The following is a 141,975-nucleotide window of genomic DNA, read 5'->3' as shown; positions in this document are numbered from 1 at the left end:
TTGTTGCTTTTGGGAGAAGGACAGTGGATGAAAATAACTTTTTTTCATTTTCCACAACACATAAGGGTTGTAAAACCACTAACATGTTTAAAAACCTTGCCAGGGTCCAACATCACTTTATTTTATCTTCAATGAGAAACTAAATGTCATACTAATTATATATAAAAATTAATGTTTTTTTATTTGTTCAGCTGCTTCATTGTCGCTTTTAACATGCTACAATAGGGCTAAAAATGATGAATCCCAGAGAAAAACCCCCAAAAAACCTCTGATATCTAAATAAGTACCATGAACCACATGATGAACTAAGAGGGGAAGATTTAAAACCCACTAAACAAGAGGTAAACGAGATCACCAGATAAATAAAAAAAGGCTTAAAACAGACTCACCATATTTACAATTCCCATTAAATTACACATAAATAAATATATACATACATGAACACTGATTCCCTTATATAATAACCGTGAATCGTGTTGCAATAGAAAGTTCAAGTTGGTCGCTTTACCTTGGACAGGAAAAAGTTCTACAACTGAAGATATGACATGGAACCGCTTGTGTTTTGTGTTCAAGTTTATTCACAATACTGATAAAATGTCATCAGTCCTCTTTGCCTTTTGTCTGTCTGCTGCTGCTGTTGTACTTTTTCACTTTTTTTTTTTCATTTTTAGTATGGCTACAATCTTAACTGAAGTTTATGTAAGGGAAGGTGGTGATTCAGTCCGGTGAAGCTCATAGAATTTTTAAGTATTATTTATTTCTTTTTGTTTGGTTTTTTTTTTTAATTTTTTAATATATTTTTAGAAAAAAAAAGTCCTTTTCTTTTTTGTTTTATTTTTTGTTGGTTTTTTTCTCCTTTTGTTTTATTTAAAAAAAAGTTCACAAACTCAAGACAGAACTTTTTTTCTTTGCTGGCTCCGTCCCCCTGTTCTGTTCTCTTAGGCTCCAAACTGGGGTTAAACGATGGTGGCAGTGGGAAGAGAAGGGAATTTAAGCAGGAGCAAATGGAAATGTGGATGCTGGGAAGGGGTGTGGAGAGAGGGCAGAGCAGTCCTGCAGAGTCAGAGAACAGGACTGGCAGAAGGACGCTCATTCTGTTGCTGTAGCCTGGGGTGCTGGGTGCCCGGGAGAGGGAGGAGGGACATGAATGGATCGATGGGCTATGAGGGGGAAGGGAGAGGAGCGTGTGGGGGGAGATCCTCACTTTCGGTGCTTCTCCTCTTTGTCGCCGCTTTTGGTGCTGTTGTCTGTGTGGCTGTTGGGGTTGTTGCTGAGGTACATTTTGTCCATGGCCTTGAGTGCCTCGGTGAGATAGTTCTGCAGGGCGGTGACGGCAGCACACACCGCCGGGCTCCCAAAGCCGTGCGAGATGAGGTTGAAGTGGGTCAGGCAGCTCTGGATGCCCGGCTCCAAAATGGGGTTGGGCCGCGAGTTCCCCAGGGGAGATCGGTCCTGAGCCAGCAGGTCGGTGAACTCTTTACAGATCTGTCTGTAGCACAAATGGAGCAGAGAGACAGAGGGAGGGAGGGAGGAAGGGAGGGAAGGGAAGAGAGAGGGAGAGAAATGAACCATCACTGGTGGCAGCAAAGCCTGTGCATTCTCCCTGCTAGACTGCACAAGCCCCTGGATCAAGGGGGCTCCTGCACCTGAGCACACACATTCTCCTTTCTCCCTCTCCTCTCTATGCATCCTTCCCCAATTCTCACACTTCCCTGGCACGCACAAACCTCTTCCCTTCACCTTGCATGCACACACGACAGCACACCACACATCACACCCCAGCCCCATCCAACACACCAGCAGGCAACAGCAACATGGAGACACATGCCTCTTGCCCCACCAGCTCTCTGTATCTCAGCCCCCAACACTCTCCACAAACACACATCCCTGCCCAGCTGGGGTTTGGAGCACAGACACAGTTTAAAGTTCCTGAGCAGGCTTAATAGACAGACTATGATATCCAAAGGTAACTAAGGGATATATCCGTATCTTAGAAGATTCCTTTTTTGGGGGAACCAGAGAGGGATACGGGCCTCTTCCTTCACAAGGCTAAAACACACACCTGGTGTGTCAAGAAGAATGAGTGAGGGCAAAGCTGGCAAGTGAGGATTTAAATTAGGGTATCCTGAAACATTTATATATGTAAATCTCTATCTCTAAATCCAAAGGGACCTTTCCACAGAGGGGAAGGCTGACGCTAACCAGCGCCTGGAAATTTCCTTCCAGGGAGGTGAAAAGGGAGGATACGAGGGCATGGTGCAGAAGATAGGTTATATCACCCACTCACTGCACAAATGGTTGGAGAAATAACACACCTTACAGCAAGAGAGCTCAGAGGCGTGTTGAAACAGTTTGTATTCTAAAACCCACGTTAATGTCTTCCAGCCATAAAGCAGCTCCCATCTCCTGCTTGTGTCCTCTGGCACTGTGCCCTTTGGTGACACCTCCGTTGGTAATTAAGGGCTACTAAACAACCCTTTTAATTTCCAGCAAACATACCAAAACAATAATTTTCACACACCACCTGGAAGTCTAGGCAGCCCCACCAACGATAAACTCTGCTAGCATTTTAACTGCATACAGATTGTCATTTAAAATATATTTTTAATATCCCTGTATTAGCTAAGTAACAGAGCTGCTTAGGCAGGAAGAACCATTCCCGATTTTAATGAACTGAAATCAGTTTAATGTGCCAGTTTTATTTTACTGTCAATGGGAAGACTTCCCCTTCTACTTAAATTGATAAGCTAAGTGAATAGGCCCAGAAGATGTTTTGCTTTGAAGAATTACTGCTTTTTCTGTAACTAAACATCCACTCTCAATTTGCACAATTCTTATTCAACGTAATCTGCGCAAACAGATTTGGAGGAAACCAAGCTCTCCTATACTAGGAGGGCCAACACACACCCTCACAACTTACAAAGCCATCAGCCACTGGTTATGCAGCAAACAAATATCTTCACAAATAAAAGCCCCAAACTCGAGTTTGTCCCCCTCCCTTATTTCTAAGCAACATGCCAAAAAGTTAAATGTCTTACTTTGTAGCTAGAAGCATGTTTTTTCTTGTGACTTGCTCGTTTGGATCGGAATGTTGTCGGTTGAGAAATTCAGCTACTGCTTTGGCAGGAAATTCTGTCTCACAAACGTACCCAAAATCTCTAGCTAGATGTACTGCTTCTCCTGAATAGGGAGGCACGGGTGGGGATGGAAAGAAACACAGCTCGTCAGTACACACTGAACAGAGGCAAAAATACATTTTAAAAAAAAATTACATTCTACTTGGGCTTTTCTTCTCAAAAGCTTGGACTTTTTCTCTTTGAAAAAGTTAGGGCCAGAAATGTTAATTAAATCTTATCTTGCAGTTTTCATTGCTTCAGTTGAAGGCAATGCAAATGTGTATTTTCATAACAACTGTTATGAGTGAAAACTCACATAAGAATTTTTAAAAGTTCACATTTACTAAGAGATACTTTTAGACAGACAGGCTCCATCCACCTAGAATGTGTGCTTCGATTTACATCTCCATACCTATAGAGAGCCATTTATGTTCATTTTATTCACAGCTATTTACTCTGAAAATGTGTTTGCCTCAGCCACATTTCTATATTCTTTTGCAATGCATCAATGATTAATATTGATCATAATTACTCCTAGAGCTCTTCTAAATAAAATGCATTAAACAGCTAAGTGTTTAAAATTTAACTTGATCGCATATAATTATATGTTCACCCCCAAACGATTAACCATGAGAATTTTAGGGTCATTCCACCGAGTCTGTCTGTTTTGTTGATTTTCAAATCTTTGGTTTTAATTTCCTGAACCAGTTGGTTTTTACTGCAGGGCTTCCTGCCATTAGCTCTAGCTCCGGAAGAACGCATGCGCCAATTAGAGCTTCAAAGCCTCAGTCCAGTGAGCTTGTTTCCATAAAATGGAGCGGATCATAAACAATAACAGTACTCTAGAAACTGCCTCATCGCTATGGGACTCGAAGCCTCAGCAATGTTTATACTATCATCTCCCCAGAATTAGCCACCATCACTAAGTTATCTGAAGATCAGGCCTCTGGTTTTGTTTTTTTAAAAAATCATTCTTTTCAAAGCCATTGTACGTGAAAGCCAAACAGAACAATGGATTACCATAAAACCTTCTCCATATTCATTAACATCACAAATAACGTTAAGCATCTACCAAATCTAGACTTTTTACAAGTTTTCCCCTCGTGATTTTTTTACCACAACAGCATGTCAATGCAATTGCAAAGCCTTTTCAGAAACATGAAGACGCGGTAATTTTCACGCAGTATAAATATAGTTTGTTCACTAATCCTGATGTTTAAAAAAATGACGCCTGGCATCATCGCACAGCGCGTCGTTCCCCGTCCCTTTGAACGTGAAACGTTTCTTGCAGAATGCGAAGCGACAACAAAACAAATTCCCGCCTATACAACCAAAGTTAAGCTGAACCTGGACAGCTCAGGCTGAGTTTAAGAGCACTTCACAAACTGAACCAGTCTAAAACGCAGCCAAACTCGTAAGTAATGGGAAAGGAGAGGGGTCTATCTGCAGGCCTCAGACATACTTGGTGTCAGCCAGTGTGACACAGCCACTGCTTCAAAACTAAATGACTGCAAACTCTTGAGCTTCCCACCTCTCCAGACAGCACAGGACATCCCAAGGCATTAAAACAAGTTGCACCTTTTCCAGCCAAAGCAGAGGAGAATGATACAGCCAAGGGAACATGTGTTCTGAAAATGAGAACCAAAAGGGAGTGGGGGCTGGCAGTGGTGCAACTTTGAGGCTTTCAGGACACCATTAATTCATGGCTGAGGTCAAGGATTCCCAAATTAATTCAGGAAGTAATGGTCACGCATTTCTCAAATGCAGATGTCAGAAAAGTTAAATGATTTACTGTTATGTGGCTGCAGGCTGGGAGGGAGAACAAACTTAAAGTAGCTGCAGCTTCTGACATTTAAAATTGCTTGGTTGTCCACCTGTGGCAGAAGAACAGCAGTGAAGTATTAGAGGCTCTGCTGCCCCTAACTTTCAACTCGATACTCATAGGTCTCTTATGGGGCTCATAAGCCCACAATCCCCCTCAGAGGGATCCTTCCCGTGCTACTCCCAGTGAGGTCTGCTTACTCCACAGAGGGATTACTCATTTGAATGAGCAAGCAAGATGGGGCCCTGAAAACATCTAGCTCAGAAACTTAAACGCAAATAAATAATAGAACACTTTGCTGAGTCTGCAGGACTCACACAAACCCATTTCAGGTTATAACAAAAAAGCAAAGGCACACAATTAAACTGATCTTTTTTTAAGACACAGAAAATAACGCCCTTCCAAATGCCAATGAGCAGCACCAACTCTGGGAAAGGAGAAAGAAACCCCGAACAACCCAACAGCAAATCTTCTCTCATTTGCCAAAAGCAACAGGCACATTTTCCAAAGGAGCCCTCCCAGCTCTTTGAGTCACTTACCCTCCACGAGCGATGTGAGCAAGGTAACGTTAGCAGCTTTACGCCTTCCAGCTGGCAGGTTTAGTCCTATTTTGTCCAGTTTCTCCCTCAGAGATCTCCCTCCATTTTTAGACTTTGCCCTGTTCCACACAGAAAGGTGTTGAGAAATGGGGCTTGGGGGAACACCTGCTCCTACTTTGGCTCCTGCCCACACGTGCCCCCAACACATCCTTTTCCAGGGAAGGGAATAAAAGGTTTAGGCACAAGGGATGGGATACATGGCTGTGGGAAGTTCAAGACCACCTGTTGCTGAAAGCTGAATCCCACATATAGGGATGGTGCTTTAGATCACACCTAGAGAGCAGCGGCCCTCACTAAGGTCTAGATCAGCCCAAGAGCTGACGCGGAGCTGAGGTGTCTCCCTGAGCTCCTAAGGTGCCATGGACATGGGGGCAGCTTCTCCCCAGGCGTGAAGGGAGGGGACCCATTTGCAGGGCCGGCAGCCCAAGAGCATCACTGCCCTCACACCAAACTCTACGTGGCCCATCCGTGGCTTCGCAGCAGAGCTGGGCTAAGCGGGGCTGCAGAGATGGGAGCTGCCTTAATTAATCCTGGATGGTATTCCCTGCCCAGGCACTGCCTAATTGCCTGGGTGAGGTAGCCAATGGCAGGGTGCCCGCCACTAAGCCGGTCCTGGGGGTGTGTATGTGTGTGTGGGCGCCCGTGGGGGTGTTCATGGCCACGAGGGGGACAGGGACACGCAGGGCCCCCACGGCGGGGCTCCGGGGGCCGCGCAAGGCCGCGCGTTACCATGGCGACAGCGCCCGGGCCCCCTCCCGCCGCCCGGCCGCGCTGCCCCGCCGGCCGCGCGCGCCCCGCCCCCTAGCGGCGGCCGGCGCACTCCCCCCGCGCGGCCGCCCCGCGTGGGCGCTCGTCCTCCGCCTTCCCTGCCTCCATCCCTATCCCTCCCTCCCTGCCTGCCTCCCGCACGGCACGGCCCGGCATCCCGCCTCCCGCGTCCCCCCGCCCCTCACCTCCGGAGCACTCCGCCCAGCAGGGAGGCGTTGAGGCACTCGGGCGGCGACAGGCGTCTCTGCACTTCCGCCACCGTGACCTTGTACTTGGAGGTGGAGCTGAGCAGCGAGAGGCGGCCCGGCACCGAGCAGAAGACCTCGTTGGGGTTCACCACCCCGCCGAAGAGCGCGTCCTTGTTGATGGGGATGGAGGAGACGGCGTTGTTGTTAGACTTGGAGAGGGACACGGGGCCTGCAGGGAGGGAGGAGCAGGGAGGTGAGGGTGAGGAGCGGGCAGGGAGCCGGGGAGGGAGGGGGAAGCAGCCGAGCCGCTCTGCGGCCAGCCCCGGCCCCGCACCGCCTGCGGGGCAGCGGGGACGCAGCGGGGGCACCCCTCCCCTTTCCCGTCGGGAGGCGCAGGGGGAGAGCCGGACATCCCTCGACCTGCAGCGGGGAAATTGAAAAGACCCCGCTGCATCCCCCGTCGGGCGCCGAGGCCGGGGTGCCGCACGCCGGTACCGCCGTGTCGGGCCGGCAGTGCCCGGGCAGCGGCGCAGGACATGCGGCAAGCCCGGGGCGCCGCCAGCGCACAAATTTAGACATGGGAGACCCGTAACTCGGCGGAGGACTGGCACCCCAAAATACAGCTCGGTCCCTGCCCGGCGGCGGCCGGCAGGGAGGTGCCGCCGTTCGGTGCCTCGGGTCCCGGCCGCCTTCCCTTTCTCCTCTGCCTTAGCCCGCTCCGCTTGGCGGGCGCAGTCCAACCAAGCGGGGGGCTCTCTCCGTTTTGGATAGATCACTTGTGACATTAATAGCTCTGGGAAGGCTAATAGATACAACAGGAGTTAAACGAACTCTTGAGATTACTAATAAAAGAGCCAATTATCATGTCGACTTGGAAAGAGCATCTCTTAAGATTTATCCCTTGCACATCTAATTTGACGTGACAAAGGCTTTACGGGCGGGGGGTGGGGGGGTATGAAACTTCAGGTTCGCTGGCTGTACAGCAATTAGGGTTAGAGAGGAGAGAGCCTCTACTCAGCACCTCTCTCCTGTGGTGGCCTGGGTTCCCAAATTCCAGGTGGCCACGCAGCCACAGCAGCCCTCAGAGCAGGCAGGAGCTAGCTGCGCCTTCCACCCCGCCAGTTTTACTCCAACAGCGTTCTCACTACACAGCATCCAAACACAAAACCCATCGCTTGCCACCAAGAACGTGCTTTGCAAAATGCCCTGTGCCACCTTTCTCAATCTTTCGATTGTCCAAAGAACGACGGGAAATGAAAATCGAGTGAAGATTTGCAATAAATATTTAGAACGATTTGGGTACCAGCTTCCAAGCAATTCAATTCAATTCAATTCCAAGTGAAGCAAGCGCACAAAGCCAACGAAAACCAAATCACCCTAACCACCGACAGACATCAGTTTCCAGAAACTCGCCCCTTGTTCTCCACCAGTCCCACCTCATCACCGGCGTGATTTAAATAAGAAAACCCGAAGAAGGGGGAACAACGATTTCACATTCACAGCTCCAGTTTACCAACAACGATTCAAGCCCTCCGCTCAGCCAGATGCATGGGGCAAACTATGAAACCCAATTGTTCGCTAATGCACTAAAAAACCGGCTCGGATTTTCTAGATCATCTGCTAACATTTTTCCTCGTTAACGACAATAATAATTAAAATACCCGGCAAACGTGGCCATTTAAGAGGGCAGATTTCAACCCCCATCGCCGGTTTTTCTTTGCTTCCAACCTTTCTCGGCCAACAGTACATGCCAGAGGAAGGAGCCCGGGGCCGGGGGGCTGGAGGGGAGAGGGGAGAGGCCGGGTAAGTCCTCCCAGCGAGCAGTCCCCAGCCTGTGACGACATGTTTGGTATGCGCAAGGAAGCAGCTTACCTTTCTTAATTACAGTTTGATCTGGGATGTTAATACCGGGGTCTTCTACGTGCTGCAACAAAAGGAACAGGCAGGGATGTCAGTGCACAACCACAACAAAAGGCAGGGAGGGCCGAGGTGGGATGGGGTGAAGGAGAAGTTTTGTGCTCCCCCCATTCCTGGGCACGGTGTGGGGAGGGAAACAACAGATCCTGCACGGAAAGGGGTGGGTGGGGGGGAGAAGGGAGGCAGGAGATTTGGGGGAGATTTCCTTTATCGAGAGGAATCCTGCATCCCTCCCAGCTCTTCCCTCGATCCCCAAGAAAAAATACAATAAATCACTCACACCCCCGGGGCCCGAGTGGCCTTAAGCTTCTGAGGGCTCCCTCCTCCCCGTCCCTTCCCTCCTCCCCGGGAAGCAGCCCCGGCCCGGCCCAGCCCTTCCCCGGGGCCGCTGCACCCGCTCCGTCTCCCGCGCCCGCGGGAGGGAAAGCACAAAGGAGCGCGGAGCGGCGCGGGGCCGGGCCCCACGCACCCCCGGGCTCCCCACTATTGTCCCCTCGCAGGTTCCGCGGCCGCGGCTACAGCTGGGGTTCGCGCGGCGGAGTCACGACGTGATTAGAAAGTCAAATGAAATCGTGTTTTCTAATTCCAAAAACTGACAGGCAATATAATGTCTGGCTGTGTTTACAAATTAACACCAGTGCTGCTGAGATAGAAGATTTCGCAATCGTTACAAAACCCAGGCATTACCATTTAAAAAACTATTACTTCCTTCTCTAGTCTTTGTCCAACAATAATACTGATTCTAACATTTTCCATTCTGTCTTGGATTTATGCTCCTGTTAATTGTGCCTGATCTCAATGATTCCGGGTGGATGGTACTAAGTTGCTTTATTACAGGTTTTATTATACTCAATGCTCTCATTTGTAACTTGCCTAAAGTGCTTCTGGATTTAAGTATAATTAAATTGAGAAATGTTCAGAAATGACTACTGCTGCAGTTCTTGTGTTTTAACTATATGGGGAAATATGATCCCTTTATGCATGCACCCTAAACCCATAAAGTAAATGTAGTGTGGCATAATACTTTTATTTGTGTTATTTCTACACATATTCCGTACAGGGAAGACTGTTAAGTTTAAAATCCCACAGAGATATTTACGATTAAATAATTTTCACCGTCTACTTGACTTTCTTAAATATTAAGCAGTCGTTTTTATTAAAGGTTAACTGTTGCAGCAACGGAAAAATTCCAAAATTATCCTCCCAACTCAGATTTCTGTAACGGATTTTTTTTTTTAACCAGATAAAACACACCTAAAAGATGCACCCTCTTATTTTATACTCTCCTTCATGGAGCCTGCTGATTCAGCCTTACAGAGAAAAAAAATGGCTAGACTGGCTCAAGGATTTAAACCAGATGGCATTTGGTTTTCACGAAGTATAGCAATGCTATTAATTCATAGATCTGAAGAGGAGGCTTCCTAAATCAGCCCACTGCCATGGAGCACAACTGGGGAGAGGGAGAATTCAAGAGAACATTTTAGGTCATGTTTTCCTACAGCAATCAGGGGCTTGCAGTCAGCAAATTAGTTTATTCATACGATTGCCTCCATGTTATTTTATATCAAGTTTAAAGAGTCGACCTGCTTTTAACAGATCGAAATTGCTTACTAAATCCTCCACTTTGGAAAACGTATGCGTTTATTGCAAAACTGCTAAACACAACCAGCAATTTTCTGTGGCTAATTTAGCCAGATGAGGGCTGTAATAAATTCACTATTTTCTCTGAGTATAATTTACAAAAGATTTCAAAATGACCCCCAAAAATAGGTAAGTTCATCTGAACATTATCCTTGCAACACGAAACTGTACTCATTAAACTGTCAGCGAATATATTGTTGTAATATTTGATCCTGTAATTTGGGATGGCATTTCGGCAAAAATCACATCCAGATACCACAGTTCCCTCCTCCTCTTTCCTCCTGCAAGTCGAGCAGCTTCAGTCCCTCAGCATGAGCTCTGTGGGCTTTAATAAATTTATTGCCATGTTCTAATTCCATTTTCAGGGAGAAACCCAGAAAGATGAACTTTGATCACGACCTATCATGTTGCATAAGGCCACTTTCCTAACTGAACAATAGCCCTGGCTTGCTTTGTAAGTAGCCTGTGCACTAATGTCATGCTTAATTAGAAATCATTTTTAAAGTCTGTACTCATCGATAATAGAATTAGGTTCCCCCAAATAATGCATCCTCCAATAGGCTCCCAACATTTGATTTAATATAGGGTGTAGCAGGTCTGACTCAAATTCGATAACCTATAGGTAATGATTTATGAGGTCATCCCTTTGCACCGCTACTAAAAGAAGGCGGCAGCATTTTAGTATAGCTCTTCCCTGATTTGTCAATTAATTCCTTTAGAGAAGAGGATCTGCCCATACCCTCTTATAACTTTGGATGTGGTTATTCCGTATGCCAATCCTGTAATCACGGGAAACCAATTTTTCCTTCTTAGGCCACTTTCACCCATTTCCCCCCCACCCCCCCTTTACATTTGTGAGATCTCGTTAAATGTCCTCACAGGCATTTCAGACTCGTGTCTTTCCCAAGGCAGTAAGAAATCCCCAAATGCACGGCCCTGTGGTGATATTATATATTCTTCCAATCGCAACAGCTTATTGTCATTGAGAAGGAAAGATATTGTTAACAATGACGGTAATTTGATTTATTTATATTTTAGTGGGCAAGTTAGCGGCGAGACGTGCTCAGGGACGAGCTGCAAGAACCTTTTGTTCTAGGTGGGGGCTTCACTTTTCCCTGGGGGCCGAGGAGGGGGGGAGTTCTCTTCTTCCCTTCCTCCTTTTTTTTTTTTGGGGGGGGGGGGGGTTCCCCACGTTCCCTCCCTCCCTCTCTCCCTCCCTCTCCCCCCGACGTTGAGCTCCCGTGGTAAGAGGGATGAGTGGGCTCCGGGGTGACCCCTTGGCTTACCGGCACGTCCTCGATGGCGTGGGGGATGGAGTGGAGGGGCAGGTCGGCCAGCCCCGAGCCCAGCCCGTGCGGGGCGTGCAGCAGGTCGTCGTGCCGCCGGTAGTCCCTGCGCGGGTCGAGCCCCGAGAGCTGGTGGGGCAAACCCCGGTGCGTGTGGAGCAGCCCCGTCTCCTGGCTCTGCCTCTGTCCCGGCCATCCTGGGTGCTGGGGCTGTGGCTGGGCGTGGAGGGGGTTGAGGCTGTACGGGTCGTTCACGTGGGAGTAGGGGTCCTGAGACTGGGGGTAGATGGGCTGGTAAGGGGGGGGGAAGTAGGGGGGCTGGAAGTCGGCGTTGGGGGTGTGCGAGAGCGGTGGGGCGCTGGTGTAGGGAGACTGCCCCACGGTCCCCAACTGGGGTAACCGGGCTGTCCCGTTGCTGGTACTGTCGTGGCGCTCCTGAGATGGGGAGCGGGAGCCGGGGGGGGGGGGGGGGGGGGAAGGGTTGGGGGGTGGAGGGTGCAGAGGAGGGGGAGGAGGGGGAGGGGAAAGGAGAAAAGAAAAACAATAATAATATCAAACTGATTTTCCTCAAAATCGCCTTAAAAATTTCATCTATAGGGCAATGAGGGGCAAATCATCGTCTCCGAGGCGGAGAAAAGCAGATCTGGAGATCTCTCTGCCTCTGATTTCCCTTCCCAAATAATTAAGAGGCAGTCTCGCTTTTTAAAAAACCAATAATAACGGCAATAACGATAACAGCAATAATAGCAATAATTACAACGGGACAGCTTATAGTAATTAATAAAACATTGCGGCGATACAGCGTGGATTCACATCAGATCGTGCCCCGGCATTTCAGGAGCAGGTATTTCCCACAAATAAAAAGAATGATTCACGAGCATTATTGAAATAATAATTCTGCCACAACACAAAATCCTTCCTCTGGCCCTTAACAGAACCGAAATAAATACTGTCGCTGACATTACCGATCGCGTCCCAAGAAAACCCTGGAAAATCCAAACCCACTGCCATTTTGTTACCAGAAAACGCCGAAATAGCCTCCAAACAAATCGGTAGTTCCCCCTTAGAGTTTTACAAACGTTTCGGGGAGAAAGCACTGCCATGGTCCCCCCACCCAAGGAGAGACGAACCCCGTGTGCCCGGCCGAAGCCCGGGCTGGCCGGGGCGCAATTTGGGAGCGGAGCGGAGCGGGCAGCGCGGCCCGGCCGCCGGGGAAGCGGAGGAATGCGGCAGGCGGCCGGGGGAAGCGCCGCCGCCCCGACGGGCGAGCGGCACCGAAATGAGCCCGGGCGCTTCGGCACGGCTCTGCCGGCTCTGGAAACCGGGCAGAGGAGACCACATGAACGTCTGAGGTAAAAGGAATGGCCTCCACGGAGGAGGATTCGAGGGAAAGAACCACGGTCCCGAAACAGAGGAACGAGTAAGCGAAAATACTACGTTTGCAGGTGGCAAGGTTAAGGAATCGAAGCGGTAAGGTCCAAGCAAAGCCTTTTGCCGTTCGCTCGAAGCAGACCAAAGGAAAAATAAAAAGAAGGGGGGGGGGGGGGGTGAGGGGAAGGAAGGAAAGAAAAATAAAGAGAGAAAGGGCAAAACGTAAACCACCGAATTTATAAAAATGAAGGAAAGGAAAAAAAGCCCTCTCCGGAAAACTGGGTGTGAAACCCCCACTGCCACCGCCGACAACAATAGCAACACCCAGCGCGCACCGAACCCCCTCCGAGAGAAACGTGAAGCAACTCACCATAGCCGAAAAACTGTGCACTAACATCTGCGAAGAGTCGGGGGTTACAAGTCAAGGCAGAAAAAACAACAAAAAGGCAGAGGAAAGGGACCGGCGAAGCGCGCAGCCCCCGGCGGAGCCCCGCGGGTGCGGGCGCGGCGCGGGCGCGGAGGGAGCGCGGCCGGAGCCCGGCGCTAGGCGCGGGCGGCAGGACCGGGGCGCCGGGGCTGCTCCTGCACCGCGGGCGCGCCACGATAATCCATCAGAACTTGCACCGATCTCTGCTGCCCTTCATCGGGTGATCCCAAGGCGAGCTCTCTATCCTGGCGCGGTGTGAGGAGTCAAAGTTGGTTGCTTTTTCTTTTTTTTTTTTTTTTGTTTTTGTTTTGTTTTTGTTGGTTTTTTTGGTTGTTTGTTTGGCGCTTTTTTTTTCCTTTTTTTTTTTTTAGCGTGTGTGTGTTTGTTTCTTAATCCTTTTTTTTTCCTCTGACTCTTTCTTTTTCTCCTTTGACTTAGCTGCTGCTTCACTTGAGCTCCTAATAACAGATCTGCTGCCTTCCTGGAGACTCCTAATAGCAGATATTCATGACTATTAATATTACACGAACACTTAATAAGGGAAGAATGGCTGGAAATCGAGCGTGAAGCGAGAAGGCAACTCAAGGCAGAGCCTGTTCTAAATGACGTCCATTGAATGAAGAATCAGTGTATCTAATCAGAGATGGGGGAGAGGGAGAGGGAGAGAGAGACAAAAAGGGAGAGAGAGGGAGCGGGAGAGAGAGAGGGGGCACATGCTGCTGCGTCTGACGAATCACAGGAAAGGGGCAACATTTTAAAAGGTTGCAGGGCATGCAAAAGTGAAAGAGAAAGAGATCCGGAGAGAGGGAGAGGGTGGGAGCCAGGAGGGGGGTGCAGAAAAGGGGGGGGGGGGGGGGCGGGGAGGGAGTGGGAGAGACGGGCAGAAGGAGAGAGGGGAGGGGGCGCGGGATCCCCCCCCTCATCCTTCCTCACCTTCGCTTCGCTTCCCTTCCCTTCCCCCCGGCTGCCGCCTCCCCATGTCCCCAGCCCCGCAGTTCTTCGCGGGCGCACCTCGGGCTGCGGCTGCTGCGCGTAGCCGGCCTCAAAGCCCAGGGAGAAGAGCGGCTGCTCGCTTCCCGCTTGGTTCTTGCTGCCCTCGGCCGCACCGCCGCCGCCTTTGCGCGGGGTGGGCTCCACGGGACCGCCCGCCGCCGCCGCCCCGTCCATGCCTCGACGGCGCCCCGCCGAGGGGCTCCCCTCGCCGCTGCCCCCGCGGCGGCCGCCCCGCGCCGCCGAGCAGGCTCGCCTCCGTGCCCCACGTCCCGGAAACCGGCTGGGAAAGTTTTTTTGGGTGTCTCCCCCTCTGGGTGTCAGCCCTCCTCCTCCTCCTCCTCCGGTTGGAGCCCAGCGCAGAGACCAGCGGGCGCCGGGGGCGGGGGGGGCTGGGGAGCCCAAGGAGCATCCGCCGGGCTCCCCGCGGCCCCCCTCTCGGAGGATCCGGGAAGAGACGGAGGAAAAAGGCAGGAGGCAGCAAGGCGGGGAGGGAAGGAGGGCGGGAGGGACGCGGGGGGGAGCGGGAGCCGGGAAAGAGGCAAGGCGAGCGCTTCTCCCGGCCCAGACAAGCCGGGGCTCCGGCGCAACCCGTCGGACTGGCTGTGCAACTCCCAAACAACTCCCTTAAAACAGGCACCGCTCCGCTCGCCGCCGCCGCTGCCCCGCCGCAGCCGCCGCGCCGCCGGCGCCCGGCCCCACGCTCCGCCCGCCCGGCCCGACCCCCCGGCGCTCCGGCCGCCCCGGGCTCTGAGCGCCGCTGGCCGGGCTTTTATGCCCTTTTTCTGGGCTTATCTTTGATTTTCTTTTTCTTTTTCTTTTTTTTTTTTTTTTCATCTTTCATTCCTTCTTTTTTGTTTCTTTTTTCCTTTTTTTTTTTCTTCTCTTTTTAATTTTAAGGCAGGTTCAACCCCCGGCGGGGTACAGCCACCTTCTTTTCCATCCTCTCTTAAAAGTGCTCTCGCACCCGCTCCCGAGGTAAACACGGAGAGCCAGCCCCACACGTACGCACACGATCCGGCCGGTTCGCGGAGCGGCTGCTGCTCCCTCCGTGTTTGGTAACACCTCGGTGCGAAGTCCCATTAACGCAAGGCAACAAAAGCCATTTGCGATGAAATCCACACGCTCGCACGTGTGCAAACTGGAAGACCGGTCCTGAGGGGAGGGAGGGGGAAGAGGCACGCTTTCCACCCGAAATGCAGCTGAGGAGTATGTGTCTTTTTTTTTCTGCATTGAAAAAAATTTAAAAATCCAAAACACCAAAAAAACCCAACTCAGCCAACTAAAAAAAAAAAATTAAAAAAACATTACGCAACCCACAAACCCCAACACCCGACACCTCGTTTAAATCAAGCACTGGCCAACGAGTGGATCTAAAGCTCAGCTCCCGCACTGGGAGACAGCTTCATCCCAAACTCCTCCACCAGGGACTAGATCACCAAATCACTCAGTCGGCGCTGAGCCCGCCGAGTCCTCGGTCCCTTCCCTAAACTACAGCATCGCCCAAACCAGCGTCAGGGTCGGACAGGAGAGTGCCCCCTTGGACCCGGAGATGCATGTCGGCAAGGCTCCGCCGAGGCTGAGGGGATCTTCCCGCTTGGGTCACGACCAAATAACAGCGTTCACTTGCAAAGTAGAGTCCTTTATTGCGCGGTTTGAACCCACTGCACAGGCAACTTTTTCAAAACGGGTGACAATAGTATTCATTGGTTTGAGACTAGGCATGGGTCCTGGGCATCGCTCTTCTTTTTCCCCTTCTTCTCCTTTGTGTCAGGTTAAAAGACACTCGCCTCTTTGTAAAAATATGGACGCACATACAGGCACAGAGAGAGATGCACGCACACAATCTGTGCTGAACGGCTCCAAAACCGAATGAGGTGGATTTTATTTATTTTTTCCCAAGCGGTTAAATTACTATGTCTCAAACCCGTGGGAATGTGGCCCTGAAAATTAGGAGGCTGGGGGAACACTGCTCCCAAACCCCGTGATTTCATTTAGGCAGCTGACCCCTGTAAATTTGTGCAGCTCGGTATAATGAACCCGCAGATATATCAAAAAGGCTGCTTTTAAGCGTCGGTCCTGAGCCAATTTATTTGGATGCCTCGGGTACCTAGGGTGCAAGAATAATTCTCTTCCCTTTGTCTCTTGGCCCTCTCATTCATTCATCGGTCCATTCATTCAGCCAGCCGCCTATCCATCCATCCATCTATCCATCCATCCATCCATATGGATGAGTGTAGCATCCTACAAGAGCCTTATCTACGGAAGATCTACCTATAGACCAGGCTGCTTCTGGATCCTGTTTGCCTTTCCTCATACACTTCCGACAAAGCCGTGTTTCCACAAGCCCCGAAGTTCCTGGGGAAGGACCCCAGCCCCTCTCCGGCTGCAGGACCGCAAGGAAGCCTGACGACGGAGCTGAAGTTTTCCTAAACGAAATTGAGAGACGGAGGGATGCTGAAGGCTCCCGCTTGTAGCTGCGGGGCCGGGGCTCTGCCCGGGCCCGGGGGAAGCGCTTACCTCACATTCCTCATACTTGATATTATCCGTCAGTTTCCAAAGCATTTTCATGGATTGGCGCGCGAGAGAGGATTTGGTTCTCCCTGCCTTGCCTCTCCCTACGGTGGCGGTGCCGGGCGGCGTGGGGAGCGCGGCTGGTGGAGGCTCGGCAGCGCTCCCGTCCGCGCTCGGAGATCTCCCTCTAATGGTGGAAACTTTTCCCTTTTCCAGCTCTTTACCCACAGTCTAATCGCCTCATTAGCATATCAACAACAGCCCAATTGCTCGCCAGCACAACAACCTGCAGCGATGGACACAGGTAGAAGGAACCCACGAGCAAGGAAAAAAAAATTAACGACAAAAAAAGATTTCTTCGACTTGCCGAGCCCCGGCGCGGGGGGGCAGCGGGCCCTGCCTGTCTGCCTGCGGGCCGCTGCTGGCCCCTGTGCCTCTGCCTGCCAGCGGGGAGGAAAGTGGCCAGTGAAATCAAAGAGGCTCCCGTCCGATCCGCAGAAAGTTCGGGGCTAGCCATGAAGCCACCCCATGGGATTTATCTCTCCCCCTACCCACTTTTTTTCCTTTTTTTTTTTTTTTCACTGAGGTTAAAGGAAGCAAAGCGAGGAGAAACGAGACTCGTGTCCTGCTCGAAAGAGGTTATTGTCTGCGGAGGCTTCTATTGCCCTCTGGATTATGTCTTTTTTTTTGTGTGTGTGGATATTTTAAAAGCTTCTTTGCTTCCAAACTGCTTTTTTTTTTTCTTTTTCTTTTTTTTTTTTCTTCTCGGCTCTGTTAGCTATTGGTCTTCAAAAAAAAAAAACACCACCCCAAACAAATCCAACATTATCTCCCAAATAGAAGTGGGCGAGCGGTAAATTGACTGTAGCAGGAGCCAAAGTCTTTTGCAAGCACTTGAGCAAAAGGACAAAACAATGACCACAATAAAACTTTGGTACTTTCTTAGGTGGGGCGCTTCGTTTGCTTAACAATGTGCCGCTAAGGGAGCGCTCAGGCTGCCCTCCTGGGGGGCTTGCTTCTCCACCCTTCTCCTCTTTTATTTCCCCGGGTGCCCAGCCTTGATACATCCACCGCAAAGCTTCGTTTTTCCCGTTTTTCTTCTTTTATTTTTTTTTTCCTCATTTCTGGGTGATCCCTCGCTTCACCGAAGGGCAAGGCATTCCCTCTCCGCGGGGCTGGCGTGTCGGGCCTGGCGCAGCTCGCCACGCCAGCCGTGTGCCCAGGCGTCCCCAGGAGCCGGGCATCCCCACGGCTGCCTGTGCACCTGGCTGCCCTGCTGCTCACCGAAACTTCCTTTCGCCGACGGCAAAACCTGCCTCGTCGGCCTGGAAGACCCTCCCGGGGCCACCCTCCCCCCCGCCCTCCACGTCGGTGGAAAATTTACTGCCTCCAGGAGCAAATGGCCCCTGCGCTCCGATGGGGAGCCGCAGTGGGCCCTCGGGGGCCCGGCCCACGTGTCGCCCCGCCGGGAAGGGTGGCAAAGCCTCCGGGCTCCCGGGACTGCCCCTTCACACACACAAACATCCATGTCCCCTAAACGGATTTTTTTTTTCTTTCCCCTTCCCCCCTCCTCCACCATACTCCCACCCCCGATGCTCTTTTTCACCAGCGCTTTTGTCTACCACTGGCAGGAGAGTAAATTGTTGTTTTTACTCCCATTGAGGTTCAAATGGAGCTGGCAGATTAAGCCTAGTTAATGCCCCGGGGGGGTGCTGGAGATGAGAAAAAGAGGAGGGAAGGGGGTTGGCGAAGGGGCCCATCGCCCCTTAGCGCCGTCCTGTCTGAACCGGGGCGGCCGGGAAAGCCTCCCACCCGGGACAGCCGCCCAGCTGCGGCTGCTCGGGACTCCCGTGGGCCAAAGGCCTGACCCTTTTGCCTTCTCTCCCGGGCCGCTGGAGCGCAGGGCTGCGCGGGAGGGGGCGGCTTTCCCCGAGAGATCCGCACGGGGCAGCGGGAGGCGATTCCCGCGGCCCGGCCCCTCCGGCCAGGCGGGGCGAGGGGGGCCCCGCAGCGCCGGGGAGAAGGAGCAAGGAAGGCCGGGGTGTAAGGAAAAGTCGGGAATAGATTTCAAGGCAGATAACCCGTAAATACGATTGCGCAAGAATTGATTTCAGTGAAAGAAAAATCTTCTTTTGATCGCTTTTTCGCACAGGTCTGATAAAAAGATGTCAGCCGATCTAAAAATAATTTAAATAACTTGTTTACTTATTTTGTTCCCTCACCCTTTTTTTGTTTTTAGACGACATGCTGCTACCCTAAAGATATAAAAAAACAAAGTAGTCTAAGGAAAGACTTAGTCGAGATATTCTAAAAGTTGGGAGCAGAAAAAGAAACCAGGCTCCCATCTGGAGCTGGACTGTTCTGGGGAAGAAATAAATTCTTAAAAGGTCATTTTCTCTAAGAAAATCCCGTGTGCTTGAACAGGACGGTGCATCTTCCCTTTCATTAGTCGGCAAACTGCGGTCATCCGGCCCGAGCGGACGGGCATCAGGGCGCTCCAGGGTTTTTCAAGAGCCTCCCGGTTCGTGAACCTCCCTAACTCCACACGTGTAGCCCGGCCCGTGGTGCGTGCGGGTCCCCTCGGGTCCGTGGGGCCGACCGAGGCGCCGGCGGGCCGCGTGTTTCCCGCCTGGCCTCTTTCGCCGGTGGGTTCTGCTTTTCCCTTCAGCTCATCCCGCGGGAGTGCTTTCCAGGGGCGCCCCCGGCGCATCTACTACCGGGTGGGACCCGGCAGCGTTATTTTTCCATGGGACAGGCAGAGGTGGGAGCTCGTAGAGAGGTCTCAGCTCCCGCGGCAGTCCCCGATGCGCTCCGGGTCACGCCGCGGCTGCGGGCCCTGCCCCGCGTGGGTCCCGCCGCGTCCCGTGGGCAGCCCCGGGGCTCCACGGAGGGCCGGCCGCCGCTGGCCCCGGGCACAGGGACGCCGGGCGGGCACACGCCGCCCTCGGCCGGCCCACGCTGCCGGGGTCGTGTCACCCGCGGCGGCGGCGGCGGCGGAGCAGCCCTGGCCCCTGTCGAGCCCAGTCCGCCGCTCTCTACCTGTTGCAGTCGGGCCTCACGAGTGGCCGCGGGCGGCTCCAGCACCGAGGGCCGCAAAACACCCAACCCCAGCGTCAGGCTCGCCCCCAGCTCCCTCCGGGCCCGTCACCCTTCTCGCTCCAGCCCTGCCTCCCGTCCCAAAGTAACAATAAACCCCCCCAGGGCAGAGGGTCACCTTACCTGCCAGTCCCCCATCTTGGCAAGGATAGACATCCTGGCTGCGGGCTCCGAGTCCCCGGGTCCCTGCTGGTCATGGACTGCGAGGGCAAGCCACTCGCCTGGGACGCCTGTGGGTAAATCCTCCCCTTACCTGAGCCGGGACTCTCTCACCTGGCCATAAAGAGCTGGGTGCTCCCTGCCCGCGCCTGCGCGCTGCCTCCGCGCTGCCTGCGCGCTGCCCCCCGCCACCGCGCTCCCACCGCGCCCGCCCGGCCCCGCCGCTCCCGGGACACCGGCCGCGCTGCCCCCGGGGGGCTCCGAGCGTGCCCCGGGCGTCCTGCAGCCGCCGGACCCCTGCCCGCTTCGGCACGGTGCGGCGTCCCGGCGCTGCCCCAGCCGGGTGAGCGTCCCGGTGCTCCCCGGCCGCGGGCAGAGGGCAGCGCTGTCCGCCCGGGTGCCCGCCCGCGGCCGGGTGGAGGCGGGAGAGCCCCCCAGGCTTCACCTTCCCCCGGGAGGCCGGTGGAAGGTTATCGCGGGGGCAAGTTGTCAAGGAATACATGGACCTAGTAGTAGTACTAGTAATAACAACAACAATAATAACAATAATAATAATAATAATAATAATAATAACAACATCAGTAGCCCAGTTCAACCGGGATGGCTGAACTAGCCCAAATGGGTGACGGAAGCACTGCAAATCGCCTGGGGAGTTCAGGGGGAAACAAAGACATCCCCCCCAGTGCAGACAGTCTTCCAGCCCCTGGTGCGGGGCCAGGAGGGGGCGGGTAGCGGGCGCAGCAGGATGGCCGGGGTCTGTCCCGCCGGGCTGCGCGGGAGCGGCGTGTGCCGAGGGACACTGCGTTCCCCGGGGGAAGCTGGCCTGCGACAGCCTGTGGCCCTTGGGCCTCTCCATGTCCGTACCCCTTGTCCCCGCCCACGTTTTGTAGTTTTTGGTTTGGTTTTTTTTTTTTTTTTTTTTTTGTTTTGGGTTTGTTTTTTTTTTCCCTCGGGGATTCGAGTGCCGAAGTGCCCTGGAAGCTGGCCAGTGTGTCGCGCAGCCCTGATTTCACACCCCGAAAACGTGAGGAAGCACGGACTCTGCCTCATATCTAGGGGCAGGACACTGGGGGCGTGGGGACAAGCAGTACTCCAGTTACAGGATTTGGGGGAGGGATGCAAACAACTTCCACTCCACAGTTGCACAGCGAGCCCTTTCACATTTCCGAGACAGGTGAATGGGGCATCGTGTCCCAGGTATGGGACAGTTTGAGGCTTCCTGGAGGTAGGGGTGCATTGTAACCCACCAGTGAGGCTATCTTGGGTTGGGTCCTGGGCTGACCCCAGTCTCCAGCAGCAGGAAGGGGATCAAACCCCCTCGCCCCACCATGAGGGTTTGGATACAAAGACCCTACAGAAGGGAGTTCCTGCCCTGTCTCCAGGCAGGTGGGAAGAGGGAGGCAAGAGCTGGCACCCGCAGCCATTGGATCCCAGGGGAACGCCGGCGCCGCGGGCAGTCGAATCATCGGCTCCTGCGGGGCTTCGCTTCTCATCCACGGCCCCAGCGAGCCGGGGTCGGCGGGGACCGGGCACCCTCGGCGGGGCCCGGCGGCTCCTGCGCGTCGGCGGGGCGGGGCGCGCTCAATGGGCCGTGCGAGGCGCGCTTCGCACCGCCGCTCCCAGCGCCGGCCCGCGGTGTACAGTTAGCGTCAAATTACACCAATTAACCGGGCACCGGAATTTAATTTCACAGCCCTGCCCCTTTCCCACCCCCCTCGGTCCTGGGGAGACTCCTGCTCGGGGAAGACGCGGAGCAAATTCGGCCCCGTGCAAAACGGGAAAGGGATGGGAAAGATGCACAGATTTCGAGGCTCCGGAACCCTGCCGCCTCTCCTTTCCCCGCTTGCTGCTCGTCCTGCTCCCTCGAGTCCTCTCCAGGGGGCGGCAATTTTGGCCCCGTAACGATTATTTAAAATGCCAACTTTTCTTACTATTTTGCCGAGAGGGGTGGGGAATTAATTCGATTTAAAGTTGGCCTTCTGCGAAACATTCCCAGTAAACTTGGGTGCCACACTTCTCCCGGTAGGATCTTTCCCTTCTGCCTAACTCCAGCGCTCCCCACACGGGGTTAAATCTCCGGGCTCAGGACCCGCAGCCCGGCTCTGCCCCGCGGCACTTGGCAGCGAGGCGGCCCGAGCACAGCCGGCCGGCGGGGCGTGAGCCAGGCTTTCGGGGCTATGGGCAGTCCTGACTCGCACCGGGCTCAGCCGTGCTCTTTTTTTTAGCCTAGGGGAAGAGGGCATGGGCTGGGCGCGCAGCAGAGCCTGGTGTTGTGGGACGCTCCTTTTCCCCTCCCCGGGGCATTTGGTGACCGCACTTCGGGGGTGAATTCGACTTCCCTGGCCCGGGCGTTGAGAGGACGCCTTTCCCTGGCAGCCTTGAGGGCACACCCGGCCCGTGCAGGGGACAGGAATCGCCGCACCCTGAGCTGCTGTCATCCCTGAAGTGCCAGCTGTGTCTCGCCCTGCCGCCTGCCTCCTCCCTGTGCAAAGGGAAGCTGAAGCTGAGGCACCTCCTCTCCTCAGACAAAACTGTCTTCTAGCGCAGAGACATATCCTCGCTCCTCTGTGTCACACCGTCTGGTTCACAGCTCGGTAGTGGTTTTGGCAGGTGGCTCCGAAGGAGTCATCGCGGAGCTCTGTGCGCCCTGAATTGTTTCCGATGGACGCGCCGGGTCCCTCCCCGTGTGTCACAGCGCGGGCAGCACACGGGACAAAGCCCTACCCGCTTCCCTTTCCCTCCACCGGCAGCTTTCTCATGGCTCCAAACCCCGCCACGAATCTCTTCCCAACGAGAAAGTAGGGAAGAGATGGTCCTGGGGGTCATTCACCTTCCCGGCGTCGAGGTTCCCCAGCCGGTCTGAGTTACCGAGCTCATCCCTGAGTGTCCCCACCCTGCCGGCCCGCAAGGCGAGCCGCAAGAACATTTAGATAAATCCGGCTTCTGATTCTCTGCCGGGAGTTTAGGCTTGGTTATTCTTCTCACTGCTGCTTTCCAATTTTCCCTGCCCCAGTGCCGCCCGGCTGGGGAGCAGCTCAACCCGGCTGATTTCCGCCGGCTCACTGACACATAAATAACTTTTCTTTCTTTTTTTTTTTTTTTTTTTTTTTTCTTTCTCTAAAGTAATTTTTGGCAGTGGCCGGCCTGCGCCCGTGGGGCCACTTGCAGCTCGGGCGGCCGCAGAGGCGGCGCTCCGCTCCGCGCCGTCCGGGACAGGGACGGACAGACGCCCCGCGGAGGATGCGCGGCTGCGGCGTGGGCTCGCTCCCCGGCGGGGTCGGGAGAAGCACCCCCCCGCCCCGTCCTCTGCCCAGGCTGAGCTCCCGGAGTCGGTGTTTTCGGAGGAGAAAGGAGGGATTCAGGTTGGTGTGGATCCACCTCGCGATGGCCGCTGTCCCTGGGATGAGGGCTGCCTTCGCTGTCCTCGGTGTCTTCCCGGGCTCGCCTTACAGCAAGAGAGGGGCAGAAAGAAAGAGGCAAAAACCGGCAGGACATAGAAACACCCCAAACACCGCAAACCCTACAAAACAAAGACAAAAAAAAAGGAGAGGAAAAAAAATACAAATACTCTCCGCCCTTTTTCACTCGCACTTTGCGGTCCAACACGATTCAATTACTTTTGGGAGGCCGGTGCCGGAGAAGGGGAGGTGCTGTGTCTCGGATGTTAGCGGAGAGGTTTTTCCTCTGTTGATTTGGGGGTTTGTGTATTGTTTTTATGCCCTGCTGTGGGGGACACGGGTCCCCGAGCAGAGCAGTCTCAACCCTGCGGACAGTGGATCCGAGAGAGCCCTTCCGATGAGCGGCTTGGGATGTGGCAAAGGACAGAAAAGAAAGGATAGGAGAAGAAATCCGTATGTGACCGCCTTGTCCACTGTGCTGTCTCCTAGCTATTCAGTCTAGCAGAGCTGAGAAGCTCACCGAGTGCAACAGGTCGCTTCAGCTGCCCCCGGGATCTCATGAAACCAAGTGCCCTTCCCTGCCCTTCCTCCTCCGGCTCCCCGCGTCGCGACTTTGCTCTGGGATACTCTTTGAAGGGGGATGCGGGACGTCCCGCTTGGACAAGACGCGGAGCCGTCGCCCCTGCGCAGCCTCTGCAGAGGGGCAGGAGGAGAAGGATGAGGATGCCGTGTCTCTGAGTTACGGCACTGCGGTACCTTTCCGCGCGTCTCTGACATCCCCCCTCACACCTCATACCCCCTTCTGAGACCCCCTTTGTCCCCGGCCCGGTGTGTGAATCCCCAGAGCGTTGGCAGGAGGCTGATCAGTTTGGAAATCGGCAAATAAATACTTAAAAATGCGTACAAATAGCAACTTTTTTCAATGCCCAAATGACGGTGTGGGATAGATGTTTGAGTGCAATTTTTTGGAAGCGAGTTGAAAACTTTTTTTTTGGAGGGGAGAGAAAAAGAGAAGTTTTTTTCCAAGGAGCACGAGGGTCTCACCTGCTCCTTTAATATTTATTTGCTAAACTAACTACACTAAACCAACTAAACAAGCAAAACCGGCAAGTGATCAGGAGTTAATACTGAGCACACACTGCGGTGCCAATGCAATCCAGCTACCGATGACTGGCCGGTGTTTGCATGAGCAACCACATGGTACAAATTCCCATGCTCTGGACCTCGCAGAGAAAGGTAACCGGTGCATTCTGCTTCAGCAGACACCTTTCTCAACCTAGGCCCTTAGGGGCTAGCTACTGTCATTGCCAGGTCCAGAAAACGAGCTCCTAAAAAGATTATCCCTATGAGTAAAGCATCCGTGGGGTAAAACTCGGAGCTTCGTCTGTCTTTTTTTGGATTCCCCAGGGAGTAGTTGTATGGTCTCAACCACAAATGTGGGGAGGTTTGGTTTGTTGGGGTTTTTTTCCGCCCTTGCAAAGCACAATAAATTCATGCTAGAGATACCGAGTACTTTTGTCCTTAGAAAAATAATTATATCCACTAGATGCAGGTCAAGATCTTATTATTTGTTCACTCCAACTTGCTTTCTTCTGTTGTACATTTCATTTTCTAAACAGACAAAACCCACCCAGTTTTAAGAAAAAAATTGCATTTGCAGCTTGGATATAAAATTGGAATGTTTTCTGGGCATTTCTGGCTGCTCACATGTCCTTCAAAAAGCTTTTGCATTTGAAACACAGGCAACTATTTTGCCAACAACCTCATAGCTGCAATAGATTGCAGTTTTACTGATCATGCCACCCCTAAATAATTACAAATAAGTTCTATTTTACATTTATTTTCAATTTTTGATCAATAACATTGTCAGATGAAACTCAGAAAAGGGTATGCAGACCAAGGTCCTTCAAGACATGTTTGATGAAAGGGTTATTGCTAATTATAAATATTCTCTAGCCAAAGCTTCACTGCCTTTTCTACCCCCTTGCCCTAAAATCCACTGATGCAACTGCACATATCCTGGGTACAGAACAGAGTTACACTCAGCATTAAGTCTCCACAGGGGGAGTTTTGCTTGGATTAAGATTTCAAAACTGAGCCCATAATAAGATATGCTATAAAACCTCAAACAGCCCTCCTCCCTCAAGGATATTTATCTTACACATTTAATTGCCCAGTAAAATAAATTCTGTATGTGTACACTTATATGGGAAGGATTTTGATCTGGTAATTTCAGTGTATCTTCTGATCTGTAGCAGCTTAGAATGACATCCTTGAAAACTGTGGAGAAGCAGAAACTGTGCCCTGCTATATAATGCCTATTCAGCTGCTAAATATTTACACACAGGCAGGAATGAGCTTTTCTTGTAATGCTATCTCTTAACTCTAAATTAGCATTCAAGAAGAAAAACAAGTGCAAGTCATTTAAGCATAGGCCAAATCCCTGCTTCTGCTAAAGCAAATAACAGAGCTCCACTGACTTGCATGGAGCAGAGTGGGGCTCCTTCGTGTTACCTCCATGTCATATTAGCACTGTCATTTTTGTAATGACTTCCCTCTTACAGCACTCACTGCTGTGTAATAAGCTTCAACAAACCCTCGAGAAGTGCAGTGTTATTAGTTTATCTGCTTTACAGATAAGCAAACTGATGCAAGGGGAAGATAAGGAATTTCCCCAAGGTCTTGCAGCTGGTTTGCTCGAGATCAAGGGAAGGAAAGGAAACCAAGAAGAGGGACTGAACTAACCACCAGAACTTGTCCCATAGCCAGGAAAGCTATGTGAAGAGGAGGAGCAGGCAACTGGAAACTCCATAAAACAGGCCATTTCCAGTCTGATAGCTGGAAATCAGCTACTCTACTACTCCTTGGTGGCTAAGCTTGGGCATTTGCATTTGAAACTCTCAGCTTCTCCAATAACACTTTGGTGTTGCATCCATCCTGGCATGACATGATATAATGGAAGTGGAATTTCATTTTCAGTGCATTGAATAAAACACTCTAATAAGACATGTTTGGAAAACAAAGCCTGGTATTTCCCACAGCAGAGTTTTAATAAAATCTACTTTGATATTTCTATGCTAACATTGGAACTGTTGTCTGCAAGGCATATATTTTAAAGTGTCAAATAATTACAATAAGACATATTACTGGAAAATGACTGTTGGAGGCTCTGACATCCAAAGCAAAATTATTTTGCACAAAAAAACAACTCTTAAATGATTTTTTTTAAACAAGAAATTTCCAGAGCTCTAGTGTTTAATCTAGCCCAGCTTGTATGCAGCTGCAATACATTTAGCCTTTAACATTAGCTCTAGCCATTGTCCTAAGACATGTCTACACCCCACGACACTTTATGGTATTAAAAGAATTGCTGTGTGGCTACAGCAACTTGTCACTAAGATGTATCACTCAATGGAGAGCAAGACAAAACAAAACCACTGAACAACATGGCTTTTTTTTTTCCCATGGCAGCTTATGCTATGGTTATAGTTTGCTTGGCTCAGTTGGGTTTATGTGGTGTTTCATACAAAATGTCCTGCCTGCCTGAGAACTATGGAGTAAAACTTGTGGAGGTGAGTGAAAGAGCAGGCTGTGCACTGGATAATCTGGTGTAATCGTTCCACATAGCCATTGGAGGAATACCAACCCGCTACATGGACAATCTAATTGCAGCCAGGGCTGATGAAACAGCTCTTGCACCAGCCTCCTCCCTCTGGCAAAGGGAAACGAGGGCGGGGTTGGAGGTTATGGCTGACGAGCACCCACGTTACAGCTGTCCGTGGATTTTCACCTTGGTGTCCGTTCCAGCAGCTGCAGGCACCACGACACCAGGTTCAGCTCATGGGGACAAACTGATCAGACAGAGGTTCAGACCGTCATCTTCACACCCAGGAACACAAACACTTGGACCCTGGACAAACAAACTTTTTATTCTCCAAAGCATTCCTATACTGCTACAATGGCAGTTTTCCAAATTCATCTGGGAACTTTGTCCAAAACAAGCCTGAGGCCATGCTTGCAAGTGCCGTGCAAGAAGGACGAAGAGATGCTCCAGCCTCCCACGGGAGTCAGAGCCCCCCGCACACGAGGGCAGATCCCACCTCTCCCCAGGACAGCCTTGGGAGAGGCACAGAGTTATTAGCAGCCGGCAGCCTGTTTACACCGCGCAAGGGTAAGCCCTAGATTGCGAAGCCCCGGTGCGCTTGCAAGTGAAATCAGCCTCGAGCTGATGAGCTGCTCCCTCCGGAACGGGAGTGAAACCCTCCGACTGCACCGGCTGAGGAGCCTGCCAGAGAGAAGTGATAAAGCAAAAAGGCTAAAGCTTGGCTTTCTTTTCCTAAGACTTTGGCGCCCCTGTGTGTCTTCTTTTCGGGAAATTCAGCTGAAGAACAACCCCAAGGTTTTCTCCCTTTAACCCAGCACCAGAAACATTGCACTCGAAACTAGGAGAGCTCTGCCAGGGCTACCCGGTGGTCTGAGTCTAATTTGAGCTCTGCCATTTCCACTCCTTACCTCTCCTCCTTTAGATGTTGGAGGATTGCTGGAATTGCCTTCTTTGGCAACTTTATCTAAAGTGACTAACGTCCTTAGAACACCACTTCCTGGAGTCAGGACATTTATAATTTGCTTTTCTACATCCCTTTATCTCCCAGTATGTCTGAGGTCCAGACTGGAAAGAGCCTTAAAGACAACAGGATAAAAAAAACCAAACCAAAACAGAAAAAGTATATGCTGTATCTTAAGCTATCAAAGTGTCATATTTACATACTAGATGGGCAACACATGCAAAATACTTGTCTATATCTCTGCATCAGGGTTGCACTACAACCAATTTTTGTTCAAAGATGAAGGCAGAGGTAGAGGAAATTTGACACAAAAATTTAGGAAAATCCTAAGATTAACTGTAAATATTGTAAATATTTTTTTTCTGTGAGGTAGTTACCATTATTTACTCATTCCATATCTTCAAAATAACTGTGACACAGAGGAATGAAGTGAGTGGCCTAAGGGTACAGGGATGTGGCAGGCAGCTGGACATAGAGGAAGGAAATCCAGCCAGCCTGAGTTCTGGCAAGATTTACTCTGTTGGAGGTCCTGGTACAAACGGGCTCTGCAGAAATGAGTCTCATAAGTCTTTGTCCTCTTTCCTGCCTTCCAGCTGTCAGTCCTTATTTCAAAACAAGTAAGAGATGGGAATGTCTGAGGGGTGTGGTGTTTATTTGGGGCTATTTAGAAAACATAAAAACACACACTCTGCAAAGTGTCACTGGAAAAAATATGGCATGCAAACACAGGCAGGCTATCACTTGCCCCAGAGTCAGCATCACCTGCTTCACACTCAACCTGGCTAACCTGGAAAAGGCCCTCCTTTCTGACACCATGCCTGCCTTCAGACAGATGGCCTCAGCTGTAGGCAATGTAGATGTAGGCCTACCCTGGCTATATTTATGGGTGGGTGGTTACCCTGCCTTCATTTCCCACCTGGAGAGCTTATTACTCCTTTCACCAGCTCTTCCACTGTAGCCTTCCTTGTCAGAGGTAAATCGGCTCCCTAAGGCAACCACACCAGGGGAAATTATCCCAAGAGATTTCTCCCACCTGCTTCCCCCCCTCATTTTTTTTTTTTTTTTTTTTTTTTTGTTTCTACCCTTCCCTCATGCAGTATCAAGTTGCCCCACCAAAGTTTTTAGTAAGGCACACTGCTGAATTCAGGTAGCCAGCCTAAAAATAACCCTGAAGAAAAAATTAAGGCATTGCTTAATTCAGGGGACTTGTCCTGTGTTAGGACTTAGGTCATCTGCCTTGCTGCCTGTTCCCCTGCTGGATATTGGTATGCCTTAGCTGGTCTTGCATGCTGTGGGCTGCATTTCAAAACCTGAGAACAAGCTGCTATTTAATCTTCTTTCAGACTCACTAAGGAACCTGAGCTTTGCTAAGAGTCTAGAGCTTATGTGGAACCTTCCCAAGAGTAAAAGCCTTTCCCCGTGTTCCTGGGAATCTTGCTCCTGGCAGCACAACCAGTAGGGTGATATCCCTTTGCTTACCTCAATTTTCTGCTCTCTCTTCACAGAGAAAAAGTGGTGCTCCTTTATTTTGCAAGGCTGGCAGCAGTGGTCACAAAAGCTGCTGGATGAGTGTGAGGTCAAACTCATCCTGGGATCATAGGAAATTGATTTGCAGTGCAGGAAAAGAGTTTCTGTGCTTTTCTCTTATGACAGGGCCCATTGACTAAATAGGGGATACATCCTACTTGTGAGGGAGCACAGCACAAACTCTGCTCCTAAGAGCTGTAAGCCCCAAATGCCTGCACTAATGGGCAGCACGTAATGTGTTCGTTTGACCAGGTTTACAGGCTGTTGATTGTGCATAAGAATTTAGAGCACGAGCAAAAAATTGTCCCATAAATGGGCTGGCTGCATTTTAAACTAAATTAGCCCCTCCAGTGAATGGCCTCCTCCACTGTATTACAGCAGGACTGAGCCTGCACTGGGGACTGAAAGGGATTCATGTGGCTGGTTAAGAGTAACATTATTAAGATTATTATTGGGGGCTGGGCCAGCCCCAATAGGAATGCAATTATTCAGGACCTTTGAGCTACAATTATGTGTGACAGAAGAAACCTAAGTATGATGGCAGAGAGTATTTGGGTCCTTATGGCTAAGTAACTCACAAGCAGACAGGGCTTAGGGCTCTGACAGGCGGGTTGTGGTGAAGCTTGCTGTACTGGTTGAAGATGTTTCCATCTCCAGCTGCTCACTCCAATAAAAAAGCTGGCACAAGGGAATTGGTTCCTCAGCCTCAGTTGCTCTTGGTAGAATCTCAGCACCTCAGGCTGTGGTTTCACACCACGGAGAGTTCAATGACAATAGCAGCCTTAAGGGATTCACACCCTCTTCCTCAGACTCTTGACAACTTTTTGCCGACCTGCTGGACTGATTCAGTTCGTTACAGGAAAAGAAAAAGAGGGAAGGATTACTGTTCCTTTTTTTTTTTTTACGCAGACCCAGGCCTGAAACCGCTTACAGTCTGCTCCAATCTCTCCAGTCAGCTGAAGGCATAGGATGGGAACAGTCATCAAGTTGGAAAACAGGGCCTTACCTTAAACTGCTGCCGAGGATGATTTTTTCCTGCCTCCTTTTCATTCCTGTACCCGGAAAGAGGTTTGCTTGCAGCCTCTGGGAGGACGGGAGCACTAGTCCTGACAGGCAATGTCTCCTGGCTGGACTGTGCCCTGCAAGCAAGGAGACAGAAGGCATGGATGATATTGGAATGGGAGCAGCGTGGAGAGCAGTGTTTGGAACAGCACGAAATTTTGCTGATGTTTTCATCTCCGACTTCGTCCCGGCCGGTTTCCACGCGGCAGGAAAAAACTACCCCTTTGTAATGGGTGACTACCTACAATTTATTGGAAAAGAGCTGTTGCTAAACACATGGAGTAGCGATGTATTAACACATTGTAAAAGGCTGTTTGATCACCATGGGATTCCAGATGAGCTAACAACAGAAAATAAGCCATGATTCACAAATGACTCATTTCAGCATTTCTCTTTGATACAGCAGTTCAAGCAAGCCCTGTCTATGCACATTCAAATGAGTTCACTGAATAGTCATTGAGCCCAGCCATGCCGCGCTTGCAAAGTCGTTGGTTTTTTTTTTTTTTTTTACAAAGTGTAAGTAGAGTTTTTAAGTATAAAAATTGGGCAATTTCTAGCAAGCCGCGCCAATGCATGACTCCAGTCACTCCTTCTGAAGCTTAAAAACTCGTCACCAAACATTAGTTTTCCGTGATCCGAGCCCGCCAGGTGCGGCGCGCCTCAGAAAAATCACGCCCCGTGGTTCGGGCACCTCCTTTCAGGTTGAAAATTACAGCCAAGGGTCTGAGGTCCCAGCGGGACCACGGGGCTCTCCACGGTAGTGACTTATTCATGCCCCGTCCATCTGCCGGCGCTGCGAGACCTCCTCCTCTCCCCGCTGCGGGCTGCGATCCTTTATCCAGCATTGCCATCCAGCGGCACCGGCGACAAACGACAGCGCAGCTTGCAGATGGGAGCGGGGACCTTCTGCACTTTCACCGCGCTGTCGGGAGGGGATGAGGCTTGGCAGGCTAGCCCGCACTCGGGCAGCAACCTGATGGCTGGATGGAACAGGTCAGTCATTTATTGCCAGCCGACTGTAACCGGGATGTCGCGCAAAAGGCGGCGAGCATTTAACGTAGGTACTGACTGAAAGGTACCTGGCCCCTTTCAGAGAAAGCCTGCCAGCTGATCCTGCTTTTATTTGAAGTTTTCTGTGGTTGTGGTTTTTGGGTTTTTGGGTTTTTTTTTTTGTTTGGTTTGGTGTCGTCCCCCCCCCCGGTGTATATTCACAGTGGTTTAACAGTCAGAAGTCTGTTTTAGTACTCCCCTATGGATTGCAGAACGGAGTAGATTATAAGTGGTCACTCTAATGCACTCATCTAGACATATTTCTTTTTCTTTTCTCTGAGATATTGCTAGCCATGTTGCTCCCCAAAACCTCAAGCGTTACGTAACAGACGCGGAAGACTACTGGTAAAAATTATCTGCGAAAACACAGGGTCATTCTTTTCACAAGAAGTCTTGCAGTATTTATATTGACCTAGTCTTTGGAACACATCTATCATCCACCCACTCCCCACTCTTCAGGGCACAGCCAGGTGCCATTTCTTGCTGCCCAGAGAGAAATCCTCTGAATCAGAAGGGTTGCAAAGGACCAAAGCCCAATCCAAAGAAGACATAGACAGCCATTTTCACTACTATTTGAATGGCAGAAAACTGAAAACCAACTGCTTGTCTTTAAATTATAACATTTATCATCAGTCCTGGCACACTGGGGAGGTACAAGATGACTGGAGGTTAGTCAATAAAGAGCCCATCCTCAAGAAGGGTTCAAAGGAGGATCAGAGGAAATACAGGCCTGTCAGCCTGTCCTTGGTGCTGGAAAAGGTTATGGAACAGATCATCTTGAGTGCAATCCCATGGCACACACAGGACAATCAGGGAGGGAATCAGGCCTAGCTAGCCTGGGTTTATGAAAGGCAGGTCCAGCTGGACCAGCCCGATCTCCTTTTATGACCAGGTGATCTGCCTGGTGGATGAGGGAAAGGTTGTGGATGTTATCTACCAGAACTTCTATGGCACAATTCTGGACAAGCTGGAGGCCCACGGCTTGCTTAGGGGCACTCTCTGCAGGGTTAAAATCTGTCTGAATGGTCACCCACTGTGGTGGTGGATGGTGCCACGTCCCCTTGATGGCCTGTCACTAGCAGGGTTTCCCCCAGCTCAGTACTGGGGACAGTTCTGTTTAACACCTTTATCCACAACCTGAATGAGGGGATTGAGTGTACCCTCAGTAAATTCATGGATGACACTTAGTTCAGCAGCAGAGTTGATCTGGAAAGGCAGGACGGCTTTGCAGAAGATCTGGACAGGCTGGACTGAAGGGACAAGGCCAATGAAATGAAGTTCAGTATGACCAGGTGCCAGGTCTTGCACTTTGGCCAGAGCCCCTGCAGCTCTACAGGATGGGTAACAGAAGAGGCTGGAAAGCTGCCCACTGGAAAAGGACCTGGGGATGCAGATCAACAGTGCTTGAGCATGAGCCAGCATGTGCCCAGGTGGGCAGCAAGGCCAGTGACATCCTGGCCTGTATCAGGGACAATGTGGCCAGCAGGAGCAGGGCAAGGATTGTCCTGCAGGACTCAGCACTGGTGAGGCCGCACCTCAAATCCTGCATTCAGTTGTGGGCCCTTCACCACAAGGAAGATACTGCCCAGACAAAGGCAGTGGAGATTAGAGAGTCTCATGAGGAGCAGCTGAGGGATCTGGGGAGGCTTAGCCTGGGGAAAAGGAACACCTGGGCTGACTCTATCACTCTTTACAACTACCTGAAAGGAGGCTGCAGTCAGGTGGAGGTTGGCCTCTTCTCCCAGTTAACAAGTGACAGCTCAAGAGGAAATGACTTAACTTAGGTAGGATAGGTTCAGGCTGAACATCAGGAAGAATTTTTCCCCTGAAGAGGTGATAAAGCATTGGAATAGGCTGCCCAGGGAAGTGGTGGAGTCACCATCCCTAAAGTCTTCAAGAACTGGCTGGATGTGGCACTTAGGGCTATGGTTTAGTTGGCGTGGTGGTGTTTGGTCAAAGGTTGGACTCAATGATTTTGGAGGTCTTTTCCAACCTATATAATTCTATGTAATTATCTGCACAAGAGGAGTCAAAAAGACTGTTTACTTTTTGCAAAAGCTGGGTAAAAGGGACAGCACAGAGGTTACCCTGCAAGTCCCAATGCATCTGCTGGCCCTGCATCATGAGGCAGGTTCTGCTGCCACAGCAGAGCTTATTACTGGAGATCAGAAGGTGCTGGTTGGTGAACACCAGGGGCAGACTGCTTGGGGACACCCTGGTGGCCTGCAACAGATATGCCACAGAGAGCTGATAAAACCCCAGGTGTATGTGCAACTGAAACCAGGGTGGGCTATGTGATACTCCAGACCAGGCAGCCAGCAGGAAGAGGAGCACACTGCTGGTGCTCCCATGAAAGCAGTCAGGTCCCAGAAGAAACTGAGAACAAGCAGAAGCTGGAGCTAGCTCCCCAGATGGCTGTGTAGTTATCCATGCTGGAGTGGCAGCAGTAGGACTGGCTGGAGTAAAAGAGAGTAAGAACTCACCTTTGCAAGAGAAAGGTAAGGCAGGGGGGCATCAACAGACATGATGTGCTTTAAGACTCAATCAAATAGGATGTAAAACACCAAAAATTTCATTCTGTACACACAGCAGCATCACCAGAGCTTAGTCCCTGAGCAGGTTGGATATTAAATTGATCAAACTGGTAATGAAAGTGGGAATTGTTCCATCTCAGCTGACACAAGGCAGGTGACCTTATTAAAAAATATGCCAGTGTATTTAATGGGGTAGGGCAGTTTCTTGGGGAATTCATGATTAATGTGGCTATAACTCTGGAGATCCCATAGCTAATGCCCCTGGAAAAAGTCTTACTTCTGCCATGAGATGGCCCAGCTGAAATTTTTAATATGGTACTGTATGAATACAGCCAAATAAATCCACCACTGTTTTCTGTCAGAGACACCAAGTTACTCCAGAACTGCTGTACTGATTAGAGGACACGATGGCTCATGCTGGACACAGCAATCTGGGTGTGAAAGAGACCTCAGAGCCTGCTGAGGGGTGCAATGTCTCTCCAGAGGTCTGTTCAGGCTGACCACCAGGAGCAACTCAGACTCCCACACTGTTTAGTCACAACAGAAGCCATCATCCAAGACACTGAGCTCATGTAATGTCCTGAGCAAGACCTGACCTGGTGAAATCTCAGAAGCTACTGACAACCAATGCCTAGAGCAGGACAGTGTTTGCAGCTGAGGAGGTCTGTGTGTGTGAAAAGGGTCTGAGAGTGGGAAAAGCAATCATCTGTGCATCCCTGAGATGGAGCAGGAACTCAGGAGAGTCATAACATCCCAGACTGGTACTGTGTCCCCAGCAGGTGCTGAGGTCTTTGGAAGAGCAAAAGGGATGTGCAAGCAGATGTGGCACTTTTCATGACACCCTTCCCAGCCTACAACCATTTGTAGACCAGGATCTTCTGAGAAGGACATAACTGTGGTGTATCCAAAAATGGTTCTCTGCCATGAACTTGCCCAGATGTGTAACAGAGCCCACAGAGATGGAATAAGCAGGGGCTTAGGGATAAAGCTGCCTGTTTTCTTCTGATTGCTGTAGGTACAGGGAAAAGTGTACATTCTTTGCAAATAAAAAGTAGTATAGCAAAACCTAAACCTAAATAAAGGCTTGGGATCCAGGCCAAGGAACATTCTCAGTGTGAGTGACAGCCAAGAAGCTGTAAGTAGTTCCCAAACAGAAATTGAGCTGAACTGGAAGAGAAGAAACAAACACTTGCAGAATCTTGACTGCAGAGTACAATTGTAATTCAAAGCAGGATCCAGATGTGCTACAAAAGAAAGGTTCCAGAAAGCACTGTGAAATAACCTGTCTCAGGACAGAAAACAGATGTTAGGAGACCAGCTGCCAGGTGAGTATAGTAACTGGGCAATCCAGTAAGAAAACCTTGGCCTGGGAGAAGTTGTTTAAGCAGGAAAGGACCAGACAAGACATGGCTGCTGCAGGAGCTGAGGAATGCGATGTTGTGCAAGGCAGGAGATTTCCAGCAGTTTTCTGGCCTCTTTGCCCCTTTATAACTGTCTTGGCGACTTTCCAGTGACCCAGTATGGGAAGACAAGGTTGTCCCAGCCTCACTAATGCTATCAGGGTCTGTCTTCAGCCCCATGAGGAATGGTGATTGCAGCCACTCCCCTTCCCGTAAGACAGCCATAAAAGTTTTTTGTGTAAGCAGTTGAACAAGGGACCAAAACATAAACATGAGCCTCCACCCTAAGCAAAAGCAAACAGGAAGGTGCTTGGCAATTTGAAACACTCAGGAGTGAAGTTCGAGGCTTTTGTTGAGCGGTTTTGGGTGTGCGCTCATTGACAGCTCCAGAAGATAACCAGGAAAAAGATGTGGAGATGATGTGAAAACTTGATAGAGCCTAAAGCAGGGCTCCTTCTAAAAAGGGTGATACAGGCTTCCATATGTCTGTGGACAGCAAAGACAGGGGGAAAAGGATCCCCTGTGTTCACATTAGAGCTGTGGTAACTTTTGGGGCTCAGGCAGTGTGAGGTGGAGGGCTCAGCAGCACAGGCTGCTTTGCCCAGACTCCTGGTTATTAGTGAGGAGACCCTGGCACACAGTAAAGTCTCCAAAGGGAAAACAAGACAACAGAATTTGAAAATCTTAGGCTAAATCTTAAGAAAAGACTTTGGGCTACAAATGGTGACTTTTCCACTGGTGGGAAGAAAACTGCAGCTGTGCAGCACTGGTCAGCTTCCTTCCCCAACAGCCAGGGTTTGTACTTCTGCCAGTGGGTTCTCATTAGCCACAAAGAACCTGGCAGGCTCCAACAGTCAAGGATGTCTAACATCATCTCCTCAGCAGACTTGCAGTGCAGTGTGATGGGGTTGCTTTCAATCCTAAAGCCCTTTGGGAGGTTCCAGAGTCCCAAAAGATGCTGATGGTGAGGAGAAAAATGTTTTTCCAAGGCAAGTCTTGGCTTGGTTCTGCCTAAAACTACTGAAAAATCTCTCCTAGGTAGGAAGGCATTAAGGACAGCAGACACCTACTACAGCCCTCTGAAAAAGAATCCTGATAATTCAGTGAGGGGAAAAATAAATGGAACAGTGATCAAGCTAATTTGTGTTGAGATGAGAAAAGAGATGTGAAATACCTGTCAATAGGTAAACTGTTAGACTTAGCATTTATTAAATGATTTTTCTTTATCCTTAGGATGAATCACAAATATCAGAAACGTTTTTTCTTTATGAATGGTCAAGGAGTGTCCCGATTTTAACCAAACTGCAGTGTTAAAAGCAATTAGCAGACATCATGAGCCTATTTCTAAATGATGATAAACTTCTCTTGTTACCTTTGCCGAGTATAACAGGATCCCCAGCCCAGCTACAGCTAAGTTACAGTACTGTAATACAGACCATCAGAAGAAAGAAAGCTGGAAAAGACCTAGAAAATTACCAGGTCTGAACCAGTATGACCTGCAAAACTGCTGAAAAAGCTACGCCTAACCTGCCAATGAAAACCATCATCCGGAAAATTCCAGGCTCTCCAGACAATCTAATCCACATTTAACTGTTTATCACTACAAAGCTTCCATTATGTCTGATCTTCACCTCTTCTGATGCTATCTAAGATGATGAGTTCTTGTCCTATGCACAGAGAACAGAGAGAATCAGCTACTCCCTTCCTGTTTGAACCAGAATTTGCTTCTGGTTTACCTTTTTTACATATTTGAAGACTTCCTGCCCCCCCACCTTTTTTTTTTCCTAATGCCATAATAAACATATATATCTTTTCAGTCATTCTTGACAGTAGGCATTTTCTAGATCCCTACGAGTTCTCTGCTCATGTTGTACCTGGCAACAAGTTATATTGTCAGAATAAAGAGCATGATAATGCTACATGTTTAGCGGAGGCATTAAAAATAATAGCAGTGATCTGATCCATGTATCTGTTCTCTCTGACACAGCCAGTTACCTGTACCAGCAACCAGGGCTGTGGTACAGGGCTGTCAGACTGGCTTGGCAGAGCAGGTGACTCCCAACCTGCAAATGGTTGCTCCTCTGGCTGCTAACACACCTGCAGCTGGGAGCAGCCCCCTGGCCATGCAGACACCAGGCTGCAGGGACAGTGCCCTGCCCTGACACGTCTCTGAGGGTCTAACACCATCGAGGGGAGCACCTCAGGTTCACACTCATAAACTTAGCAAGTGCCCAAATGTTTGCAAAACCCATTGTAAGCTGCCTTTGGACACTCCTCCAGGGCAAATGGTAGCTGCACATGTACATTTGTACTTTACTGTACAATAATGTGGATTTTAATCTGCAGGGAGAAAAGAGATCCCTATCTGTGCCTTGACTACACCAGTGTCAGCTATAAAATCTAGTCATATTTACAGAAGAAAACCAGCTAAAACCAGCTTCACCACCACAGCCTGCCTGTCCTCTATTAGGAGGTGTTTAATTATGTCTTGCTTTCCCTGTGCAGGAGGATAAATGAGCAGGGAAGAGGATGCCGTGCTGTTGTTCCTTAGCAGGTGATGAGGAGTAGTTTGCACAGAGGTGAGTACATATCCCTGTTGGAAATTAATTGGAGGAGGGAGCTGTCGAGTGCTGTGCTTTGGAGCACAAGTAATTCTGATTTGCAAAATGTTCTCTGCTAAGAGGCTAGGAGCTTACCTATTCCCAAAACCTTTGTACTGAAAGTCTGCTGCAAATGCAGACAAGCAGCAAAGCTCCTGCAGGGTGGGAGGCTCTGTGTCTGGAGCTGGAGACGGCAGCAAGACAAAGGCAGATGAGATGGATGCATTGTCTGGCCCCTGCTGTTTGTGCAGACAGATGTGCTCACTGACTGTGTGCAATTAGATTACTCAATGGCTTTGCTGGACCATGTGAGCTGAGCTAGCACTTGCCTCAATGTGTCGTTCCATCTCTCCTCTCGTTCGCTGCCTGTGCTGCTGTGTTGTGACTGTCCGGTGTCAGTGCACCCGCCTGGGAACTCCTGCTTCAGGTAGGTTTGAGTTTTCTTCTCTTTCAACACTCAGATTATGGCTGCCTGGGAAGTGCAGGAAGGGCAGGGACTGCTACGAACAAGGAAAAATTGAAGGCAGAGGAGTGATAGGAATAAATTTTGACTGCTCTTGTGCTCAGAGTCTGCTTTCACTTCCCCTGTGCTGACTGCTTCCAGCCTTCTGGCTCAGATAGGGCATGTGAGTAAGGCTCGTGTTAGAGGAGACCCCTGCCAGGCAGGGCTGCTCCAAGGCAAGAGTTTTAGAGAGACCATGCACACTGTAGGACATCCCAAACCAAGACCAAAGTAGTTTAATCTCATTCAGTTCAGAAGGTGTGAGGGATGAAGAGATCCTTTGCTTGGGCACAAAACAGCAATCTGTGGCTACGTGCACTTCCCAGAAAAACCACACTGAGGAAAAATTGTTTGCTCCCTACAGGCTCACTGTGAATTTAACAGTGGTGCCAGTTCAAACTGACAGCTTTGCATGAGAGGGCCAGGAAAAGGAACATCATCCTACAGATGGTTTTGTCTTCACAACAGAATAAAAAATGCCAAGTAACTCCAAATATACATGGAATGCATCACATTCGTTGCTACTGACTGAGGCCAAACAGGAACTCAAAACCAATGTGAAAAAACTGTGCATCTTGCTTTTTAATTAGCTAACAAATTAGCTGAAACCAATTACCTATATTCGTTAAGGCCAGGAGCAGTTTACTGAGTACTAACTCTATTCCTAAGATAATATCCTCATTGTCTGGAAAGGTCTATTCCCATTCATCCCCATGGAAGACATTTCAATCCCCAATCCTACTGGGGAGTATTTTTCCACTACAGGAGCCACACCAAAAACTCCTCTCATGCTAAAAGAAAATTGCTTCAATGCAGGTCCAGGGAACAATAGAAAGGAGTGGCAGTGCAAATCTCAGTCAGCAGCAATTTGAGTTCTGCCAGCACAGAACCCTTTTACACAACCCTTTTACAATTTGTTTAATTGCATGGTAAATTCGATAATCTATTATTTTTTTGTCCCATAACTCTGTTCTTGTACCCAAGATATGCAGAGGTCCAATACAATGTACAACAGAAGAAGCCAGGACCCCATGATGTTTCCTCGTACCTTGGTGGTAATTGGTGCCATAATACGGTTCAGATGTATATCTAGATTTGGCTGCTCTTGCATCTGAACTTTGGATGAGTCTGTAAATCAATAACACCAATACCTGAAAACTACTTTTTCCATTGAGGTGGCTCATGTGACTTAGACATTTTTTTGTTTGTTTGACAGGGTCTGGTTTGGAATTTTTTTTGTTTGGTTTTTTGGTTTGTGTGTTGGCTTTTTTTTCCTGAGGTGGGGAGTGTTAGTTTGGTTTGGTGATTTTTTGCCTATAATTCAAGCACAGGTCTATTTCACAACAGAGCAGCACAAGGCAGAACTAAAAAAGAAACCCAAAAAGTCCCTCAAAACCCCAAAGGTTTTGACAGCTTGATTTCCCACAGCTATAGTTTACATGTATGTTTTCAGGTATCTAAATATTAACTGTGCCAGAGAATCGAGGCACTGGGATTAAGAAGTACCGCCAAGCATGCAGCCTTCTTTCCCCCAAGGCTATTGGTACCAAAGGATCACAGTGGTTCTGGATTTCTGCAAAGGTGTTGCAGCAATGTCTGTGCAAGAAAAAAAAACAAAAACAACAAACCAACAACAAAACACACCAAGGAAAAATTAAATCTTGCATCGCACTCCTGCGAAGAGCAGACTCATCTCATTTTCTGCATGTAGCTTTACTTGTTTCATATGGACCATGCTAGTAATGCAGGCTTCGACAACTAAGAATCTCCTTTCATATGTATAAAGCTTTCCTACCTGTGTAGCAGAATACACTGTTTTAAAAGATTACTGCAGTTTTAAAAGATCTGACAGTTTCCAAGACATCCAAATGTCTTGAAAGATCTCAGCCTTTGTATTTCAGGAAAGCTACCTGCGCTCTCTGCCCCCAGCTGAGACCCCTCTTAGTGAAACCCTGACTCCTGCAGGAATACTGGCATCTTTCCCCCTGCTTTTCTCCTTCCACACCCTCCTAACTCCAGCTGGAAGGAGATCTTGTGTTAAGACTGTGGCAGAAGGGGGGAAATGGTGTTGCAGGCCGCTGACCCAGTGAGGAGGTGGGAAGGCTATGAACTCCACAGCCTGTGGAATGCACAGAGGACAGCAGGAGGCTGCTGGTCTCATAGTCACCAGCTGTCATGGCAATTTGCCTTTCTGAGGTGTCAGACGGGGAAGTGGTCTTTGTTCCTGGATATAATTCAGTGTAACAATCAAATTAGGAAGGAGTTGAAAGCACTCTGGGCAGGTCTGTGCTCCCTAGGACAGCATTCACCAGTGACTGAGCTGGGACACGTTTTCCCCTCACGCTGGTGTTTGCTGTGCATTTCATTGCTCCACTTGGGTAGTGGTCTCAGGTCAGGATCTGTGCACCTTTAACAAGTTGTATGAAATGCAGCAGCATTTCTCCCTCTGTAGCAAAATGCACTGCCCACTCAGAAAATTCACTGGCAAAATCTCAGATCAACTGGTTTTGCCTCAGCATTGCTTCACATTGGAGCAAAAGAATGTGATGTTGAGAAAAGTTTGCGTGCCCCAAACATGCTGTGTCATGGCAGGAGATTCACATGAACAGACTCACAGCTGGAACAAAGAGACTTACCAAGGATTTCACTTTAGTCAGAGCTATGTCAAACTCTCATTGCATAAGCATGTTATACCAGATGTATACACAGTTCTTAGAAATAAAAATGTCTCATCAGAAAGCCTAGGGTTAATTTAAATTGTTTAAATAGCAGGTTGTGCTAACCCAGTTCCTTGTGATGGATGTATGTCACTGACATATTTTATGAAAATCCTTTTGCTAGGATTTTTCTCCTGAGAAGCTGAGAGGCCTCAGAAATGAAACGTAAACAATAACTATCTGATGGCTGTGGAATGTGGTCTGGAGATGGTTTACCAACAGGTGCATCTTTGATTGGTTGCATGTGAATTGTTTTTAATTAATGGCCAATGACAGCCAGCTGTGTTGGACTCTCGGTGTCTGTCACGAGATTTTATTATTCATTCCTTTCTTTCATCAGCCTTCTGATGTCTCCTTTCTCTTTCTTTAGTATAGTTTTAGTATAGAATTTTATTTTAATATAATCTATATCATAAAATAATAAATCAGCCTTCTGAAACATGGAGTCAAGATTCTCATCTCTTCCTCATCCTGGGGACCCTCAAACACTCCTACAGATGTAAACCTGGAGCTCATCGCAAGTCATCTGTGACTCTTAGTAGAAACTGTCTGTCAGATTTCAAATTTGCAAATGAAAATATTGCTGAAATAAGCTGTGACATAACTCTACACCAAGGCAAAAAAAATTCTCTTCTTATATGTGAGTGTTGGTGGCCTTACATGAGAAATGAAGAATAGTGAAGAAAGAAATGAAGAGATGGAACATGCATGAGTGGTTCTTCTTCATCCTGTGTTCTTTGGCTGGAAAATGGTATGTATTGAACTGGGTTTCTGATTATTGTCTTCTAGAAATTGTATTTATCCAGAATATCAAAGAGCAGAAAGGCCACAATAGCTTACATATATGCTTGATCTAGTAGTGTAATTGCCATTGAGACACATTGAAGTAGTATTTATTTCATGTTACAAGTCTCACAACTCAGAAGCAGTGATGACTGACATATTGGGGTGGTTAAAAAAAATCCTACAAGTAAAAAAATAGAATGGCATGAGAAAAAGATGAGGTTTTTCTGTCATAGGGTACATGCACAGAAATTTTAACAGCTATATGATACATGCAGGGAGAGTGGGGAGGAAGCAGTTGAGAACATACCCATACATTGAATTTGGGGACACTCTGAAACAAGTGCCAGCTGCTTATTTGCAAGACAGTAATTATGCAATAAGTCTGTTTAATCTTCAGGGTGCTGTGGAGCAGCATCTGCAAATTGTTCTTCACTTACACTGTTTCTACATCAGTGATGACTGTGCAACTATTAATATTGAAAGTAAGGGCAGCAGCTGCACACTCTGCATCAGATGGATACATGAGTCCTCCAGCAGGAAGTGAGCACAGCCATCAAAACAAGCTGTTGGTGGTGTCTAATGTTGTATTTCAAGAGAGGCTTTTTCTGAGGAGCAATGAATTGCTCCTCTGTGCAACACACATATTGCCTTTTTGCTGTACTGAGTCACAGTGTTTCATTTCCATTTGTTTTCTACTGTTAATTTGCGAGCACAAAAACCTCTTTGGAGGCTGAACTTCTCAGCGAGCTTGATTTTAGCAGAAGCCTGTAAAGCATTTATTGACGACAAGGTGTCCTTCTGAAGGAAAATGCCACTCAGAGAACCCAACTGCACAGAGTATGTCACACAGAGCCACCGCATCACCTGCGCCCTTGCAGCGAAGAGGCTGCCTGCACCTTTCCTACCTCATGACATTGCAAAAAGAGTTTGAGACCTTCGAGCTTTTCTTCAGGGAGCTGTTCATGCTCCAGAATGACTACTGTGTTCATGCGGATGTCATTCGAGGAGCCATTTCCCTTCCAGCAGGCAGTGCTGATTTCTCGGCGCCTCCCTCATTTCCTGGGCAAAGAGGGTGGACTAGGGCAGCACCTCCCACCCATGGGCTGACCTCCACTGCATGAGAGACCTGCTTGCCCTTGGCCGTGCCCTGGTGCTACCTAATCAACACCTGTGGTCAGGACCTCTCCTTAAAGCACAACAGGGAGATCGTCCAGCTGCTGAAGGGCCTTGGGGGCAAGGACATCACACCCAGGGTGCTGCCACCTCCCCACGTCACCACCTGCACCAAATATGTGCACAGGGAGCAATTTTACTCTTGCTTTTCTTTCATGCTGTGGACATTTTTGTGCAGATGTCCATCTGACCACCTATTTTGGCTCTGTGTCCATGGCCATCACCTGGCTCTTTGTGGGGTTCATGCTGCAGGACCAGCGTGTTCTCCATCTGCTGGCATGGTCTGAGGACACCAACAGCCCTGAGGGGCACTCCTGGGTGATGCCCTGCAGGATCACAGGTGAGCATGATTTCTTCCACTTGTTTTTTCTGTAGATACACACATTTGTGCTTGTTTCACACATAGGCAAAGCTGGAGAGGGACTTCTTACAAGAGTATGCAGTGATAGGATGTGGGGAATGGCCTTAAATTTAAAAAGGGTGGGTTTGGATTACATGTAAGGAGGAAATTTTTGCTGTGGTGGTGATGAGGCAAAAGAACAGGCTGCCCAGAGAAGTGGTGAATGGCTCATCCCTGGCAATGTTAAAGGCCAGGCTGGATGGGGCTTTGAGGAACCTGGTCTAGTAGAAAGTGTCCCTGCCCATGGAAAGGGGTTTGGAACTACAAAATCTTTAAGATCTTTTTTAACCCAAACCATTTTATGATTCTATTTCACAGGTGCACATGCAGATGCAGAAGCATTATCTAAAGTTGATTTTGATGAAATCAAAAATCTAGATGAAAAATTGAATTGTTACATAAGGCTGATCTATCAAATAGTCTTACTGGCCCTTTTTGAGCATTGAGGGAAAGGTGACTGTGCTGTCCAGAATGTGCACTACTGTTCCATGTCTTAGCAGAAAGATACCTGGGGATCTAAGTCCAAACAGAAATCCTTGGACATATTAGCTGATTCATCTGTAAAATCTGAGATGATGAAAAGAGAAGCAAAAAAGATTAAAATATGCAATCTATGCAAGCATTGTAGTGAAGAAATTTTGTACAAGACATTCGTTTTGGTGTGGGAAATTCTATTTTTCAATTAATTGAAGTCAGTTCCTCCCAGAAAATCTGAATTCAGGCTAGAGTCGACTTCTATTCTTCACATGCTTTCCTAAGGGACCACACACATCAGCTGTCCCATAGCAATTGCAAAAAACCCATGTAACTCATAACTACTGCCTAAACTTAATTGTACAAGGTCAAGAATTTATGCAGAGAAGCAGAATAAGAACCAGTATTTTCATCTTTACTGTGTGTGTTTACTGCTGCTTTCACCTTGTTTGCATGACTGGGAAAGGGTTGGAAGATGAGCAGGATTTCATCCTCGTGCATGCTGGTTTTAGAAGCACCTTGGCAGGACTCCACTGCTCCCAACTGCCTAGAGCTTCCCAGCAGCCCAAAGCAGGGATATGAGGAATGGAAGCACAGGTAAATTTTTTCTCCTGTCTTTTTCTTTCTCTTCACCTCTTCCCTGCTGTAACTTGTGGGAAATAAACATAGGGAGCAGTTACAAAGACAGAGCACATTAACTTTCAAATTATCACATAACTTCATGAGCATAGTGCATGCTCTTCTGTTAACTGTATTTTACAACTGGCCTGCACAAGAAGCACAAGTAGCTACTGATTGAGACATTTATAGAATAATTACGAGCATGTATTATTTGTAGCTAGATCACTTTTCCAGGAAGCTGGTTGCTGTGATCTTACTACAGTCCATTGCCTCAGAAGCCATAAACCTGGGACCAGATATGTTCTCCACAGTCAGAAAGCTTTAAGTGGTTGACATTTGTTGTACTGCACTATGTAGCTCACATAGCCTGCATATTTCATTGTTATTTCCATGATAATCCCTGCATGTTTTCCAGTATGGGCATACAATTTTTTTGTGATTGTTCTTTTTGTGTCTGAAAGATGTACGATTTCCACAGCACATATGTTTATTTTCCTCTTCCTTTTTTTCCTTGCCATCACATTAGATTGCCTGTCCAAAAGTGGCTCTGACAGACGTGCTCAGAGGCTGTGGTTGCACAGGATTTTGAACCCAAACTTACAAGGAAAACACTCAGTCAGACACTCACCTGAATATATCCAAGTCAGATCCAAGAGTGCTGGGCAACTCTGGGGTGAGAAGTGATGCCTCTCAGTGTGTGGGATGTTAGCCTGGGACTCAGTTCTAGGCTCTAACAAAAAACTCCTGTCCAAGTTTGACCAAGCCACTTCCTTTAAGTTTCCAGGTACATCACAGGGAGATAATGATTTCAGGACGTGATCCAGCTGTTAGAACAAAAAGTTGCAGGCCTCCAGGCAAGCAGAGGAGTCATTTAAGGACCAGTTTGGATGGATAGCATACCATGAAAGAGCTAAGCCAAACAGTTATTTGCAGTATCAGTATCAGCCATAATAATCTCAGTTCAGATAAAAGATAAAACAAGACTTGCCCACAAATCTTAAAATAGCATGCTTGTTGCCTAGAGTCATGTAATGAAGACCAAGACTTTTTCTTACCCCCTTAAAGGCTAAAGACTTTCAATCCTATTCAACTGGTTTTCAAATAACAGCCTTAACTTATCTTTGGTATTTATCTCAGGCTGCTTATCTTGCACATGACTCCTGCATGACAGAAAATTCTTGAAAGTCACCTTTCAGATAAGAAAGAGAAGCATGGGGGAATTAAGAGAAAGTATTTCCAAGGTATGTAGGTCTGAAATGGCCCTTGATGACTTTCCCCAGGACTCTGGAAAAGCACGCACTACCACAGTGCAGGTCAGTGGCCACAGTGTTACCACTGGGACACCTTTCCTCCTCTAAAAAAAAAAAAAAAACGAAAAAAGAAAAAAAAGCAGAAAGTGGGTTCTGATGGCCATGGGAGAGGGGTGCATCCCCAGGCCGTGCTACTGAGCCCCCCTACTTCTTCCAGGCCAAATTCCTGCCCTCACTTTCATGCCATATAGTCACAGCATATGGATGATCTGGGACACAAGCAGTCTCCTGCAAACAATCCCTCAGGGTATGCAGGGGTGTCCATTGACATCCATCTCTGCTGGTCACCAGGAATTTATGCCTTGCTCAAGTGGGAAAATAAAGGTCACAAGAAGTAATAGAAGCACTTCTCATTCAGAGACACCAGCATGCTTTTGCCAGGGAGATCAGTGCTTTTATTTTCCATTCACAGAACCGGCCAAAAAGGGTGAAATGATATTCCCAGTGTATTAAAGCAGACCACGGGCAAAGCCAGCACCGCTACACTGACTCCCAGTCTGATGCACTGGACTGAACTGCTTTCCAGAACTGGCTCTCCTTTGGAATGACAGAATGTGGTTCCACTGTCATCTCTGATCTCTTTGCTAAGAGTGAGCATGCACAAGATGCCTGAGCACCAGAAGCTCTTTTTTACCCTTTCTGGAGTCCCTCTTGACAGCTCCTTGGCAAGTTGGCTTCTGTCCTCTGTGCACTGTTAGAAAGACATCAGAACTGTTACTGCAGCCTGGGAAACATCGGAGGAGCTGTCTCCTACTTGCTTTAATAGGATGTCTTCAACAGCTGCTGCTGCTGTGGGGATCAGTTTTCCAATGTTCTTCTTTCCTCTTGCTTTCCTTCCCTGATGACAAGTGTAAGAGACATCAGGGTCTGGCACTCATCCATGATCTTTGTTCCTGATTACCACAAAAAAACCCCAAAAAACCCTGGATGAGAACATTCACACCCAGGCATTGATTTTCCCATCTCACCCTAAGCCCAGCATCAATAACCTCATCCCACTACTCACATCTCCTCAGAGGCACTTGGCTAAGGTAGCAGTTCGGGGAGTATTGCCAATGGAAATATAAGAGTTGCTAAATGCTTAGCAATCCCCTCAGGCTGAGAGCTGCAAGAGAAAGTTTGCCTGTAACTACTGGCTGGCACAGCAATCACCATTCACTCCCTTCCCTGTGCCAGTGCCCAGCTCTGTCCTGCTTGCGGAACAAGGCTGCAGGCCCATCCTGACATGCTGGAGCGGCCCTTCCCAGCTTCCATGCAAGAAAAGACACTAATGTGTGGTTCCTCTCTCTTCCCCAAAATGTGGGGCATCTGTCCCAGGGAAAGGGGGTGGGAAAGGAGCACCGTGTCACAGCTGCTCTTGTGCCAGCTCAAAAGCGACATGGGTGCATAGCAGTGCTATAGATGGCTAATGAGGTGATTGGCAATTAAGGGATAAGTATTGTGTGAATATTAAGAAAAGCTTTATTGATGTATAGTTATGTTATTGTCATTTAGATGGCCTCTGCTCTCCCCATAGTTCCCTTTCCCCCCCTGTGTTGTTGCCATCAGACAGCAGGGGCTGTCTAGGACAGGTAGAGAGAAGGCTGCACGTGTCCCTTACCCGGGGCAGTTGGGAATGGAAAAGCTTGGCGCTTAGGGGATGTGGCATGGCAACACCTGACCCTCCAATGAAGTTACAAGAAAGCAGTAACCACCGATAAATTGCAAAGAAGAGCTGACTGGCAGATTTTGGGAGGGGCCAGGGCTGGCTGATACAACCCCCAGGGGTATAAAAGACTGAGCATCCATCTTGAAGATGAACTGGGCATATGGTATTCATGAGGGCAGTTCTGAGCATTGCAGCTTTTTCTTTATGTATTCCTTTGTTGTATTTTTGTTAAGGTTTAATAAACCTTTTTAAATTTTCAAAGTGAACAGTTGTTTCTCACAGCATGCCGTCACTGCCTGCTACAAACCTGACAAACTTTTGCATCAGTGTGAATATGAGGTAGTTGATTACTAGAGCAGGTAGCCCACAGTGTCCTGTGCAAGCCCACAAGCCCAGACCACTCATGATTTGAAGGGGTAGATCACATTAACACAGGGCTGCTTTCCATCAGATAGAGACATCTGAGAACATGAGCAGCCTAAACCTGCAATCTTTCAGTGTATTTTTTGTTGCTGCTAATCTGACACCAAAATTGGGAATCAATGGAAGAAGATGTTGCCTTCTAGCTTGTGCTTACTTTTCCTAGGATCCACACAGCTAGCCACAATTCCAAGTGGCTTTGACACAGTTGCTTATTATGTCTGTCTAAACTTGAAGAATCAGACTCACAGCAGCTCTCTCCAGGCAGGAAGATGGTTGCTAATATAGCCATAAATTTTGTCTGTTGCAAAGGAATTTAAATGGTGGATAGTTCTGTTTGTGGGTGGAGAGTTAAACCACTCCTAGACTTTGAAAGTATATCTGCATCATCTGATGTCAATCCTCAGTTGGGAGCTGAATGGTATACAGGAAAATAAGAAAAATGGCTACAGGTATGTCTCCAGTGGCGGCAGTAGAATCACAAGGGAGATGGGAGTTGTCCTTCACTGTAGTTTTTCTGATGCAGCAGTCTTACGTCCCAAATAGAGCTGTTAGCTGTCAAAGAACACCTCATTCACACCCCTTGGATGTGAGTGTGAGATGAAAGAGAAATACCAGAAGTTTCTGAGTAGCACTACTAGTGTATTAATCTACCACATTAGACATTTCCTTATTTTTAAGTTTTTACGTGGCCAGTTGCTTGAACAGACAGACCTGTGGGTTTTTTCAGATGCTTTAGCTTGCACTGAACTTTTCACCACAGCAACTTAATAATTCAAAATCGTTTTGGTGCCTCTCCATCCCACTGTCATTTGTAGATGGGCTCTTGGAGAACAACCTTCCCTGCAACGCACACGTCATTCTAATATAACTAATGTGGCTCTGTTCTGCCTGGGGTAATTGTTCATTTTCTTTAGCTTAGTCCCCACCCTTCAAAAGTCAGACAGACAGAGACACACAGTTTTTTAAATATGATTCCAGACAGTGATGCTGGTTGAATAAGCCATGCTGTAGAAAAAAGGTATTTTGTACCTATGTCTTCATCATTACTCATATAACTAATCCTCGTTCTTTTGTTCCTGTTCCCCATTATTTTAATGAGACTTCCTGATTGAGCAAGAACTTCTCATAGGAATAAAGTATTAAAAAATAGGGATTTTCCTGTGACTGTTTTTGAGTCTCATGCCCATGAAGTTGTTGTAATCTCACCATCAAAACCTTCCTCTTTTGAAAAACCTGCTCAAGGGAAAGTGTTGCAACACTATTGCTGCAATCACAAAAACACCTTAATTGCAGAAATTGTGAAAAATTACTCTTGTCCTCTAGTCCCCCTGCAAATATTATAGTTCACCTGAGAAGATATAATGTAAAGCAGGCTTTGGTCTATATACAATTCACAGTCATTGGAATTTAAGTACTGCAAAGGAATAATCCTTTTTTTTTTTCACAACCAATTGTTTGCCTCTCACTGAAACAGCACTTAGTGATGATGGGATAAGGATGGATATGTCTTCAGTAAGACTCGTTGTAAAAGCACAGCCACTAAATGGGCTTGTGCTCCCTCACTTGGTTCTCCTTTACCTTTTCAACTATCAGACATTGGTGTAAGAGGCTTCAAAGAACACAGCTCCTTGAAGAGCAGAATTAGATGAGAGTAATTTAAGGAAGATTTGTTTTTCTCTCTAAACAATAACATCAGGTAATGTCTGTGATAACTCATGCACATAACTAACTAAACTCCAGTCCAGCAGTAACAGAGACTTTTCTTCACATTCCCAGGTGCTGAGTTGCCAACAGCCCTGGATTTTTTTAGGGGGAAGATTCAACCAGACCACCTGAGCCTATCCCCTCCTTTCACCTATGAGCAAATTCATCTGACCACATCTAAAGCAGTGTTGCACACATTGAAATACAAACCCTGATGCCAGCACACAGCCAGGGTAGAAATTGGCAGAACCATGCCTAAATGGGTGCTGGGGTGGGCACTGGCAGCTCCTGCAGAGCAGCTCTCCTCTTGCCTGTCCTTGGCACGCAACATGTCCCCACAAGTCCAGCTCACTCCCACTGGGAGAAGCAAGTGTTTCCTGAACCACCCTCTAGAATTCAGCTCCTCAAAACCAGGACTGCAACACTCCCATATACACTAGATTTAGTTTAAGGGTCAAAAACAGCACAGAAAAGCTTCCTCCAAAACATATCAGAGGAAGCTACTAGAAGTGAGACTTTTCCTTATTATCCATCAGATGTTTAAACACAGGAGGTGCAGTTTAGCACTCTTATGACTGTCAGAAGCCTAACAGCTCAAGAAGATGACATGCATTTCCTTAAATCAGAACACTTTGTTTTAAATAAGCTTCTTGCTTTTTTCTGTGTTTCAATTCTTTCTTTCCAGCTTCTGAGGTCTGCTTTGAAGCTCAACAATCTTGAGTTTATTTTAGTTAAACCTTCACCCTGCCACCCACACACTTTTGCTTTTGCATATCCCACTGAAATAAAAATTTTCTGGTGGCAAAATGTGAAATTGAGCCTTTGTACATATTTAAGGAGGGGTGTTGGTTTTCTTTTTCCTCCATCGTCGCAAACTCATCTTGAAAGAAAATCTTTTCTTCTGAGGAATGCCCCCACATCTTTACCAGCTACCTCCCTCCCTGGTCAGGTGAGATAACTTGTCTTGCCGGGCAAACAAGAAAACAGACAAACCAGAATTCCAGAGCAAATCATTCTTGCATGCCATCTTATGCACCTGGTCAGACAAATTCCTGTTGCTGTACAGGGTTAAGAGGTGGCCCTTTCCATCCTACCCACAACAGCTCATCAGCTTCTCTCCATCTTCCTAAACACTGGATTGAGGCTGGGTTGTGGATGGTGGGGAGACTGCCTTTCCCTGTTGTGGGAGGTGGCTCGTGGCATTGGTTTCAGGAATGGGATCATGCAGGAGCTGCTGGCCAGTCCGGGGATGTGCCAAGGCTGGGAGTGTGGGCACTGTGGTGGAGGTGGGTGAAGGGGCTGGTGGTGGCCACCTGGGTGCTGCTGGTCACTGCTGTGCTGCTGAGGCACACTGGGGGTGAGTGGTGGCACTGGGGGCTCTCTGAAGGCCCACGGAGTGGGCACATGGCACACCGCTGGCAAGGCAGGCAGCCTGCCTGAGGGGCTGGCAGCGCTGGGGCACAGGCCTGCCAATTGTAAGTGTCCTGCAGTGTGGGAACCCAGGAGATTCCTCTGGTTGCCCTGGAAGATTTGAGACCCTGGCAGGGGGCTCAGAGACCTTGGCATGGAGTCAAAAACACCTATGCCTTTGATCTTAGCCCATGGAAAAAAGTTACCAAATTTGTGTGAAGATTTACAAGCCACAAGGGTTTGAATAGAATGACAGCTAATTTGTCACAAGGTGAAAAAGTAGAATTTTGGGGATTTAGAACAGGGATTTAGAATGGGGGTTTAAGAGGCAAGATGGGGGAATCTGGACATGTCCTGTCTTTCTTCTTTCTCTTCTTGTCCTCCATCTTCTGCTGGGATGGTGACATTTCTGGATTGGTTTAGGGTAGAGACAGATGTCTAACATAGGTAATAGGTATTGGAAAATTATTGTAAATAAAGTACACATAGTTTTTAGTATAAAAAGATAACACTGCCCTGAGGGTGGTCAGTGTGCCATGGACCGACCTGATGGACAGATCTCAGCGGGTCCGAAAAAGAATGTATCAGATAAGAGAAAATAAACAACCTTGAGGACCAGAGCCGAGGAATCCCAACATCTTCGAGCGCGGGGCCGGGAAAAAAGACCATTTAATACCTCAGGAGCCATTCCAGCAACAACAAACCTGAGACTGCAGCCTACTTATATGTGACCCACCTCAAGCCCTGCATGTTTCCCAAACATAAATATATGGCTCCAGTGCCCAGCAAAAGTTACTGTTGATTTCAGTCGTGTCTTGCAGAATAATATTCCCAAGGATGGCAACAGTTCCGGCAGATTTCTAAAGAGCAAACTGCTGTGCATCAGCTTGTGAAGTACAGGAGAAAAGCTTGGATCAGTTGGTGGCATAGGAGTGTAAAGAAATTGTCTCTTTGCCTAGAGAGAAATGCTGAAGGGGAAGCACAGGCTGTTTCAGGGGGCTGGTGGAGATTAGCCTGTTGGTAGATAGGTTTGACCCTGGAATCACAAGCATGGCATTTGGAAAGTCAAGGCCAATCAAGCAGCCTTTTATGCTGCAAGATTTCCAGCCTCATGTTGGTTTAAGTGTGCATGTTACTGACATGGGGGCGCAGTGGCTCATGTGTAAGCTGCCTGTGTTTGTCTTCATAATCTGTGGTGCTGATGCAAGGAGGAAAGGGAAGGGAAGATGCAAGGTTGCCTCTTGGAGTCAACACATGCAGAACAGCTCACACTGGAATTGTAATGGCAAAAAAACGGAAGGGAAGGGCTTAGAGGGGATGTTACCTTTGGGGTTGTGTTGTCTTTGTCCTGTGAGAGAGGTCCAGGCTCTGAAGCAATGCTTTTCCTTCCTCCCAACCTCCACCACTAAGAAAAGGCATGAAATTAAAGGCAGCAGAGGGGCTGACACGTCTCTCCTTGTGGCTCTCTCCACACCTGAGCAGTGCAGTGCTGCTGGTGGCTGCTCTTAAGGCCTGGTGACAGCAAACCTGTTTCCAGAGCAGTGCTCAGTATTGCTGCCCAAGAGGTGGCTCTTTCCTATTCCTGGTTTTCAAGGACAAAACTCTGCCAACCATGAGGGAATGAGAGAACAGAGGTGAACAGAAGTAGAGTGAGCAGCTCATGACAAAATTTATTTTAACTTTCATTTATTTTAACTTCTCAGACAAACTGTTTTTTTTTAAGAACAGCACCCCAGGAAAATTCTGAATCTGAAATCAGTCACTCAAGCAACTATTTAAAGAAAAATATGTATAAATTAATTTTTTTCCCCATATTGAGCTACACTTTACCCTACTTTTTAATTAACTTACAAAGATGCCTGATTTCCTCAATTTGGGAGACAGTGAATAATGTGAAGTCAGTAGTTTGTATTCCTGGAAGGCAGTGCCTTCCAGTATTTTTGTGGATGTCCTGGGGTCATTCCTGTTTTGTCAGATATCTTTCTGCTTTGCCATTGTATCAGCATTTTCCAAAATTTCTCCCACACTACATTTATTGCCATCTGTTATGAACAGATTTTTAATTGGAATGGTAATGCACATCCCAGGCTATTTAAAGCATTTATTCCCTGCCATCACTGTCCCTTTTTCTTTTTCATAAAGTGTTATCTTTACCTTAATGCTTTCTGTGAAAAAGTAATATTTTTCTGAATTTTCCCTGGGACAAAACCACACTTTTTGGCATGTTGCTTTATTTGGTAAATGCAATATACCGAAGGGGAGAAATAAATCTGTTAAGTTCTGGTTATAGCTGACACACACTGCTGTTTATGGCAAAGTGCTGTGGCAGTTCTGCAGTTGGATCATACAGCCCTTTTTGCATTTGCTTTAAAAGTCATGAGTCAGTTTTTGTGGCATGGCACTTGGTGTGAGTGGTTGGTATTGGGACTGGCACTGTTTAACATCTCTGTCAGTGACAGGGACAGTGGGATTGCATGCACCCCCAGCAAATCTGCTGGTGACACCAAGCTGTGTGGTGCAGTCAGCATGCTGGAGGGAAGGGATGGCATCCAGAGGGACCTGGACAGGCTGGAGAGATGGGACTGTGCAAACCTCATGGAGTTCAACAAGGCCAAGTGCAAGGTCTTGCATGTGGGTTGGGTCAGGCTCAAGGACAAATACAGGCTGGGGGAAAATGGATTGAGAGCAGCCCTGAAGAGAAGGACTTGGGGGTGTTGGTTGCTCAGCAAGACCCAGCAGTGTGTGCCTGCAGCCCAAAAAGACAAATGTATCCTGGGCTGCATCCAAAGCAGCGTGGCCAGCAGGCTGGGAGAGGTGACTCTGCCCCTCTGCCCTGCTCTGATGAGAACCCACCTGCAGTGCTGCATCCACTCTGGGTCCCCCAGCATGAGGAGGACATGGGCCTGCTGGAGCAAGGCCAGAGGACTATAGAGATGATCAAAGTCTGGAGCACCTCTCCTATGAAGACAGGCTGAGAGAGCTGGGGTTGTTCAGCCTGGAGGAAAGAAGGCTCTCAGCTGACCTTAGAGCATCTTTCCAGTACCTAAAGAGAGCCTATAAGAGAGCTGGAGAGGCACCTGTTATAGGGGCATATTGGAATAGGACATGGGGGAATGGCTTTACACCATAAGAGCATGGTTTTAGATTGAATATATGGAAGAAATTCTTTACTGTGAGGGTGGTGAGGCACTGGACAGGTTGTCCAGAGGAGTTGTGAAAGCCCCATGTCTGGGAGTGTTCAAGACCAGGTTGGATGGGACTTTGAAAAACCTGGGCTAGTAGAGAGTGTTTTTAGAGACAAATAGAAGGTGATAATTAGTGACAAGCATAGGATAAACTCTAAACCTCTTTATATCCTGGATAGGTCCTGTGATCTGCCTAAATCTGTATCTATTATTGTATATCATCATAGGCTATAACTGAGTTTCAATAATTCCTTCCAATTATATCATGCTTGAATTTGTTCTGTTAGTCTCTTTCCTTAAACAAACCAACCAACCAACCAACAACAAAAACCAAAGCAAAAATCCAGTGCTTACCACTAAATTCATGTGAAGGTACTTACTATGTGTTAGTGGCCCAGTGTTCAAATAGCACTTGGAGGGCAGTGCTGGTTGGGAAGGTTACATGAATGATCATGTGCAGTATTATACTGAGGCTGCTGTAGAAGAGGGATTTTATTTTGCAAATGAAACTTTTACGTCTTTTGTGTTGACATCTTGTCTTTGTAATGAAAGCTGCTCTCAGTGAAGAAACTTGACAGCCATGTTAGCAGCCAGGCATCTGTTGATGTGTATTCCAAAGCATTTTACCCCAGTTCTGTGGAGAAAGATCTCAGAGAGTGCACATAAACCTGAACACAAAGCTCTTAAAAGAACTAATTATTTGATTTTCTGTTACCTAGTTTCAGAAGTCCCAGGATCCATGGCCAGCACACGATGGGGAGGTGGAAGTGGTGAAGTGGATTGGTATGGAAGAGAGCCATGGAAGTTGTCATGGCAATGTGTATGTTTCTCTCCATTTTTTCTTCCTGTGCTAGCAACAAATATTTAATTTCAAAAATCCTTAATCCATAACATAGTTATGTGTATTGATGAGAAAAATAAATTGAGAACTTCAGTCAGCTTCAATGACAGCAATTTCACATCAATACAACTATATTGAAATCAGTGAAAATGCACAAATAGCACCCAGAATTAGTTTGTGGAAAATCTAGTGTGGGTAAAAGTATTGGTTTCTCTTCACTGACAGAGGAAATTCAACTGGTATTTTCAGGTGACAACACCCCAGCCTACAATGTCACTAAAAACAGTCAAGAGAATAGCAGTAGCAATCTTAATTTCTGCTGTGTCAGAGCATAAACTCATGAGACAGCATTTTTAGAGATATTCTGTAAATGCAGCTTGGATTGGGTTGTTTCACACTGCCTGCAAATCACTTAATACTTGGACACCAAAGTATGAGAGATCCAAAATGAGACACCAGGACAAAGCTCCTCTTGCAGCTGCAGGAGCTTTCCATTTTTGTCATTTTTAATGGGATATTTTCTAGCTCCAGCTTTTGTCTTGCTACCCTGTCATTGCTGTCTTTTCCTACAAAAATACAAACATAGCCATGTATTCCTGGAACTTTTTGTGTCTAAAAGACAAGTGTAATGAATCTCAATCAACAAGATCTTAAAGACAGAAATACAACTTCTGGCTATACATAGATATGGTTCTGTCAAATATACTGATATTTACTACAGAGAATAACAGAAAACTACTGGAAACAGAATAAGAGTGCTGCATTTCCCAGATCATACCTGTTCTTTAAATATCTGTTGGGACAAGGTTTGTAAGAGCAAACAAGATCTTTTACTAGATCAGTGTGCCTGGTTAGAAAAATCAGATAGGGATTTAGGCACAGGAGTCCACGTCTGAAAAACAGGGGCTTGCATATTTGTCTTACTTGTCTGACTAACTGAACTGGAAAAAAAAAATTAAAAAGAATTATTTACATGCAGACTTTGATTCATCAGTGTCCTTAGGCTGTCCTGTGTAAGGACACAGGGAGAGATGGAAAGTGGGGAAGATAAGTATTTTCAGGACTGAAAAAGAGTAACCAAGCTTTGGCAATGACCTAGTGTTTCTGTTTTGTATCTTGATGTGGCATAAGATTTCTTAAGATTTCTTCCCAAGTGTATTCAGTTTAGTGGCATACAGTGGTTGACCCAAACACAGCCTAGGGCTTGGAAGATCACAGCTCTATTTTAATTCCACAGAAACAGCCACTAGAGGGAGGCCATCCAACGTCTTAGCAGATTGTCCCTTCAAACCCTTGGTAAAATGCACAAAATCTCAACCGAACCGATATGATGCAGAGAAGGAAAAAAAAAAAAAAAAAAAAAAAAGAAAAAAAAGAAAAAAAAAACCAAACAAACGGGGCTTGAGAATATTTTAGTGTGGCAAACAGAAGACAAAAGTCATGGTTATCAGTCATCATGTCCTAAAAAACAAAGCAAGGAGGCAAACCTATGGATGCTTACTCCTCAGCTGTTGTGCTTGTATTCACATGGCATGTTAGCAGCACTGTTGAGTGACCCAGTCAGCTGCACAAAAAGCAGTAAAAATTGGGATGCCTGAATCTAGAGAGACTGTGTGCTGCTCTCCTGCCTTTCTTCTGAGCAAGCAGTGATGGCCCAAAGAATAACTCTTGAATAACAGCAGTTTACCACCAACTTTATGAAAACATTGCTAATTTCAGGGTCTTTTAACAAACTGGATTGCCAACTGCAGCAGTTCTGTAGCATGAACACAAGACATTTAGATGTCCTGGAGCGTGGCTCGTAACCTGCGGGGAAAGTTCTGAACAGACAGGATCTGCCTCAGTCAGCTTGTTCTGCTTTTAGAGCTGTCAACACCTAATGATGCAGATTCTGGCAGAGAGGCACCAAGAGCTTACCTCCAGAGAAGAAATTCTGCTTAGTATTTGGAAGAGGGGAGAAGAGGGCTTTGCTATCCTGCTGTCACGGAGGAAGCTAAAGAGAGAAATATTGCAGAGTGAGTAATTATTTCAAATAGAGAGTTTTAGGAAGATCTAGAGACTTAAGAACTTAAGAGAAGTCTGGGACCAGCCCATCCCTTCCTTGGTCTAACAAGCTGAATATCTCCCAAACTGAAAAATCCCAAATAAAATAAAGCTGTGCTCACCATTTTGTGTGAATATTTAAAGTAGCCCAGAGTACAAACAACATCACATTTCATTGTTAAGACTCCAGAGGTAAATAGCAAAATGTCAACAGCAGAAGCAATGAGCTTGGCAGTTTGAAATTGATGGGGATAATGGCATGTAGCACTCTGAACCTGAAGAAATACAGATATTTCATGGGTATACAGATACATTCCGGGTTAAATTACCTATTCAAGTAAGAATCCAGAAAAACATCACAGATTTCTGTCCATAGGTTATTTAAGATTATTTAAGTTTTGTTGGGTTTTTTTTTGTTTTCTTTTGTTTTCATGAATGCTACTCCAGGTTATGCTTTTCTATAAGTAAGTCAATCTGGTTTCACTGTGTGACTGATTTTTGAGTGCCACACCTGCCTCAGCAGTCTCTTTTTTTGTAGAAAGAGCAATACAGTTATTCACTGTAGAGGAGACAAAACAATGATTTCTGGCAGCCAAACTGAAGAAGTGCATTGAAACCAGTGAGACCTTACCATACTGGTGTTAATTTGAAATAGCAGTAAAAGACAGGGGAAGATGAAAAACTGAAGGGGGTGTCTGGTAGGAAAGATATTAAGGAAGGTTAGACTCCCCGGCACAACAGTGACAGCAGTGATTGAGTTCAGCAGCTGTGGTGCACCTCCACAGAGAGGCTTGAGCTCCTGCATCTGTACCTCCTTTTTCTTCTATTTATATGACAGAGCAAAAAAAAAAAAAATCAAAACAAAAACCCACAACAAAAAAAACCAAAACCACCCCCCAGATGTTTAACAAAGTATCCAATTTCACTTTAGTAATGAAAGCAATGTGTATGTAGAATCATAGTATTAAAGAATGGTTTAGGTTGGAAGGGACCTTAAAGGTCATTTAGTTCCAAAATCGCTACCATGGGCTGGAATTTCATTCACTAGATCAGGCCCTCACCCAGCCTGAGCTGGGGACACTGCCAGGGGCACCCACAGATGCAGAACAAAGAAAAATCCAAGCACAATTTAGTGAGCTTGTAGTCTGGTTTGGTTTTTTCTCTCGCATATTGCATTCCTCTGTTGGCTGTATCAATTCCTCTGCCTTATTCTTCAAACCTTGTCTCACTTAATTTATGAGCACACAGCTACCACAAACCCATCATTTTGAAACCCACAAATGCAAGGCTGAAGCATTGGCACCCATGAATAAATCATAGCATAACCACAAGAGGCATAAAACAGAAGTAGCCAGTAGGACTGTCTGCTCACTGGCTTCTGAGTCAGTCACTGGTTTCTAATTCAGTTAAAGCATCAAAGATTCTGATTTATGTGAGCTGTGAGGTCAGCAGTGGCATCAGCAGCACCAAACAATGAATGAAAGTGCTGCAAACATAATGAAGGATGGTCTCAAAATCACAATAAGGTGTTACATCATGATGTGCAGGAATAGATCAACACCCTCAGCTTTCACCAGGAACCAGCCTGTGATGATACAAACATCTAATTAACAGCTTGACATAATGCTTAAAAAAAGTTTTTCTGGCATTACTCCGCAGCAGAGAGGCACTTTTGATGACCCTCTGCAAATCATTCTCAATGGATTTAAACAAAGACGAATTTTCATTGCTCCAGATTCACAGTACCACCCTCTAGCTATGGCTTTGCTTTCCATCTCCATCCTTTCCCTACTCTAGGAATCCAGGGAAGATTCAGACCTTTGGTAACAGAGGGTCATCCAAGAAAAGGTCTTTGCCTAGCAAATCCTGCTGTCTCAGGGCTGGTGACTGCCAGCACAGTGGTGGTTTGCTATGTGGGCATGAAAGCTTACTCATAAGAATGATTAACGATTGGCTGGTGTGTGAATGTCATTTTTGTGAGGGGCACCTGAAGAGGCTGGAAACAGGCATTAGAAATAGGCCTAGAAATAGGCACTAAAGGCAAAGCAATGGCATTAAGTAGGTAACACCAAACCTTCCTACCTGATTTGATTAGGTGCTTGAACTAAAATGGAGGGAGTTGCACCTGTGGACTGATTAGCATAATAAGTGAGAGATATAACTAGCAAATAGACAGGGGGTCAAGTAGTAATTATAGGAAAGTTATATTACCACTGAATGCTTCTGCCTTAGTTTGTTAAAATGTATAAATAGTGCAATCAGTTTGTTAAAATGTATACATAGTGTAAAGCATTGATGACAAGTGAGCGGACCAAGCTCGCTACTTTGTGCAAACTAGAATGAAAGATGGAAATACCTGTGTCAGTGAGTGAATTGGCACTGGGCACCAGTTAGCAAGCCTGCCTTCAGGACAAAGGAATGCATCCAGTGCAGTGCTGGGCAGGCTGCTCCACATGGCGCTGGGGATTGTGCCCTGTAGCACAACGCCACCATTGCTCTGCCATGTGTGTGGTATCCTCAGCAGAGCTGCCAAGGAATCCAGATGCCTTCTTTTGACATCTGGATTGGGTTTCCAGGGAAAGATTGGCTTATGAGAGGAGACACCAGGACCAATGCTCCTGTTGGGCAGAGTCAGCCAGCTCCAGGACAGACCCACTGCTGGCCAAGGCTGAACTCAGGACGACAGTGGTGGCATCCCTGTGATAATGTATTTAAGAAGTGAAAAGAACTTACTGCACAACAGCATTAGCAGCTGGAGAGAGGAAGGAGAACCTTTTGGGAGGAACAGCCCTGCAGACAGCAAGGTCAGTGAAGAAGGAGGACAGGAGGTGTTCCAGGTGCAGGAGCGGAGGTTCCCCTGCAGCCCGTGCTGCAGCCCGCAGTGAGGTGGACTAACCCCCTCCAGCCCACGGAGCAGAGATCCTCCTGCAGCCCAAGGAGGACCCCACACTGGAGTAGGTGGACGTGCCCCGGAGGAAGATGAAGCTGCAGCCCATGGAGAGAGGAACCCACGCCGGAGCAAGCGTGCTGGCAGGACTTGTGACCACGCAGAAGATCCACAGGCTGGAGCAGCCTGTTCCCGAAGCACTGCACCCCATGGAAGGACCTGCGCTGTGGCAGGTTGTGCAGGACTGTCTCCTGTGGGAAGGACCTTGTGAAAAACGCCAATCACTTGTTTTTAAAATTTTAAAAGTTTAATGATAGAAAATGGTTATAAAAATAGCAATATAATTAGAGTAATAATAATTTGGACAATTTGGATTAGGACAATATGAGACAATAGAAACAAAGAGTTACGGAGGTACCTTTTTTTGGGCAAAACAAGCCCGAAAAAGGACCCACGTTAACAGAGGATCAACACTTAATAGCTGGTTGCATATTCATACATCTCATACATGATGCATAAATTCCATTCAAACAAAGGCTTCTGTCTGGTCAGCATCAACTTCTTCCTTTTAATCCTGACGGCATCTTCATGGCTGAGCAAGGCGGGAAGAAGTTCATTTCTTCTGATAAGAGAGCAATAAATTCTCTTTCTCTGAAAGATTTAGGTGTCCTGTGGCTGCTATCTCGCTGCGAGTCCTTTCTTTAAAAGGTTACATAGCACAGTTTCTATTTTAACATTATGTTATAACCTAAAACTATATTTAACACACTATTAAAAAAATTAATTCAGTATATCTTTCTAACATAACACATATAATACTCATTTTAATGTTTGCGGAAAGCCAAACATAAAATACCCATTTTTCACAGACCCCACGCTTGGGCACGGCAAGACTGCGAGGAGGGAGCAGCATCGCAGGAGAGGCGCTACGGACCGACCGCAACTTCCACTCCCACCCCCTGGCAGTGCGGGGTGATGCTGAGCCTGGGAAGAAAAGGGGAGGTGGGTGTTTGCTGCTTCATTTCTGACTTGGAAAAGCTGAAAAACTGCGTTACTGATGGGCAATCAATCAAGCAAATCCTCCCGGAGCCGAGGCAGCACCGCCACTACGCTGCCGCCGGTGCGGGCCCTCCCCGGGCGCCGTAATGGGCGGCGGGTGGGGCCTCCGTGAGGCGGCCCCGGGGCGGGGCGGGACCTCCGTGAGGCGGCCCCGGGGCGGGGCGGGACCTCGGTGAGGCGGCCCCGGGGCGGGGCGGCGTGAGGGCGGCCCAAGGTCGGGGCTGCGCTGCGCTGCTGTGCGCGGTCTGTCTCCGCGGCTGCCCGCAGATGGAGTACGACTGGCTGGGCTTCGGCTACGCGGCGCTGGTGGCGGCGGGCGGTGTCGTGGGCTACGTCAAGGCAGGTGGGTGCTGGTGGCCCTGGCTGTCCCTGTCCCGGCCGTGCCCGCAGGCAGCCCCCGCTCCGCTCCCTTCCGCTCCGCCCCGCCCGGCCCCGCTGCGGGGCCGCTGCCGGCGGTGACACCGCCAGTGCCGCTCAGTCCTTGCTGCCACCAAACAAGTGCAACGAAACGGTGCTCGCGGAGGTCTGCGAAGTGTGTTAAAAAAACTCCCCAAACCCCTCAACCTAAGCCGTAATGCTGTAGTAGTTAGATTGATTTTGTGGATTTACTAGAACGGCAAAGTCGCAAAGTGTTTTCGTTTGGCGTGCAGGCTGACTCTGTGTGTCAGCCTCTCTGTTCTTCCGCTGACTGCTTTATTTTTTATTCAAGGCAGCGTCCCGTCTCTAGCTGCCGGTCTGCTGTTCGGCGGCTTAGCGGGACTAGGCGCGTACCAGCAGTCCAAAGATCCAAAGAATGTGTGGCTTTCCCTCGGTAAGTTTGCTGGGCTGCCGAATACTGAGTGTTGCTGGTAGCGGTGGGAACAGTAACCTTTGTTTTTGCTAGCATGTTTCAGCTGCCCTGTGCCGTTGTACCTATACAAATGTTGTAAGTGGTGGCGGGACCCCCTGCCCACAGCCAGGAGGTACTTGTGTAAGAGCACAATTTTTGTTTCTCCTGTGTGAATCCAGAGTTGGGGAGAAACACCTGTCTTCTTTCCCAGATTAGGTAATGTGTTGCACCAACACATTCGATGCAGGAAACATACATGGAAAATTTTTGGTTGTGAAGCAGCGTTTTTAGCTTGTGGTGGTGGAATAAGCACTATTTTTGCAATAGTGACAGCAGTGTGACAGGTGGTATGTGGCCTTAGGGAACCGTGGTTTGCACAAGCATCTCAGAGGAGCAGTACATGTTCTAATGCATCACACACTCTGAAAGAAAGAGTATGTTGAAGAAAAGAGGCAGTGATCTGTTCTGCTTGCTTTCAGTAGAGCTTACAAGAAGTTGTGCGTGTTAAGCTTGTAGTTAAATCTTCTGCAGGGGAAGGAGAAGAATGAAATCACTGTGAAAAGTATTATGAAGCACTCAGGTGGACCTCAGGGAGTTCCTTTGCTGCAGGAGTGTAATATCTGAGGTTAAACCACTATTAGGAACTGATTGTGCCTTTAGGCACTAGAGTATCCTAGATGAGTTCTTGAGGATCCTGCTAGTTCTGTAACTACTCCATAGTGTTACCAGTGCTATGATATTTTAGCTTTACAGTGATGTAAGACTATTTTAAACCAATAGGACTAATGTGCTGAAAGGCTCTGGGAAGCCACTGTAGAGAATCAATCTCATCAGTAAGGAATGAAACGTAAAATGCAGCTCAGTGTAAAGCAAAATTTCCATTTGTGAACTGTCCTTCCACTCTGGCATACTATGGGAGTGGCTGGGCATCTCTGGCACAGATTTTTAGGCAGTGTCATGGAGGAGGGATGAGCAGCTTTTGTATATCCTGATGTAGTGCATGGAGTGTTTTCAAATGGACCTCTTGAAAGCAATGCTGTGTCACAGTGCAGTACAGCTCTGCCTCCATCCCTCCTTGTAATGTGCAGCTGTGGCTCCTGCAGAGCTGTAAGTTGGTCCCAGAACATCAGAGGGAGAAATGCAGAAATAGAACCTTGACAGAATATCTCTAGAATACCTTTTACCCTGTCTTGAGACTTTGGAAAAAGGTATATTGCACTTTCACCTGCCTTTCTTCTTCAAAGAAACAATGGCCCTGTAAATTTCATGTGAATGTTGATGGGATTCCTTTTCTACATTTAGAGATAAAATAATTTGCAGTAATGTCTAAGATGTTAATTGCTCTTTCAGTTTGATCCTTTGTATTGCTTTCTGTTTTCTAATCATATTTTCAAGTGGGGTTGTTTTCTTTCCAGTTGTAGTATTTACTGCCACTTTCCAGTTCAGAATGTCACAGAGAAATGGGAAGTGTAAATAATATTTACCTCCCACACAGTGAATACTGTCACCATCCCAGCTTTCTGGCAGTTTTAAGCCTGCTTGTGTTTGAGGGAATAATCATTACTTTGGAAGTAAGGGTTGAGGGACAGCTAGTGACCTATTCAGAGGATTAGAGTTTGTGGGTGATCAGACCGTGATCTCAGCCCTGGTGAGATCTCCTCGCTTCTGCTGAGCAGCGGAGTGTGCTTACCAAAGCTGCTGAGAAGCTTGTAATGACAGCTTTGATGCTGAAGAGAATCAAATAGTTTACTCCCAAAGGGAGGCATTCCTGTCTGTATGTGTGGTCTGTTTGGTTGGTGCTGCTCAGTGTCTGAGTGTGGCAATGCTGCCCTGGCATTTCTGTGTCAAATGGTTCTGACTGGGCTTCTTTTCAACAGTGGCATCTGGCACCTTGTCTACTGTTATGGGAATGAGATTTTACAACTCCAAAAAGGCAATGCCCGGGATAATTGCTGGTGCCAGGTAACCACCTGTCCTTTGTTCTTGTCTGTGTTATTGAATAAGCATTTTATTTAGCTTATTTGTGGATTATATTGTTTTAAAAATGTAACATGGTAAGTTCTGTGAAAAATGAAATCTTGTGGTGGTGTTCAGCTAAATGAAATAATGTCAATGTTTTCTTCCTCCTTGTTCCTTATGGGATTTTTGCCTCCACCTCCCTCTTTTTATAACAACTATTCTGTTCCACAGTTTACTGATGGTTGGACGGCTTGGATTGCAGATGATGGAAAAACCTATTAAGCCATAAATCTGCATCAAGTGACTTGAAGACACGACTGAGAAACCCAAAATGCAACTGCCTAAATGTGCTGCACATAAGTGGAAAAGGCACTGCTACCTGTGCATTGTATTTTTCACATCCTAATGCACGTGGGTTGTGTTTTTAAAGGACCGACATGGAGAACCCTTGTCATGGTATTTGTCTTAACATTTTCTGCACTGAAAGCAAGCAAGAAAATATGAGTGTAGCATTAGTTTAGCTTCTGGTCCTGCAACTTAGTGTCAGCAAAGACCTCCTGGCCCTTGCATTCAGATAGTTGCAGGACTGAGGCTTAAATGCACATCTGACTTGTCCTTCTAAAATCATGTGTACCTCTAGAAGCAGGGGAGAGGAGTTTCTGATTTGTCACTAGTAATTAATACAATAAACGTGTTTATGATGTTCCATCTCCCTTTTCATGTCAGTTTATCTGTTCACAGTGTTTGTCAGTCAGGGAGTTTGTTCTCCCAGCACTGCGTGTTAGAACTTGGTCCCACAAAACACAATCATTTAATGCAATAAATGCATACCCATGCCTTTAAATCACTTGTAAGTTCAGCTGTATGTCATTCATTTCACTTTTACAGATTACTACTCATAAATCAAAAATATGCTTTATTAGGTAATGCTGAATTGTAGGCACAGCTTTATTAAAAACTTATTTTAAATAAACTAAGAAATTATTATTGCAAACTTTTGTGTTCTACACAGCTTATTTTGTCTCCAATTGTTCACCTGGATTGATACAGTTTGGTGCCTTTTCTGCAGGGTGTCAGGATATATTTGCAAGCATGAATTGTATAAGTAATCTATTGTATCCCTGAATCTAGTAACTTGTAAGTATAAAAATCTGAACTGGGAGGGAGGTGGAGAGCACAAAAGCATACAGACTAAATGTGACAGTGTTCACAGGGATTTTTGGATGAGGGAAGAGATGAGAATGTTGACTCCATGTTTCAGAAGGCTTGATTTATTATTTTATGATAAATATATTACATTATAACTATAGTAAGAAGAATAGAAGGAAAAGTTTCATCTCAGAAGGCTAGCTAAGCTAAGAATAGAATAGAAAAGAGTGCTAACAAAGGCAGCTGGCTGGGACAGAGAGAGAGCCAGCTCTGCTGTGACTGGTCACTAAATCCAAACATCCACATGAGACCAATCACGGATCCACCTGTTGCATTCTACAGCAGCAGATAACCATTGTTTACATTTTGTTCCTGGAGCCTCTCAGCTTCTCAGGAAGAAAAAATCCTAAGATGTCTGCGACAGCTACATAGTCAGACAAGTATTATATTGACATTTTTTAGTTTGAGTTTTGGTTTTTGGTTGTTTGGTTTGGGTTTTTTTATTTGGTTGCTTTTTGGTTTTGTTGGGTCTTTTTGTTTTGTTTTCTGAGGGGATAATCTATTTTAGATTTAGAAAATACTGTATGAAAGTTTATTTAAAGACCAAAGGGCTTATTTCATCAGTCTTTATCCTCAGTTGATTCCCTTAATGCCTGAAATCATTCTAAATATAAACCTCCCATAGAGAAAAATTCTGGAAGATAGACATGGTTGGTAATGTATCCCTTTTCTGGTCACATTTAACTTATGTCCCTTTTTGCACAGATCCTGAGCTTCGATTTCTTCAACCTTTTTTCTTTGGTGCCTGGTACTGAGAGAGATGGAAGCAAGAGGGCTGGTGCATTAGATTGGTGAGACTCTGGAGTTGATCAGAATTCTTTGAGTATCAGGGTAATACCTTGGCAGGAGGGTCACATCCAGTGGTTTTCCTTCCCTCCTCCCTTGTTGCAGCAGAACAGGCACGGCAGTGACCTTGTGCTGTGTGAGCAGGAGGCGCAGAGCTGGGCCAGTGGCCACAGCTAGGCTCTGCCAGCAGGGAGGTGGCTTGCCAGGCAAGTCACAGGGACGAGGCAGGGATCAAGCCAGGAGTCAGCTCAGTCAGACTGGGTTCCAGATCTGCAGAATCTCCAGATTCTGTCAGGAATGGGTGCAGCTCTAGCAAGTGTCTCAGCAGCCTGGTCCCAGGCCAGATGGCTTGGGTCAGAACTGGCTTGAGCACAGACAGATCTGGATGGGGAACTGTGCTCAGAGAATCTTCTTAGAGCCCTTATTCATGACCCTGAAGAGTTCAGCTTCAGGTGTTCACCTGTATTTACATTCTTCTCCTACCTCCCTGCATAGAAATAAGGAGTGTGCAGGACAGCAGATGGTTTGTTAACATATGACCCTTTTAAGTGCCTAATTCCAGCCCAGGACCCAGCACTGGTAGGCAGGTGTCCCCACATCTTTGTTCTAATTTGAAAAAGTTAGTAAGCCAGACATTAGCATTTAAGATACTTCTCCTTAAACTGCTTTATGGGGAGGTTTTTTGCCTCTTCATATTACTGTTGAAGCAGTTTTCTTCTGTAGGAGTAGGATGCAAACATAAATGCATCTCCTGCAATAAACTGAGAAGAGCCATGATCCAGCAGTTTTGTAATTGTATAACGCTGGTCTCAAGCCAGGTAACTTGTGAATTTGAATTGCAGTTGTCTGTAACAGAATAAAGACAATAGAAAGCAGAAAACTGGACAGGTATGTGTGTTGGTAAGCTTTTATACTTTAGATGAAAGTGTGAACCCTTGCTGCTGTTTCCTGAGCTTTGGAAAGCAATAGGTTGAATTGAGAACTGCTGGTAGAAGTCCTTTAGAACTTGTGGTAGAATGCTCATGCTCAGGATAAACAGCAGTAATACAGGCAAAGGGTCAAGAGAAAAATTTTAGCCTTACACACTTTTTACCCCTTTGAAATTTTATTAGCATATAATAATTTTTAAGCATTTCTGCACTAGCAGTCCAATGTGTACCAATGGATCAGAGTTAAATGATTGTACAAAGCCTGTTAGCCTCTTCTTGCTGCTTGCAACAAGAATTATTCAACACTTGTCATGCTTTGCTTGTGGACAAGTAAAGACTGATCTGGTTATGTCAAAGCCCTTTCAAGGTTCATTAGCATGTGCCAAGGACGGCATGTTTCTTCTAACCATATTTAGTGCCATAAACAGTAGCTGTTTATTTTTCTGCTCTAAGGTGACTGACTCAGACACGTGAGCTATCGGCACACTATTACTTAATTCCTTGACCAGGCTGTGATTTCAACTGTCTTGTACAAGAGAAGAGTGATTAATTTTGTTTTATAATTATAAAATCACAGCTTTTATGGCTGTTGCAAACTGTCTGAGGGCGTTCTTCATTGCCATAGCAAGTTAGAGATATGTTCTACAGTTACATTAAGATGCATTTAGGTAGCATAGGGACATCTCTTAGTACTAAGGGAATATCAAATACTTAATCCTAGACCAGTGGCAATTGAATTAAACTCGCTAGTGCATTACTAACCAGCCAGCCCTATCCTCGCATAGCTCTGACAGAATTAAAAAAAAGGGGCATTTTCTTTAGGTGCAATTTTCCTAAGAAAATATTTGACTTTTTGGTACAACTGTTTTAGATTAAATTGCTTTCCAGGAAGTTAATGTAACCCATATATTATGACACACTGGGGTCAACAAAAGGAGTTTAGATTTTAATATTCATTTATAAAAGCCATACAAATAAATTATTTTTTTTAAATGCTTGAAGTCATCATTAACAACATTACATCTTTAAAGAGCATACTCAGTTTTTACTTTAAAAGGGCAAGTTTAATGTTACTATAAAGTCTAAAGCATTTATTCTAAATGCACTTGTTAACAGAAGTAGCCCAGCTCAACATCCTAATAAAAAATTCACTATACATTGCAAAATCCTTTGGGCAATATTATTATAAAAGTTAGCATAAAAGCTGGGGAAAGTACTGAATGAGCATATAAACACTGACAGACTGAATTATTAAAGTTTTGTGAGTGTTTTCAGGTACCTAGATTGGCCTTTAAGATCTAAGACTGAAAGCAATGTCTTTGAAGAACACACCAATAGTCTTCCTCATGCAGCCTATTCAAACTCTGTAGTTTAGTCTGATCACCCAATAAAGACATGTAGAAATATGAGTTTAATGATAATTTAGGCATTTTTGGCGAATTCACCCTTAAAATGACTGACAGACTGCAGTGATTCAGGCTCTTTAAAGGTCACTGTGACACGCTCTTGACAGGACAGAGATAAATCTCTACAGATCTTTGACCAAAAATGGCTACAAGTGAATTAAAACAGCAGAATCTGATTGTTGGGCTTTACCTCACAGTAAGTAGTATTCAGTAATTGTTTAGCTATTTTCCAATGTTGCTGTATCATTCAACAGCCCTCTATCAGCCAGATTCCTAGACCTTCCTTGTGTAATATCTATCAGTGGATTGCCTATGTCCCATTACAAGGGTTTCAGTTCTCATTGCTACATGAATATTTGTATCTTACAGACCCTGAGTAACTCTTAGTTACAAGTGAGTTCTGAAATCCTTGCAGGATACTGATGCTCTTCACAAAGCCCGATCTGTGCTTTCACTCTTGTCTTCCTGCTAAGGAACCAGCCTAACACCTGGAAGCCTGGTGCTGCTCTGCTTCAGCCCTTCTTTGTGCTGCCTGTGTGCTTCAAGCACATCCCAGCAGCAGATGTTGCACTGGATGAACAACCCTAACCCAAGCTGTTGCAAAGACTACGAGAACAGGAGATCTATCTGTAGAAAACATGGGGTGAAATCTACGTCTCAGTTTTGGCAATACGTGTTGCACAATACTTCATTGCATCCTACTTTACAGCCAGTATTTTACATGGTGTTATATGTGCTATACAAATAATAGAACACACAGTCTTTTTTTCTTCTTTCCTGTTGCATAGTCTTAGAAAAAGCTGGAGCAAATAGGCTTTTCAGGTTCTCACAGATCATGTAATAGCCACACAGGATGGTATTTTCTATCTGTTTCCTCCATATTTGGCCACCCAGTCTGTTCTCCCATGCACTCGCTGAATTGTTGGGGGGCGAGTGAAGATACTCATGTTTTTTCCTGCTGCATTGAAAGTAGGACCTGGTAATGGAGGACGAGCAGCTTTGTTTTTCCAGGAGTAATCTGAAAGGAATAAGAACTCAGAATTAATTATTACTAAAAAGATATTTCACTCCTCTACAGAGAAAAGAATGAGAGCTTACAGAGGACTTATGGTCCTCAAGGATGCTAATGTAGCAGGATGCTTTGGTCTCCTATATGTCACAAAACATCCTGAGGTGGAAGGGACTCACTAGGATTATAGAGTCCAGCTCCTGGCCCCACACAGGACTACCCCAAAAATCACACCATATGCCCAAGACCATGCTATGCTTGTTTTCAGAAAAGAATTATATAGAATAATTCCAATAGTTTGTGTGTTTGTGTGTATTATTCTTACCTACTGAATAGTGGTTTTGCAGCAATCCCCCAAGAAAGCACTGAGAATGAAATTCTGTGGAAAAACTGATGCAAATGCCTGCAACTCTGTATCTCCTATTACAAAACTGCTACAAGATGAAAGTGTTCTTTCTTCTATCTCAAGTATTTAAAAAAGCATGCAATTATAATATTGATAAACTGATTAAGATTGAAACTTAGCCTGAAGAACACCTCTCAGAGACCCTCTTGCTCCTTTTGAGATTTTATGCCTTTTATTCCCCTCTTGCTTAGCTCAGAACTCCTGGTGTACTTGGTGGCAAGTCTTCCTTTGCCCCATTTCCATTCTCCATTGGTTTCATAGGATTTATTCCAAGTGTGAAAGCCTTTTTTCTCTCTAAATAATTGCACCCACCTGACCTCAGACACTAGCAGTAGCACAGTGCTGTATTCCTGGCCTTCCTATTCACATTTCCCCTTTTGACATTTCAGGTAGTGGCTACTTCCTCGAGTTTCATGTGATTAAAGTAATTGCTCTGCTGCAGGGGCTGACATTTCTTCATGTTCATGACCAATTCAACCATTTTCCTAAGTCTTTAAAATCACCCAGCCGGGACTCCTTTTATCCAGACTCCTGCTATACTTACCCTTGTTGTTTCCTAGGCATTCCTAAGGTAGTTCCTGCTCCTTCCATTCCTACTTTTAATCTTATTATTTTAATAATATTTTAATAATCTTATTATTTTAATAATAATATTCCTATTTCATCTTATTATGTAGTGATACTCTTTAAAACAAAATTTAACATTTAAATGGATGAGTTTTTTGGTGCCTAGGTATCATTCTGTTTCTTAGAGAAAACCACCTGGTTTTGGTAGTGTTTTTCGGCAGTGTTTTCCTTACATGTTAAGGAACAGGTAAGGATTGAGACATTTAAAAAGGGGAAACATCAAGGAGCTGAAATCTGGGGTCAGGTCTCCACCTCTGAAAACTGTTTCTTTTTATTATAGGCTGCCATTCCCTATCTTTCATTAGCAAGAATGATTTCAGTCTACACTATCTTGGCAAAGGTCACTTTTCCTGGTATTTTCCTCAGAAAAATGGATAATGGATCTTGTATACTACATTAAATTATTTAAATTATGGCATAAAAAAACCCAGAAAAATTAAAAGAGCAAAAAACAATTGAGAGCACAACTTATTACATTTTGGATAATATAAAGCAGAGTCACCAAAAATGTTAATGTTCAAATACTGACATCTAGGAGATTAAACCTGCCATTTGCTTTGTCCTTATCTCTCTTCCCATACAACCCTGAACACTTTAAGCTAAATATGAGTGGTTAAAGTGATAGGATTCTTGTTCTTCTCCAGGACATGGAAGAGTATCTTAATTGACCTCCATCTGCCAGCTTTTCTGACTTGTACTACACATATTCCATTTCTAATTACAGATAACAATAAATTTTATTTCCTGTGGAACACCACATGTGATTTTTTTTTCACTATTCACAGCAGTCTAGAGAGAATTGTAGATTTTGTCCTCCTGTGAACCTCCTGATCCATGCATTATGACAAATCAACTCTTGCAGTTTTGTTTCAGCAGTGATCAATAAAGATAATGAAGTGCAGCTCCAGCCTTTCTTGGTGGGTTTCTGATCAAGTCAGACGCGGAATATGCATACATCTAAGCATATTTTATATTTATCTATATATATATATATATGTATGTATGTGTGTGTGTGTGTGTACCATCTCCTTCCTTCCCTCCTGCTCCAGTTCTCTGAAGCCACTTGCAAGTTCTTAAGGAGAAGAGGTAACTCAAAGGAGCATGTCAGCAAAAAGACAACATTATTAAGCAGAACTGTGTGAGATTGATCTGCCATGGACCCTTTGGTTAAACAATTCACCATTGGTTTAGGGCCTTGCTATTTCCTCTGAAGTAACCAGAGAAGTGGGCTGCTGGGTGTGGACAACAGCTCTAATCTTCACTCACAAACTTTCTCCTACATCCTGAGCACTGCTGTTCATCTTCTCTGCATCAGAAACATGACAATGAAGAAGGTGCCCAGAATGTCACCAACGCTGCAGAGGATCTAAGGTAACAGTTACATTCAGAAGAGATTTCACATTGTTTTTAACAAATGAATGTTAAAAACATGACCCTTTACTATAGAGTTGTGGAGTTACATGTTTTTAAAATTCTGCTTAGCCCATCAACACTAATGAACAGTAGTTTAACAAATGGTATAAATATTTTTGCACCTTTTGTAATTATTTTCTCTTTTATGTAACAAATATTAGTAGCAGCAGTTTAACTATCAGGACAGGCTCTAGGCACCTACATGCTGTTCACTTGTATTAAGAATTTATGCCCTACAATTTTATTTATAAAACTTGAGGAAAACCAAGGGCTAATAAATCCCTTAGGAAGCATGGAAAATGAACATTTCTCTTTGTCTTGGATATGAGTAGTAAAAGAATATTTCTTACCTGATACAGATGCACCAAGAGGTGCTAGCTGTATCCGTTGCCCAGCTGATCCAACTTCTTTTTTATGGAAGGAAGAGGTGTGTAGTCCCAATGGGTTGTAAGCACCACTACTTACAATGCCAGGATTTCCTGTTGACATTGTAGAATTTTAGAATTTTCAGCTGCATTCAGAAAACTCTGCCTAGTTTTTATACTCGCTTCAAATTATATTTGCAGTACTACAAGAGTGCCCAGTATGAGTGTTCTTTAAAAACTCCCTAGTGCTCATCTCTTGAAAAACAAACTTTCTTTCATTGAATTCAGTCTTGCTTTGTATATTAGTTGGACCCGTTTTCAGCACTAGCAGACAGAAATTCAGCAGGAATAAAGACAAACAGCAGGATGAACATTTCCTTAGTACTTCCACTAAACCTAAGACCACATAGAAAGGTTTACACTGAGTTGCAGAGAAATGTAGGATTTTACCTTTTGTTTACTCTACTTGCTTTACCAGAAGCTGATTTAGCTAGTGCTCAGTATTAGTCTTGTGCTCAACATGTTTGGCCTAAATCTATCAAAAATAATGGAATCCAACATCCCTTGTGGAAAGTGGTGCGCCACTTGAAGTTGACTTTGACAGTTCCCACAGTTAAAGGCCTGCTATAAAAGTCAGACCTAATTATCCTCTCTCTTTAACCCTGGTTATAATTCTGTTTGTGCCTAGTTTTGGTCCATATCTTTCTTTAAACCAGCTCTACCCTGGGAAGGCTGACATAACCATCCTCATTTGGAAGCTAGGAAGCATTGTGCATGTACACACAAAATTAGTTCTGAAATTAGTGTCCACTGGAAGAGCGGTCTGTTACAATACTTACTCCCTGCTCCAAGAAAATCCCTTACCATCTCCATGTCTGTCATCACTTGGGACAATGTTAAGACTGTGCAGGCAAAATGCCCAGAGAGAAATGCTTTTCTCTAGTGGTAAGGTTCTGCGTTCAGTAGTATTAAGTTTATTTTGACCTTTATCATGTGTGAGCATATTCATCACAGCTTCAGTGGTAGTTACAGTAAAACACAGCTTCTGCTTTGCCAGTTTTTCTATCTCCTAAATCTTTGGCCTTGGGCAATCCCATAATATTCTTCTTCACACAAACACTCCCAGACCTCTGTGATAATTTCAGAGCAGTGGAACTATAAGGCACAAACTAGGCAGCCTGGAATCTGGAGTTTCCTCCCTTTTACTCAAAGGTAACTCCACCAATACCTGCGTAAGCACAGCACTGTAAGATCAGTGTAATGGGTAGAGAGCCCAAATGCAGGAAAAGGTGCAAGTCTTGAGTCCTGTCAGGGACAAGCACATTCTGCATTAGGATCACTTCCTCACCATCATCCAGTGACCTGCTGTGGGTTATGATTAGGGTAATAAAATATTCTCTGCCTTTTAAAGCACAGTAAGTTCCAAGAATCCAGAAGAAGCCTTTACATCACTTCTATAAATGCCTCCCATGCAAAGCCACCACATTGCCATAATGAAGAAAGCGAAGTTTGACAAAACAGATTGCAACTAAAAATGGCAGGATACGATCATCAGGAACCTGTGTTATAAGTGCAATTTTTTTTTACAAGAAACTGTAAAACATAAATAGGAAATGTACAAAGAACCAGGCTATAATTGCTACAGTTTACCTTTTGGATCTTCTAATTTTTCATTCAACCTTTCTTTGCATGATAGCTTTTCAATAGGCATAATTAAGTTCTCATCTGTAGACAAGGAAAATTAAAGGAAGAAAAAGATGGAAAGACAGAACTTCAGAAGAAGGGTATGAAGAAGCAATTTAGGTCATGTAAAAGAAATGAGGAAGGAAAAAAGCAAGCAAGAATGAGTATCTGACACATTAGTAAGTAAAATGTCTTATCCTTGTTGTCTTGAGCAGAAAATGTTACTCCAACAGGTGACTTTACAAGGTCCATTGTAATTATGGACTAAAAATATGATTTTCCAACAATGCAATTACATTCCATTTACAATTTTTAGGAGTTGGTCATATCTTCAAAGTTGACTGATCATAAATTTTCAATCCTTCATAAATAAAGCATTTGTAATTATTTGCTCTTATCTTATTTTGCCCTAGAGCAATGTTGTGGCTGATGAAAAAAAAAGCCCACTTAAATAAACTATACATAGTTATTTAAACACAGCAGTGTCAACTCTCAGACTGTCAATATGAAAAGAGAAAAGATATAGTTTACGTGTATTGTATTCCTGTGATCCATCTATTCTGGTTCCATGTGTTTCATGTGTGTCTTAAATGTTGCTGTCTCCCCAGTATTTGAAACATCACATGCAATTTAAGATACTGATAGAAATACCAAGTATTTTCAAACAAAAAATAATCAGTTTTAGTGCTTTATTTCTTTAAATTCTTGGTAGTAAGACAAAGGCAGGATTTCTACCATTAGCATTCATTCCAATTTTATCTTCACTGCAGTTCCATAGGTAGATGTCTAGCCTATTGATGAAAACTTTTGGAAGCAGCTATTTGCTTTTCTGTGCCCAATTCCTTTGCAAGATTATTTATAAATAATTTACTTCTGAGGCACATGGATACTCTATTTCAGAAAATAAAAGATATGCAAGATGATACAAAATACCTATTCCACAAAAAAACTCTGGTAGGTGCTGTTGTTTCTCCACTTTCTAAAATTTTGCAAATTACTTCAAATGAAAAATTCAGTCTGCCTGACTTTCAGAGGGGAAAATGAGGTTTGTTGACACTGCAGAATGGCTACTAAAGTTCTATTAAAAAGGGGTGCAGCATCTGCATGTAAACAAACCTTCTGAAGTTCTTGCTGTACAAGCATGTAAAGCTGGGTGGTTTATTGGCACTGAAGTATTTGGAGATTGACTCATGCTAGCTGGAACAATGGCTGCAGAGCTGTTACCAGGTAACCTCCCATAAGAGGGACAGTGCACCTGAGTTATAGGGCTTGGGGGTGAGAAGGCAGATTTCAGTCCACATTCTGATGTCTTCCTCAGTGAAATCTTAGATAAAGTGTTTACTAGTGTTAGACTTCACTCTACAGAATGCTGATAATAGTGCTCTTTACAAAACATAGTCTCACTGGAAGTTCCTTCCTGGAAATAAGGGGACTTTTCTTGCAGGCAAAGGATTTAGGATAAGGCCAATAAACTGATAAAAGACGATGTCTAAAATATTAGGCAGCACTTTTATCACATGAGCACACCACCCACCGTTATGTTTTCATGGGTGAGACTGCTGTTTGATAGTGTTGCATGGCATAGGGAGCAGGCAGTAATGAGGCCAAACTACTTGCTTAAATATAGTAAAATAATGGTCTCAGTGGATTATATACAAAATTTATCTTGACAGAACTTTATAAATAGGGGCTGGTTTGTACCTTCTTAATGTTCTGAAAGCAAAATACATCATATCACATATGAAAAAGTTGGGTTTTAAGAGTCTTTCACTAAAACAAGAGAAAAAATAAAAGAGTCTAGAACCTAAGCTTAACTGCAGAAGTTAAACCAGATGGTCTTAACTAAATTAATTAAAGTCTGAGGAGATATATTGTGACCATTTTCAATTACACTTTTACCTGTCGTATTTCTGCTGTAAGTCACTCCTCCCCCAGCATTTCCAAGTGATTTAGCAAACAATTGGTTGTTCCAGGCTCCATGTGATCCCTCTTTATTGACTGCTGCTAAAGACACATTCTTTGGGTTTACACCTTAGAAAACAAATGATGGAAAATGTTATTAATACCAAATTTCAAACTTAATTCAACCAATAAATGACATTTCTAGAACAGAAAACCAACACTGAACCATTTGTCCTATAATGCAAAACACCATTAATGTAAATTAATCATGTCCATTGATTAGATTTTTAAGCTGAACCATGAAAACCAGTGACACTAATTTAAGAACAATTCTCTTCATGCTTTCAAGACAACTTTTAAAAGACTTTTCAGTATAGGTACTTGGTTTCTATAAAACCGTATCTCATAATTGATATTTCTGTCTGTCAAAAAAGGAACACGCAAATTAAAAATACCTATCAAAAATCTGGGTTCCCAAGTCTGAAAATAAACTATTTCTTCAAGGGTTAAAGTTAAAAAGTAGGACAAAGGTTCTTGTGACTTCAGCATGTTACAAGCATTACAAGAGTTAATAGGATTAGAACACATGAAAGCAGCTCCCAGATCTAGTGGTTGCAGAACTAAACTAATATGGATAAATAACAATTATTTTTTACATCTATGCCTTTCTCATTGAAAACCATGGAGACATTAGAATTGTGTTTAATAAAAGATAAGAAATACAAACGACTCTTCCAATTTTGTTACCTTTAGATACAGAAGTTCCTCGCTCTTTATATTTTTCTTTTTCTTTTGGACTTAAACTGTTAATTCTCTGAGCATCCTATTTAACATTCTAGAATTGAAGTCATCACTGCCCTAATGAGTTCCTGACAAATTAATCATATGTTCTATCAAAACAACTTGCCTGACAATGGGGAATTCCTCTGTGAGCCACCTAAATTCTCAAATGTGGATTACAGAAGTCATGGTATGATTACTGTAATTGTACAAACCACCATAGTAACAAAAGATACTGAGAAACCAAGAAAACAATTTGATTATAGAATATATTCAGAATACTAACTAAAGGAAACATTCTCTTTGCTTTCTCCTTTCCATTCTCGTTCCCAGTAATTAAATAATATCATGTCATTTTCCTGAAAAAAATCACCCAGATTAGGCTAAGATATCTATTTCCAAAGAAAGATGACTGCCTTGAGAAAGGAAGTGAGTGTATGAATTCCTATCAGTGCCAGTAGATGGATATTTCTAAACACTTTGTACAAGAAAAGGGACTGTGTTTATCAGAACTTGTATGTTCAGAAAACCCCAAACATCCTGACAATGCAAAATTGGTAAATATGCACTATATAAAATCATAGAATGGTTTGGGTTGGAAGGGAACCTTAAAAATCATCTGGTTCCAATTGCCCTGCCATGGGCAGGGACACCTTCCACTAGACCAGGTTGCTCAATGTTCTATCAAACCTGGCCTTGAACAGTGCCAGGGATGGGGCATCCACAGGTCCTCTGGATAATCTGTCCAGTGCCTCATGACCCTCACAGTAAAAAATTTCTTTTGTATATATTTTCTAAATTTCCCCTGTTTCCATTTGAATCCATTGCTCCTAGTCCTATCACTACAGTCCTGCTGAAAAACATGCATGTATTTTCTTTAGTCCTCACATAAACCTGCTTATAGATTAATCAGGATATATTCCTAGTAATCCAAGAGATATTGGATTTATATTACTGAGGATTTTTTATGTTACAGGTCATAAGAGGGCCTGTGAACTTTTATAGTGTACAAGCAGTGCTGAGGTCCTGCCATGTTTATATAGCCAGGAATTGCTGCATCAGTTGAGATATCTTCTGGGAAAGGCATTTAGTCCAAAATTATGAAAATTTAGTTTGGTTAAGAAAAATAAAATTATCCAGTAAGAAATCTAAAGCTTAAATGTATTGTATGTAGATTGTGCACACCTTATATTTTCCATATGTATTGACTTTCAACCTTACCAGGCAGATATCTTGATTGGCTTATATAATAATCTTTTGCTGATGTATTTGATCTCTCAGAGTCATTTCTCATCAGAATCTTGTTTTCCCCTCCTGGCTGGATACAGCGTGAAGCTTTTGGTTCTGGCACACTGAAAAATCAAAATTTTCAAACCATGTGACCAACAACTCCAGCTCAGAATACCACAAGCTGATCTTAGCCTGAATAATACAGTGCTCTTTGCTTATCCTACTTTTCTCAGTAGGGTCTGTTTCCACAAAGTAACAGTCAAACCCAACACCTCATGAGAGCCTGACCTGGGATTTGAAGAAAGAAATGTATCCAACACTATGGAATAAAAGCAAATGTGGCCAAATGGCAGAACACAATACCATTTAACTGACAAAGGAAGTAATGTTAGTATGTTAAATTTTAGTAAAACAGTTTCTTAAATACACAACAAACACCTGAACCATACAGTGCCTGTAAACAAATTTGATTCTGTTTGGATATTACTGGCACTGTAACAACATAACATCCAAAGCTGATCTACTCATGCAATTCTTGGCATTCTTGCAGAATTTTGGTGACTTGAATTTTAATAGACTTGTCTTAATCAGTCTATAAATCTACTTCTGGACACTGTTTACTAAAAGAAATTGTGATTTTATAATTGCAGGACCTACCTAAAAAGAAATTCCTTGTTTTTCTTTTCTTTTAACAGTGCAATGCTAGGCTTCTTTGAAGATGACATTCCAAATTCAGGGTCATCCAAGTCATCCCAGCTATCCACAGCCTTTACCAAAGTCTGACCCCACCGTCTTCTGCAGGTTTTAGGACCTAGTACACCATTCAGAGGGCCAATAGTTGCTTGTTTCTATTTTAAATAAATTAAAATAATAAAAAAGTTAAAATAATAATAAAAAAGCACTTTAATTCAATTATAAAATTTTGTATTTTGTATCTAGTATAACTCCTGACTACTGCTTACAGACTTTGAGGGAATTTTTCCCAATGTGTTGTACCTGTTTTGGTCATAGTCTCACTATGGCTTTAAGTACAAAACATAATAATGCCAGCATGTATTTGAAGTGTAGTTCTTTTGGACTTTCATCCTTGAATGGCTCAAGTCTACCTGAACTAGTGAGGTTAACATTCTGTTTGCACACCCAGTTCAGTGCTCAACCACTATTTCTGGCATCTTGCTGAACTTATGCTCTGAACAATGGTAGATGAGCTGTCAAGAAATAGAGCACAGTGTTGCCGAACACTGCTGTGCCCCCAAAGTAAATACAGCAAATAAAAGAAACTTCTCTTTAACATTCCATTCCAATGAAATTAAGTTTTAAAACTGTCCTTCTATCCATCATTTGCTTTCCAATATTCTCTGAATACCTGTTATTTTTAACATAGTTTGTATTGCAGTTCAGTGAGTACAAGCAGAAAGCAAAACGGAAGTTACAAACCAAAGTATAATAGTAAACTTCCTAAAAATCATAATTGCTAAATTCTTACAAGGTTAAGAGCTGGATGAACCTTTCTGGGTATTTTCCTGCATGAGGCAAGTGAAGTTCTCCCTCTCCACTTCTCTGTTGTGACAGTATTGTTGTGACAGAGTTGTTTCTCAAAGGTCAAAAAGTAACAGCTTCAACTTCTTTAGTGCATAAGCCCAGCACTGAGGACTATTATAATGAACATTGTGTTACAAGCAATCTATTCTTCTGACTTGCTATAAAATTTTAGTAAGGAGACAAGATATATCCTCACTTATTCCCTAGTTATCTATCTGTATCTCTTTTAATAAAACATGACAATTTTCAAGGGATCACCTAGCTGAACATCCTAAGAACTTTTAATAAAACCATCTATGTAGTTATTGAAGACAACTTACAGGCGATGAGTTTTTATTGATCATTGGAAAAAGTGGTTGTGACTGTGGCTGCTGCTGCTTTGGTATTTGCTGGTTAGCTGTATTCTGAGGCAACTGAATTTGCTGGAGAGGCTGGTGGTTAACCTTTGGCAAGGGCTGTGGCTGTGTTTTGTCAGGTAAATCAGGTGAAGACAGAGGTTCTGGCTTAGCTTCCAGTTTAGGTAAAGATGGCTTTGGCTCTGTTGGCTGAACTGGTTTAACAGGAGTCTGCTTCTCCAGATACTGTGGGGGAGGTCCTAAAATTTGGCCAACTTGAAAGTAAGGGTGCTTCAAAGCCTGTAGAGGAAGATATGAGACATTAATTTTAACTTCAAAAAGCTGACTTTGGTAAGCTCATCAAGGATCTAAGCAGGTTACTGAAACATTTAAGCAAGCTTTACAGAACAGATGGAAGATGGATGGGTAACGAGATCATATGTAAAGTGTATATTGAGAACTGGCAGTTCTGTATTACAAACTCTTACGTAACTTGGTAAGTCTGATCCACTTGTACATGTAACAGCAGTCATATCCTTTTGTTCCCTTCTTTATTGCTAGGTGGAGGTGCATTATACATTTAACACCATTCTATAGTTATGCAGTAACAAATTTCTCTTTTAAAACAGGTAGTTCCCACTACTTTTACTACATGCTTTACTTACATGTCTCCACTGCTGACTATGTTTTAGCAACTCAGTGAATAGCCTGAGTTTTTTAATTGAAAACAAAACAAAACCAACAACAACAAAAGCTCCAGAAGTGAGATTGTTGCAGTGTATGGGTTCTACAATTAGAGGATGTTAATGAGCAAGGTTTCTCCCCCATTTTCCTTATCACCAGCTTTTGCTTTTCTTTAAAATACATTCACTGTGCCTGCTGTGCCTTCATGGTGTTTACTAAGAAAATATAGTGTCTGTCTTAAGGCAGATGTTCATTTGATCCTTTCCTCTGACCTTTCCATGTCCTCTGCTAGATGCAGAGCTCGGACACAACTTAGTAACACACCTCCTGCTATGTCAAAACAACCCACTCTGTTAATCCTTCTGGGTAGGATCCTACTCTTTGTTAGTTCTCAAACGCACGTTTTGCCTCAGCTGCACTCATGAATAGCTGCCTCTGAACACACTGCTATGTATATGCATTAAACTCTTCCTTTTGACTGTGGATTACACATCTGCTGCAGCTGCTTCCTCGATAACTCACCTGGGTAAAAGCTGGTTATTTGCTTTTATAAAGCACCATAGAGTATTTTGTGTAGAGATACATAGTACTGGACTACAGATAGATCTCTGTTTCTGTACAATAGACATGCTTTATAAAGTGGAGAGGAATGTTTGGTACCATCTGCTTAACTGCTTCTGAATCACTTACAGTACATCCACCAAGGGTAACTTGCAATATGTCCTTTCTTTCTCAATTGTATTCCTCTTTTATACGTTCTAAATAGGATTACATTAGGTATGAATAATAAAAAAAAAAATCCACAGAATGTACCATCTTCAGTCCTTGAAATATGTGTTTTGAAAATTAACTTGGAGAAAAATTGTGATCTTTGTGACCTATTGGCATGTTCTTCACAAAGCTCTTTCTTTATCACTTCATACAACTTACATTCCAAGTAAAAATAAGCCTTAGCTCTTCCATACTGCATTCCATCTGTGGCTTCACAAAAACCAAAGTTTTCAAACTTTTCGGTACCTCCCTTTGTACAGATGGGGAGGAAAACAAAAGTGGCAAAGTGATGACAGGCACAATTGAAACACTTGCACCTCAGCTATTTCTCTGTCCTGTACAGAGAGAATTTTAAAATACACAGTACAGAAGACAACATTGCAGAAATAACTGAAGAGTTTCTGATGTCTGCTGAGCCAGGTTTAGAACTTTCTCTTCTCACCACTTAGTCTCATTCCCATCAAAGTGTTCAAAATGTAGAGACATTTGTGGCCATCATTATTATGACAATCAATTGGTCTCTGTATCTACAGTTTTTTAAAATGCAAGAAAATTCAGTCTTATACTTAATCATTCATGTGCTCAGACCTGACTTGCTGTAGGTCTCTTCTTTGGATTCCAGTTCAGCATATCACTCATAAGCAGTATTGCTTCATTGCTTGCATTTGGGATGAGAGTTTTTAGGCTTATAGGGACACATTGTGGGAAACGGAAATTCATGGCAGAAGCAAGGTGGTATCCTTCTGTCCAGTCACTCTGTTTCAAAGGAAAGAAAAATCAGCACCAAAAAAGAACAAAGATGTATTTAGATAAAATTTAAGGCAGCTTGAGTCACGCTTGGTCTGCATGGCTCCTTCCTTTATGGTCAAAAACAAGCATTCCTGGTTTCCGTGACAATTATTACAACACTAGTGAATGTAGCATCAGTCTCCAATGGCAGTCCTCCTGAGGTCTCCTGTAGCTACAGGTGGAACCATCACCATGGACACATCCTATCTGAAGGAGACCAGAGTGCAGCAGTACCAGGAATGCCACATCCTATCTGCCACAGAAATGAGCCCAGCAGCTGGCATGCCCTCTTTATGGAAATAGCAGAGGCAAGGCCCCTCCATTCACCATGTCCCAGCTATATAACCATGATGCAGCCTATACAACATAGCACTGATCCACCATTATGACAGTCAATGACTAAGTTACAACCAGACAGCATTACAACAATAAAAAACAATGATCACCAGATAAGAGCTTATTAAAAAAGTGTTTAACTTTCCAAAAGTAAACCTTGAAGTCCTTCATTGCTTGATAACTGCATTCTTGGAATACAGAACTACAGGATTATCAAAGACCTCAACAGACCATTTATCCACACCCTTGTCCCTTCCTGACAGGTGTTAAATCTCAAAAAGCTTCCAATTTCTGGCAATCCACAGCCAGATTATACAGATTACTCCAGAGAGTGATCTCCTCATGATTAGGAAAATGGAGGTTTCTTGTACAAAAATAAAATGACCTTTGTTGAGTGTCCTGTCATCCATGGATACCAAGAAGGACTATCTGATTCTTTCCTCTAGAGTGGCCTTTTTATACATTGGAAGGTGTATTTCTTTTCCTTTCTTCCCATCTTTGTTTGTACAGGCTAAAGAAACCCAAAGAATTCCTCAGGTCTATGCTTTTTGAGTTTTACTTCCTCTCTAGACTCTTGATTTTTTTTCCTCTTGAAAACTCTAAACTGGATATAATGTAGCAAGAGAAACAGAAAGATTAGTTCACATGTTAATGGGCAATACTCCTTTTTCTACAAACTGGTATGGTATTTGTCTTTAGACATACAATACACTAAATAGCTCCTACGGCCTCTCCTACAGATATGTTAGCTGGATGGTGATCCACAGTTATTTATGTAGCTGATTATTCCTGCCTAAGTACAGCATTCTGTGCACGACTGAAAAAATTTCTTTAAAGCTACATCTCTAATTCTATACATAAAAAAAAAATCCTTCTAAATTCCAGTCTTCTTTTCTAACATAATTCTTCTCTGCCTGCCATCTACTAGCTTAAGCAGCAAAATCTACTCCACCAGACAGCCTTCAATACAATTTAAAAAATTTAATCAGAGGCAGAACCACTCAAGTTTTATTCAATTAATCTTTTGAATAAGAGCCAGTGAAGCTTACTGTCTGGACAACTCTTTCCAAACAGGTATGCTCTCATCATGCAATTTGTATAGAAATATGCTGCTGGGAATGTTATGAGGGACAGCATCAGAAGCCTTACTGAAGACAAGGTATGACATTTGTGCTCTTCCTCTATCCACCACATTTATTGCACTGCTACAGGGCAAACCAGACTGATTTGGTCTTAAGGTACCATGATAGCCATTACTCATCTTTTTATGTACAACAGTTTTAGCTCTGTTAGCACAGTCCATGGTAATAAAAAAACTCAAATATAATTATAAACTACATCTGCTTAAAATAAGTCTCAAGATTTCCAGTGACTTCCTCTTTCACCTCAGAGAACAGTTTGTTCATTTAAATCAATGGAGAAAAACTTCCCTCCTTCACTGCATTGCCCTTCTTTATTGAGTTTGATGGCATTCTGTCTGCTAGAAATAAAGAAACAGTTTACAACAAAGTACCAAGGGCTGCATGTTGATCTGATGAAGCATAGTGACAAGGCGAAATCAGTACAAGAGCAAATGAAAAATACATTTCTATTTATTAAAAAAAATTATTTTGCAATAATTTAAAGTGCTATTGCCAACCTTCAGCTAATGAAAAGGCATTTCATTAATCTCTGCTATTGACATTGTCATCAATTTTTTCATTAAATTCACATAGTAAAGTGCACCACCACTGCCAATATGTGAATGGTGCAATTTAATTTATTTATAAAATAAAACAAAATAGTTGCCTGCCACTATTTAAAACACTCAGATTCCCCAAAGTCATTGGAATGTTATGGACTTAGGTACAGGAAGGTAAACTGGAATGAAGATAGCTTCTGGGCATAATTCCTGTAATTCATTATTGCAGGATAACAAAATAAATGAAAACGCATGTCTAAAAAAAATAATATTTGTAAAACTATCTGCAAAATCAGACTATTAAAGTAACTACTTATATTTTTCAGAATGGAAGTAATTGTAACAAATGCATTATTTGTTGTGGTAATTCCTATCATACAATTTAAGTATTCCTTTTTTACAGCAATCTCCCTGAAGAATGCCTTAGCACTGTCGTAAGGAGAGAAAATTCCCAAGTCTGCCCAGCAGATGACACAAAGTAATTAATTATAGTTTCCTGATTCTAGCGGGCTGACTTACAATGTCCTTAACTCTTGGGGCCTTTAAGGGAGCCTACAATTTTTTCTGGAATATTCAGCTGGTAATGGTCCCTGCTTTCCCAAGCACTAAACTTTCTGGTCAGGGAATAACAGACTCTAAACAGTCAGGATTTGCTTCTGTTAGCTCCTTGTAAGGTTAGAGAAAAACCACAGCAATCAGCTCAATGCTTCTGTGCTACTGCACACAGTGAAAACCTCTCTCTGATCTCCCTGCATTTCAGAGCTTGTTTATGCTGTACATTGAAAATGTTCCAGAAGCCAGCAGGGTGCTGTCTTTCAGTCTTCATATACATCAAAATGTTCCTGTTACTATCCTAGATTTGTGATCTGCTCAAGAAAGTTCACATCTGCATTTGAAAACTCAAGTCTTAAAATACTGCTCCTATTTGCACGTTATTCCTGAGTCTCAACTGTGTCATGGCAAGCACTGTTTTACACATCATACCAATTTTCACTTCCATAACGTATCATCTATAGCTCTCCACCTGACCTTTTCCTCTTTGCTCTGTCATGAGTTTGCACCTGTTTCTCAGAATGTTCTCTTGGATGTTTTCCCACCACTTCAAGCTCTGCATGTTCCTAGCTAAGCTTAATCTATTTCTGTTTTAAGTTTTCTGTTCCTTACTTCTCTATTGATAGCAGCTCCTTTACTGGACAAGAATTATACTGTATCTTATACAGGTAGAACACTAATTAAACTGATGTATCTCTCTCCACCCTTAGGAAGTTCAGATCTAGGTGGACTGTGTTTGGTCAGTTATTCCACCAAGTTCTATTTGCACCCCTAAAATACTGATATGTATCTGCCAATTCTTACTTTAGTCTACAAAAATATTTAATAGCATATGGTCTTTTTTTCGGTTCATTCAAAATTTTATAGGTAACCTTATTCTTTTCTTGCATATTCTCCCATTCATTTAGAAAAACAACTTTTAAGCTGAATATAATTGCATCCATTTTTATATGCACTACCAAAACTTTCCTTATAATTTTAAAAATTATTTAGCTCATCCAGAAAATAAGTGAAAAGAATTGTTTCCTCTCTAAAATACTGCACATTTTCCCTCAATTACTTCTTTTTACTAATAATATTTATGAGACATCTGTGTTTGAGATGAAATGTTTCTTTTATGCTTTAAGAATAGGAAAAGCATAATTTGTCTTATTTATGGTAACTTTTACAAGCTCCAAATTCTGTGTGCCAGCACAGAAGAATTACACTTTTGGGAAGGGAAAGCAAATTGGCTCTGGTAAATTAAATCCTAGGAGAATTCTGATTTCCTTTCCATTATGAATAGCTTTAAATAACTAAATTAAATAATTTTATCTGGCTTTCATCAGAGGAGAGCAAGGCTTCACATAATGGTATGATGCACAGCAGATGCTAATATACAACAAAAGACTAGCAGTACCTGCCTTAATGGAAGCTGAAAAGAAATTCAGTTAAGCAAACGCTAAGTCTGCAGGAAACTTATTGAAACAATAACTCAATATGCAAAGATAACACTGAATATTTTGTAATAATTTAATCAAATTTTTTTTTGGTAATAAAATTGTGTGGGGTTTTTTAAGCCTTACCCTCTTTGGAGTCCCTAGGACTTGGCAAATTTTGAAGATTTCATCTACTTCACTCGTGCCTGGGAAAAGAGGTCTGAGTGTGTATAACTCAGCCATTATGCTGCCAACTGCCCATATATCAATAGGTGAGCTATAGACAGAAGATCTCAGCAAAACTTCGGGTGCACGGTACCTGTGAGGATGGAAGGAAATAATAAATAAGTTAAAATGGTCATAGGAGGGTAATTAGTTAAGCTAATGTATTAAATTCTTGATATACTTACCACCTGGTAGAAACATAATCTGTGTAAGGTGGCTGAGATCTTAGTTCTCTAGCCAACCCAAAATCTGCAATTTTCACAAGTTCTGGTCCACTACAGAGAAGGTTTTCAGGCTTCATATCCCTATGAAAAAATCCTGTAGAAGACCAAACAGAAAAGAATTGCAAATTATCACAGAATCACTTCTTAAGCAGCAATTTCTAATAGGAGTAATCCAGTATTTACTTTGGGATGTTTTGGAATAATATAGTGGTTTCAACCTTTTTTCTTTTTTTAATTCAACATAAAATAATTGGAATCCTCCCCTAACAAATGCACGCATTTTCCCTCCAGTGATTATTACATCAAGTGTTCTTAAATTAACAAATGTAAACTGTCATTAGCACACTAAGGAAAATGAATTGGCTGGCAGCAACATCAAGTAAAAAAAACAGTTTCAGAATGAAATCTTTTGCTTTATCAGTTTTGAATAATGGAAAATTGAGCATCTGGCACACTTACTTGATTCACAAAATTGCTTGAATGATTTTTAGATAGTTATTTATCATTGTGACAACAATTTTGAGATACAGACATTTACAGGATATTCAAATCCTGCTCAGAAATGCTAATATTAGTAATGCAGGCACATAAAGCTTCTTCAATGCTTGCTGTTGGCTTGAGGATCTCTATATTTGGGCAATGATTAAGTCACTAAGCAAATTACTTCTGCTGTTTAATTCGAACACACAATTCGTTATGTTATCCATTAATTTGATTGAAATCCAGTTGCTAGAATAAAACACTGAATTTCTGCACGCATAAATTAAAATGACTGTAAGAAATTGGCTGAAATTATTACAGTGAAATGTAAATGTTTAAATTTATCACACCTGGTGTTCCCTTATACACTTATAGTGAAATCAAGATATTAATATTGTAACTTAAAACTGGAAGTTTTTAAAAAAAAAAATCTAATTTTCTAATTTATTTTGCAGAGAAATGAGGTAGGAAAGGAGGACACTAACAATCAGAGAACAGTATATGATCCTGATCAGCAGGACAAGAAAATGTCAATTTCTGGGTATTTGATACTACTGAATAAAAGTAATCATTCATTTAGTTCACCAGAAGGCCTCTTCAGGGTACATTGAAAGCAAATCAAACCTCACTAGGATCACTGTTTCTTATTTCATTTTCCACTAATGTTTTATGGTCTTTAGAAAGTTTCAAGGGTACCAATGTGATGTGAAGAACAACTACAAAAGTTGAGCATGAGAGTAAATTACTACCTTTTTAAATGCCAAGGAGTTTGATACCAGTATTTCAGAATACAGTTCACAGGACAGATATTAAACATGAGCATTAGGAGTTTTGCAAACACTGTGAAACTTTTTATTGTTGGGAGCACACCTCACCTCTTATTTAGACTGTTCCTGTAATTCCTAGAAACATCCCACTTAGTAAAATACTTAAGTCCAGGTTGTATTTGATAAGGATACTCTTTGAATTTCTTAGTGAACAAGTTATTTTAGTATTTTTTAATATGGAGAGTATCATGTTAGTTACAGTATCTCAACACAAGAGTATTGATGTATTAATGCTTCTCAATTAGATCTTTTTGAGGATGCAGAAGTCATTAGTACAGCAGAGCATACAAGTTGCTGTAGTTTGTTTCTTCATCTGCTAACTAAAGTAGAAAACACTACTGCACAGTGTATGAACAACATCCAGTGCTTTCCAAGAGAAAGAGGAAAATCGAATTGTAGGAAAATAAAGAGTAACTTCAGGCAAAGTTTAAAACTGCATCCGCACTTGAAACAGGTAACCATTATTTTATCAGAGATGATTAATAGCCCTTGCTAGGTTATTTTATTTATGTTATTTCTGTGCATTATCTAATTTTCTAAAAAAAGTGCTACACAGTTAAACTCTAGTAGGAAACCTACCGTGTTTGTGGATGAAAGCCAGCCCTTGCAATATCTGATACATCATGTTTCTGATGACTGACTCAGGGAAAAACTTGTTTCTGTGAAGAAACAGGGTAAAAACATACATAATTCAGAAAAATAATGTGCCCTCAGAACATTCGTGTTTCTTTATTTTGCCTAACACATCACGAACATGTGAAAACAGACCCATCAAGTCAAAGTAAGAGAGATGCAACTCTCATTTCAAAACTCTATTGGGCCTTAATCTCAATCACTTCTAGTGCAGCAGCAGAACTTCTGTGCTGAGATGTTCATGGTACTATCTCCCTGTAGAAGCTGGCTGGCCAGCAGTGTGCTTGACAGGTGAGTGTGGAATGCACAGTGCTGAAGCAAGGCAGAGATGGCAGTGCAGCACAGGTAGGTGCATTACCCAGTGGTGCCCTTAAGGGAGCCCTGCTAAGAGCAATTCTGCTCAGCTGCAAAGTAACACTGTGCTCATGTCACCAGCAGCTACCTCAGGATGTCAACCCAAGGGCTTGGCACATTAGGAGATACAAGTGCATGACAAAGTCTGAAGGAAAACCACACTAAAGGCAAAACAATTCATCAAAAGGAAATGTTAATGAAAAGGCAGGTCCTACTCTGAAGACCACCTTACAAGCCTTGCTATGTACTGTTTGTCCAAGACTGCAACATTAGTTAGCCTATATTAGGCCATTCTTACAAAAATGCATCCATGTACCATCCCCACCTTAAATCAAACCCATGACCAAAAGTAGCATGAACAGTGTTCAGTCAATCCTTCATACATTAAAATGAAGGCTAATGAAGAAAAAAGCCCAAAACACAACTATTTAGAATTTCTCTCATGGTTCTACACAAAAGCATGCCAACTCTCTTATTAACAAGTGATCTTATTTCCAAAAGCATTACAATATGCAGTGTTGTAACAGAGCAATGCAGAACTCGACCCTCAAATAATCTAGTGCAGCAACTCCTGTTCATATCAATGAGGCTACAGGAGGAGCCAAAACCAGACATCCCAAAGTGTTCTTCAAAGCAGTATGAGAATCATTAAATAAAGCACAATAGCACACTGCTTTTCTGTGAAAAAAAGACATACCTATCCTTCATTAGCTGATAGAGATTTTCCTTCATGTACTCAAATACAAAATAAAGGTGGTCATTTTCTCGTATGACTTCCTTCAATTTTATTACATTGGCATGGTTTAGCTTCTTCAGAGACTGCAACAGAGCGAAATACAGCTTCAGATAACCCCACAGTGAGCTTGATTCCTTATCAGAGCTAAATTTTTATCATCTCAGTTTCTAGCACAGAATCCACAGAACATACTCATATGATACACCATTATTTATTTTGCGATCTGTTCTAAAGAAGACCAACCCAGAAGTTTGAATGAATCTCAAATTAAAAGCAACAACTATATTAATAGTAGTTTAAACCTATTTCTACAGGATTACCTCAGAGCTGGAGTAAAGATTAGCACAAAAACCTAATTCCCTACAACAAAAGACAAATCTGAAGCTATAAGAGGCTATTCAGTACAGAGCTTGCTCACAGTACTGAATAAGAAAACCTGCATATTTTTTCCCCTTCTTTTTGGCTTGAAACTTTCATGAAGAAGGATTCTCTTACAGATGCTCATTTTGGACATACTGATTTGCATGAAGTCTCCAATAAGTTAAATCAAAAGCCCTTTAGTAGGGAGTTTGGTATATACAGAAAATCAGATGCCCAAAACATGGAATTATTTGGAATTTAAGCTCAGGTTTTCAAGTGTTATTCTATCACTTGGCTAGCCAAAATTCCCAGTGCTTTCTACAGATGCCCCAAACACAAGATATATGGAATGGACACATAGCTAGAAATCTAGAAGTAAAATGGAAGAGGAGAATGGTAAACCACAGAAATACACACATCCAAAATCAATTTCTTTTCCTTTCTCAAAGATAAGAGGCTTGGCTCTGAGACATGGACACTGCTTGAGAATAGTGGGATATTCCACAAATCAGCAGGACCTCTAAGAGTGCCAGCACCCCACAGTTTTGTGAAATCTGTCAGCATTTAAGGAGTTCACAGAGTTTGGCCTCACTTGGACACAGTAGCTGCCCTTCTCCTTCATGCAAGCCTAACCAGAAACTTCTTTTTAAATGTGGCATGTTCACCACTTTACCTTGACTTCTCTCAAATTCATACATTCATCCCATGAATAGAACTTTCTTTTCATTCTGAAATAAAGTCCAAGACAAAGTATTTTCAGTGAACAGTACACAATGCTTTTAGAATTAGAAAATCTAAATGATATTTTCCAAAACTAGCATTATCTATATTTTGAACTCAATTAAAAACATTCTAGCATACCCATCAGCAATATAATTAAAAACAAAGTAAATGCTTAGAATTGCTAAAAATTTACAGTGATTAATCATCAAACACTGAAACATATTTTTAAAAGAGTACAGACAGAGACCATGTAACTCCAAAGTAAAAGGGACATAAAACCCCTTTGTGTCATTTGAATTGTGCTTTTAATAATAAAGCAAGCAACAATGACACTGCACATATATCATGGAAAATAACATCTTTATGCACAAGTTGCATATTCTAGGAAAAAAAATTAAATTTTTGAAATTTGAAAAATATCTGGACTGCTTTCCATTATAATTAAGCATCTGACTTGATTGGTCATTTTAAAAATCTGTTTCAACATATTAATTTAAAGGTTTAATTTTTTTAATTAAAAGGTTTAATTTTTTTCAAGCAATATCATAGCCTCTAAACTAGTTGTTATACATAATAGTGTAATACATTTATTTGTAAGTCCTGCATAAATCCAAATATGGACATTTGGTGTTGCTCAGATGTGAGGATGAAGTTGTGAATGCCATTGCTGTGTTTTGGGAAAGTTTTAGCACCTAAAGTGAAGAGATTTAAACCAATAATTTTCAGATAAAATAAAAGTATCTTCAAGCAAAACTGTATCTGCTCAAGTCCCAACCTTAGAAATCACAACAGAATTCCAAATCCTGAAATCACAAATGAACCACTTCCCACAAACTGTTGTTTGTTTTGCTAATAATAATTAAAATAATCAATTGGAGATTCTTTCTTTAGCTTAGATGAATATTAATTTCAGTAACAGTAACAGCAAGATATGGTGAAACATGAAATTCTCAGAAATTCTTAAAGAAAAAGTCAGCCAATTATATTATAATTATCTTACTGCAGGAGATCCATAAATGAGAGGAAAAAGTCTGAGCAAGTCACAATTTCTGGTATTTCAACTTACACTTTATATCCAGCTTGCAATTCTCTAGGAATTCAAGGGGAATTCCCCCACGCATTGAGTAGAATTTTTCTTGTTTCGTAATCATCTTTTAAGGCAAGTGTGACAATACTCTTGATTACACAGAACACAAGTTTATTAGAGCCAGGGTGACAGCCTTTATTTACCTTACCAGATTGTTACTGTTGTTTATCACTGTAGCAACACCTGAAACTTAATGCAGCACTTACAAAGATTTGGGGGGCTGGGATGGAATTTCAAATCTACCTGTTCAGATCACTATTCCTGCAATTCATATAAATAAACTCCCTAATTAATCCCATTCACTATTGCTTCTCCCTTGGTCCTGGCCTAAACATTTTTAGAAGGAAGCATGTTCAAACTGAACAAAAGCAGCATGCAATTTTACAAGCCAGTGTAAACCAATAAATTAAACTGATGTGTCTCTCTATTGATCAATTACTAGAAATCTGACTCACAATCACCTTGTTAAACTTAATTAAAATAAAATAATTTTGTTAATTTCCTTTTAAAAGGCAACTTTTTTCAATTCTACACAAATGGAAGACAACAATAAAGCCAAAATTGAATATCTAAGATTTTGCAGGCACCTTTACTGAATTGAGATGTTACATACCTTTTGATAGCCACAAGTTCTCCTGACTCATTGCTCTTCCCCATCAACACGCTGCCATAGGTGCCATCACCCAGTTGTTTCATAATTGTGTAACGATTCATTTTTTTTACGACTCAGACAGCCAAAAGCTTATGAAATGGTAAATATATTCTGTTTTATTAAAGGGTTCTGTGCTCTTTGATTTTCTCAAGAGAAATCTTCTTCCAGACTGTTTTACGTTGGTGAATGTTTCTCATAACTCAGCAGGATATTCACTGCTCTCTTCCAAACTATAGCTGCTTTGAGATCCAGTTACGAAGAACAGGAGACAGAACATGGTCATCCTCACACAGATCCCTAAAAAAAACAACAAAAAAAAGACTAGGTAGTTTTACAGTATTTTAGAAAAAAGACACTCTACTACTTGTATCAAACAATAGCACCCTCCAGAACCATATGTGCTTTTTAATGGACATAAATGCAATTAGCTCCTTTAAATTTTTCAAGCCACAGAAGGTGCCTACTGTACAATTAAGGTTAGTGTAAACAGAAACTGGAGATTTGAGGTTACTATCATAATTCCTTAGAAACAGCAAAGTGTTTTTAAAGCTGGTATATTCTGATAGAAGCCCTTACTCTGAATTTGTAGACAGCAGCAGCTTCCTGAACTATTACAAAGGCATGGTTGAAGTTCTGGAAAACATAAGGACAAAAATTTTGCACAGGGTGCCACGGCAAACTTAGGGTCTGAATACTGTGTTTTGGATTGGTAATGCAAGCAGGCTTCCTATGCTTAAAAGTTAGTGAGGAAGGGAGATGGAGCAGCAAGATAACCACTGCATTTTTCACCCACATAAACTGATATGTTAAAAATGGACATCGTGCTCTGAAGTTCACATAATTCTTAGGCATGGTAATGGCTGAAGAGTTAAGTTTTACAAGGCCTGCAGAGAGAAGCATAGAGCTTACATGCACTGGTATGGAAGATTAAATCTGAACTGTCATTTGGAAAAGAATCCATACTGAACAATGTTTAATCACATTAATAATTGAATCCATGCAAATATTAATTTGAATATTAATTTGAAACCCAATCCAAGTTTGAATCTGAACCCCAGCTTCCATTACACACAATACTCTCTCTCACCAATGCTTCAGATGAAGGCCTGATGTTAAACACACAAACTCAGAAGAATCACTCATTTATGCAGGACTAGGAAAAACTAGCAACCTCTCATTGTACCACTTACTTCCTGTAACCCAAATGCTAATACACAAACAAACACTGAATGCTAACTGAATAATAGCATTCTCTACCTTTTGCCTCTGCTGTCTGAAAATACAAAATAAAACTCAAATCAATAGGAGCACACCATCAGTCTATCTTTATAGGAGATTGAGAATTTAGCATACTCTCATATAAGGACTCTCATACTCTAGTCCTTATCCTTACACCAAAATTAGCTACAGTCTGGTCTGTTCAAACAGATTAAGAAACTCTGATTCAGCTGATAACAAGATTCAGGCTTGAGATTTACAGGCCTGGTAAAATAACAACAAAACTGGCTTCTCCAGGAGTGTGAAATATACATTCTCAAGCAGTCCAGCCTGCTGTGTAAAGGAAACAGCTTCCTGGACAATAGACCAATGTTTCTAAGTTGTTCTGAGTTGAAATGCTGCTTTCTCTAAGTTACAACACAGAGTGTTACTTCCTGTTGCTTCTGTTAGCAGGAAAGATCTCACCTGACAAGATGCCACTGGCCTAGTGGACATCTCAATTAATAATCTTTGCACCAAGCAACCTTCATTTTGTCAGGGAAAGTTACAAAGAAGATTTTTTTCTACACTCGTCTACACCTCCCCTCCCCTAAAGCCACAGTTATAGTGAAATAAGATTTCTGGTTAATAACGTATTCTGAAACAAAGCTAAAAATCAGATTTAACAAAAAGTAACATAGGCATCTCAAATTATGATGAGATTTTAAATTGGACTTTGATATATTTAAGCAAATTGTTTTTCTCAGAGTTCAGCTTTATATCTTATTCCCCAGAATGCCTGCATGCACTCTAGTCTTTAATACCATCAATTTGCCTTTTGACAAAAAGGTTATTTGTTGTCTCTGGTAAAAGCAGATGATCAAGTGTATTTATTCCAAGTTAAGATACATTCTGCATAACCATCTTGCAAGTTGTCAAGATGTGTATCTCTAGGTATCTATTAAAAAAACAAACCAACACAAAAACCTTGAGGGTATTCTTATACCCATTTTACAACACAGCATCACATTTAAAGCAATGATAAACTGTGTATGCATTTTTGTGTATAGGTATAGACAGGCGTATCATGTGAAGTGAAATGTAACAAGTTTTGTGTTTCTCTGTTTCAACAAATATCATTGAGCATTGTTTAAGGTATGGTTTTTTTTGACAGATTTCAGCAATATCTGCTACAGATGGCCCTAGCTTGAACTCCTAGGGTTACATTAAGAAGTTGGAGAATTTGCAGGCATTTCATGCTCAAGTTTTTGCTCTCTAACAAAGTGTACCAAAAATAACATGAGAAAAACTTGTATTTGCAATTAACAGAACAAGATCTAGACACAACCTCAAGTTTTGACCTTTAAATTCTCTAATTTTGGTGCCTAAATCCTATCAGCTTTCCAAGTAATTTTCATCGGAGTATATATTAATCACCAGCTTTAACAATTATTCCTTTTGTCCAATTCTAATATTTTGGCATGTGCAATCAAAACAACCTCACATAAATTGTTCCTTCCCTCCAGAAATTCCGTGTAATACAACACAGACCAATTATTCATTACAGTCTGTTCTGTAATATATTTTATTGCCTTACTCCTTTTCTGCTGTATACTTTAAGTTTTAGGGTACAAAAACACCTGATCAAGTAAAGTACAGAAAAGTTGGTGCATTCCTTCAATGATCAAGTGGAAGTGTCAAATCCACTCAATGGAAATGCACAAAACAAGGTGTGAAAACCACATACCCTGACAACAATGTCTGGGCACCATCACACCTACCCCACACTGACATGTTTTGGAATTACAGAGCATGATGATTAGAACAGAAATGGCCCAGAGATTCACCTTTCACTACCACAGACTTCTGCACTCTTTGTAATTTTCACCACTCATACCCAGCTCAGGTGTGCAATTTTTTCCTCAGTGGTCTATCTGTATTTTCTTTTTCAAACCTGCAGTTCAGTTTTGTCTTTTGTACTAACCCAAGGAAAAGCAAGGGCCTAATCTAGCTTTTCTGGTTAAAACAAGCCTTTGGAGTGGCCTTTTCCATACTAATGCTTATATGATATTATTTCTTCAGAGATGCAAAGCACTAAAATGTAAAATTGTCATAACAGGTACCAAACAGACAAGAGAAATCCTAGTCCAAACAACAGCTTGTTGTTATTCTTAGTGACATACTGCACATAATCTCTTTACACAGGATTAAGGAAAGATTAAAGCCAGGGACAAATAGAGGACAAAATAAAATAGCTTGACAGAATCTTTAATTTGTGTAAATTTAGGGAACCTGGAAAAGTACTAGAGAATTGAAACAAACCATCATCACTTTTACTGTATTACTGGTGTCTTAAGCACTAGCAGCAATTTTATATTATTTTAGATGTCTGGATTACCTTTCAAAATGTAATGAATAGCAACAAATCACCTACATTTCTTATATCCAAATACTAAGCTTTACCAAGAGTTCTACAACTGCATCCTAAACAAACTACTCAAATTATTAGAAACTAGGATGTATGACCCAATAAGACCTCCCACCCAGAGAAGCAAAACACCCACAACCAAATATTACCAACCTGTTTACAGTAACTGATGAAATCACCAAAACTGTTTGCATGGCACAGTACTGTTCTCAATGATCAGACTGGCAGTATTGCACAGCACAGAATGTATGCTGATACTGATTTTAAAAGTAAAAAAAAACCAAAAAAAACCCCAAAAAACTAAACCCAAAACCAAATCCAACCACAAAACAACAAACAAACTTTGGTACAAGAACCTTCTTGGTAGTGAATGCATATATTACTAAAGCTGCCAGTAATCAGGTACCATGACAGGTGGATCCAGTTCTTGAGATTAACCTCAAATCCATTACTCTAATCAAATACCAGCAGTTATCTAGAAACACAACACTCAGCTGCAGGAAAGAAGTCAGTAACATTGACAATAAATACCAGTGCTTTGAAATAGACTGCCTTAATTTTATTTTTTTTTAAGTCCTTAAAAATCTAATCTTGTTCCACTTGTATGTATCAGGCATTCAGGATGGGATATATCAAATTAAGAACTCCAGTTTGCTTTAAGTATTTTCCCCTGTTTTGTTCCAAACCAGCTTTGGTTTCAAACCAAAGTTACACCAACTTTTTCAGCAGATTACCACCATACCAGCAAGGCTACCGCTTCCTACCCACATGAAACCCCTTCCCACTATGCAGTACAGCAAGTTTCAGGATAGCAGCGGTTTCAGTGCTGCCGGAACTGCAAGTCTCCAGTTTTGGGCAGTATCCAGAAGGAATACGAACCACTCATCTTTCAGCATCTGCACCACAGTAAGTTTCAATAAAACAGAGAATTGTTATGGTCGGAAGAGACCTCTGGAGATCATCTAAACCAAACCCCCTGCCAAGGCAGGATGACCTAGAGCAGGTGACACAGGAACACATCTGGGTGGGTTTTGAATGTCTTCAGAGAGGGAGACTCCACAACCTTCCTGGGCAGCCTGTTCCAGTGCTCTGCCACCCTCAATGTGAAAAATGTTCACGTTGAGGTGGAACTTCCTGTGTTCAGTTTATGGCCACTGCTCCTCATCCTGTCGCCAAGCACCACTGAAAAGACTCTGGCACCATCCTCTTGGCACCTGCCTTTGAGATAATTATGCGCACTAAAGAGATCTCCTCTCCGTCTTGAGAATGGAAACAAATGCTCGTTTCCACTCCAGTTCCACCTGGTGAAATCCAGCCTCCTCCCAAGGGCGCGCCAGTCCCCTCCTCAGCACTCACAGCGCCGAGGGGAGCGCGGCGCTCCAGCCGCTCACTCCGGCTGTGAAACTCGGCACCGCCCGGCCTGCCACTTTCACCCCGCTTCTCCTAAATAAAGTTTCGCCTCCCCTCATTAACCGCGGAGCTCTCAGGCCGCCAGGGCCCGGCTCTACCCCACCGAAGCTAAAGCAGGCAGGTTCCCTGTCCCCGCAGCTCCGCACCACGCGGCGCTCTCGCAGCCCAGCACTGCAGCGGGGCAGGTCCCCCACACGCGAGTTCACCGCACACCGACCCCAGCCCGCCGGAGCACGCTGGGGACCGGCAGCACCCTCCCCTTTAGGAACGGAGCTCTGCGGGCTCCCGCTCCAGCCCAAACCCGCACCTCCTGCGTGCTGAGGGGACCCCAGGGAGGCCCAACCCCCGGGGCACGGGCGCTCACCAGCCCGGCCCGAGGGGGGCTCGCTCCCGTCCCCGCCGCCCCTCACTCACCGCGGCGCCGCGGGCGGAGCCAGCTCGATGGCGCCGAGCCCCCGGCCCGCCCGCCGCCTCCTTCAGCCGGGCCGCTCTGCCCCGTCACCGGGGCGACGGGCGCGGGCCGGGCCCGGGCTGAGGCGGGCCCGCCGCCGGCACCGCCCTCCCGGCCGCGGGCACGGCTGCCAGGGAGTCCCCAGTGGAGTGGAGGAGTGGGGAGGCGGTGGATAAACAGATCTGCCGGGAGCGAGGACAGCGCCCTGCTGGAAAGGGAGTGCTGCGCAACGGGAGCTGAGCCCCGTGACGAGAGCCGCGTCACAGGTTCCCTGAAGGTGGCCCCATGATAGGCGAGATCGTCTTTGGACAGTCCTCATTATAATTACTGCTAGTAGTAATTATATATTGAATATGTATTTGGTGCTCTGGTGAGACCCCACCTGCAGTGCTGCTTCCAGCTCTGGGGTCCCCAGCACAGGAAGGCCAGGGAGCTGCTGGAGTGAGTGCAGAGCTGGATGCTCTGTGATGCTCAGAGGGCTGGAGCACTTCTCCTATGAACCCAGTCTGGGAGAGGTGGAGCCGCTCAGCCTGGAGAAGAGAAGGCTCCAGGCTGACCTTAGAGCAGCCTTCTACTACCTAAAGGGAGCTTTCAGGAGAGATGGATAGAGTCTATTGACAAGAGCATGGACAAAGGGAAACGGCTACAAATGGAAAGAGATTAGATAATAGGGGAAAAAATCTTTTCTGTGATGCTGGTGAGGCACTGGACAGGTTGCCCAAGGAAGTTGTGGATGGCCCGTCCCTGGAGGTGTTCAAAGCCAGGCTGAATGGGACTCTGAGCATCCTCGTCTAGTGGAAGGTGTTCCTTCCCATGGCAAGGGGGTTGGAACTAGACGATCTTCAAGGTGCCCTCCAAATCCACACCATTCTATGATCTTATGAAAGCTACCAGCTAAGCCACAGTGTACTTAGGATTTGTAATTCCCACCTGTATTACTCACAGCTGTAGTGAAACCTGAGGGATTTTTCCCCCTAGCATTTTTTAAAAGTATTTCTTGTAAGCAATTTATTAAAATGCAAGTTGCTAATACTAATGCAAGGGAGAAACTTTGAGTGCTCTATACATTCTAAAATATATGTATTTCTGTAACAAAAATAATAATGAACTTTCCACTTAGTCCTTGTAATCTTGCATTTCTCTAGGGTGTACAGAAGGCACAGTTAATAAAAATGGCATATTTAGTGTCTGATCCAGAGGCACTTTTGGCAGGGAAGTCTCATTTTAAGCTTCAATTCTCAACATTTGCTTGAGCTTCCTATATTTTAATGTTTTTGAGAGTGCTGGGCAAGAAAAGGAGAAGATCATTTCATCACAATAAAAATTAGAAGCACCATGGAGGGAAAGGCAGAAAATTGTTTTAGAAATCCATATTCCTATCTGCTTCACCATGCTGGCAGCTCAGGCTTGCTGAGCAAAAATGGGAAGCTGTCTTCATTTTACCTTTTTTTTCTCTCCCCTCCCTGTTCCTCATTAATTGGTATGGTAACTTTGTGGTGGTTTAAGAACTGTTGACAGATTAATTGATTCTACCTCAAGTCAACTGGGTGGAACGTGGCGCTATGGGAATTGGTTTTCTGGAATTCAAAGGATTTGACCACTTGCCCATAGCTTGCTGAAATGAAAGTACAAGAAAACAACGTTTTATTTTCTGAAACAAAATATGCCTGTTTCCTTTACTGAAATAAAACATCAGAGGTGACTGCCAGGTAAAATAAAGTTCAAAGGTGAGACTTGGACATGAGAAGGAAGAAAGTACCATAACCCACACAGCAGAATTCAGGCAGAGATTCAGCAGGAGCTGACTGTACATAGCAAAGAATTTAACCATGCATTAACCTCTAAGAATATGTTTGATCACCACTACGTGGATACGCCCCTACCTTAAATATGTGAAAACACCTCTCCACTGTCAGTGGAAATGATGCAGCAGTTACCTGTGATGTCCCCTCCCTGCCCTTTCCTCTCTTGACAGCTTAGCCGTGTCCTATGACTGTCCTTTCCCAGGGATGGGCTCTGTCCTCTTCCTCTGGTGCTGCCACTCAGTTTCATAAGATCATAGAATGGTTTGGGCTGGAATGAACCTTAAAAATCATCTAGTTCCAACCTCCTTGCCATGGTCAGGGACACCTTCCACTAGACCAGAAGTCTCAGAGCCTGATCCTAACCTGGCCTTGAACACTTCCAGGGCATCCATAACTTTTCTAGGCAAGTGCCTCACCAGTACCTCACCACCCTCATAGTAAAGGATTTCTGTCTAATATCTAATCTAAATTCACCCTGTCTCAGTGTACAGCCATTCCCCCTTGTCCTATCCCTACATGCCCATGTAAAAAGTTCTTCTCCAGCTCTCTTGCAGGCCCCCATTAGGTACTGGAAGGATGCTACAAGGTCAGCCCAGAATCCTTTTTTCTCGAGGCTGAACAACCCCAGCTCTCTCAGCCTGTCTTCATAGGAGGGGTACTCCAGCCCTCTGAGCATTTTTGTGGCCTCCTCTGGACTTGCTACAACAGGTCCATGGCCTTCTCATATTAGGGGACCCAGAGGTGGATGCAGCACTGCAGGTGGGTTGTCATCAGAGCAGGGCAGAGGGGCAGAGTCACCTCTCCCAGCCTGCTGGCCACGCTGCTTTGGATGCAGCCCAGGATACATTTGTCTTTTTGGGCTGCAGGCACACACTGCTGGGTCTTGCTGAGCAACCAACACCCTCAAGTCCTTCTCTTCAGGGCTGCTCTCAATCCATTTTCCCCCAAGCCTCTGTTTGTCCTTGCAACCCACATGCAAGACCTTGCACTTGGCCTTGTTGAACTCCATGAGGTTTGCACAGTCCCGTCTCTCCAGCCTGTCCAGGTCCCTCTGGATGCCATCCCTTCCCTCCAGCATGCTGACTGCACCACACAGCTCGGTGTCACCAGCAGCCATGCTGAGAGTACATTCAATCCCACTGTCCTTGCTGCTGAACAAGGTGAAAATGCTCTTGGTTGCCTGTGGGGCATTTCCCCCTTATCCCCAGTCTAATTACAGCCACTTATAAGAGATCTAGCATAAGCAAGGTGTTGATGTTTAAATAATTTCTGTATTAGTTTTGCACAAGAAAAACATTTAAGTCTAAATTCTGTTACCAGGACCTCCTGTCTGTCAGTTATTGGTACTTTTTGTAATGGTCCCCAACATTTCACACACGTGAAGGCAGAAAAGCTGTAGACAGGACTTGCCAGTGTTTGAGCCAGGCTGCAACATGGTGTGGAGTTGCAGTACAAGCACTGCAAGCCAGTCACTTAACACTTCATTTTGTCATAAAGACAGGAGAGAGATGCTGTCCTGTGCTCTTGCTATGAACCAAGAAGCTGAAGGAAAGACAACAGGATGGAACAAAGAGACCTAGTATGTTTGTGAGCCCTGCTAAAGGACCTCTTAGAACATCTTTATGCACCTGCTTCCCTGCTTATTTTACAAAACAACACATGCAGACCCACTGAGTAATTTTCTGTTGAAAGGACCTCCTTTGGTTGTGGTCCTTGAAGGTGTTGATGCTATGCTCAAGTGCCAGCCAAAATACCTGAAACTGCCTTCTCCCTAACACCATCACAAGTACCAGCATGCATGTTGAAGCTTATAGGGATTGTGTAAACTTCATTTTTCTGTTTGTTTGAATAAGGTTGAGCCAAACTAGCAGTGTTTCTCTGTGATACTTACTTGCACCTGTGTCATCCCACTGATCTTTGTGTCTCATGTGGACTCTTGCAAGCCTGGAGAGGTGCTGTGCTGAAATGCACTCTCCGCTTTGCACAATCTCAGGTGTATCGCTACATAAGCACTGTGTGGTTCACCTCCCCTTTGCTCATATGAGTGACAGCCAGGTACTTAACTTTAGGCAGCTAGAACACTAAAGGCAGGAATCCAGGCATGGATAACCATTGTATACCACTCTCGTTATTTCTCAGGCAGAGGGATTTTAACAGGCATGGAATTTTTCACTCAGTGTTTTTGGAGGAACCACTCCAGCACTAAATGCCTCAGTTCTCCCCTTTTTGTCTGCATGTGGCTTCTATTGATAAGGGTAGGAATGACTTGAATTTTTCTAAATGCATCCCTAGAGCTGCATTGTGCATCCTGCTAAATGTTGTCTCTCAAGAAACATGCGCTACTTTGGTGAAAGCTGTCTCAGTTGTTTTAGGCAGCTTTCCCCCAAAAAGATACTAAGAAAACCCCAGCAATCTAGAAGAAATCCCAGAAAATCCCCAGGACAAAAAAAGTCTCATATTCATATCTCAAATCATATTCAACTCTGTTACACTCTGGTTTCCACTCCTGCAACTCAAGCAAAGCTTGTCTCTGCCTTTAAGGTGATAGATTGTACCCCCAAATGAAGAGATCAACTACTTCAGGCTCAATAAGCCCAAAACAGCCAAGTTCCTGCATGCCTTGTTTGCAGCATTTAGCACATTTGGAAAGCCCAGAGATAACCTGGTTCCGAAAGAGGAGCAAGGGCCAAGCAGATTGCTCAGACTCTCACAGGAGTTCTGTAGCAGGACTGGGTGGTGGTCATGGAGCAGGACAGTCTGCCAGGCTCTGTCTGCCCTCCATGAGGTGTGACCATGAAGTGATGCCCACAGGTATTTGAACCTGTCAGGTGTGTGACACCTGCGTACATTTCGTGGGTACATGAGCGAAAAACATTGTCACAGAACCTCTTGTCTCTGGGAGGCATCCATTAAACATTTGGGTTTTTAACCTTTGCCATTCTGGGGCTGCTGTTTTGGTACAAAGGGCATCCTCAGCATGGGTACAGGTGGTGCTTTACCTCAGTAGGGCCCTTGTAACCCATTTGAAGCCAGAGCCACAGGAGGCTGAGATTTGAAAGCATCTTCTCCTCCTCTCCCTCTGTGACTGTGCCATTACAACTGGAGTTTGTTAGACAAAGATACCTGTCAGAGTAGAGGGTACAGGCTGGTGAAGGGCTCCTCTCAGATGCTCAATGCAGGACCAGAAACCACACTTGAAAGGGACAATTAATGGGAAGAGAAGGTGCTTACTCAGGGACCATCTTGCTTCAGGATGCTGCTTTGCCTGAGGAACATGCTTTTAAAGTCAATGCTGCAGCTGTATAGACCTACAATGAGGCTTTCAATTTCAGCTTTTTTTTTCTTTTTCTCTTTTTACAGAAGCTCCCATTGCCTTTACATTTATGGATTTTGAAGAGAAAAGCTGTCTACAGCTCTAGACTTTTTCCATCTGATTTTTTTGTCTGTAAATGTAACATACAGCTAATCTCATCCCAGACACTTGTACATGAGAGGAGTCAAGGTGAAGAAAGACTGCAATAACCTTTAGAGCAGTTTTGTTTGTTGTACTGCTCAGATGATGTAGCAAGGTAATCGCCATCATAGTTTTTCACTGTGCTTAAACAGCTGTCATGTTTATTATAAATAAATCCACACCCTAAAAGTAGCATCTAAACACAATTGGCTGCATTTTCTTTACTAGTGTACAAAGTTCTGCTTTAAAAGCTATGTTTAATTGGAGAGCATAACAATTTAAGCACACAATTACAATGACGAGTTTAATACCAGTAATGTAAGCAGCATGCACCCCCCACAGCTTGTCTGTTTTAATAGCTAGTAGTATTTTAATAACTCTTGCTTAAGTTGTGGTTGGCTAACTCCTCTAAAATCACTATAAAATAGAGCAATTTACAGCTTTAATATTTTTCCTTGATTTTCCTATCTGCAGTGAATCTTTCCAGCTTTTTTAGTCATTTTGTTTTGCCTTATTCCCCTCTTATACTTCCCCCCCCCCCTTAAACTTACAAGCCTTGATTATTATTTGACATGTCAAATGCCTCAATATGATTTGACATACAGGTGAGAAATCCCAGTTCTGTAAACAGGCATAGTGTTATATACTCATAAACTCTAAAATTTCACATCAGTCTTTCTGGGTAATAACTCACAAACCACCTTTTTTTTTTTCTTTTTTAAGGGTTTTAAAGTATGTGGGCTAATTATCAGATTGATGTTGTTCACCTGAATCTCATCTTATCCGTAACTTAAAACACTTGGTAGAAGAATTACCCTAAGAGGTTAACAAAAGCTAAGGGAGATATACAGAAAGTATACTAGAGCTAAAAGGCAAGGTAATCTTGCTGCAGGTGAATTAATTTAGTATTTTTGTGAATTACATCTTTGTCTGGCTTGAATTTTTAAAATGCTGAACAATCCACTGCTGAAAGAGGATGCTATTAACTAAATTCCTGTGGGGCTCAGTTTGACATCTCAGACTGAACACGCTTATAAAAACATGGTTTTCATAAAAATATAAAAAGAAAGAAAATATACTACATCAGAAATAACTATTTTTAAATTACTGTTTAACTGTTCTTTGAAAATGCAATTTGTTTACCCGTTTAATGACAGCTTCAGTGCATAGAACCTTATAATTCTAACTAGCCAACTGCTCTCATTACTTTACATGGTGCCTTGCTTTTAACTGTGATTTCACATTTATTGAAAGACTACAGTAGTATGCTGCTTCTGAAAACACAGCAAAAATATACATAAGACAGAGGTAAAAAAAAGTGTTCAAAAAGTCAAAGATACTTGGTAAACTCAATAATGATATCAAAAGAAATTTTTTTACCCTGATCAGTCCCCTGTGTCTACTTAGCTCCCTTGAATGGCACACACATTTTGGGTCAGGGTTCTATTGCCAAGTACTAGGTGGTTTTCAAAATATCTTTAGTTTTAAACCAGTACTGCTCTGGTTTTTCTTCTTTCCGGATTAAAGAATAAGTTGTTTTGGGGATGAATTTGGAAATGCATTTCTTTGCGATTTCTTTTCTTACCTCAGTTTGGAGATTTTGTTTTGTAACTTCTCTGTTGGCTGATTGTTTAATTTCCAAAGTAGTGCTGTCATGGGGAGCTATGTTTACAGAGAGAAAAGTCCCTTGGGAGAGGGAGAAAGACCTGATGGAAATGGAGTGCAGAGAGGCAGCCAGGAAAGGTTCATTCAACACTGACCTGTACTAAGCAGCTGGGATGTTGCATTCCTAGACAGGACCAGCTATATTCATGGGTAAAGAGAATTCTGCACCAATAACCAATTGGCCTGACCAGCTTGCCAGGCCCCTTTAAGCAAAAACCAGTTTCATTGTAAATGGTTTTCAGGACCACATAAGTTAACTCTGACAGCCATGTGATGCTGAGCAGGCTTGGTGGGGGTCACCTGAGCCTTCCTGCTTCCAGGCTGAGTGTTACAGGGCATCAGTTCCTGGTGTGGCTTTTCTGGGTTGTCCTTATGTAGGAAGGCGGGTAGTCTCTACTCTTGATACAGGGGATCAAAAAGCAACGTGAATTTAGCAAGTTTCATTTCTCAGGTTTCAGGTTTTTCGTTTCTCATTTCAGAGAAACTCAGCTGATCTTTCCATTCATCAAAAGGATCATGGCAGGTGAATGAACCATTCAGGTGAATTATTCTGCAAATTGTCTTGCTTCCACATTTCTGTTATTTCTTTCTTTCTTCCCTGCCATTTCCTTCAGTTGACCATAATCTATAGCCACCTTCCTTCATTTTTTTCCATTACCTGATTAGTCTTTTCTTTCTTACAGATGGAGCATTTTCTCTCAAAGCTTGAGGCAGGAGTTGTGGCTGTAAGCGGATTGCACTTGCTGTCAGAGGAGGCTGTTGACTTCCAGAGGAGCTGTGCCTCCATATTACCTTCTCCGAGGTGTGTTTTGGGCTCAGTTCCTTGTGCCATTTTAGAGATTGTGTGGGGTTTCTTTGAAATTAGATGCAAAATATAATTCACTCAGCACACAGCTCCAGAAAGGTGCCTTTGGGAAAAAGCTGTCTTGATGTTTTGCTTCCTTATTTCTCCTCAAATCCCAAACTACTTGACTTAGCACTCACACAGGTCAGCACAATAACTTATTCTCCCATCTGCAGGTATTTGCCATTTAGGGACCATTTAGTCAATATTCAGCACTCTCAAACCTTAGGGCCTGGCCTTCATGCTCAGCAAAGCTGTTCCCAGAGGGAGCCCATACCGATAGCTCTCCATCCCCTCATCTGGTTTGGATTTTGTGGGGATGGAGTCATGCTGGTAGAGCAATGCTGACTTTATCATCCCAAAGTCTTCCTGAATCTTCATCCCTGAATAGACGGCACCTGAGATGTTTTCTGCCACATGAGTGTAGCTCTGGATGTTTTTCATGTCGCAGAGGTTGTCGCTGTACTTCAGCACGGGTGGCTTGTAGGCCTGGTAGGACACCTTGGTGGTGGTGGTGATGACCGTCTGCAGTGGCGGGGCCATGGGAGCGGGGCTGGGGCTGTACCTGCAGGGATAGTCCCCACTGCAGTAAGGGTGGGGAGCACTTGTTGCCATCTGCCCATAGTCACTCCGGTCTCCACTGCCGGTTTTCCCCCACGCTGGTTTCAGTCCGTAGTGTCTGCCAGGGTTATCAAAGCTCTTATCATGGCTGGTCACAGCGTTGTAGTGAGGCCCGTTCAGACTGAGGGGGTCTGCATCAATGGCAGGACTGGACAGATCTTTGTAAAATGTCGGGTAAGGGCTTGAGCTTACAAAGGTAGGAACACCAAACTCGTAGCTGCATGGCATGGGCATGTAGATCCTTGGATTTGGGCATTTAGGGTATGGCGATAGCTGGTTCTCTTGGAAGCTGGCTGAGTCGCAAGGTGCATTGTAGAGGTCTGTGTTCTGCAATGAAGGGTAAGACTGGGCTGGAATTGAAAAATTGGTGTCTGTGAAGATACTGACTCTTTCTGGGCCATCCATGCAGTGAAAATTCTGTAGGTTATTGGAGTAACCACTGCTGTCAGGGTACCTTCCTGCCTGACAAGGAGAAGTGGATCTTTAAGATACAGGAATCAATACTGCCCACACACATATGTCTCAATACTTGTGCTATTGCTAGTTCCAGCCCCAAATTAACAGATGTTACTTTGTTATTAGCACACATTAATAGCATGATGTAAAGCTTTGTTTTGCCCTGGGATCCCCAATATATGCTTATCACAGCTTTTTAATTGACAAAAAAAAGTCTTCATTTATGTCACCTTTTTCTTTCACTACTGACTTTGACTTACCTCTGAATTTAGAGATCTCTTTTTCTGGGAGTGGTGATAAGAGGACATTTGCTTCTTAATGGCACTTCTTCTTGCCTCTGCCTCCAGTTTGCTCTCTGGCCGGGGGTGGTCATGGACTCCTTTAGCCTAAATTAGGATTTACTGAGAATTAGGTGTGTACCTAGAATAGGGGAAGATTAGAGAAAATGCTCTATGTAGCAGGAGGGGTAGTCACAGCATGGTCTGTGGCTTGGCATAAGAAAAAAGGAAGGAGAAACTAAACGAGGACAAATTAATTGTGGAAAGAAACATATAGCATAAAGCATGATTTGGATGTAGATAGAAGGAAAAAGTAAGGGAGAAGTCAGTGAGGACTGCAGAGCTGATGAAGGAGCAAAAGTGCTACCTAAGTTTGTGACATCCAGGAGTAGATAATTAGAACCAATGGGAAAACAACCCAAAAAAACCCCATAGTTTAGTTGGTTTTCTGCAGTCCAGTATCTCAGTTCTGCCTTATAAACACATAGATATATGTATAGTATACATAGGCTTTAAAGAGGTTTCGTGCTACAAGATGAAAAATATTCTCTTAAAGCAATATACCTTCTTGAACAGGAATTAAAATTATATCCTGGAAAACCCTCTGAAGATGCTCTGCTATTGAAACATCTGTGGGTATGCAGATCTACATAACCAAAGTTACACTGGCATATGATGAAGTCATGGACACTACATTTCCTTACTCATTTGTCTGAACAGAACTACATACAGTCCCAAACACAAAGCAGGAAGCTAAAAATTTCTTTTAAAACACTATCCTTTCTCAAGCAGAAATTAACTTCTAAGCAAGGATTTATCAACTTTTTTGATAGTAAAGTCTTCCAATTTTGCATGTCTGTAAGACAACATTTGAATAAGAATAATATAGGAGAGAATCTGGGAATATGGCCAGTTTTCTTCCATTTACAGACTGGAAAACAGAATTCACTGCTGTGTGAGTCAGGGGAAAAAATTATCCAGGAGAAAATGTAATCTCATGGAACAGAAACTTTTTGTTTCATTTTTGTTCCAATATTGCTAGAAAAGAAAAATCAAGATGAAGTTTCAAATTTCAGCTAAGATTCTTATTTTTTTTCTGTCAAGATTTTAAATCCTTCAAAATTCAGAGACTAATTTCACATGAAGTAGAATTTTTATGTTTCAACTCATGTGAATTAAGTAGGACTTTTTTTTTCCTATTTAACATTTATTTTAGTAGCAAATAAATATTTGGAAATAACATTGGAGACATCCAGTTGTCATATGCACCAGGGTGCAAGACAACATTTTTGTTCATATTTGTGTTCTGTAAAGAGGAGAATTTTACCCATCAGTTTTATTGTAGTTAAAATTGAATATTGCCAACCCATAAGTACCACTTTCAAAGAGATAGCCAAGTGTTATTGTTTTATTTGTTCTTATGTTTATACTCAAGAGAAATGTTCTTATGTTTACACTCAAGGTGTAGTCATGGACTACACCTCCATCATGCTCATCATGGTCTGTGTTACATAAAAAGAGAGGGGGAGGAGGAAGAAATATCTCTCTGAAATCTCTCTCTCATTTTTTATGTAGTGTGAATAAATACATACAACTTCTTTCTACCTGGAAAAATATTGCTTTTCCATCAAGCCTCCAGAAGTTTGTGACTGGATAGCCGCTGTGTCCTCGGCAAGGAATCAACTCCAGTGCAGAGTTACAGTTGGGGCAGGCTTTCTCTGTGAACAGACAAAAACTGCTGAAGAGATTGGTTAAGGACAAGGATGCTGCCTGAGAGTAAACAGAGATCAAGAGCAACATGATCAGACTTTTCCAAAATTCAGATTAACATGCATTGTTCAAGGAAATGCAATATAGACTACCAAGCATAGCTAAATGGTATGAACTAGAGCTGCCCACTAGATGTACACACTAATAATTTAAAGGATTTAAATCCATATCCCCTTAAATATTTGCAAACAGACATTGATGAAATTTGGAATTAATCACTCATTGCAATTGTGCCTTAGCCTGCATGCAAGTAAGGGTGACTCCAGCTTGGAAATCAAGCCCGGATGAAAGAAACGGGGTCCCTTGGGCATCGCAGCTCTCTGGGTGCCTCTCACTTTGTTGCTTCTGCCGAGCCTTGTCGCATATGGCGGGGCGGAGCTGCAGCCTGGCCCCGCCGGGCAGGGCGCAGCTCCGGGCGCACACCACCACGCCCAGGCAGGACTTCTTGAGGATCTGGCAGTTGTGGTTGTTGGTGTTGCGCATGGCCCAGCCGCTGAGGTGCCGCTGCGCGTTCTTCTCCTCGCTCGAGTAGATGAGCCGCACGTAGCCATCGGGCCACTCCTGGAAGGCGTCGAAGTGCTTGGGCTCCTGCAGCACCGCAGGTGGGGTGGCAGGCAAGGCAGCAAGGAGAAAAGCAAGAAAACATTTTTAGCATATTATAACCTGCTATTTTTGCAGAAAAAGAAATATTGAAATAATAGCTTGTTCAGAAGTGCTCTCTATAGGGCAATCTGAGATTCTGTATCTGAAAAGGATCTGTATCAGGATCCTTTCCTCTTTTGTATCATGACCCGTTGTAGCACGGTCTGCTGACACATATGCCTTTTACAGGGAAGTTATCAGCTGTAAGATGTCAGCCTTACTCCCAGCAGTTACTGACCAGTGTGCCCAGACAGGACACAAGCCACCCAGATCATGACTGCTATTAAGTTCTCCTTGTTGTGGGACAATGTAGCTGCAGGCAGGAAACTAGAAGTTTTAGCTATGGAATGGCTTTCTAAAGTGCATCTAATATGATTTGAATTAGGCTTTTCCCAAATAATAGAGATAAAATGATTTGTCATTGTAAACGTACTTACAATATATGTGTAGTGGCACAAACAAAGAATATTTCAATTTGGGATTTCACATCTTTCTGGAGTTCATTACAAAAATATAATTACCAGAGCTATGAATGAAAATTTTCAACTGCAAATATTTATAATGCAATACATATTTAACATATGTATGTACATATGTGGGAGCAATCCCAGCAAATAGTAGGGAACTACCAGCATATACAGACATTCATTAACACATAACAGCATGGGCTCTGTAAACTTAAATAAACTCTAAGATGAAAAAAGTTGCAAATTAAACAATGCATTTGAAACTCACAACTGCACAAAAGTGGAGTGCTCATTGGCATTAAAGTGTTGCATCAATAAACAAAAGAAATAATTAGATAACTCGGGTAATAGTAGTAAACAGTCAATTCAAGCTCCAATTCAACATTTCTTGAACGAGGAGGAGGAGGGAGAAGGAAACTGTCCAAATGGAGCCACAGGTTCTTATAGGAGTTCATATCCAGCCAGGCAAAGCTGTGCATCAAATCCATACTTTCATTATAAGTGACTTTATAAAGACTACAAAACAACACAAAGTGAAAAGAGAAGCAAAGCAGACATAAAACAAAGCTTTGCTTAGAGCGAAGTTCCGCTGTTCCCCAGCTCCGGGTTAGAGCTGGACGGAGACTTTCCCCGGTACCTCCCGCCCACCCGGTACCTGCGGCAGCTTGAGGTCGTTGATGTCCCAGGTGAGCTTCATGGCAGACAGTGGCCGTGGGTGACGGCTCCCGCTTTTTTATGCTGTCGGGGCGTCGCCGAGGTGTGGGCGGAACAGCAGCACCATCACCGAACCCCACCGCGGCCCTGGGTGCGGCAGGAGCTGCGCTGCCCCTCCACACCGCAGGCGGGTTTCGCTACCCTCACCTGGAGGTGTGTGACGAGGGATGGATGCAGGGGTTGTGTACGATCCACCCCACAGCACTGAGGGCCGTGACCTCAGCAAATTTGAGCTGGGTTTGGAAGTCTGACCTGGCAGCCGCGGGGCTCTGCCTCTCGCTCCCGCGGAGCTGCCCGCAGCTTGTAAAGCCTCCGGAGAGAGGCAAAGATGCTGAATAACCTGCTCTTTGGACGTAAACGAAATCGGCGTTACTTGGCAGGTTGCCCCTTCACCCTGTGCTCTATAGCATCTGGTGTAAAGTGCAAAGTTGGTGTTGGTACCATTGTATTGATAGGCGCATTTTAACTTATTGGTCATTTACAGTTTTTTTGTTACCCTTTTATTTTCGGAAGAAACGGCCGATGGGGTCTGAAGTTTGGACCTTTTTGTTTGGTTGGTTTGGTTTTCTTGAGCTTGTTTTTCTTTTTATTGGTTTTGTGGTTTGTTTGGGATTTTTTGGAGTGGGGGGGAGATTATCAGAGGGAAGGGGGAGACAGGTTTTTTTCTTTCTGTTTTACACACCAGAAATCAATCCACAACAGCACAGAGAATGAGCCGTTGAACCCCCAGCGCTGCAATCACCCTTTAAACGATCCCACCTGTTCGCAGCCATTTTTCTCATTCGCTTCCATCCTCTCTGGTCCAAAATTTACTGATCCTAACCCTCAGCTGATCACGATAAAGCCCACCCAGCAGCAGCACACGCCGGCTGCGGTATCCCTCGGTCGAGAGCAGCCCCCCGGCGAGGCTCTGAGCTCCTCCTTTGCACCCCTGGGCTCGGCCGGGGCCGTGTCAGTGCTCCAGCGCCCGGGTGCCGCACAGCTGCGGCTTTTTAGGGCGAGTGCAAACCGGGCTGCTTGTCCTCCTTTCCCCCCCCACTGCTGGGGCATAGAGTGAGGGCTTGCTGAAGAAAGGAGAGTGCTCGGAGCTGTGGGAAAGGCACCCTCCACCCAGCAGCAGCGGGTCCCGGCCGCGGGGAGTGAAGCAGCCCCCGCGCCATGGCCCAGGTGAGCGGAGAGGGGACAAAGAGAGAGGGCGCCCCGCGCTCCCTCCGGGGGATACCTGCGGGCCTCCCCGCGGCCGGCAGAAACCTCGGGTTGGGAGCTGTTGGGGGGGTTTTGCAGCTTAGGTAATGATGAAGGAAAACCAGCGTTTTGGAAGCGAGGGGATGAGTAAGTGCTCTTCAGCTTTGGGGTGGAAAAAGTTGTTTGGGTTTGTTTTGGTTGGTTGGGTTTTCTTTTTTGGGGGGGACAGGGAAAGGAGATTTTTTTCCTGTATTTTTCTCTTCCTTTTATTTTTATAGGAAGAAAGAAGTGAAGAACGAAATAGAGATGTGAGTGGCAATATGGCAGACAGAGCAGAAGACTATGTAAGGATCTTTTAAATTCATCCTTATCTTTATCTTACATATATATATAATTGTTATTATATATATTTAAAGGTGCATTTCTTAAATGCATATAGCATGACCCAGAACTTTTAGTAATTTTATTTAAAGTGGGAAGTGCAGTAGTCCTCTTAATCTTTTCTTTAGTAAGTGGGAAGAAATTATTGTAATAGTTGGGAGGCTTACAAACTGGCTATACTAAATTGCCTCTTTCCTTACTCCGTATCTTTTATGATTATTCAGTTTCAAGGGTTCTGTCTCTTTTGGACATTAAGACTGATGTTTCACTTCAGATGTAGGAGAAAAATAAAAGTAGAGAAACAAACAATATAAAACAAATAAATAGAAACTTGCAACTTTTAAAATAGCATTACAACTATTTAATCATAATTAGTGCTGCTCCAATTTCAATGCCTGCTTATTTTACTCACTAATTGTTTTCTTCCCTCTACAGCTCGAATCATTGCTCATTGATGCCTTTAAAGGGAAGGGGTTTCAAAAAATTGATGAACTGCTTCAAGAGAAGGAAGTAGAGCTTCCCCAGAAATACAGTGAATCTCTCTTTAACCAGCTGGACAAAGCACTGAGAAAGGCAAGTACCATAAATAATCTCAACTCTTCTAACAGCCAACTCAGAGGGTAGCAGGCTAATGGTGCATGGCCTTCTGTGTTTCTGTAGGAGCTGGATAAGAATGAATTCAAGAATGTTTCATTGCTGCTGAAATGTATTCAGCTCTACCTTAAAAGTGATCTTCAAGAAGAGAAGAGCTTGTTTATTGAGCAAGGACTGGTATCAAAGATGAGTATAATACTGTATGCAATTTACTAATGTGATTTAGGGTTGTTTGCATCAGTAAAAGAACTCTAAGGAAGTGAAAACTAGAGGATGGCTTGTTGGCTACACAGAAAAAAAAATATTTTTTAACAGATTTAAAAATATACTTAATATGTTTTATATATATATATATATATATATAATGAACTAAGTGGGGAAAAAAATATTTACTCTCTTATTGCTTTTGGTGTAGCAGCCAATTTTATGGCTCCACATATTACCTGATTTAAAGGGTTGGGTTGTTTGGGGTTTTTTTTAAGGTGATAGTAGAAGGAGAGCATTAATTTCTATAAGTCCCATTAGTGAAATGATATAGACTTTCTAAATGCATTTTAAATGCTCCAGCAAAATACATTTTACTAAAATACAATTTTAGTAATAGAACTGATGAGTACTTTGTGCTTTGATGTTTTTAAAAACTGAGATATTATTTATGAAGGTCCCTCTCTAGTTATGTAGCAAGCTTGATGCATTAAATCTGCAATTGTGTTTTATCTTCTGGCACTATATTGATTTCAGCTGGTAATAATTGTAGTAGCAGAAAGGCAATTGTGCTGAAGATGAGTAACACCTGGATCTAACACAGGTGCTAGGAAACAGCTAACACATGCTCTCTCTTAGCAAAGAGCTAACTGAGGAGTCCTCAGTCCAAAATGCTGTATTCCTGTCTTACAGTTGCTCAAAATTCCTGGAGATATGGAGATAAATTAATAAATTTTTTCCAGTCTGATCTCCGTACTTCCAGTGGAACGTAGATTTGTAGTTCACTATTTGTGTGTGATGTTATGCAATGTTTAAAACTATGAAGTATTAAAATATTTACTTTGAAAAAGCTTGAAAAAATTTTACAGTATTTTGTTGTGAGTTGATATCTTCTAGAAATGTCTACAGTAGTTTTGGTGCCACTAGCAGTATGTGTCGTGTCTGAGCATCACAAGTGGGTGCCTTGGACAAGAAAGGAGGATAAAAGGAGGGCTAGGGAGGGAAGGGGGAAATGGCACTTTTCATGTCCTTCTGGCAAAATTTGAGCTCCTTAAAGCCATGTAGCTTTTGACACAGTACATAACTCTGTAAGGTTTCCTGCAGGCATATATAATTTAGTATGATTAATTCCTCTTCTCAGCTTTTAACTCTCTTTTTTTTTAACTTTTACCTGGTATCTTGGTTTGAAAGAGCAAGAGTGTTTGTGACCATCATCGACCCAAATGAGAATAAATTTTTGATGCTACTCCTTGAAGACTTCTTTGATTCTGCATTGGTATGTTTGTGCATTTAAGGGGACAGAAGGGTTGCCTTTATTGGAAGCTATTGTTCACAAACAATTTCCTGTTAGAAAAGAAATAATTGCATGGACCTGGTGCCCTCAGGCTGAGCCTGGGAAGCAGCCTAGGTGGGAGTGGGTGGGCAGTGTCTAGGAGTGTGCTCCAGGCTGGGGTCTGGCTGAGATTTGACACACTTGGGAGAAGTACTTTCTCATTTTCTAACTTGAAGAATTTGTTTTTGTAGAAGATTTTGCACAAAATGCTGATGCATTTTGTAAATAAAGGCTTGTGAGCCAAAGCTCTCTTTAAAACCCACAAGTTACTGACACTGAGCTGCACTTCATATGAAAATGTGTTTGCTAAGGTGGTCCTGGCAATTTGTTCCTACTCTATTTGAAACATATTATTTAATTCTAAAGAGTGATCTAACTTGCTTATAACTCAAATTTAGGTTTCACCTTTAAATATTCATGACTTTAAGGGTGTTAGAGGCCAAGTGATGTAACACTTGTAATAGGAAGAATGCTTTTTAATTTTTTTTCTCCAAGCTGTTTTCTCTCAGTCTTATTGTCTGTAGCTTACTGGAACTGTGTCACTTTGTGTATCAGAATTCATATCAATACCTATGGCTCTTTTCAGGAGCTCTGCTAAAAGATATTTGCGCAAAGTCAAGCTTCCTTCTTTCTGTACTAACCACTTTGAAATTATAAAATAGCCATTTATTTTCCCAAAAATTGAATTTATTTTGAATTATGTCTTCCTGCTACATTTCTTCCACATGCTTTCACTGTGGAGGATGAAGTGTTTTGTGTTATGGCATTGTTTTTAATTTTCCTCAAGGGACTTTAACACTGTTCAGATACACATTGTGATATCTAGTACTGTAGTGTATAATCATAAAATGTGCTTTCACATTGGCCCACATAAAAATAAGAGCAGGATATCATGATGTGGGTTTTCCAGGGAACCTGTAGGCACTGCCTTCTCAAGTGCTGCTGAAATCCCTGGGGGAAGTGGGTGCTTGGCTACCTTTACCCGCCCCCTGCATATTGTATGATCAGGGTGACCATATGTGACATAGCTTTTTCTGATGTGGGTGCACTGGTGTTTTAGGTTATTCTGTTGTGGATATGTACTGGTTTATGTTATTTAGCATCTGAAAGTTAGGGGGTAAGGAAGGCATGCATTAACAGCTTGGCACTTTATGTACTGCTGTTCTCGGGTGGTGGTGTGCTAATGAAAGCTTCTTTTACTCTTTCCATCAGGTGATTTGCAAATGCAGTAATGAAGGTCAGTATTTTTTTTTCCTTCCATTCCTCAATATTGTGAATCTTAATCTCGGGAGTGTATTTCTTAATTCTGCTTGAACTCTATCCCCTTTCTCTTTTCTCTTCAGCTTCCTACTTCTTCCTCTCTGCAATATATTTTTAAAAATTCTCTAGCTGATTTCTCTTCAGTTTATTTTAATTAACATTTATATTGGAGCCCAAAACCTTTTTCTGTTTCTCTTTGTTTTCTTGCTATCTACATGCTGAAAAAATCTGCTTATGTTATCTTGTTTAAATGGTCAGCATCAAGCACTTCACTTGATCAGAGTAAGTGGCTTCTGAAAGGGGTTTAGTCTAGACAGTCTGTTCTTGCACATCTCTTTGTTCTGGCTTCGGATATCTTTCCCTTGCTGAAGGCAACCATCTCCACAGAATAATGTGGTAACTCCTTCAGCCTTTTGAACTCAATAGAGGGATGTCTGTCTGTCTCTCATTCATTTCAGCAGCAAAATTTTCTGCTGTGGCTGGTTTTATGGAGGGGCGGGGGGGGAAGCAGGCAGGTGCTTTCAAAAAATATCTGTGACCAGACATCCAGCCTCACAATCCATGTAAAAATGAAGCATTGCACTGTAGGTCAGGTAATGTGTGCTTATTTGTCCTTGTACCATATTCTAGTAGGAGCAGAGTGGCACAAGCATCTTCTAGCTAATACTTTATTGGTTTGCTCTGTTGACTTTGACAAAGCCTGTATATTCAGGTTTTCTCTGGTGGCTAGTAATTAGCTTCCCCTTTCTGTGCGTCTTTAAATAGTTACTCAGGTCAGAAGTTAGTGTATCTGGAGCAACTTTTTTTTTAGATAGAAGTTACCAGTTCCCCTTTCTATCTAGGATTAGATGGTTGGTAGCTTTGTCTTAAAGTTAATTTACAGCTGGGATGTTTTTATTCCTTCAACACAACAAACTGTTGTTGCTTCAACTATTTTTGTATGGACACCAGCCATTTCTAGCTGTACCTTTCAAATTATTTTTCTAGGGAAGAAAGAGCTAGTGAATTTGTTTTTGCCTGAACTAGGGCGCCTAGTGACAGAAGCAAATCTTTGCTGCGCTCTGCACCTGGAGGTAAGATTCTTACTAGGAGGAGAAAATTGGATATATTTGTGCAAAAGTTTGTGTAATTAGATAAAAATATGTGAAATTATGTTATTGATTTATTTCCCTTCATTTTCTACCCCTTCTCTTGTGGGGGGTGAAAGGCCTTGAGGACCCTCAACTCTATACTTGACAGTCTCCCACGGGAGGAGAGAAAGAAGTTCCCTCTCTCTGAGGAGATATGCTCGCTCACGTAAGTGATTTTCCCCTCCAGTTTCTGTACCTCAATACCCTCTTCTATGCATTAGGAGTTAGTTATTTCCATTTTAACTTGTGGCATTATGCTGTTTTAGGAAAGACCTTGCAAAAACTATACTGGAGGTTGGTGGTAAGTTCTCCAGCTTTACCTCATCTGCTTGCTTATTATAGATGAATTATAATTTAGGTTTTTGTCAAGAGTTGATTTTTAGGGATGCAAGTCAAATGTGCTTTAACAAAATATAAATTAAAAAATGTTAAATACAGCAATGCGTTAGCTCTTTCTGGTTGATATTAATAATGCATATTGACTAATCAGGCAGGCTAAACTGATTTATGTAGAAAAGTAATTAGATCAGCTTTATGTATGTGTTTACAGAATATGCTGGCTGTTAGTCTTAAAAAAATTAAACTTGAATTGCTTTGTCATGATATGGACAAAATTTAGTTAACAAGGTTAATGACCTCTTGAGTGAGATCTTTTTTGTTTTCTCCTAATAATAACACTTTCTAGAATATTGCCATGGTATATGGAATGTGGCCTAATTCTGGTGGGTTAGTGATGAGTCTCTGCTCTCATCCCCTTCCCAAGCACATCTCCCACTTATGTGTTGTGGTTTGCAGTGCTCCATATCTCTATCTCACTGAGCTGGGGGAGCTGAGGATGCCTGAGCCAACACTTAGCTGTTAGCCTCCCCTGTTCTCCTAGGAGGAACTGAGGCTGGAGGATGGATGTGACTGTGCAGTATAAAATGGCAGGAGTAGCAATGCTATAACCCTCTGATGTGCCAGAGGAATGATATTCATCCTGTGCTTATGATTACCTGGCAGATTATGACCTTCAGGTTGGCCTTTCAGAAGCACTTTGTAGGTTAATGATAAAAAAATGGAGGGATGACCTTGTTCACCACTGGTTTGAAGATAAATATCTTGCTGAAGCTTTCAAAGAGATCAAGGATCGAGAATTTGAGACGGTGAGGGTCCTTATTTTGAAAACAATGTACTTGATAAGTGTGTATAGGGGCTAGTTTTGGTTGAGTTAAGCCAGGGTGTCCTTGCAAGAAGTTCCTACAAAGCTGATTTTATAAATGCACAAAGATATTTATGGATGGCATGTTTTACTTTTTTTTTCTTGTTAATATGGTAAATATTAAATGAGACATTGTTAAAACAGCTCCTACTTTTAACTTATTTTACCTATAAAAAAATAAAATAAAAATATAAATAATGCATAAATAAGTTAATTTATAGGGTTTATATATGAGTTCTTACTGGTCTTAAGTCTAACCTTTTGTAGTAAATTGAGGGTTTCTTCCCAGTGGTCTTTGGTGTTCCACAGCTTAAAGCTTTTAATTGGGCAGTAGGGGTTACACAGCAGATATTATTCTACACAATAGAATAACTTTGCAAAGGAGAAATAGCATGATTTAAAAAAAAATAATGTGTCATTTGTCTTGAAGGACTGCAGAAAATTTCTTAACCTACTAAATGAAAGGCTTGGAGATAAAAGAAGGTAAGCTGGCAACCAACAGAATAAATTGGTGCCATCATTACTGCAGAGGGAATAAATGGAATTGTGAAAAGGGTTGGCTTAAACATAAAAGTATTTTATATCATGTGTAAAATTAAGGTATTTTTTTAAGAAGGAAATTTTATGGATTTTTATGGTGATTCTTTCGAAAGTAAAATCAATGAAGATAATGCACCACCACTAAAATACTGTAGTCTCTAGCTTATCCAACTTAATTTACTTCTAGAAAATTTAAAATTATTCTTTGAACAATGAGATGAGTAACCAATCTTATTAAAAATAAAATAATTGAAGTCAGACTCTAATGTTGAATGTATCATGTAAAGTCTGCTTCTCTTCCAGGGTCTACTCGTTTCCTTGCATATCTGCTTTTGCTGATGTGAATGAGGTAATAGCTCTTAAAGCTCTGACATATTCTCTACAGCGTTTTATGGCTGCTGAAATGTTGCTTTTTGTGGTAAATGTTTGATGTTTTTTCCCCTGCCTGTTTTCATTGAAGAGCTGAATTTCTTGGAGCGTAGGGTGTAACCTGCTCTAGCTGGAAAGTTTGCTTGTTTGTCACTTAGCTCCCAACTTACTGTTGCTGACTTTGCTGTTGTATCAGCCAAGTGATAGAGGCAATGCTTCTTTTCATGGTGATGACAAAAGAGAGTTCTAAAAAGAAACAGGAGGACAGGACAACACTGAGTCCTCTGGCAGAGCTGTTTCCAGACTGCCAGGAAACAAGATTAGCCTGATGCCTTTGGAGAAGAGTTGCAGATCCTGCAGTTTGCTTCACTGGTCTTCTGTTGTATAAACTGTGGCACCATTCCTGACAGTCATATTGAATCAAACCCATGTAGATGGAAGCTGATTCCACAGTTTCTGCTTATTTCAAGTGCTCAGAAACAGAGCTTCCACAGCTTCTTTCCTGGCACAATCATGGGAGCATTTGTGCATTTCTACTCCCATGGCTGAAGCAGAGCCACATCTGACATGGGTGTGGTTGGGTGAGCAGTGGGCTGGCACCCCACAGTGTGATCTGAACTCTTGTTTCTGCAAGGTGTATGGATGTTTATGTAGGGTAATGCCTTCCAGTTTTCTCTCACTAAAGAAAACTGTGACTGATATAGCAGTTGTGGGGCTTTTAGGGGAACAGCAGTGCTGCTCTTTCTCCCCAGGTGAAAAAGCCATCGGATGAGAAACTGGAGGAGTTTTGGATTGACTTCAACACTGGCAGCCAGAGTGTGACTTTCTATGTGGATTGTGATGAGGTAACAGCAAAGCCCAGGTGGTCTTGGGTTCGCCTAAGCCAGTGGGCACTCCCTCAGCCCTTCTGACACAGTGGCTTTGGTTTTCAAAGGGAGCTCTTTGGGACTCTGTGAGGCTGTCAAAAGAAAATGTCAACACTTACAGTGTGAAGGGTAAGATTTTTCCCAACATTATCCTGTTTGGCTGGGGGTCCAAGAGACACATGGAGGATGCCTGAAATCCCACCATCACCAAGGTGTTCCTGCCTATTCTCCTCCCTCTCTGCCTTGTCCTTTGGTCATCCTGCACTAACTTTGTTTGTTGGACAGAGTGTGGGCCCATTTTGCACAATAACACCCCCTCCCTACACAAACAGGACACCTTGAGGTGTCAATTTGTTGGTGTCCTGGGGAACAGCATAACCAAGACTCAAAGGGAAAGAAATGAGCAAACAGAGTAACTGGAAATACACAGGCAAAATGTAAAAGGCTGTTTTTAAAATCCCAAACAATTACTCAGACATTTTGGGATTAACAGAAAAATGTCTTGATCTAAAACAAATGTAATTGATTGCTTGTTTTGGTTTTTTTTTACACAGAGAAGGATAGAAAAAAGATTGTTAAAATTTTTATGAAGATACCCACTGCTATTAACAAAACAGAAGCAAGAAAAGTCAAACTGGTTTTCAGTGATGAGTTTGAAATATTAGATGCACTTAGAAAAGTACTGGGAGATGAAAGACTGATGGTAAGCTCTAATATGGTTTTTTTTTTCTTAACTGTATTTTACACTGGACAAAACCATTCACGTTTGTGGGATTTGTGTTTTGTGGTTTCTTTATTTTCTCTGTGTCTCTTTTCTATATATTTGCCTTCCCACAGTGGATTTATGACGCTTTACGTTAGATGTTCTAAGCTTTGGCCTGGAAGAGAAATTAGGTGTTTTAGGAAAGAAGTTTCAAGATACTCAAACTTATGGTTTAAAAGCTGGAAGGTTAAAATTATTTGTTGATTAATTCCTTGTGTTATAACTTTTCCAGAATTTCTGAAGTAGAAAATAAAGCCTATGGCATTTAATTTACATAACTTTAAGTATGGACATGCTCTTATATATGGCTCCAAGTGTTACATTGCACAGGACGAGCAAATAGTTACACAAAAACCTGGAAGTGTGCTGAAAAATACAAATCTTAGACTGACTTTATAGACAGGAGTTCAAGACAAAGAATAGAGTACTTTTAAACCTCAAGGTTTTTTATTAGCTAATGTAAAAACATAAATTGTGTATGATTTTTTTCTTTTTTCCCCCAAGTGTTAATATAGTTAATTTTTAATATAGTTAATTTTTGATTTGTAATTCATTCACAGTCTGTGGTGTTTGCAGAAAAGCTTACATGACAGTAAATAAGCATAGTATAGTGGCTGTCATTTGCCCTTAAAGGAGCTAAGATCTTTCTAAATTATCAACTCAATTAGTATCCACTGATTTGTTGCTGGCAATTAGCAACTGTTAGTTTTGTGTTAAGTAGCTGACTTTACCAGATAAGACTACTCTTTGTAAGACCACTTTTCACATGAGATTAATTCATACCAACAGATATTTGAGTCTGAAGATGAGATTGTCCATTCTGGGAAGGAAGCCATGCAGAATGAAGCAGGTGATTTTTTTTTTTTTTTTAGTGTTTTTTCTTTAAATTTAAATATCTGTTTTCATATTATCATTTTCACTTGTAGTCCACAGCTTACAGTTAACTTCACTAAAACAAAAAAAAGAAAAGGAAAAAAAAGCCACAATGAAAAACCAAGCCATGCCCAAGCTCAGTCTTCTGTTCCTGCCTTGTTAGCTTGGTAGCTCTGCTTGTGGCAGATGCTGAGTCCCTCTAGCCCAGGGAGTGAGGACTGGGCACCATGGCCATGTGCTGCTGGGGTTGCATGAGCAGGGGAATGCTCATGGAGGCAGGATCTGTGTCCTGGCAGGTGGCCTGCCAAGGCACATTTCAGCTGCTGGCTGGCCCCTGATGTGCAGAAGTGTTTCTCCATCTGCAGGTGTGGTGGGATGCACCCTCCTGTCCTCCCCTCTGGCTTGCCTGATGCATGGTTTCTGGTTTGGCCATGCCATGGGGTGGCCTCTGGCCTCCTGAAAGCACAGGTTCTCTGATGGGCCAGTGCTTGCACCTTGGCACTTAACAAGCTCTCATCTGTGCAGTGGGGTGCACATGGTGGGGCAGCCTCCACTAAAGCTTCCTGCAGGGAGCCAACTTCTGTTTTTTCTGAAGAAGGTGATGTTCAGTGAATGATGTGCTCCAGTGCCCTGTCCCCAAGTGCAGTGGATGATGCCTTGGAGGTGCCTGGAGCTGTCATGGAAGAATATCAGGGGGAGCAGAAGTGCTCACCTGCTGCAATCCCTATTTGTGGGTAAAGGTGAGCAGCAGCTCAGCTCCTCTGCAGGAGGCGACCTGCTGCTGTGAATACTTTTGCTGCAGGGCTGTATCTGTGTGTGCCCCAGCTACAAAAGTAGCTGCCTTAAGGCAGAACAGGCCCTTAGCTGTACCTGGATTAGCATTTATTTCCATATTCTCACCACCCTACAGTCAATGCTTTGTGTTTCTTTGAACTGGGCACATTAAGTTTTCCATCATCAAATGGTGGTGTTCCTGTGCTGCTGCTGGTGAACATCTTCCAGGATCATTTGACAGAGTTTTATTATGTTCTAAATTCAGGAGTTGTTGAGGTAACTTGGAGCCTGAAGTACAGATTTCTGTGTCTGATCAAAGGAAGGTCTAAGCCCAGCACTTCCCAAGAAAAAGAGAGAGTAACTCCTTTCTTTCCTTCTCATGAAATTCTTCTGTAAATCCCCACAAAAGCTTCCTCAGCTCAACTTTGGTATCAAATTTTTTGGAAGGTGGTTTTTTGGTGGTTTTTTTGTTTTTTTTTGTTTTTTTTTTTTCCTGTATGGTGATCTTTTAACTTTGAAGGGTGGGATTTGCTCTTGCTCCAAAACTGGCTGTATTTCAGGTTTTAGAGTGATTCCATTTTGTGCAGATTCTTTCTTGGTGTAACTTGACAGATATTTCCCCGTCTTCTAAGGGTGTGAAATCACAGCTCTTCCTACTGCTATCACCCACTGTCTTGAAAACAAGTGAAGTTTGAAGAGCTCTTAGGATAGCTGTCAAATTCTTTCTGTTAGAATATTAAAAAGAAATTTTTATTTTTTAATTTCTTCTAAGTTCCTGTGCATTTCAGATTTCTCCATACTTGAAAGAGCCACTTCCACCTCTAAATGTCTGGGGCAGTAACTTCTTCAATAGTCCTTCCCATTTTCCTCCAATTATAGCCTAAAAAAAGCTAGAATGAAAGTCCTCCAGCTTGTGGAGATGCAGATGAGATAGGAGTTCTTTTATCAGTGCCCACCATGGAGCACAGAGAGGTGCGAGGTGGGTGCTGCTACTTGAAGCAGTCAAGGAGGATAAAGGGCAGAAGGTCTGCAGAAGTTAGTCTGCAGTGAAACAAATTTTGCAGTACCTAATAGAGATTCAGTGGAGGAAAGCATAGATGGTGGAAGATCCCCCTGCTTTAGTCAGACACGAAGGCTTGTTCCATGTCCTCCAGAGCTTAGGAGTCAATGTAGCCATATAAGGAGCAGGATGATAAACTTGCATGCCTTCATCCAGTATTGATGAGCCTGTTTTTTATTTAGCATTGCAATTCTTCACTGGGTACTTTGAAGACACTTGGGTTTGCTCTGCTAAATGTGAACTTAAGATGTGCCTAGAAGGTTGTACTGCTGCAATTTATGCATGCATGTGTGGGAATGGAAAGAAGGGGTAATGAGTGTGTTCAATTGCTGCAATGGCATTCTCCCCCTGGTTGCTGTTCTGCAGAAACACCTGTGTCCTCTAACGCACAGAGGAGGAAAGATCCTTCAAACTCTGAAAATGTGGAGACTCAAAAAGACAACTCAGCCTCTCAGCACAGACAGCAGCTAACAGGGACTGTAGCAGTAAGTGTTTGGCATATGATGGAACAGTCCTTGTTCCCCTTTTCCCTTCTTCCAGTCTGCTTTTTTTACAGGTGTGACTAAAACCTTCTTTCAAAGAAAACTGGTTTGTGCCTATTCAACTCAAATACTTATCCCCAGAGCTGCAATTTTGGCAATTTTTTTTAAAAAAAGAAAAAAAAATTGCTTCCTCTTGTAAGAGGACAGTGGGATGCTTTTAGTGAGAAACCCATAATATCACCTACATGCAGCTTCAGAGGTTTTTATGTGGGGGCAATGGCATACCACTAAAAAAAATGTAGAAACCCCCACTTCTTTATTGATCATATGCATGTTTTGTTCATGGTTTCATATCTCCAAGCAGAAAATGGTCAACTCTGGTGTTACCATGGTTACAGCAAGTCAGCAGACTGACCTGGAAGATGCTAACCAAGGTTGGGCATGGCTCCCTTCAGTACCTTAAGTCTGACCCAATTAAATGTCACCCAGGTGACATGCTGAAGGCTATGATTTTGTGGGTCTTACAACAAAAAATAGAAAAAGTTTCATAGTAGCTTCAGAGGGTAAAACTGTAGTTTCCTTGCTTTCTTCAGAAAAAAACTCCAAAACTCCATCTTCAGGGATGAAAGCTAAGCCTAGGTGAGTGTTTTGTTGACAGAAAGTTCCAAAGTGAGTTTTTTGTGGCTCTTTTGTGTGTGTGTGTTTGTTTTTTTTTTCCCCCTGTGGTTTTAATGCATGTAACTTTGAGGTTATTCCATCAATTACTAAATTGAAGATTCTGTTTTGCCACCTGAACATCAAGGCTGTTTGCCCGGAGTTACAATGCTTTGGAGTTGCTGAACAGTTTGGTTACTAGATTGGCAGCTGCTTTGGTGTGACTTTTTTCTCATCATGGATTTAGTCCAAATGCAAGGTGAGCCCACAGCTGATTTACAGACAGTTAAACCTCAGCTGTGAAACCTGAGCTTACCCAGTGCGGGATTGTTCCTTATGGGCACCGTGACTTAGTGAAAAAATGATGCGAATTTGAATTCACCTTGGCTCGAATTCACCTTTTTATCCCAGACCTTTGCAGGACAGAATTTCTTGTAGTTAAGGAGCTGGACTTCTGTAGAGCTATTGATTACCTTTCTTCCCTATACATTAAACTTTTGCTTTGGTGCTAATTGGTCCAAGATTGAATTTTTTCCCCCCCACTTAGTACTTCACAAACATTTTGGTCTTTAGATGAGCAGCTCCTTTACATGTCCTCTTGTCCCCAGTGAGAAGCCCCTAGAAGAAGAACCCATGGGTGAGCAGATACCAAAGGTATGTGTGCCTTGGGGGTCCCCCTGAGAGTCTCTTCCCTACCCTCTATCTCTTCTTTCTGGTGGAGCTGCAGAAGAAAGCTGGGATGGGTTGACCCACTCATGCCTTTGAGCAGTGTCCTGAGCCCCCAGAGTGTCACACCTGATGTGCTGTGCCATTTAGCACCAGGCGTGAGCAGCAGAGGCACAGCTGCCAACCTCATCCTAGAGGCACCCAGCCAAGTGATTCAAGCTCACTGGAGTTTATTCAGCATATCCACAGCCCCAAAGCAATGTGTAGTGCCTGTGTCCAGGAGTGCAGGGACATGTGGGACATTCTTGCATGTCACAAGTCTTGCACACCCTCCTCAAGAGGGAATTTTTGCTTCCTGAATGGAGGCAAGCCTTGGAAGTCTACAGACGTGTTCATTCAGTTTTGTATCTGGGCTCTAATGACTCTCCTATGTAGCAGCTTGCAACTTGGGTAAATTACCAAGTAACTGAGAGTCATTTGCAGTTGCACTTGGAAAGTTCTATTGGTGTGTCCATGTATTAAAACAAATAAGTAAATGCACTATGTGAGAAAAATTCAATTCCCAAAGCAATAGTTTCGAGTTTGGGTACTTATATAAGAAATCACATTTTAGACTTGTTCTTGGGTTTACATTTCCAGGTGCTAGTTTCAAATTTTTTTTAAAAAATATTTTTTACTGTCAGTTCAGTTTTGCAGCACTTGCCCACTCTACAGTGAATTCAAAGATTTTGAGCTACTTTCTCTCCCCCCACCCTCTTTACCCCTCAGTTTCAGCTCTGTGAATCTCATACTTTATGGTAGGAAAGTACCACAGGCAACAGTTGCACCTGGAAAATTGTTGTAGAGGGAGGAGGGAAGTTTCCTAGCACACCTTTTCTCTGCTTTTGGCAGGCTCTAGAACCAGAACATGACTTTGGGTATTGTTGTTTTAGATCCTGCAACTCTCTCCTTTTCCAAGGGATGTTACAAGCAAAAAGAGAAACAGGAAATCGAGCTTGGCCAAGAAGAGGGCTGAAGGCAGGTATGACACGCAAGCCCTGTGCCCATGCAGGGACTGGTGTACCAAATCATTTTAGACCTGTTCTACCACTCAGGGAGGAAGAGTGTCCCCATGGGGGTGGCCTGACTGCACCTAGAGCAGGCAGAAAAACAAAATGAGGCTATGAAGGGTCAAAACTTGTCTCTTGTAGGACCTTTTGGGTGCCCAAAGTGATAAAGATCTCAGAAGCTAACCCTAGCCTGCCAAAAATGCCCTCTACCCCTGTGATACTATGTCATGGCATGTTGGCTTTTTACTTGCCCAACCATAGTCCTCCATTGAGCTGAGTTCTGAACACCACTTCTTTCACAAATATTTAAGTAATGTTGTGCCAGTTCCTTGACATTGTTTCCTAGGGTTTCAGGATGGCTTCTCTCTCAATTTGTCCCTTTCCCTTGCACCCCCACATCTGTTTGCATTTGAGGCTGGGGGCACTGCAGGAAGAGCACTTGAGGTGTTGGGGGCTCTATGCAACCTGTAGCACTAAAAGTCTGCCTTTTTGAACCCTCCTCCTACATTCTGCCAAGTGTTGTGTTCAAGTTAAAGCCTGCTGCTGTGCCGGAGGGCAAATGAGCTGTGTGTGAGGATCTCTGCTCCTGTTCTGGGGCTCCCATGGGAGTCCTGCTTCAGCCCGCAGTCTCTCAGCTCAAAAAACCTCCTAAAACCCGAAGTGCTTAGATGATTTTTGACTGACTGCAGGTCAGAATAGGAAAACTTGATGCAGGGCTTCAAAGTTTTTTTGTTTTGTGTGTTTTAAAACAATTTGATGCAGCAAATACCGGTTATAAAACAGGAGCAGCAGTGTAGAAGTTAGGGATGAGGAACTTAGCTCGGTCATTCTGCTCCCTCTAGTGTTTCATCTTGAAATGAGTGTTTACTTCCTTCAGGAAGCTTTGGCGAGGATCTCAGCTCTTTAGTCCTCCCATTCTTTTACTAGTAAAAAGAAGATATACTGTATATTTAGCAATTGTTGTAATATTTTTTTGAAATAGTTACGATTTGGAGAGAGCTATAAAACTACAGTTAAGTTTAAATGTTGGAGGGTGTGAAAACAAGATCTAGGTGTACACAGAGAAGAGATTAGAGAACAAATATTAAATACTAGAATTTTCAAAAGATAATTAAAAGGAATTTTTAAAATACTTCTGATGTTATATTTCCACTCATTATTTCTTCCTACCATGTACTACTATGAGCGATGTGAGAACAAAATATCCTCTACATAAACAGGGATAAGTTAATTTCAAAGTTTTGAATATTTCTTAAAACAGTTAATATTTAAAAAAGAGAATCAAGACAGACAGCAAGAAGACCAAGTAGAAAAGGAGCAAGTATTTTTTAGAAGCTTAGAAAACAGTATTTTTAGGCATAGAAGGTATCTGAGGAGAGGGGCTCAGAAAGAAACCACATTATCACCTCCCTGCTCTTAATGGAATTCTATGGGATGATTTTTCACTATTGTACATCACTGCCATATTTATGTTGTCTTGCAGGAAGGAAGTCTATGACTTTGAAAACTCAGACTCCTCAAGTCGTGAAAAGGTAAACTTGAGACAGAAACTCAGCACCTAATGGTTTAGTAACTTGAAGCAGGGGGCATCATTTACTGCAGAAATGCTGTAAGAATGAACACGTTGTTATAGCAAGACAGACAACTGGGAACCTGAGATTTTTGTTTTCTTTGTGTAGTGGAAATGGATTTTTTTGAGTGGCAAGAATGCTCATCACTACGTGAGTTTTGTGGTGGATGATGCAAGATAACACCAACAGACATTTGAGCTGCTGCTTCAGTGAGGCCGTGGGATGTCTCTATGATTGAAGGCTGACCTCTGTGCTTTGCTGAATATCAAAAGCAGATTGCTGAGCATTCACTTTGTTCTCCTAGGCTAAATTGAAGAGACTGAAATCCCCTTCAAGCTGTGCTTTGCAAGCTGGGAATCCCTGGTTAAAACTCAGTCCTTGCAAAACTTCTGTTGAGAATTCTGCTTGACTTACATTTGCAGACTCTCAAAAAAAAAGGGGGGGGGGGAATAAAAAGTAATCACTTTGACTGTGGGCTTTCCCAGGAAGCTGTGAACTTGCTCCTGACAGATGATTCCATCAAGGTGGCTGTGCTGGACAGACCTTTTGGCTTTCAGCCTCTTCCCTGATGTGGGAGCTGTCACTGGTGCTGCTAACTGTGAGACAATGGGTGCTGAATGGAACACCCCAAATTTCTCTATTATAAGCTAGACATGGCCCGATCCTAGCAACTGCCACTGGGTGTCACCATAAATCTCTGCTCCATGCACCCAGCCCTGGTCCCAGCAGCTGTCCCAGGACTGTCCAGGGGCCCTGCACTGTGCTTACAGTGCTGCTGTCAGCACTGCTATTGATTTAAATGACATGTCTTGTGATGTTGGTGCTTAAAATGAGCATTATTCATAAACCAAGGAAAAGAGAAAGGAACTCTGTTAAAGGCTCAGCTGTTTGTCTATTATAATTTATGACACTGTTTCATTCAACAAATCCCATTCCGTTAAAAAGTGACATTTCTGAGCAGAAATGGTAATCCATTTCCCTTCTGAATTCTGATCTATTTTCAATATATAGAGTATTTTATGGGGTAACTGGGCTCTAAGACAACTCTCTGTTTTCAGGTTGCTGAAGCCAAAGGAAAGATTCTTGCCCAGAAAACTTCTTCACAAAATCAGAGGTACAGTGTTTATACACTCAGTGTTTATGAACTTTTTGCTATGTGAATAAGGGTTCATAGCTTTGGTTAAGAACTTTTACGTTAGGATCCAAAAGGCTGTGTGATTTTTTTTTTTGTAATACAGTAGTTCCTTGCTTAGCTACCACACTATCTGTGGATGTTATTGATACCAATATTTTAATTAGTACCTGAGAATATAAAGGTTACTGGAGAGACTAGTGACTGCTGTCAACTTTGACAATAATATGATTTTAACTCTTAAACATCATCCTTTTCTGACCGTATGCAAAAATGACTGATTTAATTTTTGAAAAATGCTGAAACTCCCTGCCTTGCTTTGGCTGCCTTCCAGTCATAGCAAGCTTCCAGGAACTTGCCACCTCTATGTATGCAGATTAATTGTTATTTTAAAAGATGCTGATTTCTAGATATCCCTGAATTGATACTTTCAAAAATCCAGGCAAAGAAAAATTTGGCTACTGTATGCTCTTTAACAGTTTGGTTCTTCTGCTGAGCTCTTAAGGGGCCTCCTGCCCCCTCTATTTGTCTGTACCCATTTCACAGTGCTGTGGTGTGTTATTGCTGTGTTTGCTACTCTAATCTGGGTCTTTGTGTTACTTGGCAGGACTTATGAAACCAGAAGCAAGAGCAAGGAATCAAGCACTCTTGAGAGAAGGCAGGTAGGTTGTCTGTGTGTTTGCATCCCCAGAGCCTTTGACTGTTGCCTATTTGAATGCTGTGTATTTCTACCTGTATGAATCTGTTCCACCCATAAAGAAGTTGAAGTTTAAGGTCTACCCAGTGCCGAGTTGGAGAAATGTTATTCTGACAGCTCTAAATACTCTGTCACTTTGAAAGCAGTGATCAGGATGCACCATCACTGCCAGACCAGCTGGTGAATTGTCTGTGTTTGTTACCTGTTCCCCCCTGATGTGCCACTGGATGCAGCTCAGACACACTGAGCCTTTTCTCCTTGCAAGAGTGCTCTTATTTTAAGCACAGGAGAGAGGGAGAGACAAGGAAGGAGGATACTGTAAAAATCCCATGCTGGCAAAAGGCAAGCATCTGCCTCTTGGTGTTTTTATACAGCTGTTTCAACAGCTGGCTGTGTCTGTTTTGGCAGATTTCACAGCTTTTTACATTGTACTGTGGGGAGGAAGAAATGGGATAACTTAGTAGCAGCTGAAATGGAATGGCTGAGGGGCTTCTGAGTGAGAAGGACTTAATTGTGTCTTTAGTCCAGCTACAGGAAACACCTTTTCTCTGAAAGTAACAATGAAAATACAAGCCCTGATAAGAGTGAGAAAAGCTGGATCCTTGACTCTCAGATACAGCCAGTGCCAAAATCTGTTGACTATACCCGAAAAAGACCCAGGGTGAGAAGTAAATTAAAAGGTAAGCTTAGTGCCCTACTGACCCTTAGCTATGCATGATGTACTGTGCTGCAGAAAAGTAAATGCTGGTGATGGTTTGAAAAAGGAGAGTTTGGCCAAATCCTGGCTTTCCTGAGTGGGAGAGAGCAGGCTTGAGGCCAGCAGCATGGAGGAGAGGCATTGCAAACCTTTGTGCTTGAACTGGGTTCCTGTCTCCTTCCCAAATTGGGGTTCAAATGTCCAGGTGGATATTTGGCACCTAAACAAACTCTGTGGGTGCAGCCCTCTCTGTGATGGTACTGAAGAGCCCATGGGCTCTCAGCTGATGGCTGTGTTGGTGCTCTTGACTGCACTAGGAGGAAGATCTCTCTGAAGCTACCACACCTCCTCCCTGCAGCTTTCCCCTCCTCACCTCCCCAGAAACATCACTGACTTGGCAAGTAAACCTTGAAAATCCTCACAATTTGCAGACCAGGGCATTCTGCTCCCCTGTTTATGCAGTAATAAGCCAATCATCCTCTGAGTGTCAGATGTGATTCTCTCTGATAGTATTCTCTGCTTGGGCCTGACCAGCAGCAGATCTCCCCTGCAGCCATTCTCCAGGGCTGTGTGTTGCTGTGACCACCAAGAGAAACCAAATTGTCCTGAATGAGATGGAATGCTTCTCTCCCATTCCTGGAGAAATGATGCTTGCTCAGGTAGCTGTTGGATTCTCCAGGGATTAAAAAGCAAAAGAAAGTTGAGCTTCAAATTGTTCTTTATACTGGATTTCCAGGGCAGTTGTTGTCACTGCAGTGTCAGCCCACATGTCTTGCCTGGGACTTGGGGACTGTCAGACAAAATGCTGAGCCTGTCTTTCTTTTTTTTTTTTTTTTTTTTTTACTTTTTTGGCTGCTCTGGATGCAGCGAGTTGTGTATATTTGCATCGCTGCATCTGTCTTTGTTAGAGAAAGGTGTTTTATTGAAATTTAATGGAAGCGTTGTGAAGATTTATCTTGTAAATGGCTAAAAAACCAAAACTGAAAAGGTTTGCATTGTGGCTCAGTTAACTGGATAAAGTACACCCTTTACATTGCCAGTAACCAGGGAAGCTTTTCTTCTTGCAGTGCTTCCAGTATCTTCTGCAAGTAGTGGCAGCGACTATGAGTCAAAGAAGGTAAGAAGGTGTCATGCTTTAGTGCCTCAGATTTAAAGACATTATGAATGTAAAATGTGTACCAATGAGTGAGAATTACATAAACTGGTATTATTTTAATTCTCAAATGTTCTGATGGAGAGATTTGTCTGCTAAGTACAAGTTGAGACTCTACTGGTCTAATGGAGGTGATCTTAGGAAAACATGGTAAACCTCATAGAAACAACTGCTGCATGTCAAATATATATATGTGTGTGTGTGTATGTATATTTGTATATACATATTTGAAACACAGGCAGTCTGGGAAAAAAATCCCCAGAACTAGTAGTCACACTAAAGGCTTTTATTTTCCCCTGGAAAACTTTTCTTGGCTACAACGCTTCTATTCTGCTTATGAAAAACATCATCAAATGTACATCTCTAATGCCTAAAGGGAGAATTCTTGCATGCATTACACTTCAGGGCACAGATCTCCTTTGGTGCTGGATAGAGCCACCAGTATGTTAGGCATGTTTAATGTATATATGCACTCTTAGTGTATTTAAAAAACAAACCATTCATTCAAAACTCTCCCTTCAAAACAACACCCCAACCTCTACTTCTGTAGCAATGTTTAAATAAGGCTTAGACTTTTGTCTTTTGTTTTGTTTTAGGAGGGAGAATCAAGGCAAAGAGCTCAAAAGGAGACGCTAAGGAAAAAAACCACATTTGGTTCAAAGGGAGATGATTTACCCACAGTGAATCTTGCTGGTATTTTTATTTTAATATTCTTCAGTGCATTAGAAGAGTTTTGATAAGTGTGGGTCTGTACTGTTTTGGATGAGTTCTTTTGGTGGTGGGTTTTTCTTTTTGCTTTTGCCACTTTTCCTTCACATTTTTCCTATCCCATAAATATTTGCCTTGTGATATTTCTTTGTGATAGCTATGAAGGGTAGATACTGTCTGTGTAGATAGTCTCTTGTACAAGGAGAAGATAAGCTGATGCTAGTGAGAGGTGAAGGAATGAACCGACAACCACTAAGAAAACAGCCTTTGGACTGAGTCTGAGCCACCATCTCTTCCCTGTGTGACAAGATAAAGGAGAGTGTAGAGGGCTTGGGTTTTATTTTCTGTCATTAAATTGTGATTTCCAGCCAATTCAGGATTCAAACTTTGTTGCCTGTGTTGTTTATTACTGATTCACACAGATGAAACGCTCTCAGATGAACTTGGAGGGAGTCCACTGCTACTTAGTGTGTCTGCCAGGAGCCCTTCCAGTGATGTGGAGAAAGCCACACAGGTGCAGAATGCAGTGCTTAGCTTCCTCCCAGCCTGCTCTCAGGCTACCTCTGCCTGAAACCAGTGATTGTGTCCCTTTGCTTCCCATAACAAGACTAGACCCTGGCAGCTTGTCTGCAGGGTGGGTACCTTCTTATTTTGTTTCCTTTCTCTCCTTAGAAGTTTCATAGTACACCTGCCAAATTATCAAGAGAGGAAGAAAGTAGCAAGCGGAAGGACTCAGGTGTGTTACTCTTGATAACACGGAAGAGTTGGGTAAAAGCAGAAAGAGGTGGTGCCAAAGCTGTTATTGTCTTTCAAAGATAAAATAACCCTGACTTTTTTGAGATTGCTTTTTTTTTTTTTCCTAAATTCTGTTTCAAATGTCACGACAGACTGTGGTAAGATGCTTTTACATACATTCCTGAATTCATTGCAAACTCTTAAAACCTGTCCTTGATTATAGGGGGACTTGTAGTGTAGATTTACAAGCTAATGACCCAAGAGACACACAAAAGATAATTTGTAATGTTTCAGAAGTGAACTGCAACTTCAGTTTAAACAAAACAAGCATCCCTTCAAGTTGCTGAGTTTTTTAATACCTAAGGACATGCATGTAAACCATTGCTATAAGCATTTGTTAAATGGAGACTTGGATAATGCTTAATACTGCTGTAGCTTTTTTAATAGGTTAGTGGCATATCAGGATCTTTTTTTTAAAATGAAACTGAACTTTCATAAACTAACTCAAAAGTACAGCACAGTCTCTTTGTGGTTGGAAACAACTGAACTTCAAGCAAGTCAAGCAGCAATGGAGCTGTTTTCATCCTAATAATTCTCAGTCCTGATGTAGTTCTAGGAGTCTGAGTTACTGATGTGACTATGGAGTGAGTCACTGAAATTTTGGTCTTGGACAAAAGCATCCCTTTTCTCATGAGCTGGCTCTCTTTGTGTTCCCAATGTATCTTTTACCTGTCCAGCATTTTCTGGATGCACCCTCACTGCAACAACACATCTGTTTAATTTGGGAGAAAAGATAGATGCTGAGGACTTCATTTTTATCACTGTTTGTTGTACAGCCTTACAGTTGGAGAGGAGTTGTTTTCATGCAAAGGCACAAACAAGGTTATGCTCCGAAATTTCGGGTGTGGTTTCTGATTGCATTTGGACTCTCTCTGTGAACTTTAAATCTACTCCATGGTGCTTCTCTTGGTCTGACTGTCGCCCTTGTTCTGGGCCCCACCACCTTCCATTCTGCCTTATGGAGACTCCAGGGAGATGATTTGTCAGACAATTTACTGAGTTCAGAAAAGTGCACAATGAGACAAAAAGATGGGGCCTAGTTTGTTTCTTTGGGTTTTAGCAAATTTTCCCTTAAGTAGAGACTGTAAATCCCCTGCAGCTTTGATTTGGATTGTTTGGGTTGATTTAATTTTATTTTCAAAAATTTTCTTCATAAACAGTTTGAGAACTTGGGTTGGAAAAGAGAATGGGAAGAAGCTGGACACCAGAGGTTTTTGATGGTTGGACTAGAAGGCCAAAAAGGAGAAATTTCCTTAAAATTTCCTGTCTTTAAGATGGATACATGGAAGATTTCTGAATACCTGTGTAACACTGGGCAGGCTAGTTCCCTGCTTTTGCAAGGGAAGATGCTTGCAGGTGAAGTCTTATCCTGTCCTATGTGATGCCAGACCATAAAATGAGGCTGCCTCCTTTTCTGAAGCATTGGTAATTCCAGTGGTGGTTTCTCCTTGAGCAGGCACTGTCATGTAACTCATGCAAAAGGACAGATGTCTTCTGAAACATCTTCTATTCTTTTTCTAGATATACTGAGTGGCACTATCATAAAAAAGCCTAAATTTTCTAGTTTGGAGAAAAATCACTTGCCCTCTGAGATTAACCATACACCAAAGAAAATTTCTGATTCAGTAGAAGAGGAAGTGGAGATCCAGAAAGGTAAAATCTGGTTGATAATTAAGGTGAAGTGCTTAAATGCTTTCAGCTTTTCTTTTCTTGTGGTAGAAATCATAGTCACATGGAAGTTTGAAGAGATGTATTTGTAGAGAGGCCAACTTTTCCAAAATCCAAAAGTGAAAATTAGCAGGAGATATTGCAGCACTGCCAATGGCAGTGGATACTGTGTATGTAGAGGTGTGAATAAGGAAATTTGGGTTTCACTTGGTCAGCTTTTCCATGACATCTACACTTCCTACTCTGAGTATGATTTTCCAGAGTTATTAAAAAACCATTAAACACAGGAGCTAGAAAAAAAGCATGCAGGTAATGGATGAAGTAACTGCAAAATACTGCTAACTCTGAGCACAAGAGGATCAGGCTTTTCCTGCAATGTATAAGACAGAAGCAGTGGTGGCCTGACTATTTTCTGCATTTATTCTGTGCATTTGCCTCAGTCTCTCTAGATAGCTCTTTGTGTTGCTCTATTGTGCCTATCCTTCCCTGCTGCTCTCTAACAAGTATTTGTCTGGGGATTTTTGAGCCAGTTTCCCTCCTACTTGTGAGCTCTAGAAGAATAAGCCCCAAATTCCAGCTCTCTACAGAAATTGTTGCACATATGAATGACAATCCCTTCAGTAGCAGGAAGATTTATATTCCAGCAAGTCTTCCAGCATAATGCTAACTGGGCATTTCCTTTCTCCTAGGTCAGGAAATGGATGATAGCCTAGATGATGTATTTTTTTCCAAGATGCTTCACGAAGACTTGAGTGATTCAGGAGTGATTTTTGCCTTTGAAAGCTTTATTGGCCAACTCAAGAAATTGTTCTGGGTAATGTGAGCTCTTTCAACATGTGTGGCAATTGATCATATTATGTGAAATTACCTTTTTATCTCAGGGAGAGTTGGTGCAAATATCCCATCTTTAGTTCGTGTTCAGGAGTAAGGCTTTGGTGGCAGTGTTTCTGTTAGTCTGGAGCCCTTTAGAAATATTCTGAGAAGTGTTACAGGGAAGACATAAAGAAAATTTTAATTAGGTTTTTCCTAACACAACACTGCCCTGAAGCTTGTTGGTGTAACTACTGTGACTGAATTAAATCAGAGCATATCTGCAGCACTGATGTGTGCCATCTTACTGCAGATTAAATTTGATTTAAGATGGTTTTTGCAAAGATGAATAGCAAGTTCCTGCAGAGGAACATGTTTTCCAGGCAAAGGTTTTGCAAGCTAGACTTCTAGGTTTTGACTCGGGCCATTGCCTATCCCTAACTGTGCATTCCATGACTAGTCCCGGTACAAAAGGATTGAGATCAACACACAGGATGCCCTGAGATCTTCAGAGAAGAACCTGTCTGCTCTGCTGAACCAGATACATAAGTGCAGGTAAGTTTCTGGGCTGGCTGAAAACAGCTTCAATTTTGTGTCAGTTTTGGTTGATAGGGAAAGCCAACCTGAGAGCTGGATATTGCACTTATGGTTTGTATGGCTTATGGTTTGTGTGTGGGGTTTTTTTTGTTTTGTTTTGTTTTGTTTTTTGGGGGTTTATTGTTTGTTTGTGTGGTTTTTTCTCTTTTTTTTTTAATGCAAGCAGAGTTTCAGAAGTGTAACTCCTGGGATTGATCCTAATTTTCCTGTAGGAGGAGAGGATGGGCTAATTCATGCAAAGCAAGCTTGAGTTACAAGCAGTTGATGGAGCAGTCCTTGGACTGTCTTCTGGTTGTCAACTTAGTAACTTCTAAATCTTTTAAGAAAGAAGCCAGGCTGTGACTTGCTTAATGAAGTGGAGGAGAAGAAAAGGAATCTCTCAGATCCTGAATTTCTTAGATAGGAGCTAGATAAAAAAATCAATTCTAATATTTATGAATTTGGTATAAGTGAGATACTTACACTTAGAAGTATAGTATAGGATGTAAGTATCAGGCCTCTGTATCTATTGCACATTCACTTTTTAGGATTTAGATCAAACGTAGTATGAAATAATAACCTTTAAAGTCAAAAATCCCTGGTATCAATGGGACCTCTATGAGCAGAATTTGCTGTCATTAAGGTACATGGAGAAGTTTGAGTTCCAAAAAAAAAAAAACAATTGGATGTTTTGTGGTATAAGATAAGAGTAGATGGCAGTGAGATACTTCAAAGCTTGGTTGCCAAGTAAGTAACTTGGATCTAACCAGGATCACAGGATAGTGGATGCAGGGCTGTGCCAAAGTTTTCCTACCTCAATGCAGCTGGGAATGGTGGTAAACCCAAGTCAATAAGGATGTTACAACCACAATCCTTCTTAAGGTTTAGAAATTGCTGGCATCCTGTACATATCAAACCTAAGGCAGGAAGAGCCTCCATAGAGACTGTTTGTGTCAAGAGAGAATCATAGAATGGTTTGTGTTGAAAGGGACCTTAAAGGGGTCTTCAGCACAGGAAATCTCTGCTGAACTCCCTAGAGGCTGAGAGAGCATGCAGTGCAAGTATTGCACTGGGAATTCATGTGTATCCTCTGTCCCAGTCCTCTGTTCCTGGCTGCTGTTTGGGATAGGCTATTGAGCTGTATTTATCTGCAGTGTGCCTTTGGTGCAGCTATTCACGTGCTCTGCGACATATCTGAGAACAAATCTGCCCCATGTAGCTCAGCAGTGAAATTTTCCTCTGCCTCAAGGTAGCTCTGGTGCTGAGGGGGTTGTTGTCCACCTTGTGTGACTGCACGTTAAAGTGGCAAAATTGTTTCTGCTTTCCATCACTAGGCTGAATAAATTTGAGACCTTCCGGAAGATTGTTGTTGAAGAGCTTGCCAGCCTTGAGAAGGATACTCAAATTCTAGCAGCCATGGAGAAGGAAGCACTGGTGTGTACAGCTTCTTGTGTGCCAGCCCAAAAAGGTGCCTCTTCCCAGGTAACAGGGGTTTCTTTGGGGTCTTTTTAGGATTTCTGGAATGCGCAGCTGCTCAAACTGAATACGTTCTACAACCAGCAAAAGGAAAGGTACATCTCTGCCAGCTGTCCTGCATGCTCACAAGTCCTCTGATGGTCATAGAGGGCACTGGTGGTACCCCTGCTGATAGATGGGGAAGGATTCTAAACCTAGTATGGCATCTTCACTTGGTGAACACCACTACACTTGGTGTCCACTGATGGAGCTTTTGCAGCCTTGTGAGGGTTTTCAATTGGGATTAGAGTGTAATGAGGGAACCCTCTATGGGAAGTTGTGTGGGAGAGGAACCTTGCTCAGGAGAGCTGTACCAGGATCTGGAATAATGTGCAATGCACCCTCTCAATGTGGACTCTGTCTAGGGGTCAGAGGAGGTGGAAGGAGGTGATCATTTTCTGTAAAAAATACACTGTTGGCATAAATGCTGAGTAAAAACCTGCCATTCTCAGGTTTATTTTTGGTGGTAAATATATCTGTTCAAACTCCACCAGTAAGTGCTTCATGAAAAACCAGTTAAGATCATTTTTCTTTCAGAATTGAATCAGTTGACTCAGCCCTGGGTGAAACAGCAAAGAGTTTTGCTGATGCTGTCCAGAATACAACGGTATGTGTGATAGAAAAGCAGCTCCCTATGGATGGGGGACTGAGCTCTGGCCTGGCTGATTGGTGTCAAAAGTGACAAAATGAAGCTGAAATTCTGGGAGGGGAAGCCTTCGGTTGGCTAATTTGTGGGCTTGTTCTTTATGTGACCTCTGACCCTGATGCATGGAAACCATTGAGAAAGAAATGTTTGACAAGGGGAAGAGGTCACACAGTACTTTCCTGGGGGAGAAGATAAAGACAAGGGCCATCAGGTAGTGATGTTTCTCCTGGATTCGCACTCTGGGGCAGTTTCTGTGTAGTTTGTGACCCTCAATGCATTTGCCCTTGGAGTTACACATCCATGACAACCTGTGGCTAAGGGCTCTGCAGTCTAACAACACCTTGCATGCGTTCTCTTATCTGCTCTTTAGGTCTGGTAACTTCTAGCCTTGATGTATTCAAGTCTGACTTTTTAAAAATTTTTTTTTTATTTAACTTACATCCTGGTTAAATATTCTGTTGAAGTTCTTAAGCTCTCCAGTCTAATCACTATTTTATGCTCTTGTTTTAGTTTGTAAATTAAGACAAATACTTCACAAACTTTGATACAATGCTTAGTTTCCATCTGATTCACCCCATCACGTGGACGTCTATTTTTGCTACTGCTGCTGTTCCAGGTCTATGTGCTGATCTGATGGTTTTGGGAGTTTAGCTTTTCTGCAGTAAGATTGGTGGATTACTGTCATGTGTGGGATGCCATGTGCCTGCACTTCACAGGGCTGAGAAAGCTCCTTTTGTTGAAGGAACAACTGTGCCTGTGGTCACCACAGCAGACTGAGCCTGGGATTTTAGAAAAGATGCTGAAAACCAAGGGCTTGTATATTTTAGCAGTTAAAGTTGGAATCCTGGACCTTTCCAAAGGGAAAATTTTCCATTTTGAGCTTTGAGTTGCTGAGGGACACAGGTGTTCCTGAATTAGGACACTGAAAGAGCAGCAGAGCTGAGAAAAGAGCACTTGTGTCATGGGAGCTGCTCGTCCTGCAGCACTTGTTCCCACATAGGTGCTTGAGAATTAAGAGCTGAGTCTAAATGTGCTTCCAGGATCTTTGCAATTTCTTGTTTTGAACAGTTTCAATGTTTGTATAAATTTTTGTGATATTTTCTCTTACCTTTTTTTTTGTTGTTGTTCTTCCCTGCAGTATGAACTCTCAGTGAAGAAGGAAGAAGAAAATGTGTTCGTTGTTCCTTCTGACTAGCAAACCCCTGAACTCATTATTGCTCATGGCATTTGAGCACTTTGTGTGCAGCATAAAGAAGAAGGTTCTGTGAAGGATGCTAGTCTATTTTAAATGAAAAGAAAAAAGAGGAGGGAAAAGCATTATGTTGAGCCTTTTTTTGGCCTAAAAAGAATATATAGTGCTAAGTGGTCCAGTTGCGACCCCTGTGTTGATAACAAGTTTTTCTGAAAATTGCAAGGTTGGGTCCTTTAGATATCAAAGAAATTTTAAAAATGAACTAAAGATGATATAGCCGTCAAATTGATGAATATATTGGCTTACTTTGACTGTTCTGCTAACACCTTCATCAAGTGTAAAAGTGCTTAACAATTGATTCAAATAAAAAGTTTTTTGCATGGAATGACAATCTCACTCTTTCCTTCAAATTGATGCACTCTAAATATCTGGCAAGGTACTCTAGAGTTCTGTGTACCTTGCATAGGATGTGGTAGGTATAGCCTCTCCTGTGTGCACATAAGTATGGGAGCTGCTGGCTTGACACCATTGCCACTCAATTCTGGATTGCAGAGCTGAAAGCAGAGAGGGATCTATTGTCCAGATGCCTGTGGGCAAACTGGAGACTGCAGGGGGCAAGAAATTTGGAGAACTGAATAGAAAATGGGAAGTGAAGCAGGAGAATTTTTTTTTTTTGCCACCAGTGACTTTTGGCTCCAAGGAGAGTTCAGAATACAGTGAACAATGCTGGGATTAGATGAAATAGCATCAGAGGTCTCTGGAAAGTAAGCAGCAGATAACCCATGCTTATTAATATTGTCCTCTGCTGTGACAGAATGTGACAGAGTTCCCCAGAATATAGTTGTTCTTCACAAGAGAATGTGTTCTTGCAAAAACAGCATTAGTGCTAGTGCACCTTAATGAATTTGTGGGAACGTGGCAGATTTCCAGGCTTTGGGTTTCTATCTTCTTAGAGAACCAACCTAAGATTGCTGTATGGGTTAGAGTTGAGGGAATCCTCCCCTGCACAAAATGTACCTTTGTTACAAAGCCCAAACCCTGACAAGGTTTGTTTCATAACTGAAGTAGGGTTGATGCTCTTCCTACTTGAGAAGGTCACGCAGGGTAGCACCGGCATAGAGAATGGCAAGAAGCTGCTGTTGCCATTGTGTTACCATTTTTTGCTTATTTCTTTATCTTAAGTAGTCCTAACTAGGCTTGGCATAAACTGAAGTTTTTTCATCCACATCAAGATGCACTTGGTGCTTTCTTCCTGGGGTGGTTTAAAAGAAAAGACCTCTTCAACCCTGCCCTTTCCAAAGGTTCAGATCTACTGGTCTACCCCTGCTGTTCCTAATGTGAAGGGCTGGTTTTGCAAACACTGGCTTGTGCTTGTTTCTTTGAGGGCTGGCCCTAGTGACCTGGCTACACTGCATCCTCCTGCTACTCTTCAGTGTCCTTGCAGCTGCTGTTTGATTCTAGGCTCTCAAAGCACTCAGCTGAAGCAGCCATGACTTTTGGGAGATGAAGTTATAACCTCTGTGAGCAGCAGTGCTTTAGCCTGGTAAAACTAGTTTTGCTTCTTGGCAACAGTTTTCTGCAGGCTCTGGTCCAACTAGCATGGTGGTATACTCTAATGGCTCCAGCAGCATCATTAACCCAAACAGGCTTTAAGATATCAGCCTGACTAATCTGATCCCATCACTATCCTACTGCCTGGGTGAGCCAGGTCCTGAATTTGGGGCTTTCACTACTTCAGTAGTAACCCGAGGTTCTGGCTGTAGGAGTGTGATAAGGCTTGAACTGCCCTGCTGCTTCTTATTGTGATCCAGAGCTCACACTGGTGAATGTAAAGGGATCCCTTGTGCTGCGTGGCTCCCACTCCTCAGTTCCAAGGTGAGCCTTCCAGTAATTCCCACATAAATGCCTATATTCCTTGCTTTTATTCTCCTCTACCTGGCCCAAAATGATGATGCAACCTGGCTAACAAGGTGCTTGATGTGAAGCAGACCTAAGAATCGAGATGAGCTGCCTGCACCGGTTGTTCCTGCACACTGAATTGGGCAAAGCCACAGAAACAGCGCTGAGAACTCACATCCTCGGGGCACGTCACCTCCTTTGGGATGGGTGTTGGCCTATTCAGGCTCCTTCATCTGCATCTCCAAGCAGTTTGCTGCCCAGAGGGAAGGTTTGAAATAGGAAGGGGATGAGATGGGATGTCTCTCTCTCATTTAAGGTGTGGGGTTTTTTCCAAACTATAACAGTAATGCTACATTTTTTTTTCCTAATTTTTTTATCAGATGTTTTGGATGGATTCATTGCTCTGTTAAGTTCAAGCTGCTAAGTGTTTAAGCTTTGTCAGCACTGTGAAGTAGATGTGTAGAAATGTTTGTTTTGCTACATTTCCTCACCCTTCATGAGTATTGGCAGAAGGCTCTCTTGGTGTCTCGTCTAACTGTAAAAAGTTAGGAGTACTTTTCATCTAAGTATCTTTGCTAGATAACTTAGAGTGCATTTATGTATCTCTTATTGTTGCATCTCCACATAAAGCTTGGAAGGTGAGTGTTGAGCACTTCAGAGGGCATGGATAAAGGAAAAATCAGGGTTCCTTACTTAGTAAAAATTGCCATAATGTATTTGTATGCACTTACATTTAGTTTTAACTCTTTTATTGGAAAAGTCTGAACCCCAAAAGGGTGTTTTAATGATGGGTATGGGAAAGCAGAAAGGGATGTCACACTGCTTAAATACCTTCTACCCCTGCACTCATCTATCCCTTCATATGAAACACCTCAGCATTTGAGAGGCTCAATATGTTCCAGCTTGATAACCTGAGAACTGCCTAAGGTGAAAACTCTGGACTTTACTAATGGTCTTTCCATCTGTAGGCAGTAGAAGTGTTTGGAGACCACATCTGGGACAGAAATGACATGTTCTGACTTTGGACAGCCCATCTCATACCACTTCCTGCACTACTGGGTCATTTAAACATGTTTGACCTTAAACCTCCTGATGGTCTGAAGTCCATTTGGTTTCTGCAACAGATGTGTAATTGGGTTATCCTAAAATTACCTTTTGGAAGGTAGGTAGCTGAC

The 141,975-nt window shown here is 43.6% G+C and overlaps 6 protein-coding genes across 9 annotated transcripts; 3 read left to right on the top strand and 3 right to left on the bottom strand.

Annotated features, from left to right (window-relative positions):
- Position 1: 1 nt before the first annotated feature.
- TFAP2A (transcription factor AP-2 alpha) lies at positions 2-19,891 on the bottom strand. Of its 3 annotated transcripts, none has more exons than XM_036406469.2 (7): positions 19,859-19,891; positions 11,338-11,772; positions 8,366-8,417; positions 6,491-6,722; positions 5,478-5,596; positions 3,039-3,180; positions 2-1,489 (listed from the first exon to the last, which is right to left on the bottom strand). In XM_036406469.2, exons 1-7 carry the CDS (start codon positions 19,889-19,891, stop codon positions 1,201-1,203), a joined length of 1,302 nt encoding a protein of 433 aa, XP_036262362.1. In that variant the 3' UTR covers positions 2-1,200. The 3 variants fall into 3 exon arrangements, with proteins under 3 accessions (XP_036262362.1, XP_036262360.1, XP_036262361.1); XM_036406467.2 differs by lacking the exon at positions 19,859-19,891 and adding an exon at positions 16,646-16,696; XM_036406468.2 differs by lacking the exon at positions 19,859-19,891 and adding an exon at positions 13,079-13,145.
- Positions 19,892-42,650: 22,759 nt separating this feature from the next.
- GCNT2 (glucosaminyl (N-acetyl) transferase 2 (I blood group)) lies at positions 42,651-47,528 on the top strand. Its single transcript, XM_036395982.2, is given in 9 exon segments — positions 42,651-42,730; positions 42,732-42,932; positions 42,934-43,036; positions 43,038-43,069; positions 43,071-43,170; positions 43,172-43,392; positions 43,394-43,548; positions 44,549-44,679; positions 46,426-47,528. Coding segments are annotated over 8 exon segments (1,008 nt in total). The 3' UTR covers positions 44,665-44,679; positions 46,426-47,528.
- A 13,886-nt stretch (positions 47,529-61,414) lies between these two features.
- On the top strand, positions 61,415-64,995 carry LOC118684305 (transmembrane protein 14C-like). The gene is made up of 4 exons (XM_036379111.2): positions 61,415-61,556; positions 61,923-62,024; positions 63,920-64,004; positions 64,233-64,995. The coding sequence occupies exons 1-4, from the start codon at positions 61,481-61,483 to the stop codon at positions 64,288-64,290; spliced, it is 321 nt and encodes a 106-aa protein (XP_036235004.1). The 5' UTR covers positions 61,415-61,480; the 3' UTR covers positions 64,291-64,995.
- Positions 64,996-67,850: 2,855 nt separating this feature from the next.
- Positions 67,851-97,690, bottom strand: MAK (male germ cell associated kinase). Of its 2 annotated transcripts, XM_036407011.1 has the most exons (15): positions 97,605-97,690; positions 92,117-92,452; positions 90,367-90,421; positions 89,295-89,416; positions 88,190-88,269; positions 86,265-86,397; positions 86,002-86,173; positions 81,667-81,834; positions 79,609-79,923; positions 78,404-78,594; positions 77,738-77,868; positions 75,734-75,865; positions 73,802-73,876; positions 72,137-72,265; positions 67,851-69,349 (listed from the first exon to the last, which is right to left on the bottom strand). In XM_036407011.1, the coding sequence occupies exons 2-15, from the start codon at positions 92,215-92,217 to the stop codon at positions 69,195-69,197; spliced, it is 1,959 nt and encodes a 652-aa protein (XP_036262904.1). In that variant the 5' UTR covers positions 92,218-92,452; positions 97,605-97,690; the 3' UTR covers positions 67,851-69,194. The 2 variants fall into 2 exon arrangements, with proteins under 2 accessions (XP_036262904.1, XP_036262905.1); XM_036407012.1 differs by lacking the exon at positions 73,802-73,876.
- A 7,944-nt stretch (positions 97,691-105,634) lies between these two features.
- GCM2 (glial cells missing transcription factor 2) lies at positions 105,635-110,340 on the bottom strand. Its single transcript, XM_036379100.1, has 5 exons — positions 110,299-110,340; positions 108,870-109,122; positions 108,370-108,482; positions 106,747-106,872; positions 105,635-106,492 (listed from the first exon to the last, which is right to left on the bottom strand). Exons 1-5 carry the CDS (start codon positions 110,338-110,340, stop codon positions 105,635-105,637), a joined length of 1,392 nt encoding a protein of 463 aa, XP_036234993.1.
- A 3,621-nt stretch (positions 110,341-113,961) lies between these two features.
- On the top strand, positions 113,962-138,904 carry SYCP2L (synaptonemal complex protein 2 like). Its single transcript, XM_054517113.1, has 32 exons — positions 113,962-113,997; positions 115,267-115,291; positions 116,302-116,387; positions 116,522-116,610; positions 116,711-116,745; positions 117,447-117,589; positions 118,076-118,128; positions 118,489-118,534; positions 119,307-119,399; positions 119,489-119,549; positions 119,975-120,123; positions 120,973-121,033; positions 123,257-123,369; positions 123,737-123,806; positions 123,966-124,011; positions 124,635-124,680; positions 125,625-125,713; positions 127,225-127,273; positions 128,371-128,426; positions 129,052-129,106; positions 129,665-129,821; positions 130,906-130,955; positions 131,588-131,684; positions 132,122-132,213; positions 132,372-132,435; positions 134,016-134,147; positions 134,852-134,976; positions 135,433-135,527; positions 136,883-136,982; positions 137,061-137,119; positions 137,601-137,670; positions 138,848-138,904. The coding sequence occupies exons 1-32, from the start codon at positions 113,962-113,964 to the stop codon at positions 138,902-138,904; spliced, it is 2,499 nt and encodes an 832-aa protein (XP_054373088.1).
- Positions 138,905-141,975: the final 3,071 nt, after the last annotated feature.

The sequence above is a fragment of the Molothrus ater genome, chromosome 1, assembly GCF_012460135.2.
Source record: "Molothrus ater isolate BHLD 08-10-18 breed brown headed cowbird chromosome 1, BPBGC_Mater_1.1, whole genome shotgun sequence".
Taxonomy (NCBI): domain Eukaryota; kingdom Metazoa; phylum Chordata; class Aves; order Passeriformes; family Icteridae; genus Molothrus; species Molothrus ater.
This window is presented reverse-complemented; position numbering and strand designations above follow the sequence as displayed.

Bases quoted from the DNA above. Each gene is read 5' to 3' on its own strand.
- TFAP2A (XM_036406467.2), bottom strand. From the start codon at position 16,696: ATGAAAATGCTTTGGAAACTGACGGATAATATCAAGTATGAGGAATGT. The intron at 6,723-8,365 runs GTAAGCTGCTTC...CCCTCCCTGCAG, and splicing joins TCAAACTGTAATTAAGAAAG to GCCCCGTGTCCCTCTCCAAG. The intron at 1,490-3,038 runs GTAAGACATTTA...TTTGTGCTACAG, and splicing joins AACATGCTTCTAGCTACAAA to ACAGATCTGTAAAGAGTTCA.
- LOC118684305 (XM_036379111.2), top strand. From the start codon at position 61,481: ATGGAGTACGACTGGCTGGGCTTCGGCTACGCGGCGCTGGTGGCGGCG. The intron at 61,557-61,922 runs GTGGGTGCTGGT...TTTTTATTCAAG, and splicing joins CGTGGGCTACGTCAAGGCAG to GCAGCGTCCCGTCTCTAGCT. The intron at 64,005-64,232 runs GTAACCACCTGT...TCTGTTCCACAG, and splicing joins GGGATAATTGCTGGTGCCAG to TTTACTGATGGTTGGACGGC.
- MAK (XM_036407011.1), bottom strand. From the start codon at position 92,217: ATGAATCGTTACACAATTATGAAACAACTGGGTGATGGCACCTATGGC. The intron at 78,595-79,608 runs GTAAGTTGTCTT...TATTTAAAATAG, and splicing joins TCAATAAAAACTCATCGCCT to AAACAAGCAACTATTGGCCC. The intron at 72,266-73,801 runs GTAAACTGTAGC...CAATGTCAACAG, and splicing joins AAAATTAGAAGATCCAAAAG to GAAATCCTGGCATTGTAAGT.
- GCM2 (XM_036379100.1), bottom strand. From the start codon at position 110,340: ATGAAGCTCACCTGGGACATCAACGACCTCAAGCTGCCGCAG. The intron at 106,873-108,369 runs GTAGAAAGAAGT...ATCCTAATTTAG, and splicing joins GAAAAGCAATATTTTTCCAG to GCTAAAGGAGTCCATGACCA. The intron at 106,493-106,746 runs GTAAGTCAAAGT...TCTCCTTGTCAG, and splicing joins AGAGATCTCTAAATTCAGAG to GCAGGAAGGTACCCTGACAG.
- SYCP2L (XM_054517113.1), top strand. From the start codon at position 113,962: ATGCTACTCCTTGAAGACTTCTTTGATTCTGCATTG. The intron at 113,998-115,266 runs GTATGTTTGTGC...TCTTTCCATCAG, and splicing joins ACTTCTTTGATTCTGCATTG to GTGATTTGCAAATGCAGTAA. The intron at 118,129-118,488 runs GTAAGCTGGCAA...CTTCTCTTCCAG, and splicing joins AGGCTTGGAGATAAAAGAAG to GGTCTACTCGTTTCCTTGCA.